Source organism: Eurosta solidaginis, chromosome 4 (assembly GCF_040869045.1).
Source record: "Eurosta solidaginis isolate ZX-2024a chromosome 4, ASM4086904v1, whole genome shotgun sequence".
Taxonomy (NCBI): Eukaryota; Metazoa; Arthropoda; class Insecta; order Diptera; family Tephritidae; genus Eurosta; species Eurosta solidaginis.
In genome coordinates this window covers 241,535,754-241,679,932 of record NC_090322.1, presented here as the reverse complement: position 1 = coordinate 241,679,932, position 144,179 = coordinate 241,535,754, and the positions used below count along the sequence as shown (strand labels likewise).

Sequence of the window (144,179 nt, the reverse complement as noted above, 5' to 3'; positions counted from 1 at the left end):
TCGCCATAAAGGTGGGCCAGGGGTGACTCTAGAATTCGTTTGTGCAATATGGGTATCAAACGAAAGGAGTTAATGAGTATTTTAAGAGGGAGCGGGCCTTTCTGGACCAGGGGTGACTCCAGACTTTGTTTGTACGATATGGGTATCAAATGAAAGGTGTTAATGAGTATTTTTAAAAGGGAGTGGGCCTTCGTTCTATAGGTGTTCGCCTTTTCGAAATATCGCCATAAAGGTGGACCAGGGGTGACCCTAGAATTTGTTTGTACAATATGGGTATCAAAAGAAAGGTGTTAATGAGTATTTTAAGAGGGAGTGGGCCTTAGTTCTATAGGTGGACGCCGTTTCGAGATATCGCCATAAAGGTGGGCCAGGGGTGACTCTAGAATTCGTTTGTGCAATATGGGTATCAAACGAAAGGAATTAATGAGTATTTTAAGAGGGAGTGGGCCTTAGTTCTATAGGTGGACGCCGTTTCGAGATATCACCATAAAGGTGGGCCAGGGGTGAATCTAGAATTCGTTTGTGCAATATGGGTATCAAACGAAAGGAGTTAATGAGTATTTTAAGAGGGAGTGGGCCTTAGTTCTATAGGTGGACGCCGTTTCGAGATATCGCCATAAAGGTGGGCCAGGGGTGACTCTAGAATTCGTTTGTGCAATATGGGTATCAAACGAAAGGAGTTAATGAGTATTTTAAGAGGGAGTGGGCCTTAGTTCCATAGGTGGACGCCGTTTCGAGATATCGCCATAAAGGTGGACCAGGGGTGACCCTAGAATTTGTTTGTACAATATGGGTATCAAAAGAAAGGTGTTAATGCGTATTTTAAAAGGGAGTTATCCTTAGATCCATAGGTGGACGCCGTTTCGAGATATCGCCATAAAGGTGGACCAGGGGTGACCCTAGAATTTGTTTGTACAATATGGGTATCAAAAGAAAGGTGTTAATGCGTATTTTAAAAGGGAGTAATCCTTAGCTCCATAGGTGGACGCCGTTTCGAGATACCGCCGTAAAGGTGGACCAGGGATGACTCTAGAATTCGTTTGTGCAATATGGGTATCAAACGAATGGTGTTAATGAGTATTTTAAAAGGAAGGGGGCCTTAGTTCTATAGGTGGACGCCTTTTCGAGGTATCGCAATTAAGGTGGACCAGGGGTGACTCTAGACTTTGTTTGTACGATATAGGTATCAAATGAAAGGTGTTAATGAGTATTTTTAAAAGGGATTGGGCCTTCGTTCTATATGTGTTCGCCATAAAGGTGGACCAGGGTTGACTTTAGGATATATTTGTACAATATGGGTATCAAATGAAAGGTGTTAATGAGTATTTTAAAAGGGCGTGGGGCTTAGTTCTATAGGTGGACGCCTTTTCGAGATATCACCATAAGGGTGGACCTGGGGTGACTCTAGATTATGTTTGTACGATATGGGTATCAAATTAAATGCATTAATGAACGTTTTAAAAGGGAGTGGTGGTAGTTGTATATGTGAAGGCGTTTTCCAGATATCGACCAAAATGTGGACCAGGGTGACCCAGAACATCATCTGTTGGATACCGCTAATTTATTTATATATGTAATACCTGCCAAGATTTTAAGGGTTTTTTATTTCGCCTTGCAGAACTTTTTCATTTTCTTCTACTTAATATGGTAGATGTCACAACCATTTTATAAAGTTTTTTCTAAAGTTATATTTCGCGTCAATAAAACAATCCAATTACCTTACCATATTTCATCCCTTTTTTTGTATTTGGTATAGAATTATGGCATTTTTTTCATTTTTCGTAATTTTCGATATTGAAAAAGTGGGCGTGGTCATAGTCGGATTTCGTTCATTTTTCATACCAAGATAAAGTGAGTTCAGATAAGTACGTGAACTGAGTTTAGTAAAGATATATCGATTTTTGCTCAAGTTATCGTGTTAACGGCCATGCGGAAGGACAGACGGACGACTGTGTATAAAAACTGGGCGTGACATCAACCGATTTCGCCCATTTTCACAGAAAACAGTTAACGCCATAAAATCTATGCCCCTACCAAATTTTAAAGGATTGGTTAATTTTTGTTCGACTTATGGCGTTAAAAGTATCCTAGACAAATTAAATGAAAAATTTTTATTTTCTTTTATTTTTGTATTTTGTTGCACCATATCATTACTGGAGTTGAATCTTGACATAATTTACTTATATACTGTAAATATATTAAATTTTTTGTTAAAATTTTACTTAAAAAAAATTTTTTTTTTAAAAGTGGGCGTGGTCCTTCCCCGATTTTGCTAATTTTTATTAGGCGTACATATAGTAATAAGAGTAACGTTCCTGCCAAATTTCATCATGATATCTTCAACGACTGCCAAATTACAGCTTGCAAAAATTTTAAATTACCTTCTTTTAAAAGTGGGCGGTGCCACGCCCATTGTCCAAAATTTTACTAATTTTCTATTTTGCGTCATAACTTCAACCCATCTACCAAGTTTCGTCGCTTTATCGGTCTGTTGTAATGAATTATCGCACTTTTTCGGTTTTTCGAAATTTTCGATATCGAAAAAATGGGCGTGGTTATAGTCCGATATCATTCATTTTAAATATCGATCTGAGATGAGTGCTCAGGAACCTACACACCAAATTTCATCAAGATACCTCAAAATTTACTCAAGTTATCGTGTTAACGGACGGACGGACGGACGGACGGACGGACGGACATGGCTCAATCAAATTTTTTTTCGATCCTGATTATTTTGATATATGGAAGTCTATATCTATCTCGATTCCTTTATATATGTACAACCAACCGTTATCCAATCAAACTTAATATACTCTGTGAGCTCTGCTCAACTGAGTATAAAAATATAATTAAATGTGTAATTGTAATGGCTGTGGATTTCGAGTCGAGGTTCTCAACTTCACAGTTGTCTGCACTAACCACTGGCCAATCTCGTACATGTAAATATTTTGAGAAATATTCAATCAATTATCCTTGTTTGAGAGATGAAGAAAAAATGTTTCTAACATTTGTGAAAAGCTTTACATAATAGTAAGATATTCTTACTCATTACGTTGAATTATCTCTCAATTTAAATCTCTTTCGATTAAACGTATTGTGACAGGTAAAATGTTTACGATTGGAAAACAATTATATGGTAGTTTTCGCAGAAATTTCAGCCAAGAGCAAAAAAATTAAACGTTTGCTTAGGAAATTATTGTAGATATCAATTGAAAGCTGCAAATGTTGTCCTCTACGACACAAAATTTCGATCCAATTATTTAGCCAATACAGGAGATGTTATACATAAATAAATGTAAGGCGCGATAACCTCCGAAGAGATCTAAGGCCGAGCTTCTCTTCCAATTTGCGTCGTGCTCCTATTGATTTTCCCTACAAATTGGCCGGACGGGGCCTACATGTTTTATGCCGACTCCGAACGGCATCTGCAAGGCAGATGAGTTTTCACTGAGAGCTTTTCATGGCAGAAGTACACTCGGAGCGCTTGCCAAACACTGTCGAGGGGCGACCCCGCTTAAAAAAAATTGTTTCTAATTTCTAAAATTTTGATGTTGCTTTGCCCGGGTTGCGAACCCAGATTTTATATATAAGTAAATCAAATATACTAAGTTACTAAATTTTATATTTTTTTCATAAGCTTCAATAAATTGTCCATAGTATAGATATGAATATAAAAAATTTCCAGATTATCCTCATATTTGCTTAGAACTCACTGTGTTCCGTCAAACTAATTATAAAAACCGCATTAAAATGTACGGATTGAGCTTGAGACGTTTTCAAAATAGATGATTTTTTGTAAACGTTTGGACGCATTTTATATCTATATAAAGTTTTAAAAAATAAGTCGAATAAGACGATGGTTTTATGTGTAAAAGTTTTAACACATAACGGTATTTTTAAGTATTTTTGTGGTGCCATAATTTGTTTTTCAAAAAGCATTAACAGTCGGAGTTATAACGATATCACAAACTGGAACGTCCGAACACTGTCGCTTATTTCGTTTTAAGTTTACTTGAAATAGATTTTCTTATATCTGAGTGGCGTAGTTGAAATACATTTTAAATTCGATTTTTGACCAACAAAGAATATAGCTGTAGAGATAAAAATTGTTTATTCCTTTATTTAACAACATATTCATGCAGCATAAACCATTTCGCAAAATTCTAAGAAAATATTATGCCACCTGGAATATGAGGAACGTTTTCGGAACGTCCGAACAGCAACTTTAAATCGCAATAAAATAGCTACGTTAAAATTTCGGAAAATATTTGTATGTGGATTGGAGGTCCATGAATTTCATTTATAACAAAAGAAAATTTTCTGATCCAACGCCTACTATAATTTTTATACCCAAAAATGTGCCAGGATGGAACGTCCGTATCGTTGGAAGCACCCATATTAGTTCTCAGATATGTAATCCTGACATAAATTTGCATTTTTGATACCATACCTCATTTGATCAGTTAGAGTAAATTATCGGTGAGAATTTAAATATTAGGATGTAAAATACCGCCAAATTATTTTAAAATGCCCAAATTCGATTTTAAGGATAGTGCCATCTATGGTCAATGTTTAAATAATGAACCTTTGAAGTGCTTTCAGATAGCGAAAAGTTTCATATCAATTCGTCAGTGGCTGCAACTTTCAATTATTGCTCATAACTGTTTCAAATATTTTTGGTGCACCCCCAAAACCGCATTTTGTGGTGTTGTTGTATATAAAAACGAAAGTAGTGTGAATTTCTTCCTCAAGAAGTGCTGAAAAAAGACTATCCTAAAAGTAATTCGGTGTAAAAGGCGGCTAACGCTACCACCATACCACAGTGCCTTGCTGTTCACACCTGCCATTACTTAATACAACGAGCAATAGCGTTGATTTCAAAATTCGTTTAAATATCACTACGGAAAGTGTAATGCTAGCCGTTTTTTGTTTTACACGCGTATACGTTACGTTTGCGCGTAAAAAAACGCTTATCCTCGCTTAAATAATGCTTACGAGACCCATCTAGCGGCAAAGCGGAGACACAAACCTCTGTTGTATGGCTGTGTATAACGTTTAGCTGAATCGTTTGCGATGAATAGTGGGCACACGCCATTTTTAGAAGTGATGCATAGAATTAGTGTAGAGGTAAAACATAGACACATATTTCAGTTGCATTTGAGTATAATGCGTATTGAAATTTAGTAGTACAAATTTTATGTTCACATTGCACTATTTTGGTGCTTAATTTGTAAGCATACCAAAATTAGTTTTGATATTAGCCGTGTTTTTTAACACGCGCGTATACGTTTCGTTTGCGCGTGTTAAAATACGCCTATCATCGCTTAGATAATGCTTAGGAGACCCATCTAGCGGCTGTGGTAAAACAACTAGCTACAGCAACAGGGTGTACCGAAAAGCGGAGACGCAACGCTCTGATGGCCATAGGGTATAACATATAGCTGAATCAGTTGCGATGAATTGTGGACACACATATAATACATAGAATTAGTGTACAGGGTGAAACAAAGACACATATTTCAGTTACATCTGAGTATAATGCGTATTGAAATTTAGTAGGACAAAATTTATGCGCAGCAATTTCAGAGGTGTATTTATAGTTTGTCGACTAGCAGTCAATATAAAGTTTAAGCGTAAACGGATATACGCGTGTTAAAAAACACGGCTATTACTCCGAAAAGTGTTAAAACTGTACTTTATTTTTTGTGTGTGTTCTTCGTACCTTCATCAGCAAATTTCATAAGCTTATTAAAAACAGAATAAAAATAGAGTCGAATTAAGCTAAAACAATAATAGGATTCCAGGTACGAATTACAGCTCAAGGCGTATAACAATAAATTTTATGATAACAATTGTTTTCTAAATTTTTCCTTAACCACACTGAATGCTCAGCAACCTTTGAAATGGTTCTATCTGCGCAGCTATGACGGGTGTCAGAAAAATTCTCTATTTTCCATTCCAAATTTAAAAATGACTTAAAATTGTAGAAACATAAAAAAAAACAATAATTATCATAAAAAATATTAGTTTAGGCCTTGAGCTGGAATTCGAACCTGTAATCATTTATCAATAGGCCGATAAAACAAAAACAATTGTTAGAATAATAATAAAATCAGTATTTAAAATGAAAAAAAAATACGAGTTATTCAATGACAAAAAAGAAAAGCTATTTGAACTAAAAATTAGACACCCTAATACCAATACGTACATACATGCCTACATACACACCTTCCCATTTATTCTCTGATTTATTTGAGTTCACTTATCGAATGGCGCGCTACGCGATAAAATTAAAATGAAATACATTTTAATGAATTTAGTATAAAATAGAATTAAATAATGATTTTTTAATGGAAATTTGGCAATTGCTTTATTGTTCGTTAGCGTGCTTTATAGCATTTTATTTTATTTGTTGTTGTTGTTATTGCTGTTGTTGGCACAATAACATAACGCCTTCTATACAATGGAAATACTAATGAATTATGTAATCATTTTGCATTTACGTTAGAAATTTTGCCTTTTCCGTTTTTAGTGAAAATTTTAATTAAATTGATTTGCAGTGCATTCTAAAAACCACAAAACGATTTCAAATCATTGAATTCATTCATTTATTGGTTGTACTTGCGTCCGGAAGCATGCACGCACACATGCACAATGAATGAGTGCCGTTGGTGTCGATAATGATTTTGGTGTTGTTGTATAAGCGTTTTATATTTATTTGACAGGAATTGAAAATTTATAAAAATTTTGTGCTTGTCAATGTTTGTTATGTGCATTACTTAAATACAATTTTATGCAACAGTTCGATGGGCGTATATTTTATGTATAGCTAAGCCATTAGTGGCGGTCGCGATGTAATCGACAAATGACAGTGTGATATTGGCATTTATTTTTCAATATTTCATTATATTAGTTTCTCTTTGATATTTATTCGTATCTATAATGACTCAAAATCAAAAAACTCTACTTTCTCATACTGATGTTAACACTTGAAAAGCATATCCCGCTATGACTAAGGGCGCCCAACGTAGGGCTCTACAATTTTTTTACTCTAAGGCGATAAGCACGCTCTCCTTGTCGAAGATCAACGCCCAATAAGATTTTTTAATAACTATTCAAAACCGCCATTCGGATGATGATGATGCTGAAGCAAGCATCGGCTACCACTCAACTAAGTTTACATTGACGATGGAAATATCTGGCGATCCGCCGCTACTTGTGTGAAGACCGCCGTGGTGTGATGAAAGCGCGGATCGCTTAAAACACCGAATGTTTTGGGTTCAAGTACCGGGAAAAGCAATACGAACTATTCAGAAAAAAGTATATTCGATTAGAAACACTTTTCTAGGCGTGGTTTTCAAACACTCTGAAAGTATATCTGCTACGAAAAGCTTTTAAGTGAAAATTCTTCTGGCTTGCAGCTGAGGTTTGGGAATGGGCATAAAATCATGATGATTCAGTCGGGCTAAATTGTCGGAAAAACTAAAAAGGAGCACGACGCAAATAAGTTTTTTTTAGTATTGTGTATGTGTTCTTTTTTCCTTGATATCCGCTGATAAGTTCTAATTCCAGAGATCGATGATGATGAGCACGTGACGGGAGATATGTACTATTCTAATATTGGCATCACCTGATAGTTAAGTTGCAGAACTTTGAAAGGCAACGAGAATAAAGTTGTCATTCGGGGCGTGGAGAACTGATAACTGTACCCTGGTTGTATCATTTAAAGTTCGTGCGCAGTCGTAGCCCTATAGCTTGATGCCCAAGGTTTGTGCTATATATTCTGTATTGTTAGATATGTGGTTTGGCAGAAAGGAGCTTTAATATGAGGGAGTTGCCATTGCCAAGCCCAGCACATCGAAAAAAGATGCATCCTCCGTGGCGTAAGTTGCACTGAGAAGATATCGCAATTGCATATTATTTTTCCTGACATACAGTCGATGTTATAGCCATCGCCAGCCCACAGATTATATCTAGCGGTTAGCTTCGTCTCTTTAACTTCTGTAACTCTTCTATATGGAATCAATTATCTTGTATATAATCTGTCATACATAAGTAACAGAACCTAACCTGACATAACAACGTGAGGAAGTTTCCATAGCCGACACCAGAACCTCAGATAAAGGGGGATCATTCTTGACATGAGTTGCACTGAGAAGATGTCGCCATGAAACAGTGCAGCTAAAAGCGGCTGCTCTGATTATAACAATTCGTGAGCGGAATGCTACAAACTGAATGGGGTTTCACTGAAAAATCGGCTTTTAATCAGAAAAACAGAACCCGAGTCACTGCCGAACTTAAAACAATGGAAAGTGCCACATTTCTTCTCATCACCAATTTGGTCCGGATTCTGTTGACTATTAAAACCTACCTTTCTTTTGTAAACGAACGATCCAAAGTCAGTTCTTAGCATCTATAACTCCAGGCAGAACATTTTGCTTCTTTGATCACTTTGCTTGTGGGACAAAGTGCAGAATGTGCGGGCGTTATCTTAAGGTGAGCAGAGGAGAATAAAAGAAGAGTGTGTCCGTAAGGCTTCAGTTCGAAAACTTTGTAATTGTGGCTTATAATAATATTGCGGGAAATTTGGCATTAATAAGCGCTGGAGGAAAGAAGGCTTCAATATCGGCTGAATGTGTAAGATCAGGTAGATTTTAATGTCAAATGTTATCTATCTTAACATTAGCTTAAGTGATCCAATTCACTGTGTATGAAAACTACATCCCAACAGCAATAGGAATTGAGGCTTGTTACCATCCAATACTGCCATCCAGGCGGCGGCGAGTTGTTAAAGTGCGTGACATGCATTAACTCTTTTGTGCATGTGGTCAGAAGAGTCTATTCCTGGTAATACAAGTACGAATATGCATTGCCTATCGCACGGGATCAGCGACCTCGCAACCAATGACGGCTATTCAGGACCAATATCTTTCATGTCGCATATTAAGTTTTGTAGATCTTCAAGAACGAATTTGACAGAAAGAAGACTGCGCATTAAGTAAACCGAAGGTACAAAACTGAGCTTCGCGACGCAAATGCCGATGCCCCAAGTGCTTTTGTTTGCGCCTTACACATTTCTTAATGCAATATTTCTTATATAATCGCTGCGTATTAATTACATGGACATACATTTGGACATACAAATGTGTACAATACAGCAACGATGGTAGGAATAAGGCGAGAGAAGTGTACCTCGACGACTATTGATTTGAATCAATTAATTCATGTGGTCGGCATTGGAATTACTCCCACGAATCTAATTAATTTTAATGCGCGAATACACAGATGCCTGTGTGTGTGTGTGTGTGACCACCCGCACCGCATAGATTCGGATACAAACTCGTCTACACACAACTATATGTATCTACGCATATGAGAGAGTAACCACATGTAAAACAAGTTTAAATAAATACCCCGTAAGCTATTTGGAAGGCGGAAAATAAACTTAATTCAAATGTGACCAAATTTTTTAAATTAGTTGGATGTTTTATGAAATATTTTCTCCCCATATGGGAAGACGTTTAGCTTAACTTCGTACGTGATTAAGCTTTTAATTCGGTCAGGTTTGATTATTAGGTTTGATAATCATAAAACTCAATCAAGGGGATTATCCACGGATCACTGGATCATCATTATCATTAATTGACACTTAACTGCTTAAGCAGTTTTGGCTGTTTCGTAACAAGTCACGCCAGTTATCACTGTTTCGCGCCAATTGAGAGCTCCAAGAGGAACTAAGTCTTCCTCAACCTCCACTCCCAACTTAGTGGTGGCATCTTCCTTCCTCTGTCCCCAAATTGTGGTATCGACTGGCTGGAGCGTCATCATTGCATAACATAAAATAGCCAGCGAAGCTATTAGGCTCTGATTCGCGGCACTAACTTCATAGCGCGGCCACCGTGGTGTGGTAGCGGCGTAACCCGCAAAGCAACATCGAAAATTTAGAAAAAAGTTTTCTAATTAGAAAAGAGTTTTTCTAAGTGGATTCGCCCCTCATCGGTTGTGTAGCAAATACTACGAGTACGTTTCTGCCATGAAAAGCTTCTCAGTGAAAATTCGTCTGCCTTGCAGATACCGACAGCGACCTTGATTCCGAGCCAAACATTAGTACAGTTATGATGAGCGACTTGTAGAGCGTAATTTTTGTTGGCCGAGTGATAACTTAAGTTTTCAATTGCCTACTCAGTCCAAGTAGCACTTGTTAGTAAGAGTTACTATCCGTTTGATTTCTAGTCACTGTAAATCAGTGCAGAGTGCACTCTTGACTGCTGATTTTCTCCGAACCAAGGAAGGAATATATTAGTTTTGAAGAAAATACTTATGTTCGCTTAATGGCGTAAACAATTTATTTAGGGCTATTAACCTTTTCCTCAGTTTACAGAACTTCGAGTTTTCAGGCCTTCATAAGCGAACAATATTCGTTTCCGAACCTCCGGCTTGTTGCAAACACTTACCCAAGACTCAAGTCGACTAATGACGAATCATATTTGACAAAACTTGCCTTATAGATATTCCTAAGAATGTTTCTGCAAAATAAGGTCTTTATCCACCTATAACGACCCAATGTAAAATTAAAATTTCGAACAGTATTAATAATGAGTGCCAATCAAGTTAGGAAAGCGTGTAGGTAGGTTACAGGATCTCCGGGCTCTACCGATTGCGTAATATGCGCCTTTTTGGATAAAGAAGAGGGGTTTGCCAAGAAAAATCACGCAAGTGTATGGTAGTCACTAAAGAGCAGTTCAAGATGCCATTCGTAAGTGAATAGAATCCCTCCTCCGAACAAAAGGTTTTTTCACAAGACTGATTGTTGCCAATGAAGAAATACCTTAATTTGAATAAAAGGTTCAAAATCGAATTGGCGGCAAAGGGTTTTTGGAACGCCTATAGAGTAGGTAGGGTCTATACACATACATATACTTATATGATACACCCATGAATCGAAAACACCGGAGGGCGTTTGTTCTCTTAGGAAGTTTTCCAAGCATACATGAGGCTGAGTACTTAAATGACTTAAGCTATAAACATTTTTCTTACGTTTCTGTCATAAGCTGTTGAGCGCGATTGTCAAATATTCTAAGGGCATAGCTTAAGTTTATTATACCAAGTAGAGGGTTTCCACATACAAAAGATATGGTTTCAATCAGGCCAATAACTCAGACCCGTGCAGTCACCCTCAATGAATACAATTCAACGTATAACAGGTGCTCCGTATTTCATTTTACTATATTCTTCCAAAAGAACAAATAAAAATAAAAGTTATTTAAATGTTAAATTAAAATAAAAGAAACGACCAAAAAGCTACTCGTCCTAAAAATTTCAAAAGCTAATACACAGAGTTATGCGCGTTCAGTAAACTTTCAAAAAAGTATCTGCAACGTGGCTACGCCAATCAATGCAGTCAGACTGTACTCATCGCATTATATTCAGGTAAGATTGAAACCTCGATAGTCTTGGAATGAGCGAATAAGCGGAACGGATTACCGGAGTAATAAGCACGCATATAGTCTGGCACGAAGAGCAGAGGCCACAGAGCCTATCGGACCTAAACCACTCCTTGTTATAGGTTCGCATATTATCAGGGATAAACTTAAGTAACAAGGTAGTTAGTCATAATCAAACTACGAAGAATGAGTTAGAAATTTATTATGTATCCATGGAGGACATTGGTGACGTAAAATTTACACGCACAGAGTTGAGTATCGGATAATGAAACGGTTGAGTGAGCTGAGCACATTCTCCTCGAATATGATGCCATGGCTCGGAAAAGAGGAAGGCATTTTGTTGGTTCAATTTGACCAGTACACAAGGACATAAATTCATCATCCCGTATTATTATTAGGCCTGGAAGCGCTGCGACCTTTTTGTAGATCGATTGCGCATGACCTTTCAGCCTAATTTTGTATGTGGCGACTTTTAATGTATCTAAGTACCTCTTCAGGCTTTTTACTCCATATCACATATGGATTAAGAGTCACACCACCTAGATGGGACAGGATCTGCTTTGCCAGAGCGACGCATTCGTAGAGTATGTGAACCGGCGTTTCATCCTCCAGCTTACAGAAATGACAAATTTGAGTATCGGATAGATTTAACTTACTTAGCAGATATCGTAGACCACAGTGCGCCGTATAGTACCCAGTGAGAGTTTGTAGTTCCTCCCTACTAATGAGTTTGGGCTCATACTTTCGTTGCCGGAAGCATAAACAGTTTGGACTGTCTTTGCTCAGCGCAGTCCATCCAGTGACGTCTGAATTGTTTTGTTTGCGAGTTACTAGTTTCCTGGTGTGTGCTTTTGTGAGTCCACAAAAGGGCTCTGGACCATGGAATGCTGATGTAGCACCCTGCTTTGCTGGGTAATATGTATTTTCATTACCATAATGTCCCTGATGTGCGGGAACCCATCCTAACAAAACCTTGTTTTTGGCTCCCAGGTCATTAAGGATTTCAATGCAGTCATCCACTAGCTTAGATGTGACTGTGTAGGATTGCAAGGCACGCAAGGCCGCCTGACTGTCCGATATAATGTAGATGCTGTTCGAGGATGAGCCCCTCCCTATACATTCTCTAACGAAAACTTATATTGCATGGATTTCTGCCTGAAATATGGTGAGGTAGCATCCCATTGTTATCGATTTCTTGAAGTTAGGATCCCGTTCATCCCACAAACCGATAACTTCAATTTTGCACATAAAATAATGACAGGGGAAGTAGCGAATTGAATCCTCCGCCGTAGAATATAGAATAATGGCATAGTCCAGTTGCAGACTGTTGTTTCGATAATTACTCTTTTTGTGTCGCTCTTTGTGCGAAAATACTTTGTCTAAAAATATTGCTTGTTGGGTATAATTATATACATATGTATATTGCAAACACACCGCTAAGATTAATCCAATTACAAATATATATATATATATATATACATATAATAGGGCGGGTCGATATAAAAATCGCTCATTGCTCTGTGAAAATCGTTTTCTTGGGATCAAAATAAGAAACTTTGCCGAAGGAACCATACCTCTACAACGAATTCTGGGGTCCCCCAATTTGGGTCGAACTTTTGGGTAGGGGTTAATTTTGAAAAATCCCACTTTGACCCATTTAGAGTGCTCCAATCGAGTCCAAATGTATGACCGACCCCCACTAACTTTGGAGGCCCGATCCACCGATGCCAGTGGTACACCCCTGGAACCCCCCTTGGGGGTTCACCATACAAACATTTAAAATTATTTTATTGCAAATTTTTTTATTTGTTTATACGTAATAATAAAATGTTACGTATACGCAGTGGTGCACCTCTTTTCAGTTGGTATGGATATGTTTGTGCTGATTTTTTCATGTAAAGTGCAAAACCGGCGATTTTTTTAAATATTTGTATGGTGAACCCCCAGGGGGTTCCAGGGGGCGTGCCACTGGCATCGGTAGGTCGGGCCTCCAAAGTTAAGGGGGTCGGTCATACATTTGGACTCGATTGGAGCACTCTAAATGGGTCAAAGTGAGATTTTTCAAAATTTGCCCCTACTCAAAAGTTCGACCCAAATTGGGGGACACCTGAATTCGTTTTAGAGGTATGGTTCCTTCGGCAAAGTTTCTTATTTTGATCCCTAGAATATGATTTTCACAGAGCAATGGGCGATTTTGTTGCTTCACCACAAATCGACCCGTCCTAATATATATATATATATATATATATAATAAGGATATAGCTTCCGAAAATGTACTGAGTGTCTGATGAATTATGCTGTGAGTACTTCCTGTTCACTGGATTTATAAAAGTTGAATATATATAATATATAACCAATTGATTGCATGTGCACTATTTGTATGTAAGTGTGGTTATTAGAATTAGTTTTTATTTGAAATTTCGTTTTTCTGCATTCGACATCCGACATTTGAATAAATCTATTGAATTTCTTGTTAAAATAATATTTGCCCATTTTGGCCAAATCATTGAAACGTTTTAGTGAATTTGCGTTCGTTTGTTGGCTGTTTTAGTTTTAGTCTACGTGGTCGGGTTGGTTGGCTATTTCATTGATTGTTGTTGTTGTTGGCCATTTTGCACAATTTGGAGGCAGGATGATTTTACTTAGTTGAAACGGGTGATTAAATATATATTTTTGGTTGAATAATTTTCCACTTTTTTGGTTGGTTTTATCGAACGGTGCTGGATTAGTTCGGGCGTTGATTTTGTGTTATACGTACGTACATATATTAAAATTATAAATTTGTTCAAACGAATTACGAGACTTTTATTTGGGTATAACCATAGCAGAATTAGTTTATATAATATTGTAACGAATTTACTGCAAATCCTCTTATTTGCAACCTTCTGCTAAGTTCGAATCACTAAACTGTTGAATAAATAACTCCAATATTTAATAATGCAAAATGGCCTTTATTCAAGTACTTTCAAAAAAACACTTCTATTGCTCGACAGATAGCGTGCTTAATCGAAACTGATTCTCGCGCCTCTACTGTTGCTGCCTTTTATACTCTCTGATTTCCTCGTTCACATCTTCTAGGCGCTTCCATTTCCAGAATCTACTAGTTGACCATCAGCTATCAAATTTCTTAGCTGCATCTACAGATGCACGATTTTATAGCTTCTCTTCTTGCATACTTTCGGGAGTATCTCAGATATATGCATGTGGTTGTGCGTTGCTTCTACGCTGCGTGTACGTACATATGTGTAGACATAATGATTGATTCATTTATGTAGATACAAGTGACTGTCTGCTTTATTGTTGTTGTGACTTCGTTTACTTAGCATCATACTTGTGATGTCAGTATCACATAGTGTCACTAATATTCGTCGCAATATAAAATATCAAAAAATTTGCAAACCGTACGGGTCAATATCTTTAAGCTAGAAGGCGTCCGCCAGAAAAGGAAAGGCTTGCTGCAAGATTTTAACCTTCAAATCAGTAAAATAGCTCCTGATGCGCAGTACGTGAGCTCCTTGGCGACCATCTAACGAGCATCTTCTTAATTGGCAACCATATGCTCGTCTGATGAGAAATATGAGCATGATATTGTATTCTTTCTATCGTCCTTTGCAGTTGAGCGAAGTGTTCACATTGGAAATATGTAGCGAACGTCGTCCATATTTCTGAGTATATGCAGTTCGGGTTTTCAACGTTACCCATTCTGTAGAGATTTTTTCCGAAGTATCCGTGTTCGGTTAAAAATTATGTACGGTAGAAATCTTCCATGTGGTCACTTCATCTATGGTTTCAGCTCGACAATTAATTCGCTCGTCGAGCTCTCTTCTGTACTGCTGTTGAGATTTTTCTTGTGCTTTCGCATTAATGAAACCTCTATGAATTTCTGCGCTCATGTGGAAATTCCACACCCAAAAATATATTGGTTTGATTACCGCCGTGACTAAGGCAATTTCTGTGGAAACCGTGCGTTAAGTTGGGCAAATTTACAGCGTTCCTTCACTTTGTACTGATGTGAAAACAATTCGGTGGCCCAATATTGTGCACTATATAAGAAGTTTGTTCCCCTATGTTGAAGACCGTGATTGGCTATAAATCTATATATTCTGCTTATCACCTGTGGAAAAAATGACGACGTAGAGGGATATCCTTTGACTTTCGGAATGAGAGCTAACTGTCTATGCTGTCTTCAATCTGATGGGGAATGCCCGTGTTTCGAAAATTTGTTGAAAATGTGTAACAAAAGATAATAGCAGCTATTTGCTACTAGACTGCATGGCCCTGAAGGTTTAATGCGGTCTTATAAATCGTTCTCGAGATGGTCGGGCTAGTACATTCATGTTGCTTTGTTACCGGAATGTACCGGATCTATAACCATTAACGTCGATAACACTCCCCAAAACGTGCGGGGAGATAAGCATAATGAGCCCTTCCTCTGCCAATTGGTCCAGGTAAGCATAAGTGGCCCTAGCCCCAATCCACCTGAGGCGGTGAACACTTTCGCCGGGTCGCGCCTGGTGACACCCATTGTCAATATGCACTATCCATCCCTTGCAGGAGAGGAAAAAAACTACCAAAGGACTCGCAAGCCAATCCTGCCCAACTTTCTTTTGTCCTGGATACTGTAACAGGTCTTACATGCGATGTGTCCCCAAATTACACCAACCTGCTTTTCAACTTCAATAAACTGTAACATAGCATTTACGCCTCTAACAGCAGCATCTTAATGGTGAAACCTTGTTGGAACTGATAGCTTCTACGGACTTCCATTAGAGGACTTTGATGACAAAAGGTCACACATATTGAATGGGACGAATCACTGCTAATACTAATACATCTATAACATCTGCATCACGGCAATTCGCTTCAGTCTATAAGCGAATCACTTCTGACTCTATATGGCTCTATAGCCAAGCGCCAGTTGAAGCTAATTCTTATACTTCGATGATCGCCATTTTTTCTTTTTCTGAATAATCTTTTCTTATGGTGTTGTGAACTTCGGCCCATTTGAAAGCCAATTCACGCCCAGTACCTTAAACTTTATGCGCTTGGAAAGTTGTTGTGCTTCTCTAACCTCTCCTACCACGCTGTCTATGGTTTTTCTGATGGTCGGATTTTAGATGCAGCGTGCTCTTTCGATTGGCATGTTATCAGATTTCTTGTGCTGATCATATCACCGTATCGCTGTCATTGAGTTGTGGCTTTACTCATTTATCCACTGGAAAACTCGTTTTGTTTCGCACTCGAGTTCCTAACTTCAACTCATCTTGCGCCTGGAGACAATATTTGGTTCTGCGCAATAAGTGAACTTCTATGAACAGATTTTCTATTGACTTTTGACATTTGACATTCAAGACTGATGTTGATTTGGTCAAAATACCTCAACAGATCAAAAATTCAGATAAAGTTGGAGTCACATACGACAATATGGGATCTGTTTTACTGTATGAGGTTTCATGTGAGCCACGTTAATGTACAAAATAACATATGTAAATATGTACGTATATCCGTTTGCTTGTTGGAACTAAACTTTTAATGAAAACATTTGTTAATACAAGTGAATCTCTTGACAACATAAAACAAAATTAAACAAAATGGCTTCATTATCCTTATTATCGTGCATATTGTCATAAGCTTAATTGAAGTATTATGCATATTCATAACTTCATGCGCACTCACACCCAAACAAAAATGCAAATGTATGTGTTTACGAAATTACAAATGTTCTTACCTCAATTGGCGCTTTTACAAATAAACAACAACAAACTTATAATAACTTCCAAGTACGCGTGTAGGAGTTATAAGAGTTTGTTTATTTAAACAGGGGTGTCGTCAGACTTTGAACAGGGGTGGGGAAGAATTTTATAATATTAAATATTCCAAATGGAGACTCTGTAGAATCTATCCTTTTGAAGTTGTTACTATAAAGTTGCCTTATGCGTGCCTATAGCTCAATGACAGACCCAAACTGTCAAAATTGTATGGGTGTGAAGATCAACTCAAGATACTACTTCTCTCATTGTATTTTGGCTATGTGGATTGTTATATTTGAAAACTCGTGGTACTCTTCCTTTTTCTTATGTGCTTTGATGACACTGTTCAATATCTCATTTCTTTCTATTGAACACCTACTTGCCAACTCAACTGCAGTCCCATTTTCTTCGATTCCTCTAAGAAATGTTTGTAGCATGTGGGTTGTACTGAAGTTTTGAGCTCCTTATGAGATTTACGGACCGCTTTGATCGTCACCCACGGTTGCTAGAAAATTTCATAATATGTGGAGCCCGAGTTTTACTTTCACAGGTTTTTGAACCCGCCACCCAACCGAGTTCTAACTCAAAATCCAACTTGGCAGCCATTGACATATTAAGTAGAGTTTTTTAGGTTGACGTGAGTATTTAAGAGTGTGTCAGAGTGCGAAAAGTCCCTGGAAATAATGGGGAGAGGGAGAAACATATATCTATACTGGGTCGCCGGGTATATGGAAATAGATGGTAAGAAAAAAGCGAATGGACAAGCTTAAAACAGTGCATCCTGGAAGCTTGCACATCTATATATGTGAACCGGTCTATGAAAAGGTGGCTTATTACTCAAAAAAATTTTCCCACTTTTTTCTGGTTTCGATAGTTTTTAAGATGCTCTTTCACGTGGTGAAAACTAGAAAGTCCTAACTTGCTTAGAAGTGAACCAAAAATGTAGGGAAAGAAGAGCACAAATGAAAGACGATGAAGCCGTTGGTTCCTTCGATGCCACTTTGGTGGCTGGTGAAGCATCCTCAGATATTTTTGATAGCATTTTTTTCGATGGCAATGGAGCCAAAATACCGGTCAGAAACTGGTTTGTGCTTTGCCTTTTGGGCATGACTGTTCATAACGCAAAAGAAAAACTACTAAGAAACTGAAGAAATGCATTGTTTATCTTTAACAGCTGTTTCTCTCTATTTCTTTTTTTTGAGTCATACGCCACCTTTTCATAGACCGGGTCACATATATAAAAATCAAATTCTGTGCGTGTGTATTCGCTATGGAAACGTATTTCCCACACATCAATCATCACAAAATTTTGGTTATAGGTTCCTTCGATCAACCGGAAGATTTTAGGCTAAAAATAATTTCGATATAAAAAAGGGGCGTGGCACCTCCCATACAAATGGAATCTTTGGTACTGCATAACTCTGAAGGTATACATGCCAGAACATTGAAATTTAGTAAGAAGTTATTCCTCAATCCCTAACACCACCAAGAAAATGTGGAATTAGAAAAAAGGGGGCGGGGCACCTCCCATACAAGTGGAATATATCATACTGCATATCTCTGGATGTAGTAATGGTAGGATAATGAAAATTGGTAAGAAGCTATATGACGTTAAGTCCTAACACCTCCAGTAAAATGTGGAATTGGGAAAAAGGGGCGTGGCACCTTACCTACAAATGGCATTTTTCAAAACTATGGCTGCCGTACAAGCTTAGGTTATTTTAACACTTAAAGTTTGACTGCATTGTTGAGTTTGGCTGTTATTCCTTTTAGACGTTTTGTAATCTGTCACCTATAAAAAACTTGTTTAGCTTCAGTCTATCTACATCGATATATATAAAAATCAAATTATGTGTGTGTGTATGTTCGCTATGGAAACGTATTTCCCACACTTCAATTTTGGGTATAGGTTTCTTCGATTAAGACGGAGGTTTTTCATATTTCAGAATTAAGAATTTAAAATAAAATTTTTTTTTTGGCTATGCGAACGAGCAATCTTAGCTCCCAAAAATGATCATGTATACAAAATCAATGTTCGCATTCAAAACCAAATTCCTGAAGTGACGAAATATAAATCGATCGACACAGTTACAGATGAAGATCAAATTGTGAATTATCCTATTGAAATTCTAAACTCTTTAGAACCACCTGGAATGCCTGCGCATATATTAACTTTGAAAATTTGCTCACCAGTCATGCTTCTTCGGAATTTAGACCCACCAAAATTAAGCAATGGAACCAGAATTTGCGTTAAGAAATTAGTGCCGAATGTAATCGAAGCAACAATCATTAGCGGTAAAAGCACAGGTGAAGATGTGCTCATACCACGTATCCCAATGATTCCTACGGATTCGCCATTAAATTTTAAGCTCTTACAGTTTCCTGTACGCATTGCTTTTGTAATTACAATCAACAAAGCACAAGGACAATCGCTTACTGTTGCTGGATTAAATTTAGAGAGTCCATGCTTTTCCCACGGCCTATATGTTGCTTGCTCTAGAGTTGGAACACCAAAAAACTTTGTTTATCTTTGCATCTAACGAAAAAAACCAGAAATATTGTGTACCCACTTGCATTACAATAGGATACAACAATAAAATGTTTTAAATGAAAATTTCACCAAATATGCGTAAATAATTCAACAATAAACTAAATTATCAACAAATAAAACAAGAAAAATAACGCAACATTCATTCGATCTCGGGCGTTACAACGTACGCCGGGTAAAGCTAGTGATCGAATCGGATCTAGAAGCGGCAAGTAGCACAAATCTCAGGAAGTTTTCGGTATTTGTCAACACTAAAAAGTTTGATCGTCGTGCAAACTTCTTGCAACACCATTGAAACATTCAGTGCAAGTGAGGTCCTTACGAACCGACATCCTAATCCTTACATAATCTTAGGTTTACATGCAACTGGTTAACGCTCAAATCTTCGGCCTCAAAGACAATCAAATCTGATAAAAATCCCTTATGAAGGAGTTTAAACCGCCTTCATTGCTGCACTTGCGGAAGTTGAAATGAGGGATTGACAAAGAGTAGGGTAGTGAGATAAAGAGAGGACGATGGGAAGGGAGGAGGAAAGGAAGAGAGGATGTGTGAATAGGGTAAGAGAGAGAAAAAATGAGATTAGAAGACAGAGAGGATAATAAGAAAAATTTTTAATATATGAAATTCAAACTTCGGAATTCAAAACTGCTCATAGATGTTAAGTAATGATCAGATAATGCTAATGATTGCTAATTAACCTTCATTTGCGAAATTCTCTAATTCATAAAATAATTAGAATTAGTTCAACTAATTCCCATTAGCTAATTGAAATTTTTATTCTAATGGAAAATCTAATTGCAATTAGTTGCCATTAGCAAAAAAAAAAAAAATTGGTTTACAATTAGAAATCTAATTGACTTCTGCTAATGCAATTAGATATTCAATTAGCTTGAATTAGAATCAATTATTTTGAAAAAAAATAAATTTTTTTCAACGAATTATTGAAGTGAATGAATAATGATGTAAATAAATATAAATAATTGAGTCTAATTCGAGCTAATTGAATATCTAATTGTATTAGCAGAAGTCAATTTGATTTCTAATTGGAAAGGTAACCCAATTTTTTTTGCTAATGGCAACTATTGCAATTAGATTTACGATTAGAATAAAAATTTCAATTATCTAATGGGAATTAGTTGAATTATTTCTAATTTTTTAATGAATTAGAGTATATAAACCAATTGCATCAATTGATAAATCTAGTTGGAATTTAACATGTATGAGTCAGCTCTACATGATAGATATACAGAAGTGCACACGAAAATAGCAGCATAAATTAAGTTCTTCTTATACTCTCATGCATTTAGTAAATGAAACTATGCAAACCAATTTAAAAAAAGTTTTCCAAATTTCAAAAGCAATTTACGAAAATTTCGAACTTTTTATTTTGCGCTGACTGAATTTCTTAGTTATGCAGTTTTGTAGCGCAATCAATTACAACGTACAAGTTATTGGTTTCTGTAAACTTATTGTTGTTGTTGTTGTTGTAGCAGTAAGGACATTCCCTGAAGATTTTCGCGAGTGTTATCGATATTGATGATCCTTTGGCTGATGCAGATCCGGCACGTTCCGTAACAAACATCATTAGGATGCTAGCCCGACGATCCCGGGAACGATTTAGTATGATCATATGAAACCTTCTAGGCTATACAGCCTTCCTACCCCATAGATCCATGAGGAACTTGGGGTCGCCAGAGCCTCGGCTGCTAAAGCAACAGGATTCGAAACGGGTGGGTGAATTTGGCAATTGGGTTGGAAAAGCTATTAATTGCGCTGACAACCCCTGAAAGGGTTGCGCTATACAACCCCTTGAATGAATTTCGTATTTTAGTCACCCCTTACGACAGGCATACGTGCCGCATGTATATCCTAAGCCCTCCAACCCGCTGCATTTGTTCTAGCGATTCTATTTCCGAAAGGTGTTTCAGATTTTCTTCGATATAAAAAATTAAGTATACCTCATTTTTATGGGAGAGAACATAAACTGCTCTTCGGAAAAAGAAAACGCTTTTTGGATTCGTTAGAATAAAAGAAAAAAGGAAAAAGAAATTAGTTGACAACAGCTGATAAAAATTTGCCACTGTTATTTTTGTGTTCACTGGTGTGCATTTTTATCGGGCCTAAAGTATTTTTCAGAGGTACAATGTAGCAACTTTCAGGTATTCAGAAGATTCTGTTAAAGAGAGTTCGTGATAGAAAATTGACTCGCCATTCCTCAAAGAGGGCAACTATTCATGATGAAACTGGAAACTGATTCCAAGAAGTGGTCGTTGTAAGCTCTTAAACGAAGGTGGAGCTTTTGAAATTTTTAAATTTACAAATTCATTTTAAAAACGCTCTACCAACGAATTCGGTTCAAAATCGTCTGAGAAGAGAATTTGTGACTGAATTACAGAGTGAGGCAGGTTTTAAAAGAAGTTCAGACATAAGAATATCGTCTAGAAAATCACTCAATCATTTTTGAATTTATAGATAGTCCGCATCTCGAGCCCTATCTAAAATTTTAGTATAGCCAACAACAACAAGTAAGGAAGGTTAAGTTCGGGTGTAACCGAACATTACATACTCAGTTTAGAGCTATGGTGACAAAATAAGGGAAAATCACCATGTAGGAAAATGAACCGAGGGAAACCCTGGAATGTGTTTGTATGACATGTGTATCAAATGAAAGGCATTAAAGAGTATTTTATGAGGGAGTGGGCCATAGTTCTATAGGTGGACGCCATTTAGGGATATCGCCATAAAGGTGGATCAGGGTTGACTCTAGAATTTGTTTGTACGATATTGGTATCAAATTAAAGGTATTAATGAGAGTTTTAAAAGGGAGTGGTGGTAGTTGTATATGTGAAGGCGTTTTCCAGATATCGACCGAAATGTGGACCAGGGTGACCCAGAACATCATTTGTTGGATACCGCTAATTTATTTAAATATGTAATACCTGCCAAGATTTCAAGGGTTTTTTATTTCGCCCTGCAAAACTTTTTCATTTTCATCTACTTAATGTGGTAGGTGTCACAACCATTTTACAAAGTTTTTTCTAAATTTATATTTCGCGTCAATAAACTAATCCAATTACCATGTTTCATCCCTTGTTTCGTATTTGGTATAGAATTATGGCATTTTTTTCATTTTTAGTAATTTTCGATATCGAAAAAGTGGGCGTAGTTATTGTCGGATTTCGTTCATTTTTTATACCAAGATAAAGTGCGTTCAGATAAGTATGTGAGCTAAGTTTAGTAAAGATATGTCTATTTTTGCTCAAGTTATCGTGTTAACGGCCGAGCGGAAGGACAGACGGACGACTGTGTATAAAAACTATTTTCACAGAAAACAGTTAACGTCATAAAATCTATGTCTCTACCAAATTTCAAAGGGATTGGTAAATTTTTGTTCGACTTATGGCATTAAATGTATCCTAGACAAATTAAATGAAAAAGGGCGGAGCCACGCCCATTTTGAAATTTTCTTTTATTTTTGTATTTTGTTGCACGATATCATTACTGGAGTCGAATGTTGACATAATTTACTTATATACTGTACAGATATTACATTTTTTGTTAAAATTTGACTTTAGACATTTTTTTTAAAGTGGGCGTGTTCGTTCTCCGATTTTGCTAATTTTTATTTCGAAAATATATAGTAATAGGAGTAACGTTCCTGCCAAATTTCATCATGATATCTTCAACGCCTGCCAAATTATAGCTTGCAAAAGTTTTAAATTACCTTTTTTTAAGATGGGCGGTGCCACGCCCATTGTCCAAAATTTTACTAATTTTCTATTCTGCGTCAAAAGTTCAACTCACCTACCAAGTTTCATCGCTTTATCTTTGGTAATGAATATTCGCACTTTTTCGGTTTTTCGAAATTTTCGATATCGAAAAAGTGGCGTGGTTATAGTCCGATATCGTTCATTTTAAATAGCGATCTGAGATGAGTGTTCAGGAACCCACATACCAAATTTCATCAAGATACCTCAAAATTTACTCAAGTTATCGTGTTAAAGAACAGACGGACGGACGGACGGACATGGCTCAATCAAATTTTTTTTTGATACTGATGACTTTGATATATGGAAGTCTATATCTATCTCAATTCTTTTATACCTGTACAACCAACCGTTATCCAATCAAACTTAATATACTCTGTGAGCTCTGCACAGCTGAGTATAAAAACTTATACTTTAAAGTGTCACCACATTATGCAAAGTGGCATAACTCTAAGGAAAAACGTTTATATTATGTAACTATAAAAACAAAGTGTGATACAGTCCCAATTATTTTTCTTTGAATATTGCCCCGCCGATCACCAAAGTGTTGAAGGTATGATTAAATTTTTGGACTAAGTGAGGCAGTTCTTTTAAACAAAAAGCATAATTCAAATTCTTTCAATACTTGAAGATGATTCACTGGTTAGAGCAGAATAAATAAAATACATTATCTACAAGTCTTTTCACCGCCTTTTAGAATGCAGTATATGAGCAATTTTAGTTAAATCAACAAAAAAATTAAATTTTTTAATTGGGCCAAATTTTCAGTTCATATACTGGGTTGGAACCATGCGACCGGCAATCATGAAGCAAATATCTAATTTTCTTTCAGCATTTCGATACTTTCGTAACTTCTCCATGGAATCTACAAAACAGCAACAAAAAACTTAGTTGTTTTCTTTTTAAATAAAACCAAGACTCCCTGAAGAAGATGTGAAAGCATCGAAACGCGAAGAAGAGCAGACAAAATTTAAATTTCGCCTTGTAATTTCCGGCCGTAAAGAAAATACAGGAGATGGGATTAAAGTGCCATGAAATGGTTCCAACTGGCAGTAATCCCCTTTTTGGAATTGTGTGTCTTGAAAACATGGGGTGATACGTTAAAATCTTCTTCGGTAAAATTTTATTTTGGTCGGGAATACTTAAGTTGCTGTTCGGCTCGATATAAATGTGACTTGAAAGAGGACAACTTCTATGAAATTAGGCCAAATATTTTAATTTTGGAATATGTTTATTAAACGTCATATTTCAGTGCAATGAAAAACTCTTTTTTTGACCTTGGAGTGACATAATCACCCCCATACTCACCTCTCGACTACGCCCATAAGTTTTGTTGCTGTGATTCATGTTGTTGCTTCTGTTTTTTGTTTTTATGCGAGGTATTACATTACCAACTTTATTGCATTTTGAAACTTTTTCATTTGCATGACAAACCGATCTACTTGACGCAGAAGCCGTTAGGTAAACTCACACTTTCGAACATACTTAATACCTATTAACTACATGCATATGTATGTATGTATGTATGTATGGATATGTGTTGGTGTATGAACTCATACATAGTTCACATTTCATTAGACGTCGCATCGCTGCTGCACACCTTTCACTGTCAATCATTCTTGTTTGTCCTGGTTTGGCTAGAGGGGATTGCGGAGCTTAAGGGCAAGCAAAGCGTTCATCTCTTCATTTGGCTCATTTGTGTAAGCAAGAATGGCAACCAAACAAACAAATACGCCAAATATTCCGCGAATTATTAATCCTTCCAACCACTTTGCCAGCGACTTAATTAAGCGGATATGAAATTTTTTTTGTTCACTGGAAAACAACCAAGTTATGAATGTTAAAATGTTTGTATGTACCATGTTCCTTTGTTGTTGTTGTCGTTGTTGTTGTTGTTGTAGCGATAAGGACACTCCCCGAAGGCCTTGAGGAGTGTTATTGATGTTGATGGTCCTTTGCCGGATGCAGACCCAGTACGTATCGGTACCAAGCCCGACCATCTCGGGAACGATTTGTTATGACCACATGCGATCTTCTAGGTCATACCGCCCTCCCACCCCCTAGATCCATGAGGAGTTCGGGGTCGCCAGAGCCCTGAAACAGGATTCGCTACAGTTAGGTGAGGTCTACAATTGGGTTTGGAGGAGCTATATATTACATTGGCAACCCCTTGAGAGGGTTGCGCTACACAACCCCTTCAATCAGTTTGGTATTTTAGTCGCCTCTTACGACAGGCATACCTTCCATTGTTGTTGCTGTTGTCGCTTTCGTCGTATGAGTTGAGCTTTCGCTGGCGATATGTGAAATGTTGAGTAGTACGCAAATGCAAAGTTGTGGGGACGCATTGCACTTTTAATCCGGAGGATATTTGGAGTGCGTGGGCAAACAACTACGTGAGTTATATTTGAAGTACTTACGTATTTATATACGTATATTAGGCCGGGTCGATTTGTGGGGAGGCAAAAAAATCGCCCATGGCTCTGTGAAAATCATATTCTAGGGATCAAAATAAGAAACTTTGCCGAAGGAACCATACCTCTAAAACGAATTCTAATGTCCCCCCCCCCCCCCCTTGGGTCGTAGGGGCAAATTTTGAAAAATCCCACTTTGAAATGCCTGTTTTTTCTTTTTGAAGTTTATTTTTCTCTTTAGAAATTTATTTAGTCGGAACATATGTAAATGAAGAAATGAATTTAACTTAGTAATAGAAAAGAAATTTAAAAAAATTATTAGAAATTAGCGTTTTTACAACCCCCTTTTAAAACCGAGGCATCATTGTGATGCATTTGCATGTCGTAAACATAGTTGTGTGGGTTTTTTCTTCAACCGTTTTAACACTGTGACACAATTGCAGATCGTAAAATTGCTTGCGTTGTTTTTTTTTAAGCCACCACAAGACACAGCAGGTAGAATTGAAATTGCCCCTACCCAAAAGTTCGACCCAAAGGGGGGTACATCAGAATTCGTTTTAGAGGTATAGTTCCTTCGGAAAAGTTTCTTATTTTGATCCCTAGAATACGATTTTCACAGAGCAATGAGCGACTTTTAAATCGACCCGCCCTAACGTATATGCATATAATCAGCTTGTTTCGCGATATTTAAATGCTCTATCATGAATTAAATTAAGTTGAAGAAGTATAGTAATAAATTTGAAACACTTTCTTTCTCACAGTGTATGAAGCAAAGTCTAAAACACTCTTCGAAAAAAATGTGCCATAAATCGATGCATGTGACTTGTTCTTTGTTAGACTAAAGTATATACTCAAAAAAAGTCCTATAGCTCCTCAGTCCAAGATCGAATTTTATTAAATAAAGTGCGGCCTAAAGCAAGACCATCACCACAGAGGAGTACTCGTTACGCTAGACCTGTCCAAAGCCTTCAAAACAGTTATGTGGTGTCCTAGAAGATTGACCGCGAATTAAATGCTTCGTACGCAGGCATCGGGTAATGTTTATAGGAACGGAACATTTAAAACTTCCCTACCAGAGTCGATGCTCGATAATGTTAATGGGCCTTAGCTTTGCTATTGATGAGCAATGCTTTAAAATGCTTAAAGAAATACTGCGAGTAACTTTCGATAATCACCTGCATTTCGGCGAGTATGCAGCTGGAATTGCACCTTAAGTTCAGACCCGTAACAGAATACTCAACAGCACTAGGGGCACAGACAAATAAACTCTTGAAGCTACTCATAAAACAATTGATCAGCAGCTTGTGTGCCAAGCATCTCCGATACGTTCGCAGGGCTTTAAAAAACACACTAAGGGAAGATGCAGGCCGGTCAAAACAAAGCGCTCAAAACTTTCACGGGATGTCTTTTGATATAACCAGAATATCATCTATAAGCTATATACTGAAAAATACTTTCTTGTTAAATATTTAAAAAGCTTGGCATCCTAATGGGTTCTTTAAGGCTCCACTTCCAGGAATATAAGGGGACATCTCCACAAGCACTATAAAGAGGACCGACACACAAGAATTCAGCTCTTTCAACAAAATGAGCATAAATAAGTCCTCACACTCATCCAAAAAGAGGCGACAAAGCCTTATACAAATCATTTTCGTCCGGGCAGTAGAGAAAGGAAGATTCCTTAGGGAGATGCGAGCAAAGCGAGCATAGTTGGCGTCACTTTTTAAGCAATGGCTTAAATAGCTTAGGCAGTAAGGGACCGTTTAATAATAATGATGACTGATGTGTTATAATTACATAATTGCAATGTCTTCCCCCGTAGATTCGATCCTTATCGATTAGAAACTACGTACGAACTAAAGTACTAAAATCCACATAATAGGCCCCTTTCTTACAATCGATTAGGTTAGGTATAACTGGCCGGTCAATAAAGAACTCACATAGACTAAATGTGTCCATAGTTTTACCAGAATTTGTTTAACGACGAAACGGAGGAACCCGGATAGGTGGCAGGTTTTATGTTATAGACTAATTCAGTCCCCTTGGCAAATTCTAGAAGTTTTCTAGGACATTGCTTAATTGCTGCCTCGAGATTTTGGCAACTCTGCTGCCCCTAATAGCTGGAGGATTGAACTGGCAAGGGCAGGACTTGAACACAGAACGTGCTAAACCAGTTTTTCGTGCAGCTCTCACTTCCTAAACCTGCTGTTACTGACGAGGTCACGCAGTAGCTATTACAAAAAAAAACAAAAAAAAAAAAAAAATAAGCCATTCGAATAGTCGAAAGTGTCTTTAATAAAATGTAAACCTCTAGTCGATTAGTTAAAATCGATTATTTCTAAACAACTTGTGCTAATCGATTGCTCGAATAGTCCATTATTAAGAGCTTTTTTCGAAAATGCTCAGCGTAGCAACCTCACGGTGTTGAGTTCCGGAAAGTACCGCATCAATTTCCTTAATAAGTCTGACTTTATCGATAATACTCACAACAACATTCTGGGAGCGCCTTTATCGCTAAAAGAATAAGGTGATCTAAGTCAACCTTACCGTCGGAGGTGTTGAGAAATCTTGATTCGAGAGTTCCAGAAGACACTGACCAGTGAAACATCAATTGACTTGTGAATTTTATGCAGTTGCCGCGTTAAGGGCTATCTAGTCAATAATCAGTGTAAAAAAGCTTCGTTTAATCCAAAGAGTTAGGTTGAGTGTCTCCCATCTAAAAAAGAATATACAAATTTCGGCACATTTTACGAATCATTTGCTTAACTAACTGTTCAAGAGCACACTTCAGACGACCAGACTAACACACCGAGAGATATGCCCCCGTAGCCACCTTATATAGCGGGTGGATTATAGATTGTACAAAACAGTACGCGACTTAAATTGTTTTTTCAGATGTGCGGCAATGAATTCTAGGGAGTAATTCGAAAGCGTTTCGAGTGCAGCCAGGGCAAATGTTTTAGCTTGGGTGGTACTCAATTATAGACCATAAATGAAATAGATACTAGGAACGTTAGCCTCTGAAGAATTGTTATCCATTCATGATCCTTCTAATTTAACCTACAAATTGGCGGGACGGCACCTACATGTTTATGCAGGCTCCAAACGCCATTTGCAAGGCAGAGAAGACTTCACTGATTCACTGAGAAGCTTTTGATGGCAGAAATTCAGTCGGATTGGATGTCAAGCCACTTCCAAGGAGCGTCACGCTTAGACATTTTATTTTCTATTGAAAACACTTTTTTCCAAATATTTTGGACATTTTGGAAGAAGTGGCTAAATAAAAACTGCAAAGCATAGCAAAAAAAAGTTTTGAAATCTGCTTTTACTAAAATGGAGCAGTTTTATAAAATTCTCTTTTTACCAATTAAATATGTAAATTCAAATGTTTGCTGCTACGCCATTATTCTCTCTTTATTTGACCGCAAATATTTATGCAGACAATTATTCACATTATTTGCAGAATTTTCAAACAATTTTTTATTATACTCAGTTGAGCAGAGCTCACAGAGTATATTAAGTGTGATTGGATAACGGTTGGTTGTACAGGTATAAAGGAATCGAGATAGATATAGACTTCCATATATCAAAATCATCAGTATGGAAAAAAAAATTTTTGATTGAGCTATGTCCGTCCGTCCGTCCGTCTGTTCTTTAACACGATAACTTGAGTAAACTTTGAGGAAACTTGATAAAATTTGGCATGTAGGTTCCTGGGCACTCATCTCAGATCGCTGTTTAAAATAAACGGTATCGGAGTATAACTACGCCCACTTTTTCGATATCGAAAATTTCGAAAAACCGAAAAAGTGCGATAATTCATTAACAAAGACGGATAAAGCGATGAAACTTGGTAGGTGAGTTGAACATATGACGCAGAATAGAAAATTAGTAAAATTTTGGACAATGGGCGTGGCACCGCCCACTTTTAAAAGAAGGTAATTTAAAATTTTACAAGCTGTAATTTGGCAGTCTGTGAAGATATCATGATGAAATTTGGCAGGAACGTTACTCCTATTACTGTATGTATGCTTAATAAAAATTAGCAAAATCGAAGAACGAACAAGCCCACTTAAAAAAAAGTTTTTTTTAAGTAAAATTTTAATAAAAAATTTAATATGTTTACAGCATATAAGTAAATTATGTCAACATTCAACTCCAGTAATGATATAGTGCAACAAAATACAAAAATAAAATAAAATTTCAAAATGGGCGTGGCTCCGCCCTTTTTCATTTAATTTGTCTAGGATACTTTTAAGGCCATAAGTCGAACCAAAATTTACCTATTCTTGTGAAATTGGTAGGGGCTTAGATTCTAGGACGATAACTTATTTCTGTGATAAAGGGCGAAATCGGTTGAAGCCACGCCCAGTTTTTATACACAATCGACCGTCTGCCCTTCCCCTCGGTCGTTAACACGGTAACTGGAACAAAAATCGATATATCTTTACTAAACTCAGTTCACGTACTTATCTGAACTCACTTTGTATTGGTATAAAAAATGGCCGAAATTCGACTATGACCACGCCCACTTTTTCGATATCGAAAATTACGAAAAATGAAAAAAATGCCATAATTCTATACCAAATACGAAAAAAGGGATGAAACATGGTAATTGGATTGGTTTATTGACGCGAAATATAACTTTAGAAAAAACTTTGTAAAATGGGTGTAACACTTACCATATTAAGTAGAAGAAAATGAAAAAGTTCGGCAGGTCGAAATCAAAAGCCCTTGGAATCTTGGCAGGAATACTGTTCGTGGTATTACATATATAAATAAATTAGCGGTATCCAACAGATGATGTTCTGGGTCACCCTGTTCCACATTTTGGTCGATATCTGGAAAACGCCTTCACATATACAACTACCAACACTCCCTTTTAAAATACTCATTAACTCCTTTCGTTTGATACCCATATTGCACAAACGAATTCTAGAGTCACCCCTGGCCCACCTTTATGGCGATATCTCGAAACGGCGTCCACCTATGTCACTAAGGATTACTCCCTTTTAAAATACTTATTAACACCTTTCTTTTGATACCCATATTGTACAAACAAATTCTAGGGTCACCCCTGGTCCACCTTTATGGCGATATCTCGAAACGGCGTCCACCTATGGGACTAAGGATTACTCCCTTTTAAAATACTCATTAACACCTTTCATTTGATACCCATATTGTACAAACGCATTCTAGAGTCAACCCTGATCCACCTTTATGGCTATATCCCTAAATGGCATCCACCTATAGAACTATGGCCCACTCCCTCATAAAATACTCTTTAATTTGATACCCATGTCATACAAACACATTCCAGGGTTACCCTCTGTTCATTTTCCTACATGGTTATTTTCCCTTATGTTGTCACCATAGCTCTCAACTGAGTATGTAATGTTCTATTACACCCGAACTTAACCTTCCTTACTTGTTTTTATTTGTTCTACTTATGTATTTACGTATTTGCTTTCTTTAGTAATGCAGTGATTTTTAGTAAATTCTTGAAATTTTTGCGCTATACAAATAAATTTTTGGTTTTTATTTACTTTTAATTCGTAGATTAAGCGTCACTATTTTATTGCGCAATTATAAGGGCAATTTAAAATATTAAAAAAAAAAAAACTGATTTTACGCGCTCATAAAATGCCTATAAAATGTAAATTTAGGCTTTAAAAATGCATTGTAGGCCCTTTTAATTCGAAAAATATGCTTTCCAAAAGTACCACGTGGACTAAAAGTATAAATTTTGCAAACTGCACCAAATATTACTTCGGTTTAAATATTTTTGAAGTAAACAAACACAAAATACAAATCTGCAAAAACTGGTTGCCTATTCAACAAGTTCTGAAGGAGTCATTTCCGCGTCGCTTAGTCTCTTGTTTTGAGGGTTTATAGCGGCCGGGCAGATCACACCATTTTAACCGACCTAGACTTCTTTTTATTTTTTATTTTTTGAAGTCGAGGTTTATGTGAATACAAAGCTCAGACTCATGAAGCTCTTGAGATAATTACACTGCTTTACAGACAAAATGCACCAGATACGCCATTATCAAATTCCTATGTAAAATCAGCCCCTTATTCCGAAAACCAAGGTTATTTTTAATTCTATGGTAACGTTTTTGAGATATTTACGAATAACCGTCAACGTAATAGGGGCCCACTTAATCATATATATCTTAAGAACAAATTGAGCAATTCCAAAACGGTTTGAAACTGTTGAAAGGTAATAAAATTTGCTACCAACTGTGCATAACACACTTTTTGCTAGACCCTGCAGATTCAAAGTTAACGAACAAATATTACGAATTTTTTCAATTTTTTTTATAAAAATATAAAAAAATGTGTAATTTCGAAGGAAGGATCTCGAAAACTTTTATGCTTTTTTGCAGATTTCTCTCTAAGCTCTGTTTTATTACAAAAAAAACAAGCTTTCATTCAACAAAATCGATGGACTAATACCAAAGTTATTAGCATTCAAGTAAATATATCCATTTAACACTTAAGTACCCTACTGGTACATATGTGTTAGTATTCGTATATCGGTTAGTTAGCGAATACTAACACATATGTAGGAATTTCATAATGGCATCTCTGGTGCAGAAAAAAGTTGGAATTTGTGATCCAGTGTTATTTATGCAGACCAAAATCTAGCAAGTGTTTAGCCATGCTTAATTATAGAAAATTATAGTTTTAATCGCTTAACGTTGGTGTGGAATGGTGTAATAGGGTTGAGATAGGCATAAACTTCCGTATATAAATATTATCAGTGTCGAAAAATATTTTGATTGCGCCGCATCGTCTGTGCGCCCGTCGTCGATTAACGTTTTTGATAATACCTGCCTTGAAAATCAACACCATGGCGCACGATATGGAACTTTAGAAATTTACCCACAATTACAAGGTATAACTCTCAATGGTTCGATATAACCACTACATCCAAAAACCTAATGTTTACTTTGCACTGCACCTTTATAAACAAATTTTTAATGAAAATAATTTCCAGCCGAATAGCAAAACCCTCTGTCTGACTTTTATACTAAACTAAACTGAGTTTAGAATAAAAAACTGATTTGATTCCATATAAAATAACGGTCACGTAGCTATACCTATTTAGTTTCTAATCAAACCGATCTCAACCGAAATACTTTCGGTTAGTTTTGGCAAAAGCTGGGCAGTGAAGCATAAAGTTACTCGGTGAAACCACCTCATCGTCCTCCATGCAGATGCAGAAGGATATGGTTTCCAGTATATTGCGGCATACCGCATGGAACCCCCCGGACAGTGCCTTGTGAAATCACCAATGACTATTCATAGATGAGCCTTAGTGTACCCAATCATTTCGGCAGACCTCCTGCCATCCACTATCTACCCAACGCTTGCTGGACGGACAAAAGGCTCATTTACGCAGGAGCAGATAACAGGTGGCCAGCGGAATCTCAAATCCCTATAGCTATCTTCATCCGTTTGAATAGTACCGATGTGGTCTAAGAGATCCGCTAGACAGTTGCCCGGATATCGCTATGGCCCGGTACCCAGATTATCTTAATCATAAAAAAGGCGGTTGCAATAGCAAGCGAGATCAGGCACTCCCAAACCACACTCGATCGCATTATAGTTGAACTCAAGACCATGATAGCCGCTTCGCTATCAGAGTAGACGTTAAATTCCCTAACCTTAGTAGCAGCACTTGATAGCATTTTATCCATCGCTGCAGTGATCAGCCAACTTAAAATTGCGGCTTACATTTAACAGTTGACAAAATACTCCCCCCACCAACCTTTCCGTCCAGCTTGCACTCATCTGTGAACAAGTGAAGTGGCCCGTATCGCGGGGTAATGACTAGGGTGAAGGTTGCACACGGAACAGTTATTGGCACACATTTGGTTGTCCTGTTAGAGGTAAAATCGAACCAGTTAAGAATTGTGTCCGAAGTCTTTACGGACCTGAAATGAATTACTAAAATTTATAATTTATTCCGATTGCTAGAAATAAGCAGCAAATAAAAATTTTGGGTGTTTTTTTTGTGAAATGTATGCGTATTTAGTTGTTACGAGTCATACAAAAAATATGCTGTTGCATACTTTGGGTTGCCCTAATAATTATGCTTACCATCATTTGGCTCAATAGTACGACTAGACTGATCTAATATATATTTATAAGAAGTGCAGTTCAGTTTTACATAAAATTAAGAGCAGGGATGTAGGAAGTTAGCCATTTTATTGAAAAGGTTAAAAGGACAAGGTTCGATCCAAAATTTTAAATGGATCTCTTTTGCAAAAGATATCAAGTTCCTAACATTAAAATTAGCTTCAGCTTCAAGTTGAAAGTTATGCTTAAGAATATAAGTATATGTATGGTCTACAACGAATTCGAAGGTTACATATGTGACCCAATAAAGTAAAGAATATTTAGCTCGAGTAAAACTTCTAGGAAAGCCGTTAAATTATTAATAGATGCCTTACAGCAAGATATATAAACTGTATTATACAGAAGTATGAGTTGCGCGAAAATTTCAACAAATTGAAGCGTGTTAAAATGTCGAACATGAAATAACTCACACTCACACACTTACTTACGAACGTAACTTTAAATTTGTTGAAGAGTCCTTTTGACACCAAATACATATTACATTATCTGTGATATTAGGGTGTCCGTTACTAATCAATAAACCACAATTTTTCGATGTGTAAAATATTTGCTCACGGTATGGGAGAATTTAGAATGTAAGCGTAAGCGTAGTTTAAGCGTAAGAATATTATTTAGAGGTGGTATGCTATATGGGGGAATATAGAATGTAAACTTAGTGTGTAATTTAGGCGTAGTCTGTGGAATTGGTATGCTCTATAGGGTTATATACGATTTATCGAAATGTTATAAATTTGCTATCTACAGAAAGGGTTACCAATGACTTTTTTTCGAAGAGTTATCGGTTTTTTTTATCGGAAAGTTATCGATTTATTATTGAATAGTTATTGTTAATTCATCGAGAAATTATCGACAAGCTACACACAATTATCCGATTTGTTATCAAGAAGACATCGATATTTTATCGATTTGCCATCGGAGTTTTACCAGGTTTTTATAGGCAAGTTATCGATTTGGTTTCGAAAAATTACTGATCTGTTATCGAAGTTGTCTATATACTATCGAAATATTTTGAATATGTGAGCAAAATATTATCTATTTTATATTGGAGAGTTATCAATTTTTGATCGGTGAGTGACCTATTTGTTGACGACACATAGGTTTAGCTTTGAAAAAGATGCCGATAAAAGTTTACTATCAAATCGATGACACATCGGCAACCCGGCTATAACAAGTCGATAAGAATCAACAAGGAACCGATGGCTCTGTGATAAAAAGCCAATAAAAATCAGATAACTCTACGATAGTGATTCGCTATCGATGATCAGTAGATAATAATATAATAACATGTCGGTATCGGTTGTTACTGATAAGAATGCAACGAATTACTTCTCAAAAAGGCCGAAATTATTTGTTTCTGGTCAAGATACATCTGTTGTGGTATAGCTTTAAGCCCTGGACGAGCTCTAGTGAACTTAAATAATATTAGCATTCTAGACGTACACCTGCAGGCACGTTTACATCGATCGAACTTCACATCCTTAGTTGTTAGATTGCGTTTAGTAGCAACATAAATATTCACACGTCTAATCATTACCACATCACTTACACCCACTGTAATGAACGACCAGATACCAGCATAATACACGTAAAACGTTTATTGGAATGGAGGAGGGTTTCTGCAGGGAAATTATGTTTTCCGATCACTGCAGCGTTTTCCAGACGAGGTCACCGCTATTTAGAACGCGGCAGATGGGATGCTATCCGCCGCTTTAGCTATTAAGAAATTTAATATTTTCTCAAACATAACGGTTCAGCATCCACCAGTTCGGTCATTCTGGTATTGCTTCAGTTTCGGGTTCGATTTTAGTCGGTTTCCGTTTAGCTTCCACACTCCAATTCGGTCCTGCTTCAAGGAGGTTTTGCTCTATGTAGTTTCGATCCGGCTTGAGTGTCGGATTTGGACTGGGTCTGGTTTCGACAGACTTTTGGTACAGGCTGGATTACGGTTTTAGTCCAATTTCGGCATCGGTCCCAAATTCGGTATGATATGGTTTCGATCAGGTTTTGAGCCAGTTATGGTTGGTTTGTGTTCAGTTTCGGCACTGATTTCAGTTCTGTTCCTTACTTGAATCCCGTTTCGAATTCGGACTACACTTCGGTCCGATTTAGACCAGGCTTTATTCCAATTTCTATTCAGTTTCGGTTCTATACACGCATTTTTTCTGGTCTATCTAGTTTTCCTCCAGTTCCGATTACGGATTTGGTCAGGTTTCGTTTCCAATTTCGGTATAACTACGGTTTCGAGCAGGTGTTGGTCCAGTTTTGGCTCAAGTGTCGAGTCGGTTTTGTTTTCGATTTCTGTCCGGTTCCGGATTCGGTTTCCGTTTTGGTTCTGGAGTCCATTTACGTCCGACTTAGCTCCTGTTCCGATCTGGTTTCGCTTCTGGATTCGGTTTTGTTCTGGATTCGACACAGTTTTCATCCAGTTTCGATAACGGGTTTCGGTATAAGTCGTTAGTTGAGTTTTGGTACTTTACATACGCTTTTCTCAAGGTTTTGGTTCAGTTATGGTTCTTATTTTAGTGCGGCCTCTGATTCAGTGAATTATCTGTTCCGATTTCTGTCGGCTGCTGGGCTCGGTTCGGGTATATTTCGGGCCGATTCAGATTTTGGCCAAGTTTCGATCCGGTTTCCTATTCGGGATTAATGTTGCTTTGACCCAGTTTTCATCTATCCAATTCCGAATTCGATTAAGATGCGATTTCCACCAGGTTTTAGTTCAGTTTTCTTTCTGGTTTTGTTGCAGGTTCTATTTCGAATTCGGTGCGTTTCCGTCCGTCTGTCGCAAAAACGAGATCACGTGATAGCCATGTAGCTTAATGGATCATTTAATGTCAAAGCTTGAGCCTTGATATGCCATGTCTCTGGCAACAGCGAAGTTGATCGTCCTTTATCCATGAATCGATATCTAAAGGCTTTTTATATTTGTATGAATAACCAACCTTTGAAAATTGAAGGAGTGAAAAGAAATAATCTCGCATAAGGGTTTATGGACACCCTATTGTAATAAACTTAAATTAGTTATTCACGTGTATGTATGGTTATTTGTCAGGAGCAAAGTTGTTCTCAAGTGGTTACTAAGTGCCGAACATTTCACAATTTGAGCTTAGCTACTTTTGAAGAAGGCAAGCTAACGTCTTATAAGAAGGGTTAATATATAAATATATGTACAAAGATAAATGTTTACATACATACATATGTACATATATGGTTACATATGCAACCAACAATTTACATTAGCTTGAGCAGTCAGTGGAATGGAATATTCGAAGGTTAGTGAAAGTAATGTGTAGAATTTTTAATTAGGCTTTTTATTGTTTGTAAATTTCCAAAAAATTTTCAACAAGCTGAACAATCGCTGCTTCTCAGAACTTTTGTGTGAAGTGCTTTAGTAGCTTCTTACATCTTTTCAACTTTATTTCATTTGGGACAATTAAATCATAAGAAGTAACATTTGTGTAGTTTAAGCGAGGCATATCTTGTAGGTGATGATTAAAGGGGGGCTTTAAACTGCCAAAATCCCATGGTGGTGCTCGTCCACGTGCGTATACGTCGATGGAGTTGAGATATGAACGCAAGTGATGGAGTTGCTTAAATTTGCTTATTTGAAATGCAAAACATCTTCGGCATTTTGCAGACGGAAAGGATTAATTAAAAATTCTTAATATGCAGATTTGAAGAATCCGAAAAGTAGCAACTGACTTTGTTGTTGTTGTCTTTTATTTTTTTTTTAAAGTAGTTTTTTGTTGCATCTACAGCAAAATGATATGCGAAAAATTTATTACAAAATACATACATACTTATACATGTTAATATGTGTGTATATATGGATCTGCAAAATTGCATTAACTTCTAAATGAATGTGAAAAGGGTTGGGAGGTGTTGAGTGAAATATTATTCTATCTCGGTTGGTATTAGGTTAGCTTGCGTGGTAGCTACCTCGGTAGGGGAAGCTGAATTGGACTGCATGAAGGTCTGTAGTGACAATTATAATTATTATTAAGCCTCTATGCACTGCGACCTTTATTGGGGTGAATTTTGCTAGACCTTTTAGCCTATTACTGTATGCGGAAGCATTTAATGTATTTTAGTACCTCCTCAGGTTTTTACTCCATGTCACGAGGGCTAGATAGGAGAGTCTTGCCAGAGCGACGCATTCGCAAGGAATGTGAACGAAAGATTTGTGTACCCAAAATATAGATTTAACTTACTTAGGTAATATCGTAGACTAAAATGTCTCTTTTAGTACACAGAGAGTTCGAGGGCCATCTTCGCTTAGATTAATAAGTTTAGTTGATACTCTCTTTGCTGGGAGTATAAAGTAATTGGCTTCTCCTTGCACTGAGCATTCAATACAGTGTTGTGTGAGCTGCTTTGTAGCCAAACACTTGTAATTCGGCCCTTATATAGCAGCTTCCACTTTCGTCATCAAATGTTGATCCATCTGTGAACCGCTCCTCTGCGCCAGGATCAGTATATGGATTCCCTGTTTCACAAGGAGCTCTGTCCACAATGAATAAGTTAAATTTTCGTGAGATTCTGACCGTAGGGGCCATGGCATCACGAAGTTGTAATATATGATTTTCTATGAATTTTCTTACTATTTTCTTTCATCTTAAGCATATGTTGTAACTCATATAGGTGTATCTACTATCATCTCGGTGGTGATCTTTATAGCTCTATAGAGGTCGATATCCTTATAGCCCTACCCTCAAAATTAAGTTTTCAGGGCAGCCTCCTTTTCAGTATATTTCTATACAGTTAACACTATGAGAAAGAACTAACGGTACTCTCCCAACTGTACGAGGCCAGAGAGCATGTATGTTACATACATATAAATAAATAAAATAAATGTAAGGCGCGATAACCTCCGAAGAGATCTAAGGCCGAGCTTCTCTTCCAATTTGCGTCGTGCTCCTATTGATTTTCCCTACAAATCGGCCGGAAGGGACCTACATGTTTTATGCCGACTCCGAACGGCATCTGCAAGGCAGATGAGTTTTCACTGAGAACTTTTCATGGCAGAAATACACCCGGAGCACTTGCCAAACACTGCCGAGGGGCGACCCCGCTTAGAAAAATTTTCTTCTAATTGAAAAACCTTATTTCTAAAATTTTGATGTTGCTTTGTCCAGGGTTTGAACCCAGGGCATACGGTGTGATAGGCGGAGCACGCTACCATCACACCACGGTGGCCGCCGATACATACATATACTCGTAAAAAATTAAACATTAAAAATTACAAAATTAAAAAAAAAAAATCGAAGAAAGAGTGATTAGCCTGAAGTCAATAGGAGTTATATGAGTCCTCTTTCTGGAGAAAACGCAGACATGCGATAAAAAGATATCCCGAGCACTGCCAAGGGGACCCTGTTTTCAAATACTTTTTCTGCAGCATCTTCATTACGAAAGTTTATTGCTCTGTACATTTTGCGTGGAATCGATATGGAATCAAAGCATATCACATCATCATAATAACATATTGTACGAAAAACTTTTGCAGTTTCAACTCCTCTAATTTTAATTCGAATTTCAACTTTACAAGTACTCGCTCTACGCCAAATCATTCTATTAACCAGCATCGCTCATTCATTGGTTTCATTAAAAGTGTCACTTTCGTGACCTAGCCATATTGAACCACATTGTTACATACGGGTATAAAAACTACTACTACTACTATGACATACATGGTTCTACATTCTCCAGCCAATAGCGTTGCCATATCTGGAGATTTATCTCCAAAATAGGATTTTTGATTAACCAAAAATTTTATTACATTTTTTTTTTAAATTATCTACCTTTTACAAATACATGCGCTTCAATTTGGTTAAAAAACAACATAAACATTTTTTAGGCGAATTACTGTTGACGAAATGTCCTCTTTTCTATATAAAAGAAATTTTGGTAGGAATTGTAATAGGTGCGCATAGTGCACTAAGTTTTCAAATCGACCTCGGCAACGGCATCTGTGAAGCTAGTTGGGCATTACTGAAAATTTTAAGTTAGGGGAATTAAAAATTTAGTGCACTGTGCCTAACTATGGGAACTATGCCGCATTGAAAATTGTAACTTGGCCTTCATATAGGTAATTTAACGCAAATCTAGGGACCTAAATAACATTTAATAAAAAATATAACTAAATAAAGGAGATTTAGGCTATACTATTCTTCCCGTTTGCGTCGTCCTACTTTGAGATTTTTCTTGAAATCAAGTGGAACGAGACGACCCCGAGCGGCATCTGCAAGCAGCAGTGGCATGTCAAGGGGGGGCGGGGATCGCTCAACTTCTTATTTTACTTCGTAATTTATATTAAAATTACCAATTTTCCTTCTGATTTAGCAAGAAAATACAAGAGAAGTTCAAAATCTCTATATAAGTACGTACGTGGGAAGGTAATATTAATGTTTAATTTTGTCATGGAGTAATACAGTAGTCATAAAATTCCGTGTCTTCGGTCCCAACCAAGACTATCTCAGTTCGTTACTTGCGTCGAAGACTATCTCAGTTCGTTTTGATTTATGAAAAACTAACACCTTGTGCTTGTTTTCTAATTTTGGATTTTTTTGTTTAATTTGACTTATTTTTGTATTATTTTACTTTATTTTATTTTTGTTTAGTTTATCTTATTTTATTTATTTTTATTTTTAAAATTAATTAAAAAATAAAAACCTAATTAATACAAAAATAAACAAAATAAAATAATACAAAAAGAAGTAAAATTAAACTAAATAATACAAAATTAGCAAACAAGCGAAAAGTGTTAGTTTTTAAAACACAAAACGAACTGAGATAGTTTTCGACGCAATTTGAACTGAGATAGTCTTCCATGGAACCAACGATATAATCACTTCAACAATTTTCAAATATTTTAAATCAAAAGTGCACGCGATGTTAGCAAAAAAAGATTAATAGATTGAGTGTTAAGGAGCGAAGACTAAATTTCGGTTTATAACAAACAGAATTAAAGTTTTAAATAAAGATTTTAAATTTTTTTGAAATACAGTGCACTCGCGAAAACTGGAACACACGATAACTCGAACATTCAGAAACTTGAACATTTTTTTTTCTCCATTGACTACTTTAAAACTCGAATAAAATACCCTTTAAAAATCTATTTTTTTATTACATAGGTGAAAACTTATTTAAAAAATATAGTACTACCTCAAAAGGCGTTACTTTTGCTTTTGCTTCACTATGCACCTTCGCATCCAAACGAGGACACGTTAAGATCCGAAGATGGTTTAGTTAGGGTGATGTTTATGCCGCCGAATGTAACTCCTTTGATTCAACCAATGGATCAAAACGAAATAACAATAACAAAGCTATATTACCGAAATTCTCTCTAAAACTCGAACAGTTTTCATGGAAAAACATGTGAGAAACTGTCATTTTGCATGTGTTGTAACGGCAAATATTAAAATTTTTGTCGTTATTTGCGTCCTTTGTTTAATTCTAAGGCGCCGCACTGGCTAGGTTTCTTGCTAATTACGGAAATTATCTTTTAAATTGATTGATATTTGTCAGTGATACACGGGATAATGAGACGAAAACTAAATGTTTTGAGTTTCGCAAAAAAGGCTGACAAAATTAACGAGGCCAAGAATGGCGTTAGTATCACAGCTCTATCCAAAAAATATAACACTGCCAAGTCCACAATTTGTGGAATTGTGAAAAATGAAAACAATATTTTGGAATGCGTTAATAACACGCTATCGGGCACTGGAAAACTTAAAACGCTTCGCGCTCCAGAATTGCCAAAAATGGAACGCAGCAAGAATTATCCTATAAATGGATTCATTTTGAAAGAGAAAGATAAGGAGTTACATGCCAAATATAGCGAGAATGGCTCTACCTTCTTCGCCAGCGATGGATGGCTACACAATATAAAAAACCGGTATGGCATACGATTGATTTCAATCTCAGGGGAAAAGTTATCCTCGTGACCAGAGTTAGTGGAGCCTTTCAAAACTCAGTTACAAGCTAAAATTCAGCAGCTTGAACTATGCCCAGCACAAATTTACAACGCAGATGAATCCGGGTTATATTGGAAGCTCCTTCCGGGAAAATCATACGTTTATAGAATGGAAAAGCAGGCACCGGGAAAAAATCTGAAAAACAGCGCATCACATTTCGGGCGTGTGCAAATGCTACTGGGAAACACAAGATTAAAATGCTTGTCATTGGAAAAGCCAAAAATCCGCGTGCATTTAGGCATTTTAACTGCCCAGTGGAGTACCGAAACTCAAAATCAGCCTGGATGACATCAACTCTGTTCCAAAATTGGTTTCACTTTTCGTTTCTACCACAGGCAAGTTCATATTTGACTACAATATAAACACCCTTTAAAAAACCTATTTTTTTATTACATAGGTGAAAACTTATTTAAAAATATAGGACTACCTGAAAAGGGCGTTACTTTTGCTTGACAATGCACCTTCGCATCCAAACGAGGACACGTTAAGATCCGCAGATGGTTTAATTAGGGTGAATGTAACTCCTTTGATTCAACCAATGGATCAAAACGCAATAAGAATAACAAAGCTACATTCCGAAATTCTCTCTTGGCAGCTATTTTCTCCGAAGATTGCGATTTGATCCAGTAAACAACACCATATCCGCCTTCTCCACGTTTGCGTTCGGAGTATGATGAAATTAATAGCTAACAACTTTTTGTATTGCAAATTATTTATTAAATAAATTATGATTATTTGACATCTCCATCTGGCAACGTTGCTGTCCAACTCGCTTCTTCCTCAATAGAGTTTTAGAGATGGTTCTCACATTTCATGCTCATTACTTGTGTGGGTGTGTGTATCTCGTTATTCATTCATTTGAAATCTGTGACCCGCAGCTATGCTCATTTGTTCCGTTTCGCTTCGTGTGGTCGCCCGGTCGAATCGTTTGCTACGTATATAAGTCCACTATCCGGTGGCTGATGTCGTCCAATATATAGATTCGCATTCTGCGTTTCGAGCAGATATAAAATGTCACCCACCTTTATCGTTTTACCCTTGTCTTAGCTTAATTGGACGCCACAATGTGAAATAAATTGAGCAGAAAATTACTTTGTATGCTTTGTATACTTTGATGCGCTATACTCCAGCTCTATATGCATACATATATACATACATACATGGGCACATACATACATAAACAGATTCCTACGCTAGGAATTATATTTGCCCTCGAGACAAATTCCCTTTCACTCTACTCTTAAAGATCGTACTTGATTCGATAAATTCGTATCGAAAAAAAAAAAACAAAACTTTTCAAACTTCGTTGTATTCAATTATTTTTTGCTGAATTTTATTTTGTTAATTTTGTCGTTCTGCGTCTGTCTGTTCGCAAATTTTTCTTTCGTTTTTTACTTAGTCAGCTCTTTGTTCCTGCGTTTTAGTTATTTTTTATTTATTTATTTTTTTCGTGGTTTTCTCATCGTTCCGCTTTATTAGAGAATGCAATTACATACGTTCTTGTCCTTTTTACCATTGTCTATTGGTGTTGTATGGTAAAATATTGCTACACATTAGTCGAGTTTTTATTCTTTGGTTGCGTTTACAAATTGGAACTTTTAATTTCAACGTGGCCTCATAAATAACGTGTCACTGATGCTATTTCTACTTTTCCGTTGCTTTTAGCAGGCTTTTTTTACATACAAGAGTTGGTATGGGAGTGGTATATTTTAGACAGCAGAAAAATATATATATATATGTATATAAGTATAAGGAATTACTTATGTAATTTGTTCTCTTCTTCTTAGTCGCCATTGTCGCATGTGCATTACGAAACTCTTTTCTTGTTATAAAGTGACCACGAGCTCAAACGGTCCATCCAGATGATTAGAAAATAATTTAAAAAAAAATTTTTAAGTTAAACGGTTTTATTGAAAACAATACTTACATGAAACAATAATAATACGAAAAGCTAGAAAATAATTAGGTAGGTCCTAGGTACTAGTCATCACACTCCTTATCAATCTAGGGCGTTGATCAGACAATTAAATAAAAGCGTTGGGCGCGTGAAATTTCTAAAAATGTGAGGCGTAGCATAACCTGATTAAGGTTCAGTTGGTTTTACTTTTGACTATCAATAGAAATATGACGCGTCCAACGCTTTTATTTAATTGTCTGATCAACGCCCTAGATGGATAAGGCGTGTGATGACTAGTACCCAGGACCTACCTAATTATTTTCTAGCTTTTCGTATTATTATTATTTCATGTAAGTATTGTTTTCAATAAAACCGTTTAACTTAAAATTTTTTTTAAATTTTTGTTTATTTTCAAGTTTTTAGTCTTTATTTAATTGCCTATTATTTCCTATTCTATTTAGTTCATTTAGTGACTCATTATTACAAGGACTCTTTCCTGACAATTTGTTACAACCTAAGTCCTCAATACATAATCCTTCCAAAGACTTTACTCGACTCTGCGCCACGTATGCTTGTCCCAAAATATTTTGATGTCACTTCTACTGGACTGTATGCAATATTTGTTCCAAATATGAGCCAAATCGGGCATCATGGGTCGCTTTCTATTCATGTATGTATTATGTGTTCCAAATACGGACCAAATCAAATCGGACCACAAATACGATTTTTGTGAATATCTCGATCCTTGCGCCACCCAGCGGCGATTTTTTTGATAGGTCGCTTTCTATTCTTTTATGTATTATGTTTCCAAATATGAGCCAAATCGGACCACAAATGCAAATTTTGGGAATATCTCGATCTATGCGCCACCTAGCGGCGATTTTTTTCTTTTTATTCATTGTCATCGGGTTCTGAACTATATTCCAAGTTTCAAGCTTGTAGCTTATCGGGAAGTTACTTAAATTTCAATTACTATTTCACAACGGCCGTGCGACCGGCCTGTCAATTCAAGCTAAATAAAACCGTTTAAAAAATAAAGCTTCCACAATAATGAGTTAAAACTTGCAAGTCTACGGGATGTGCTACAGCCAGGACTGTAGCAGCTTTACATAAAATGTTCTTACTCACTTATTAATTGGCGCTTAACCGTTTGAACGGTTATCACCGTCCAATAAAACGCGCCAGTCGCTTCTTCGTTGAACTAATTGGCTTCAATTGGTTACAGCAAAGGAATTTAAATCGTTTTCCAACTAGAGCTTACAGCAAAGTGGTGTAACGTAGCAAAATTCTACGTCACAATAACCTATTCACAGCCCTAACATTAAATATATACATACCCTACGATCGCCTTGCACAGCGAACAACAATCCACGCATGGTATGCCAAGTACCAACAGTGAACAACCAAACATACTCAGCACGCATGGTACTGACTATCTGACGAGCATTTTTCATTCGCTATCATAACGAGGAGTTATCGATGAGCTGAATTTTTAACAACTTTATACGCTGCCAAGTATATAATGGCAAACGCCATCACTTACTGCATACTTTACCTTGGTAAGTAAGGCCGAGGCCAACTTACGATGGTAGGTATCAAAAGGGTCCCAAGGTGAACGGCGAAGATTCTCAGCGAACCCATCGGGCCAAGAAATCTCCCCCCCCCCCCACCTATGGGAAACCAAGCTTGAGAACAACGTCCCACGGGGTAGGAGGGGATACGCTCCCCTTCTACATTGAAGGACAGATGGGCACGGGTAGTTCCCCCAAGGCGCGTCCAGGGCTCCACTTGAGGGGCATGCCAGGCTTAATAAATATCAATACGGGTGGCATTTGTCGCGGACAGTTCACCCAGGGTTGCCGAGGATCATCTCGCTCCCCCGCTCCATGGTTGAAGTACCGAGCCATAAGCAAAGGTGGACTTTACTACACCAATCATGGTCGCTAGGACTCTTGTCCGAGGCCCCCTGAGAGGAGTACTGAGTCAACCCAGCAACAAATGGGGATAGTATGAGGCGCATACAGTTCAATCAGGGTGGCCGAAGAGCATCTCCCTCCCCCGCCTCCTGATTGGGGTGCCGAGCCGAATGCAACGGTGGACTTCACTACACAGCTCATGGTCGCTAGGCCTCTTATTCGAGTCTACCTGAGAGGAGTACTGAATCTACCCAGCACCCATGTATACACATATATTTGTACGTTGGGTATTACTAACCGATATATTTCACCTAGGTCAAACCGCGCCCTTCCTGCCCGCCGCCGTCAATCGTTAGCCATAGGAGCACCACCGTAACCCCCCTGAACCAATCCGAGTAAGTTTTCTCTGGGGGTAAGATACTATTTGAGGATCATCACCACCGTTCCCTGAGAACCGCGACCCGTACCGTCATTTTCGATACACGCTTCCGTCGCTCCTGCGCTATCATCTCTCTCTCTCTCTTTCTCTCTGGCAGAAAAGGCTGTCGGCATCAAAAGTCAAAGCCGCATCGTGTTTATGTGCATCTCTCTCTCTCTCTCTGGCATAAAAGGCTGTCGGCATCGAAAGTCAAAGCCGCATCGTGTGTGTGTGCGTGTTCGGAACAAAACAACAACTAATTGTGTTATTAATTGGTAGAGGTTAGTGGGAACTTCGCCTGACCCTGGAGCGGCTGAGCTTACCTCAGCCTTCGACAAAACCCACCTCACAGTGGGAATCGTCATCTTTATCTGCTTACATAGGCTGGTTCCGATAAATACCTTTTTGGCCGGAGCATCATCTTTCATTCATAACATGGCCTAGCCTCATAGGCGATGGCTTTAATTCGCTGCACTATGTTACCGTCTGCTTAAAGCTTGTATTGCTCATTATTATATCTACTTCGTTACTCGCCGTCGTAATCGCCGACGCATAAGACCCATGAATCTTTCGAAGAACCTTTTTTTCGCACACTCCCATAATCTACAGAGAGGACTTTACTTTTCCTACTAGTCCAAGGTAGCGTTTAATGGCAAGAGTGATTATTCACTGGATTTCAAAGCTGATGTTGTTGTTTGTGTTAATGCTCGCTCCCTAATAAACGTAGTCTTTTGCTATCTTAAAACTATGGCTACAACCAATAGCTTGGCTGCCAAGGTGCAAATGGGCATATTCTTAGCTTGATGACAGCAGGTATTTCGTTTTGCTCTCATTCACCTGTAAATCTATCGTTTCCGATTCTTCTTCCAGCTTGGAGTAAGCAGAACTTACGGCGCAGGTGTTTGGGCCGATGATATCAATGTCGTTAGCGTGCTCCAGTAATTGCACGCTCTAGCAGCTAGTATAATTTTCTCCAGCATCAAATTAAATATGTCTCACGATAAGAGGTCATTCTGTCTGAAAACTCGTTTAGATTCGAATGGCTTGGAGAGGTTCCTCCCAATTCTAACTGATTTACGGCGGGCTTCAATATTTCACACAATATGCTTGACAATACCTTATATACGATAAAAAAAAGGCTGATTCCGCAATAGTTGTCGCTGTTTATGGGATCCCCTACTTGCGGACTGGTGCTCTCTGAGAGCGGGTGTGAGAGTCGAGTTGCGAAATCATTGGAAGTTTAATGCGATTGCCCCTTCGACGTCTAACTTTCCTTGTGTTTTTTGTTCCTTGGTTTTAGCCGCGCAGGGAGCGGGAGGGTGCGTAATTTGGCTGCGGCGAGTTAATAATCCGAATCCATGTTAGGTCCTCGGATCGTGCGCACATTTTGAACACTGGAGGCGTCCTATCCATCTATTATAATGTGGTCGATCAGCGTATATTTCATTTGGCGGACAGCCATGTTTGTAGCTTGATGTATATTTTAATACATGTACCTCGTGCTGGATATGAATATGTTTCGAGTCCCCGCAAAGTCAATCAGCCTCAGTACAGTAGGAGAAGTAGCAGAAGTTCCGTTATGCAGGATGAACTTTCCGACTGTGGGGCCAAAACACCTTCTTTGCCCACCCTGGCATTAAAGTCGCCAAGCACGACTTTTTTATCGTGACGGGGACAGCGCTTATAGAAATCGTCTTTCGCGGACGTTCCAGGTGCATGCCCTCAAATCATTGTCCTTTAAATGTTTGTCATGGTCGTCATCAGTAAAGGGTTGCTTTTAATTGAATTGTGGTTTTACGTGGCGGCTGCCAAGCCCTGCGCACAACCCGCTCAGCGGGGATGAAAATATTATTTGCACGTTTATATAGCGAGCCGCTTGAAAAGACGCCCGCTTGCAGCCGCACCCCGTGGTGGACGGACGCTGCCGATTGAAGATCCCCCAGGTATCCCTTAAACCGAGTATGTCAGAGTGGCCTAGCCAAGTTGCGGCCTTATCACATTAGCTCACCACTAAACGGATGTTCGGTGGCTACCCAGAGGATACTCGGCTGCAAGCGACCGGAAGTAATGAGCTGCTTGAACCGCATGCAAAATAATCACTTGCATGGACTTCTATACACGGTTCCACCCTCCCAGAGAGCCCTGCAAATTTCTATTAATTGGTCGTTCGGGATCGTATGAATCTTTATACGGCAAAGGATTATCAAAAGCGCTAAAAGTGGTCAAAATATTTCGGAAGTACAGAAACAACAACTCAGATACAACACCGCTAAAACACCCAATTTAAAAAAAAAAGGAAAAAAAAAACAGAGAAATAAGGGGGTAGGAGGACTGAAATAAAGTCAACGGCCAAAAACGTCGATTGAGCTTATGAATACTTCCAAAAGCACCAAGTCAATTGAAGCTATGAAGCTATGACCATATGTATTGGTCACAACGTCAAATTTCAAATGGTTACAATGACAACGAAATTAGCATTATGATCATCTTGCTTTTCTGCAGTGGTCATAAGGTCAACTCTTTTTTTTTAAATGGTCATAAGGTCAGTCAGTTTGTTGGGAGAGTTTTGGGTTCTGGGGGTTCAAACATCCCTGTATCAAACACACTGTATCTTGGGTTTTTGATCTTGAACTCTTAAAATATATGACCCCCTCCAATGGAAAATCCTGCGGCCGGACCTGCATCAGGCCAGTTTATTTTATGGCGATTTAATGTGGCCATTAGGTTTATTGACCTTTTGGCCATTGATCTAATGTCAGCCCACCAGAAAAATAGAAGTTTCCTTTTACACAATAAATAAAAACGCATCTCTTGTATATATATTTGTTTACATTTAAAATTTTTATTTCCACAATATAATTCTTTAATTACGATGGTGAAATTTTTCTTTTACTGTTTTACTTATATGCGTGAGTACATTTTCTTTTAAATCGTTAGACACTTTTAATATTTTGGTTGCCCTCTTTTATGCTCTAAGAAACATTAATGCTGGACCAACTTTACATACTTAGCACACTTTAGAAGATCAGGGCTTTTACAGGTTGGTAGGTATTTTCTTGCCGCTTAGTGTACACCTCGAAATCCTCAAATATTTTGGACAGCAATTTTTCATATCTTTTATTAAATATGTATCTATGGTTTTTTTTAGCTGTTAAAATGTTTTTAATATTTAGTTTTTGCAAAATTCCTATTGCTATCGTTAATTAAGTTAATTTTATTTTACATATACACAAAAACACAAACACATAGACAATATATGAGTTAATATCTGTGTTTGTGCGCTTAAATGATATTTATGTACATTTAAAATTTTTCTATTTATTTAAGGCTTTTTTGCCTTTCATTTGCATACATACATATACATTTATGTAAATTAATATATGTGACCCGGCCTATGAAAAGGTGGCTTATGACTCAAAAAAAAAAAATACTACTAAGAAACTGAAGAAATGCATTGTTTATCTTTAACAGCTGTTTCTCGCAATTTATTTTTTGAGTCATAAGCCACCTTTTCATAGGCCGGGTCACATATATCTTTGGATTATTTTTTGTTATTTTACAACTATTTTTCTAGTACAATGTGTGCGTACATACATACATACATACATACATACATACATATGAAGGAAGTTTAGTTGCGGAAAATTATGATTGTTTAATGGCATTTTCTTTTACGAAAATAATGTTGCCCTGTTGTCGCACCTCAGCTCTACCATAAATTTGTGTGTTCCTTTCACAAAATATTTTCCACTGAATAAGAAAAGAGGTATCATTATCTGCCAATTAAGCTTTTTTGCAAAGCGCCAGTTGATTCCGAACAAATGTTAGAAGAGTGCAACATGAGGGTAGCATTTTTCCCAGAAAAGAAAACGCCATAACAAAACCCAAATATATTTTTCCAAATAACAAAACAAAAGCTTTAGAATACTCGTACCTAAGAAAATTATTGAATAAAAAATTGCACATTTTTAACAAATATTTTATTTCAAATGGAAAAAATATTGCACAAATGCTTACTTATGTAAATACAATCACAACATTTTTGAGTAATAATACCAGAAAGGTTGGATAAACTTAAAGTTATTTGCAACGGCGTAGGAACTTAGTTTTGCTCTGCTGCTGTAGGTAAAACAGTAAACAGTTACATACATACAAACTACTTACACATTCATAAATGCAGTGAAATAAGGGTGGTCCTTGGAGTAATCTTAAATTGCCAAAGAATGTTATTACAGAAAAATTGAGTTTTAATTCAAACAGTCCAATTCGTTTTCTAGCTCCATACAAAAATAGAGACTAAGTATATCATACTCAGAATCTAGACAAACTGCAAACGTTGCCCAAATCAGGGCTACCGAATACATCAAATGCATATATGATATATTATACCTTATAACTCAACGTTTCGCCAAATTTCCTTGGCATCATCAGGAGTTGAGATATCTATATTTATTTAATATAAGAAAGCGAACATTACAATAAGTTTTTATTTTTTTACATCCATATATATAGAGATATGTAAGGAGACGGTGAACATGAAAAAAAATAAAAACTTATTGTAATGTTCGCTTTCTTATATTAAATAAATATAGATATCTCAACTCCTGATGATGCCAAGGAAATTTGGCGAAACGTTGAGTTATAAGGTGGAATAAGTCTCTTTTATTCGCACTATGAACAATTAGATCAGAAAAGCTTATACAAATCAAAAAATCTGCATGCCAAACAAACTGATCGGTAACAAAAATCTTATATATCTAAAATATATATATATATATATATATATAAATATATATATATATATATAATATATTATATATCTATCGTTTAGTTATTAAAAGCTACTCTGTACCTTTCATCATCCAAACTTGCACGACGCTTCTAAGGACCAAAATACATTTGCAGCAGTTTTATCTGAAGCGCTGCTAGTTTTGCTGATACTGGATTGTTTTCCAGACTCACGTGCAGCTGTGTTTACCTGGCAGCTCCAAGCAGCGACATATGTATGTCAAAATTTGACCAATAATTTTCTAACTCACCCTATGGACGAACGTCTCGTCGCTATCCAAATGAAAGCAAAATTTTTTAATATATCATTAATCTGCGCTCATGCACCGAGAGAGGAGAGAGACGGTGAGGTGATAAACGCCTTTTATGAATGTTTAGAGCGCACATACAAGCGCTGGACCCGCCATGATATAAAAGTCGTGCTTGGCGACTTAAACGCCAGGGTAGGCACAGAAGGTGTTTTTGGCGCCACATGCGGAAAGTTTAGCCTACACAACGAAACCAATGAAACCTCTCCTAACGAACTGAAGCAGATCGACTTCGACGGTACTCGAGACATGGTCACATCTAGTACGAGCTACATGCATAAAAATATACATCAATCTACATGGCTGTCGAAATACTCGCAATCAGATAGACCACGATGTGATAGACGAACGGCATGCGTACAGCGTTTGAGATATGCACACGATGCGAGGACCTAAAATCGACTCGCACAATTATCTCGTCGCAGCCAATGTATGCGGCCTCCTCCGGGTGGCCGCCCCTGCGTGGCTAAAACCAGGGACCAAAAAACGCAAAGAAACAAAACACACGTTTCCTACAGAGCTACGGCAAAGGCGAGCGCAACAAGAAGAGTGGGTGAACACTACCGCGAGCTAAAAAGGGAAACGAGACGCCTTTACAAGAACAAAAAAGCAGAGGGAGAAAGGCGTGGCAGAGGGAGAAAGGCGTGAGTACAAGAAGCTTAATCTGCTAGCCGCAAGAAATAACAACCGCAAATTTACCAAAAAGTTCGGAGACAGATTGACGGTTTTAAGTATTTGTTACCAATGCCGAGAGAGTTCTTAGATCACGGAGGGAACACTTCTGCGCCCTCCCAAATGGGGACAGCGATGTATCGCACAGGGATGATGCACCCAAAACAATTTTTTGAATTTTTGGAAACATTTGAATTATTTTAAAAATTTTTACACTTTCCTTAACTCTTAAATGATAGTAAATATACTAGAAACAGTTTTTGAAGTATTGGCTTCGTAAAGTTCAAAACATGTTTCTTTGTCGAATTAGCCAACCATTTTTACCCTCTTTTCAGGAACACAAATTTTCTGAAACTTTTGCTGGTGCTGAGGAGCTTTTCAAGTACGCTACGGTACGCCGATCACTGCTGAGTGTAAGGACCACTACACAAGTAGGTGCTAAAGTTTTTGTATGCTTAATTGGAGCTAACTTGGTAATCGAAGATGACCTTTGGCAGAATGAATGCAAAACCTATCTATGAATAACGTATATTTTAGTTGAAATATTTTCTCCACCCAGCTGGACTCACCCTAATGCTTACTATTATGTTTTACAATTATTTAGTTTTTGTTTGTTTTTTAACATTTACATCATAACATTTCTTTAATACTTGACCACCGTAATTGATTTCTAAATTTAATTTTGTCAATGCGTACTTCTTAGTGATAAAGTTTTTTTTTTATAATTTGCTAGGGGCTCTTGGAGACGTATGTGTGTGTATATTATTTATATATGTTAAAGTTAATACACTTTTTTTGACTAAATAATATTTAAAAAATCATCTTCACTCTTTACTTTTATTACTAACATTTTCAAAACATATTCGACTAGTTTTTTTTTTTATTCATTAAAATATTGACACATTTTCTTACAATTAAAACTTATTCCCTCAAAGACGCACAGTGGGTTAATTTGTAGAAATTATGTGACAAAAGTAGCGCTTTATTTTATAAACTAATAGCAAGGAGCTATAAAATAAAATCCTTTTATTTCATTTATTTCCTACAACAAAAATATTATATTTCGTGGGATCGTAGAAAGGTGTGCTGGCAAGCATCTTGAAAATTAGTATTAAAAAAAATTTTTTTCTTTCTTCTTATGCAATTTAAATATTTTACTTACTTTAAAACTGGAAGTTAAAAACTTTTTCACTTCAATTTGAAGTTTTTGAAAAATATAAATTTGAACTTGAAATAATTAGCGTAATCACAGTTTTGGTGGCAATGTTAACAACTGGCAATTTTACCACCAATCAGTGACATCTGGCAACTTTACAGTGAGCAATCTTCAATTAGTAAATCTTTTTTTTTAACAAAAATTAGGTCTTAAATTTAACGTTAATCAAAGTATATTTCAATATCACACAAATTGACTCATTTCCATTAAAATATCCACTTCGTCTGTTTGGCTGCAAAAATTAAATCAGCTGTTTCGAGATGGCCACTTAACTTAAGAGAAATACGTTGAACTTAGTGAGAGAGTAAATGTTGTTGTCTCTTGTTTCGAATAGGTGACATAAGTTCAACGGCCATAACGTTAATTGAGCTTATGGCCACTTCAAATGGCACCAGTTGAAGTTGTGACCATATGAAACGGTCATAACATCCATTTTCAAATGGTTACTGTCATAGTTATGGTCATGGTTATGGTCATAGAGTCAACTATTTTTTTTCAAAGTTGTCATAAGGCAAATTATTTTTATGATATAACGGTTATGGTATTTTTTCCGAAAAAGTCATAAGGACAAACGGAAATTTACTAAATGTCCATTAAGGCAAATTAAGAAAGGTCAAAATGTCAATTGACGTCATGGCCATTTGAAGTGGTCATAAGGCCAATTGATCTTATGTTCATTTGAAGTGTGTATAATGTCAATTGACCTTATGTACGTTGACCTTATGTCACTCCACTTCCGGTTTTATCACTAAACAACAACAAATATAGTTACCAGGGCGTTAAATCTTATAAAGTTAAAAGACGGCATGGTTAAAACCAGAGATAACACGAAAATGTAATTATCCCAATTTTTTGTTTTTTTTTTTGAAAAGCTCACTTTCATTTTTCAAAGTATTTTTTTCAAAGCGTATACATTCTGGATTTGTTTTTAGTATAATTCGATTTATCTGATATTGGCAACAGCTAATTAATAATATCAAATTGTGGTACAAGTTCCTTCAAATTAACCCACTACGCGCCAACTTTCATTCAACTATAAGGTATATTTACAAAATTTATTTACACAAAATGGATTTAAATCAACAAAACTTACCCGAGTTCAACACTCAAAAACATTATTGCACTTCAACCCCAATTCAACACTGAAGTTATATCGTTAGTTTAGTTTTTCGTTCAACTCCAAAAAAATTATCATATCAACTGCCTTCTCAACCATACCAATATTTAGGTGGTTCACTGGTGCCGGCGCCGCCGCTCTCACGCTCACTCTCCAAGTTCTCGTAACACTATAGCACTGCCGAGCCGCACCAGAGCACCTGACCTCAATATGGCCGCCACACGCTACCACCATTATCAGTTGGTGTATGATGTCCACGATGTGCCGCCAAGGCGGCCACTTGCCTATGTGTGTTACTGCCATCTTCGATATTACGCACCGAGGCGCCACAATTACCGATCAACGTCAAATCACCCGGATGCGTCACACCACCACCTGCCATTATGTTATGTTGTTGACGTACACCTACACCCACACCAACATTATTGATATGATCCATAACACTTTGCAGTTCAGCGCCATGTACCGAGGAGTTGGGCGAAGTGTGTGAGGGTGTTAGCGCATGCGAATGAAAGCCGTGTGTTTGATTGGCCGCAGTGTAGAGTTGTGAGTAGAGCAGACTAGCAGGCAGCACAGGATAGAGTGAACCATTACAACCAGCACCGGCTGTGCCTGTACCTCCACCACCAACACCTACACCACCACCGCTGCCGCCACCATATACGCTGGAATTTTGTGTTTGATTAACGAGTCCGGGAAAGTTATGATTAGCGCCGACCAAAGAATTATTTGCCGCTGATGAGTTGGAGCCACTACCACCACCACCTGAGCTGCCATTTGCGCTGCCATTACCGTTGTTGGAGCCATTGCCAGTGCCACCGCCAGTGCCGGTGCCAGCTCCCAAATTTGGTGTGTTTGTTGAGAGTAAATCTTCTTGTACCGGTGATTCGGCTTGCGAAGAGTCGCTCAAGCTGCGCGGTCCATTTTGGCTGGAGTGCACATTGTAATCGTTATTGGCATTAGTATGATGATAGCGTGGCACGAGTATAGAATTGGTTCCAACACCACCATTGACTGTGGATGAAATTGCCGATTGAGCACTCGAGCCGAGCAAACTGTGGTGTGTCATCTGTCCGGTGGTAGAGCCTACAAGATTACTCAAATGCTGATCTAAATCGGTGGCTGTGGAGTCGGGGAGCACTGAAAGTGAAAAAAAAAAACAAGAAACATTAGGACTTTAGTGATCTATTCTAGTGTTCATTAGTATCCCGTTACCAGGCTAGCAGAAGAAGGATTTCGATGGCATGCTTCTCCTTTCTAGAGGACTAACCAAGTGATAAGGTTTACAATATTACTTACTTGGTACACAATCACGATTTGCGCTGCCTGTAAAGTCTTGATTGTTTGCCTGATCGTTGGAGGAGCAGGTAAAGCCCAAAGCTGGATTATTAAATTGTGCCGATGTTGGCGTTGTACACGAGGAGAGTCCACTGCTAGCTAAGTACGGTGAGTATGCAGATGCGGAGCCATAACCCCAGTGTGTGTTGCCAGCACCTGTAATAGAAGTAGGAAAAGGAAATTAAGTAGGTACGGAAAGCTAAAACAGTTGGGATATCAAAATGAAAATTTTCAATTGCATATCTGTTTAGTTAATCTATATTTCAAATAAACTTAATGTTTACATAGGCTAGCCTAGTCGATTCGTTTAGCGGGTTCGAATGTTTCCCCATTTCACTAATTACGTAAACATGGTCTAGTGAGTGTTTAAATGAAAGAGACCATTATGCGGGTTCTGATTGCACTGGCGTGGATTGGATTGAGCTTCTGACGGTTATATTATTATAACGTGGAGAGTTTTCATTGTTTGTATTAATAACATTGAGATTATTTTCATTTATGTATGAACATTAAAGTGTCTCAACAAAACCATTTTTTTTGTTATTGATATTAGATTGAAAACGTTTTTGGTAACTCATTTACATATAAAATTAATTAATTCTTTATCATATGGTATGAGATGTGGTGATGTGATATTAATTGGAATGCAAAGCTATGTGATGATATGATATCTATTATAAGATATGGCACGAGCTACTTCGTCTTCTAGCAGTAATGTGGTATAAGCCGATATATAATTTTATGAAACTAAATAATTGTTACGAAATGCTTTGATGATATGAAATGACATTAAATGATATGAAATGGTTCAGCATGATTTTAAGTGATATGATATTATAAATATAAAATGATACTATGGAAAACAATAGACTATGTATGAAAATTATGCGACTTGATTTGATAGCTGCATGAGGTAGATTCTAAGCGTCGCAAAAATTCTGTGACGTGAAATGTTAAGGTATGATATGATACGAAGTTCAATTAGATATATTATTTATGTAAATTGATATTCAAGACCTTCTATTTGGTATGAAGTCAGTTGAGTGATTTGATATAATATGTGAAATGAAACACTTAGGATATGATATGAAGTTGTGTTAAATATAATGATACCTTCTGAAATATTTTACATATTAGAAAAAAGATATGGCATGTGATGTTAAGGAAAGTTACGAGATAATATAAAAAGAAACGGAGTATTATGGTGTGAAAAAATAACAAGCGACAGTTTTTGGCATGACGCGATGAGTTACAATATATTGTATACATTGATAATCTTTTTTTTTACCATGGGATGGAGCAGAGAAAGTTCAAAATATGGGACAATAGCATAAGAGGAGTGCCACGCCTTCGCATAAAAATCCAAGGTTAAAATATATTGTAATCTGTTTGAAATAGCTATTATATATTGTAACGAATTTCCTGCAAATCCTCTTATTTGCCCTTTTTCTAGGATCGTATCGCTAAACTGTTGAATAAATAACTCCAATATTGAAAATGGAAAAATGGCCTTTATTAAAATACTTCACAATAACACTCAACTGTGCAACGAATAGCTTAATAACCAAACTGATAGCTTAAAGGAAACTGACTTTCAAAATAATAGTGGTATTGCTCGCTAGATATCGTCTTACTCGTAACTGCTTGACAATTCAAATCAAACTGAATTACTTCTTACTCGCCTGCACCGCTTTTATAGTTTACGCTGCATACTTCTAGGCTCTTCGATTTCCAGAAGTTACTAGTTGTTTCGGCTACAAAATCGCCAGCCACAACTACGTGCACAAATTATTGCTCTCTCTTGTGACAAGATATATGCATGTGTTGGTAGTTTACAGTCTCCCGCACACACATAAGCGTATAAGTAAATTCATCTGTGTGTGACATCTCATCTCTCGCTGCCTTGTACGTAAATGGTGCTCGTCGGAATGTGTACATATGTGTAGACGCAATTATTGATTCGTTTATGTAGATACATAATGATTGAATTATGGATGTGAATTCACGTCACTGCTTAGCATCGGCCTGGAGATGGCAGCACTCTTCAGCTTTGCTAATATTCGTAACAATATCTTATGTAGGTATACTACTTTTGGTATAGTCATCCTCTTAATAAAAAGGTGGAATAGTGAGAAATGTAGAGGGAGTATGAGGGAGTTGAAAAAAGAGGGCACGACATATAAGTAGGTAGAGGACGAACGAGATGAGGGGAGTTGTAGAGTGGAAAATGCAGAGTCTGCTAATGAAAATTTAAAGTAGAGTATGGTATATTTTGAAATAAGGTGATGTCATATAATATGATGAGTCGATAATGCAATATGCAGCGCAGAGCGAGAAGTCGTTGCAAACTTCAGTGAGACTTTGAGCCGGGTATGCCGGAGTGACCCTACCGATATATTATTTTACAGCCATGACAGAAAGAATGACAAGATTTGGATAAGCAACTTTCCCCTTGCAGGAAGCAGATAAAATACATATTTTCAAAAAAGGACATTTTTGCGATAGTGCGATATGTTGATATGATATATCATATGTTGATATGATATGTTGATATGACATGATATTTGGGATATCAAATGAAATTCAAAGGACAAGAATTGATATGGTTGTATGTATTGCGATTTAAAATACAGTGGTTCCATATTTTATCAAGCAATAACGTGGTATAATGTGTTTGACAGATTTGGAGATTTTTTAATCTCGATAGATATCGAGCGCAGATTTTCCTGTATTCTGAGTAAGACACTTTAATGTCGTTACATAAACAAATGAACTTATGAAAATGTTCGCCAACGACATCGATAGATGAATTTGTGTGAGCAATATAAAAGGTATGACAAAAAATTGTCAGGCACTCATGTCGGGCCTAAAAGGCAAGCGTACAAGCGATTTTGTTCAATGCTGTTGTTAGTCAACGTTTATTCCTTGCCTCATCTGTTGGCGTTGTGTGATATTGATTTATGACTGGAGGTGAAAATGATTAAAAACACACATGCATACATATCTAACGGCAAACAAACAAGCTGATGTAACGAAAAAGGGTGAAATAACGTATGACCACTTCAATGATGCGAGCGTTTGATGGTAAATTGTACCTTTTTTGTTTTTGTATATTATTTACGTTATTTAGGTTAGGCTTGTGCATTCTGATAATTTTACTAAAGCCATCAATGTTAGATTGTAATTAGGCTTAATTAATAGTTCGTTCGGAAATTATTAATTAGTTTTTCGTAGAATGCAAAGCATTATGTTGTTAATGCTGGTGATATTTAAATAGAGAATATTGATTTTGTGGTGGCTTTATTAATGCTATTGGCCTAAACGTTTCATAAACACATCATAAGCACATCGTAGGAATTATATTCATGCGTTTACGTGAGCACATACATACAATCCACTATCCAATCATAGTACATGTTGTATACGCTATTAAATGCAATAACAATTTTTCCCAGTAATTATGTGGTTTGAATATGAGCTCCAACTATTTCCAACTATGAAGTAATAGTTATGCTGCATTAGTTTGATCGATTTTTTGTTTTAGATTGTTTTTTCTTTTTTTGGTGAGTTTTATAGTTAGGTTCTATTTAAGTTTACGGTTGGTTAGCTAATATCTGTATTACTTAGTTTTATAGACCGGAAAATGGCTTAAGTTTTTAAACTGTTTTTTCTAACCAAACAAATCAAATCGCAGCATAGTCGGCGAGTGCCCGGCTCACATAAGGAAAGTTCGAAGCCATTGCAAGAAATATGAAATTCATAATATATGAATAACTAAAGAACATTTTGAGGAAAAATATTGTTATTCTGTTTTTCCCCAAAAACAATGTCATATGATATATTTTGCAGTTTGTGTTAGTGGCCTGCATTTGCATATTACAGTTTGTGACCACCAGGGCGGTATTCTACAAGCAAAAGAAATTAAAAGCCTGCAGTCACCCTCTAGAAGACAACAATATTTTTTTGAGCTTCATGTTGTGTGATGTGATATCACACCAGTGAATGCTATTCAATATCCAATGTATTTGTTTGATCATGTTATTTCCCCTAGAGATGTGAGAGGGTCAATGATTATAACTGGATCTGGAGTAACACAATCTTAGCTAATGTTGTGATGTCTCACAGCCATAAATAATACTGCCTAGCGTATTTGGAAAGGATTACACTCCCGAAACATTTGTGGGACAGATGCTTTAAAGTAACGAAAAATGGATAGAAGTAAGTGACTTTATCACAGACATAATAAAGTGGCGATGAGGCAACCTAAAGAGATCGAAGGCCTTTCCAACCACAGAAGACGTAAAGAAGGAATCAACTATTTGAGTAAAGGTACGGATTGGAGACAAGGCCTCATCAAGAAACTTAACTAGCGACATAGGAGGGTAACTCACAATACACTCGAAAATTACTGAGAAAAATAAAACCAAATAATACAAATCTTATATATTATTTCTAATTGCTATTTTTATGTGCAGGTCCCTTTTTCGCTCTTATTTGGAATCCAAAGGTTTTGGTTGTAAAATGGAGATTCGTGCTATTAGCGTGCTTTGGCCTTATTGATCGTAGTGCTTTTGTTTAGCTATATTTTATTAAAATAATTTGTTAAAAATAAACGATTGTGAGCACACAAAAAAATCTAATTGTACTATGGCACTATTGTAAATATTTGATTAGAACTAACACTGCATTACCGGCAGTTGCTAACATTCGCCAGATGGCAGCGCAAGCGCATGTACGTTTTTATTGATAGATGATTGATTGATAGAACAGCTGTTTCAGTTGATATTTGATAAGATACTTTTATATTTGTTGCGCAAGATGCGTACGGCTCCGGCTATTAAAAATTAATTGAAATGAATAAAAAAATTTTTTTTGAAAAAAATGTATAATAAAAAGTTATAAATAATCAATAAAAGTGGATATATAAAAAATAAAATATATAAACAAATCCTCCAATACAAGAAAAAGTAGCTCCTTATGGTCAGCAGTATATTAGGAAACGAAGGAACGAATTACAGACATAGCCTCTTCAACCATCCGAAATGCGATACAGTGAAATTTTTGGGATCATACAAAATCCTATCACTGATCATGTATATGTAAAAACATGTATACTAATACTGAGTGGAAGATTTCAAACAATTTAAAATACGTTTCGCTGACCATTACCGGTCAACACATGAAAGTAGTTAGTAAGGCTTGGAATTAAATGGCGTTTGCATTTGTATCTACGGGTTTAAGCCTCAGCTTATTTAACGTCGCGTGACTGTGAATTTACTGCAAAGTGACTGCAATAGACATAGAGGTTAGTGCTCAACCTAGCCCGCAACTAAACACTTGACGCTAGTACTGGTACTTAGGTTAGGTTAGGTTGAACTGGCCGGTCCATGAGGACCTCACATAGACTGAGTGAGTCTGCAGTGTTACTAGAGGTTTGTTTTAAGGACCAAACTGAAAAAAACTATCAAAAACCGGGACCTATGTTATAAAATAACTCCGTCCTCTTGGCAAATACTAGAAGTTTTCTAGGACTTAAGCCACTTGCTGCTTCTAGATCTGACAGCCGTATCAATCCTAATAGCTGGAGTCTTAGCCTAGCAAGCGCCAACACTGGCTAAGCCTAATTTAAAAGCATGTGACGCCAGAAGGCAGTGTCCAGTCAGAATACCCGTCATGAGTCTACAGTCCTCTCCTTTTAATTACAGAAGCAACTTTGTTGGTCTAAGGTTGTAAGACCTACACATAATCTTCGACACCTTATAGCCCCGCGCCTGAACCCACGCCTTTCCCGCTTGGTCGATCATTTGCACCACTCACCTTCTCGTAAGCCCACTCAATCTAATTGGGACGTCTACGGAGCAAGCTTCAAGAAACGCGCCATTTTTAGCTAGTCCATCCGATTTTTCAATCCCATCTATTCCCATAAGCCATAGGAGTCGCAATTAGACGGAATAAGTTTTTTTGCAAAACATTGTCCTACGTTGTCTATATGAGGCTTTCAATGTTTTCTCCTCTGCCAAAAAAAGAAGTTTAGCTAATGCTTCTGCCGAACAAAAGTAAATAAAATTTCAAATGTCTTACAATTTCTAAATATCTTAAATTTATCCCTCCAACAGGAGTTTGCCCCGGACTTGAAACCTTCCATCTGGCGCCTATTTTTATGGTAAAATTTGCTGGTGGCTAACAACTCAAGCTTCTCGCACTCTCGTATTTCTGCCTCTGATTTTTTCGTCCTGTAAAGGCGTCTTCTCTCTTCTCCCTTTTTCAACTCGCGTTGGCGTTCCTTTAACAACACATTCTTAACTATGTTTTTATTTTTCTATTTCTTTCTTTAGAATTTAAAATTATGTGCTTTTAGTTTAAATTTAACACGCTAACTCATTTAGTATTTTTATTTTGTAGTTAATTTAATTACAAGTTGCCAGCTCAATTTACATTTACCCAAAGTGGCAGATTAATTTGAAAAACCTAATACATTTATGCATATGCATGTTTAGGTAAATATACTTAGGGTGTGTGTATATACCTAAAGCAAACGAAATAACTTAGGAAAAATGCATTGACAAATTTACATTAAATAACAAAATTTTAAACTGCCAATTTGCCATTTATTGATTGTGAGACACAAAAACCGGGGCTGCAAAACGCCTGGAAAAGCGAAGCGTTTCGGTTCACTGCTTGGAACCACTCAAGAAAAATTTGAACCGGTTCGTGAACCGGTTCGCGGCTACCTCTGAACCGCTCAACCGGTCCGATTCAAATGATTCAAACGTTTAATACTAAGTTTTGAAAGTAGTTAAAAAAATTTGAAATTCATCACTTGGGTTCTGTGTGCAACCAACCATCGATATGTATCTACTAAGCATACAAATAAAATACAGTTAATGAGATCAAATCCATGTTTTATAAATAAATACTTATCAAAACGGTTTGTTGATTATTATAAAATGTAAGGAACGGAAATGGTAGAATGCATGACTATACCTATAGGGAGTATTTACAAGGTATATATTCTGCACATAAGAAAGTAGTCGTATTTTTAAGAGAAGAAAAACTATTCAATTAGCTGCTTTCGATATACATATAAAATATACCAACAAAATTTTAGATGCAAGATTACTACACAAGCTAAAAGATATTCATGAAAATGTAAATGTATTATCCGCTTTTCTTAGGCATTAAGCTTATAAATGTTGATATACGGTTATGTGAAAAATAATATGGTCTCCCTTTAAAACGGTATTGTTCCCAAATTATGTTTATTTATTAGTTTTTAATAATTCCAATTTAAAATATCGTTTTAACTATAACACAAACTATATATATTAGGGCGGGTCGATTTAAAAATCGCTCATTGCTCTGTGAAAATCGTATTCTAGCGATCAAAATAAGAAACTTTGCCGAATGAACCATACCTCTAAAACGAATTCTGATGTCCCCCCCCCCCCCCTTTGGGTCGAACTTTTTGGTAGGGGAAATTTCAATTCTAACTGCTGTGTCTTGTGGTGGCTTAAAAAAAAAACACAAGCGATTTTACGACATGTAAATGCATCACAGTGATGCCTTGGTTTTAAAAGGGGGTTGTAAAAACGCTAATTTCTAATAATTTTTTTTTATTTCTTTCCTATTACTAAGTTAAATTCATTTTTTCATTTACATATGTTCTGACTAAATAAATTTCTAAATAGAAAAATAAACTCCAAAAAGAAAAAAAAAACATAGGCATTTCAAAGTGGGATTTTTCAAAATTTGCCCCTACGAACCAAAGGGGGGGGGGGGGGGGACATCAGAATTCGTTTAGAGGTATGGTTCCTTCGGCAAATTTTCTTATTTTGATCCCTAGAATATGATTTTCACAGACCAATGGGCGAATTTTTTGCCTCCCCACAAATCGACCCGGCCTAATATATACATTTCAAAGTTTACACAAGGCTCCCAACAATTAATCAAATTTTCATCAGTTTTCCAGACTTATTAAAAACTTTCAAAAAATTTCTGTGTGCAGTTTTGTAGCTCATCTAACTGTAGTGTAATAATATGAAAGTTTCAAGAGGGTGTTCGCATTTTTATCCATACACCGCAAGAACAAAATTAGTTTTTATATGGAAGATATGGGCAACCTCGAGGGAAAAAATTTAAAAAAATTAACGGTAATTCTCATCTACTTGAAATTTGCACACTATTACACTACAATTGAATGAGCTTCAAGAACGCAAATTTAGAAATTTTCTAAAAGCTGTTAATAAAAAGTTTCGAAAGTTGATAAAAATTTGATTAATTTAACTTTAAAATTTTTATAATTATACATATGTATGTGGTTTGTGTTTTACTTCGGACTATATTATAAATGAAAAAATGATATAAATGAAGCATGAAAAAGCTCTTTCATGTACAAAGTTGTTTTGCACGGGGTTTGAACTCATTTTGTAAAAATGTTTTTTTTTTCACAAGCTTTTCAACACAGGCGCAAACAGTAGACGCTATTACTATCAAAAGTGACAACTCAAGGCGTTGCCATCGAGTAAAAATGTATGCAATTTTATCTTAGAATTGTATTTTTAAGCAACATGATGAATGAAATAAGTTAATTAATTTTCGTTGAAACTTTATTTTGAACCGAACCGAACCATTTTTTTTGGGTGGTATTCGGTTCGGTTTTTGGAGTTAAGAAAAAAAAAAAAAAGGTTCGGTTCGTGGTTCGGTTCAAAGCCACAAAATAGCGGGTGGTTCGCTTCGAACCGGTTTGCAGCCCTGACAAAAACTTGCCTACAAAGAAAATTAAAAAAAAAAATTTGTAAAATATCACACAAATGGCAAAATCGACACAAACGCATTTAATGCAATTAATTTGTATTCAAACGCATTGACTGCTTTTAATAATAATTTAAATGCTTTTTAAAATCATAATTTAATTTTTAGCTATAGCCAAAGCAAAAGCATATAAATAATTAATAAATTAAGCATTCAAATTATTCTATTTGTGTTTAAATTTGCGTTCTGCTGTAGTGCGGCTGGGTTGGAAAGAAATACAAGGCACGGTATACCTCCGAAGAGATTAAGGCCGAGCTTCTCTTCCAATTTGCATCGTGAGTCTTTTAATTTTTCCTACAAGTTGGCGAATCCGGACCTACATGTTTTCACGCCAACACCGAACGTCATTTGCAAGGCAGATAATTTTTCACTGAGAAGCTTTTCATGGCAGAAATACGTTAAGAGTGTTTGCCAAATCACTGCCGAGGGGTGACCCCACTCAGAAAAAGTTTTTCTAAATTTAACCCAGGATCTTCTGATGAGTGTAAAATCTTATTGAAAAACTTTTTCGACTAAAATCCCAACTAAACACCTTATCACATATTATACGAAACGTGATCTTGTACACAATCGGCCTCTGGCAGGGATCGTTAAGGTGGATAGCGATGTAGTTGTGATCGATGCCAGTCAGGTCCGATATGACACTCCATCCAGTAGTGGTCAGCAGCAGGCTTTCTGAGACTAGTGTTATATCGGGGATCGAGTATCCAAAGCCTGGCCGTCGGTATATAGATGTCGTAGCAGTGTTGATCACGTTCAAACCGAGCCTAGCTGCTGCCATCTCAAGGACTAACCTTCCACGGGTGTTAGCATGCGGCATTCCTCATTCCACAGATCTTGCGTAGAAGTCTCCCGCCACAACCAAATTACTAGTTAAGTCCTTCAGGATGTCTTCAATAAGTTCAAGCTTGCCCCTGAACGTTTGAATGGGCTCACTCGGGTACAAGTAGCAGCTTACTATTGTGGTATTATTCGTAGTTACGCGGACGTAGCCCTGTCCGGCAACATGATTCACAATATCGGCGTTTGCATCTGCCATCCAGATTGCGGCGGTTTCAGTGTTGTCTATGTTTCAATCATTTCGGTCTCTATAAGGTTCGCTGATGATAACGCAGTTAGCTTTATAATCTAGGACCAACTAACTGTTGTACTAGCACATCAGCAAGCCTGCTCTGGTTTAAGTTGCCTTGTATAAAATTAATCACTATTGAGTTGAGATTTTGGCCTTTGCAATAGCGAGTGACGCTCTGATAATGTTGCATCCGTATCTCATCGTCGTGCTTACGGAGATGTTTCCTTATGCCTCTGGGAGGTGGGGCTAGATCAAGCAGTCGTTTGCTACCACGTTGTGACAAACACAAATACTGCGTTTCCGTAATTTCATCACTCCTCTTTAAGTTAAGCTCTTTTGCCTCACTATGAAGGTGGTGTTTGAGGTCATAAGAAGACATCCCGTGGTAGTTCTGATTGCAGCATTTAGGCCGCCAGCTGTCTTTTCTAGTGTATGAGTAGACGACAAACTGCTTTGTAAGTTGTGCTGCTGGGAAGCGGCTTGCGGAATTTCGTACAGCTTTTTACTTAATATACAATTTTCAGAGGCATGTGTAAAGGTAAAGTTGCTGTCGAGCCTTACACCTAAGATCATTGGGCGACTGACAGTTGATAACATAGTGCCATCGGCGTGAGTATCCAATATTTGCGTAATCTGACGTGCAAGGATATCTTAAAGAGAGTGACCGTGAACTTGGTAGGATCGCCCGAGGAGAGAAAAGGAAGACGGGGTAGATAACTATTTATTTTGGAAACTAATTCGTCTATTGAGAGGCCAGGGCCTGATGCCACTATTGTGCAATCGTCGGCCTAGGGAATGTAGTTACCTTGTTCTGGTGGTGACGCGAGCTTTGATATGTATAAATTCAACAGAATCGGGTATAGGCTACCACCCTGCACCACCTCTATTTAATTCACCTATACCTTTTGATATTTCTTTCTTAAATTGAACCGACGATTGTCGTCCACGCAGATAATTGCTGTATATCTTTTTAGGTGAGGGGGAATGGGCGAACCTTTTTTGATTTGGAGTAGTGTGCTGTGGTTGAATAACTATGTGAAAAGCTTTTCACATGTAGAGTGCTACGAGCACCGTTCTATGATGGAGTTTTGGGTGGTTCAGTCCACAATGTATGTATCTGGGTGGTAATTCAGTTCAGCGCGGTGGTAGTGGTATGCCTTTTACGGAAGCCATGCTGATATGACATCTTGACACCTTGTAAACTGAAGTATACATTACAAATTGCCAGAAGAAAGCGTTCACGCATTTTATCGGGTCCGACCGACTAAATTCCAGTCAATGAACATTCAATCACCAACTGGTATGAATAGCCCCATAAAATTCTGGTCAGTGGACTAGAAGTTTGCTGACTAATTTGGGTTTTTACTGCAAGATTATTGAAGATATCGTGCTGCAATGCGGCATTCACTACACAGATACATTGAAATGCTAACCAATTTATTGAAATTCATTGAACAACGACAGGAAAGCATTTTAATTCACCTGATTGCACACATCTACAAATCTATTGCATTTCAAATGGGAATCAATATATGTATGTATGTATGAATGTGCAAAAAGTGTTTAGTGGTGTTTATTTAAATATTGTAATTTTACGCCCAACAGTTTTTGTTGCATTCCCGTTGGTAAGCCACTTTTTTGGGGCCAAACCATTTTTTTGCGCATGCATTGTGTCTGTGTGCGTCTTTGGTACTTTCCATGAAAACTTAACCTACTAATGGATTTTGCATTACATATTTCGTTGAAATTTGTGCAGAATCTCGTACACTTCAAGAAATGTTGAAAAAGTTTTATTTTTCAAATTTAAAATTTTTTAAAAAAGTTATTATTGGCCTTTAATATTTAAAATTTATTAAACTATTTTATTAGCTCAAGGCCTTATCCGTATAAAAAACGCAGTATAAATATTTTATATTTGTATTTTTTATTTAATATTCGATATTTCGACTTCAGTCTGAAGTCATCATCAGACTGTGAAACAAAACAAAACAAAAACAACAAGTAAGGAAGGTTAAGTTCGGGTGTAACTGAACATTACATACTCAGTTGAGAGCTATGGTGACAACATAAGGGAAAATAACCATGTAGGAAAATGAACCGAGGGAAACCCTGGAATGTGTTTGTATGACATTTGTATCAAATGAACGGCATCAAAGAGTATTTTATGAGGGAGTGGGCCATAGTTCTTTAGGTGGACGCCATTTAGGGATATCGCCATAAAGGTGGACCAGGGGTGACCCTAGAATTTGTTCGTCCGATATGGGTATCAAATTAAAGGTATTAATGAGGGTTTTAAAAGGGAGTGGTTGTAGTTGTATAGGTGGCCGCCTTTTCGAGATATCGCCATAAAGGTGGAGCAGGGGTGACCCCAGAATTTGTTTGTACAATATGGGTATCAAAAGAAAGGTTTTAATTAGTATTTTAAAAGGGAGTGATCCTTAGTTCCATAGGTGGTCGCCTTTTCGAGATATCGCCATAAAGGTGGACCAGGAGTGACTCTAGAATATGTTTGTACGATATTGGTATCAAATTAAAGGTATTAATGAGAGCTTTAAGAGGGAGTGGTGGTAGTTGTATATGTGAAGTCGTTTTCCAGATATCGACCAAAATGTGGACCAGGGTGACCCAGAACATCATCTGTTGGATACCGCTAATTTATTTATATATGTAATACCTGCCAAGATTTCAAGGGTCTTTTATTTCGCCCTGCAGAACTTTTTCATTTTCTTCTACTTAATATGGTAGGTGTCACAACCATTTTACAAAGTTTTTTCTAAAGTTGTATTTCGCGTCAATAAACCAATCCAATTACCATGTTTCGTCCCTTTTTTCGTATTTGGTATAGAATTATGGAATTTTTTTCATTTTTCGTAATTTTCGATATCGAAAAAGTGGGCGTGGTCATAGTCGGATTTCGTTCATTTTTTATACCAAGATAAAGTGAGTTCAGCTAAGTACGTGAACTAAGTTCAGTAAAGATATGTCGATTTTTGCGTGGCTTCAACCGATTTCGCCCATTTTCACAGAAAACAGTTAACGTCATAAAATCTATGCCCTACCAAATTTCAAAAGGATTGGGAAGTTTTTGTTCGACTTATGGTATTAAAAGTATCCTAGACAAACTAAATGAAAAAGGGCGGAGCCACGCCCATTTTGAAATTTTCTTTATTTTTTGTATTTTGTTGCGCCATATCATTACTAGAGTTGAATTTTGACATAATTTACTTATATACTGTAAAGATATTAAATTTTTTGTTAAAATTTTACTTTAAAAAAATTTTTTTTAAAAAGTGGGCGTGGTCCTTCTCCGATTTAGCTAATTTTTATTATTCGTATATATAGTAATAGGTGTAAAGTTCCTGCCAAATTTCATCACGATATCTTCAACGACTGCCAAATTACAGCTTGCAAAATTTTAAATTACATTCTTTTAGAAGTGGGCGGTGCCACGCCCATTGTCCAAAATTTTACTAATTTTCTATTCTTCGTCATAAGTTCAACTCACCTACTAAGTTTCATCGCTTTGTTTGTCTTTGGTAATGAATTATTGCACTCTTTCGATTTTTCGAAATTTTCGATATCGAAAAAGTGGGCGTGGTTATTGTCCGATATCGCTCATTTGAAATAGCGATCTGAGATGGGTGCTCAGGAACCTACATACCAAATTTTATCAAGGTACCTCAAAATTTACTCAAGTTATCGTGTTAACGGCGGACGGACATGGCTCAATCAAATTTTTTTTTGATCCTGATGATTTTGATATATGGAAGTCTATATCTATCTCGATTCCTTTATTCCTGTACAACCAACCGTTATCCAAACAAACTTAATATACTCTGTAAGCTCTGCTCAACTGAGTATAAAAATTATAACATTTTCAAAAATCAACCATAAAACAAATACCACTTACACAATTGAGTATGTTATACAGACTAACCATATGTGCCAAAATTAAGAATGTTGGAGACAAATAATCATACAAAAATATAAACAATATTTCAAAGCACCGTAAATGTAAGCAAAATTTTTGCAAAAACAAAAGTACATGGAGTGGCTAAAAGTACGACATACAAGTATACATATATACATATATCATCTGATTTTCCTATTGTTGTGGGAGAGATCTTCCTATCGCACATTGTTGTTGCCTTAAAACTAAGTTCCGATACACATGTGCTTGATGTCTTGAGCTTTAATTTTGTTGTTCCCACATATACCTTGTCGCATACGTGGGACCCGTCACCATTACACGGATTTCTATAAACAACGTCGGATTTCTCATGCTTTGGTATTTTATCTTTTGTACTGCTGTAGACTTTTCTAAGAGTGTGATTATATGTCGATGCTATTTGGTATTTTTCCCGATTGTAAAGATTTGAGTACTTTATTCGGTTAGTTAAGCCCGGCACATGTACTACTGATTTATATATTTTATCTCCCGAAGTTTGTCTAATTTTATCATTGTTTAACCTGCTCACGGAATTTCTGAGCAATTTGTTGATTATCTTTATGGGGAATTCATTATTTTTCAGAGTTTCTTTGACAATGTCGATGTTCTTCCTGTGAAAAATCTTGTCACTTATTGTGAGAACTCTTCTTATGAAGTTACTCGCCATATTTATAATAGTTCTATTTTCGTGTTTTGAGTTAAATATCGAATATAAAATAAAAATACAAATATAAAATATTTATACTGCATTTTTTATTTGGATAAAGCCTCGAGCTCATAAAATAGTTTAATAAATTTCAAAATTAACTCTTATAGAAAATTGGAAGATATGAGTGTTGATATTAATTTTTAATATTTTTATTTTTTATTTTAAATATGAAAATAACGATAAGCGCTTATGAACTATAAATAATTAATTATAATGATAAAATGTAGTTTAAGTAATTGGGCATTAAAAAGCGAATATCAGGCCGAAATATTTAGAAAAAAAAACTCAATTTATAATATCGATGTAGTCCCGTTAAGTTTGTGTATGGAATATATACGATATTAAAATTCATATAAAAAGAAGCTTTAATATTGAAATAATTAAAACAATCAACATTTTCAAAATTCATATTTATCTCTCGATTGGAGTGGAAAAACAAATTGAAAATAAAATCCTTAGAAATCAATTAAAAGATTGAGTTCAATGTATACAACAGAAGTGTGTTATCTTATCCGTCAACTGTCTGAGAACACGTTCAAGATGATTACTTTTTAGTGTTTTGATAGGATGTTCCATATGGCGACACATACGGTCGGCTATTTATAGCTGGTGATATAAAGAAATAGAGGATGGGACCACGACAGAATTTGTTATTTTGATGTCTATGCTGAAGATAGGAGCGTTCCGTTGACTTATCGAGCTCTGGCTAACGATCAAATTTCATTGGAACGATCTGGATCAACTTAATGAGAGCTGGTAGCACTAATATAAAACATCTGTTTTGTTGAAAATAAGAAGAAGAAACACACATTAAAATTGAAGATACTGATAGAGTTATTAACATTTAAATAGTTTCGCACGTAAACAAACTATTTATTTTCCTTACATTTTCTTCAAGTTGTTTTCTCTTTCCGTGTATTTGCTTTTAAATATGGCGAAATATATGTAGTATGTACATTAGGCCGGGTCGATTTGTGGGGAGGCAAAAAAATCGCCCATTGCTCTGTGAAAATCATATTCTAGGGATCAAAATAAGAAACCGAAGGAACCATACCTCTAAAGGGAATTCTGATGTCCCCCCCTATGGGTCGTAGGGGCAAATTTTGAAAAATCCCACTTTGAAATGCCTATGTTTTTATACTCAGTTGAGCAGAGCTCACAGAGTATATTAAGTTTGATTGGATGACGGTTGGTTGTACATATATAAAGGAATCGAAATAGATATAGACTTCCATATATCAAAATAATCAGGATCGAAAACAAATTTGATTGAGCCATGTCCGTCCGTCCGTCCGTCCGCCGTCCGTCCGTTAACACGATAACTTGAGTAAATTTTGAGGTATCTTGATGAAATTTGGTATGTAGGTTCCTGAGCACTCATCTCAGATCGCTATTTAAAATGAACGAAATCGGACCATAACCACGCCCACTTTTTCGATATCGAAAATTTCGAAAAACCGAAAAATTGCGATAATTCATTAAAATAAGACAGATAAAGCGACAAAACTTGGTAGATGAGTTGAACTTATGACGCAGAATAGAAAATTAGTAAAATTTTGGACAACGAGCGTGGCACCGCCCACTTTTAAAAGAAGGTATTTTAAAATTTTGCAAGCTGTAATTTGGCAGTCGTTGAAGATATCATGATGAAATTTGGCAAGAACGTTACTCCTATTACTATATGTATGCTTAATAAAAATTAGCAAAATCGGAGAACGACCACTCCCACTTTTAAAATAAAATTTTTTAAAGTAAAATTTTAACAAAAAATTTAATATCGTTACAGTATATAAGTAAATTATGTCAACATTCAACTCCAGTAATGATATGGTGCAACAAAATACAAAAATAAAAGAAAATTTCAAAATGGGCGTGGCTCCGCCCTTTTTCATTTAATTTGTCTAGGACACTTTTAACGCCATAAGTCGAACAAAAATTAACCAATCCTTTTGAAATTTGGTAGGGGCATAGACTTTATGACGTTAACTGTTTTCTGTGAAAATGGGCGAAATCGGTTGATGCCACGCCCAGATTTTATACACAGTCGTCCGTCTGTCCTTCCGCATGGCCGTTAACACTATAACTTGAGCAAAAATCGACATATCTTTAATGAACTTAGTTTACGTGCTTACTTGAACTCACTTTATCTTGGTATGAAAAATTAACGAAATCCGACTATGACCACGCCCACTTTTTCGATATCGAAAATTACGAAAAATAAAAAAAATGCCATAATTCTATACCAAATACGAAAAAAGGGATGAAACATGGTAAGGTAATTGGATTGTTTTATTGACGCGAAATAACACATTCCAGGGTTTCCCTCGGTTCATTTTCCTACATGGTTATTTTCCCTTATGTTGTAACCATAGCTCTCAACTGAGTATGTAATGTTCGGTTACACCCGAACTTAACCTTCCTTAATTGTTTCTTTTTGGAGTTTATTTTTCTCTTTAGAAATTTATTTAGTCAGAACATATATAAATGAAAAAATGAATTTAACTTAGTAATAGAAAAGAAATAAAAAAAAATTATTAGAAGTTAGCATTTTTACAACCCTTTTAAAACCAAGGCCAATCACTGTGATGCATTTGCATGTCGTAAACATAGTTGAGTGGGGTTTTTATTCAACCGTTTTAAAAAATGAAGGTATCACTGTGACACAATTGCTGATCGTAAAATACTTGTTTGTTTTTTTAAGCCACCACAAGACACAGCAGGTAGAATTGAAATTGCCCCTACCCAAAAGTTCGACCCAAATTGGGGACATCAGAATTCGTTTTAGAGGTATGTTTCCTTCGGCAAAGTTTCTTATTTTGATCCCTAGAATACGATTTTCACAGAGCAATACGCGATTTTTAAATCGACCCGCCCTAATGTACATATATTTATTTCGGTGCTACCATGGCTCACTTATATGGTTAGCTCATCTCACCAGTAGATTTAATTTTGTAGAAATGAGCCAACCATATAGTTGAGCCATAAGTGCTACCAACTCAAAAGTGGTTAGCTGTCAAAAAATCTATTACAGGAAACGAAGCGAACAGAACTGTTATACGGATCAGAAATTGAACCAGATAAGTATCAGGATCACAACACTGTTGTTGCATTTGCATGTTAAATTTCTATCCGTATCTGGTTCACGCTTCATTGAAACATAACTGATATCTCACACTTGTTTTATACACAATGATTGAGTTTCCATGGAAAGCCCCATACCGTAAGTAAATGTGAATGTGTTCAAACGCGAATATGCAAACATTGGTTGAATAAAGTGATCAATGGCTTAAATGCCACTAATACGCTAAAATAAAGACACACACATACATAAATGCATGGCGTAAATAAATTTTTATACAAAAACAACATCTACATATGGTAGGTTGATATATTTTTATATATTTACACATGTTAGTGTATGTAGCTTTCAAAATGGTTGCAACATAATCATTTAAGCTTTTAACTGTTTAGTACAGAAAAAATATCTGATATTGTCCAAATTGTCGCTACCCTGGCTGCCGTTTCGGGCAACATCACCAACTTCGTAAGGACTGGGTAGGACCTAGCCAAGCCACTCGAAACCAAACAAGGCTTTATATCGTCGGATTTCTTTAAACTAGTCCTGGAGAGAATAGTTATAGGGGCATAACTAAACCGTGGTGGCACAATCTATGAAAATATCGCACAATTACAGACCTTTGCAAATAATATGGAAATAATGGCATTAACAAACGCGTATGAGTTCTGCCTTCCCTGGATTAGAAAAAAGGTGAAAAAAGTGAGTCGTGTTGTAAATAAGGACAAGACGACGTACTTGCTCTCAGTTAAGAGAAAATTGGCGCATTCGCGTGTTACCAAACACGTTACTATTGACGGATATAAACTATGAAGGACTTTGTCTATCTGGGAATCAGCACTAGCAGCGAAAAGAAACCAAATGAAGAAGACCTCTTGTTAGCAAGTGCTACTGAGTTCCCAGATAGAAAAAGTTCTTCGAAGTCTCAAATTTATATCCGTCAACAGTGACGTGGCTGCCAGGGCGAGAAAGCGCTGATTCTTTTTTGGATGACGGCAAGTAATTCTTCTTATCCGCATTTACAGCAAGACCCAGTTTCTTGCCTCTTTATCTAATCTGGAGAAAGAAGAACTCAGCATACGCCAGCAATTTTACACTTTTATTATAGATTGTACCATCACGATTTAGTTCTGTTTCTAGAATTATCTTCTCCAGTATAAGGTTAAATAAATCGCACGGAGTCACCTTGCCTGAAGCCTCGTTTTGGTTTCGAATGGCTCGGAGAGTACCTTCCCAATCCTTACGGAGCTGGTGGTGTTGCTCAACGTCATTTGGCAGTACCTTATTAGCTTTGCAGGCAACTCAAATTCAGACATAGCAGCATACAAGCAGATTTGAAGTCGACAAAGTAATGGCGGGTGAAGAACCTATTATCGTAAGTCTTCTCCAGGATTTGGAAGAGCTGTTCTATTGTAAATTTAGCTGTTACGAAGCCGTACTGATAAGGTCCAATCAGTTTATTGACTTTGGGGTTCAATCTTTCGCACAGTACGTTAGAAAGAATCTTATACGCGATGTGCAGTAGGTTAGTCCCGTGGTAATAAGGGTGGTTTGTGGGATTATCTTTCCTGTGAGTTAGGTAGAGCACACCTTAACTCCAATCTGGAGGCCTAGGCTCGTCCGAAAAAGTTTTACGTAAGAGTTGATGCGTGCAATTACTGGCATATGCTGATGACATTGATATCATCGGCCTAAACACCCGCGCTGTTAGCTCTGCTTACTCCAAACTGGAAAAAGAAGCGGTAAAGATGGGTTTGATGGTGAATGAGGACAAAACGAAGTACCTGCTGTCATCGAGCAAAGAGTCAGCGCATATGCGCCTTGGCAACCACGCTACTGTTGGCAGCCATAATTTCGAAATAGAAAAAGACTTGGTTTATTTGGGAACCAGCATCAACACTAGCAACAACATCAGCACTGAAATCCAGCGAAGAATCAATCTTGCCAATAAATGCTACTTTGGACCAAGTAGGCAATTGAAAAGTAAAGCTCTCTCTCGGCGAACGAAAATCATACTCTACAAGTCACTTATCGTACCCGTCCTGCTATATGGGACAGAAGCATGGACCATGACAACAGCAGATGAAGCGGCTTTGGGAGTGTTCGAGAGAAAAGTTCTTAGAAAGATTTATGGACCTCTACGCGTTGATGATGGCGAGTACCGAAGAAAATTTAATGATGAGCTGTACGAGCTATACGCAGACATCAACATAGTCCAGCGAATTAAAACGCAGCGTCTGCGCTGGTTAGGCCATGTTATACGAATGAGAGATGATGCTCCGGCCAAGAAAGTGTTTCTATCGGAACCCGCCTATGGAAGCAGAGGTAGAGGGCGGCCCCGAATCCATTGGAAGGACCAGGTGGAAAACGATTTAAACTCCCTTGGTGTGACCAATTGGCGCCAGTTGGCGAAGCGAAGGAGCGACTGGCGCGCCTTGTTGGACGGCCATAACCGTTTAGACGGTTAAGCGCCAATTAAGTAAGTAAGTAAGTAAGAGTTGATGCATGCTCTTTACCTCCGTGTTTGAACAGTTGGGGTCATTACCGCCGACGGGCTTTTGCCATTCCCACTTCGTCATATTCGGATGCCGGAATGCGTTTTCCGTCATCAGCAATTAGGGTACGGGGATTGGCTTCTTCCTCGCTATCTAGCAATGAGGAGAAGGCTCCACTCACAACTTAAGCACACTCGTTATGTCAGTTACTAAATCACAAGTGCAAGAATTTGGCTCCGGATTTATATATTCTGTCATCCACAGTAAGTTCATTCATATAAAAGTTTACAAAAATTTGTTACGCATAATCTGCTTCAAAGAGTGTTTTGTTTTATTTAGTCACGTAATCGCCCCACCTATTTTGCAGTGAATAAAATAATTTGAACATACAACATTTGAGGATTTGTGGTCATTTCAAAATACAACAATAACAACAACGCATTGTCCCTTGTGCCAAACATTACTACTGTCTGGCTATGCCAATCAAAAGTGCAGCGCCACTTAATGCAACACCCCAGCAGCGGCGTTGAGGTTCATTGTGTCGCTAATTTAATTAAGTTTGTGCATTACTATCTATACTTAAAATTACTATGCACGCATATATTTATATATGTGTGTATTTGCAAGAAGAGTTTTTTTTGTTCAAATAAAAATTTGCCAAGTAAATTGATTTTTATTTAATCCATCATTATTGTTGGAAGCGGATAGCGCGCTTTATTCTTTTTGTTGTTGTTGTTATTGTTTTTGATTTTATCACTGTCCTGTCCATTGAAGTAAAAAGCGGTAATAACTTAATCGAATTTGCCACTCGCCATTGAATTTGTTTGGCATTTTTTTAATTCACATTTAAACTTTACCGCTGACGAATTGCCGCATGCGGCTAAAATAAAAAAAAAATTTATTGAACTTTTTTAAGTGAATTTGTTTGTGTTTGCACACAGCGGCAACCGCAACCGTTTTTGGTTAAACTTAAGGCCGGATTTTTAAACCCCGAAACTAATCGTTTTGTGTGAATTTATGTGGTTTTTCGTTTTTAGGTTTTTTATTTAATAGAATTTTTTTTGTAGGTATGCGTTTTTCAATAATGTCAATTCGCTATGAAATATTCGCACACCATCCCACAGAGCAATTACCAGACGGTACCTTTTTTGTTTGCTGTAAATGTTTGATTGTTTATGTCAGGGCCATTCATTTCATAGCACAATTGTGCCCTCTCAATTCACACGCATATGATTCGCTCTGTCGTCGTTTGGCACTTGGCGTAGCAACATCAATGGTAAGTATCGGCAGATCGGTATCAAAATATGTATGAAAAATTATGCTCGATACACATGTTCGTTGCTTGCTAGTAAGCGACTAAATGAAAAATCAATTCACCCGCACGATCATCGCGACGATTGCGCTCTCACTAATACAGATGCACTCTCAGTTTTGAATGGCACTGCTTTATGTTATCAATGCTTATCTTTATATAGGGAACATTCAACGGATCAACTACAAGGAACTTGTTAGATCATCTATGACGCTCCACGAAAAAGCTCCTGACTCGACTCTTTTGTACGAATAATTACAAACAGAAGTTCGCTCTAGAAATTGGTAAAGGCCGGACATCGATATCTTTATTACTTTTTGAGTTATGAGTTGAATTGGACAATATTTGTGCCGTATAAGAGCCAAAGTCATTCGAATTAGGCGCCTTTTCTCGCGGAGCGTCACATATCCAAAAGAACCTACAATTCATAGCTAAGCGGTCGGCAGTAAAAGCTGGATTTATATTAGAAGTGAATATTAGCGAAAGTTTTGTTATATATTTGGGATAAATTCTAGGCTAGGTAGGTTTGGAGGTTCCTAGTATGATGGGAGAGTCTGAAATAGAGTATCTTTCTCAGATAATGCCTTTAACAGAAGACAGAAACCTTTAGAAACCCTACGTCAACAGACTAAAACAAATTCTAAGAACATTTAGAAGCAAAACTGGGACAACCCAAAGAAGTTGCCGCTTTAGAAGAACTGAAGTGATCGATTTTACGTAAGAATCTGCCATCGTCGGCCCAACCTTACGATGCACCAATGCACATTGGTCAAATCACGTCTGACCACCTCCCAAGGCTCGCTTACCTTGGCCCCAATTGATGATGTGGGTAAACACGCCATCGCTTTGGTGGGGTTGGATGTCCATCTAATACCTCTTCTTATCTATGAGTAATGTAATTCCACATTCGAGCTAACTAGCTTTTAACGTATTCGGAACCACCACGATACTCCCGAAGGTCCTACCTCAATGAGCAGAAACGGAACAAGCTCCGCGGGTCATCTGTATCCCGTGGAAGCATTTAGGGTTAATTTAGTTATTATTACTTCGATGCAACTTCTGGATCATGTCAAACCTTTTTCGAAACCATTTAAGGACTGCTCCAGTATCAGTTGTGGGTTATTTTTGGTATTATTTCGAAACTTTTACTTTTATACTATTTGCGGACTGTTAAAGAAGCACATCAGGAATGATCCTGTGACTGCCACGAAATAAGTTCGAAATGATGCATAAGTTGTCGCAAAATGATGCCCAAAATTATTCAGAAGTAATCCTAAATTTGCCTCTAAACTGCGTCAAAATCATCTTTAAAATAGTGACAAAGTGTTTCTAAAGTCATTCCGAAATGTTCATAGAACAGTAACGAAGTAGTCCCGAAATTTTTCAAGAATACAATTCCATCCCCTTCAAAATTTGATCGAAGTCCGAAAATACGCTATGCATGATATGAACATGTCGGCCACCGTGGTGTGATGGTAACGTGCTCCGCCTACCACACCGTATGCCCTGGTTTCGCACCCCGGGCAAAGCAACATTAAAAATTAGAAATAAGGTTTTTAAATTAGAAGAAAATTTTTCTAAGCGTGGTCACCCCTTGGCAGTTTTTGGCAAGCGCTCCGGGTGTATTTCTGCCATGAAAAGCTCTCAGTGAAAACTCATCTGCTTTGCAAATGCCGTTCGGAGTCGGCATAAAACATATAGGTCCCGTCCGGCCAATTTGTAGGGAAAATCAAGAGGAGCACGACGCAAATTGGAAGAGAAGCTCGGCCTTAGATCTCTTCGGAGGTTATCGCGCCTTACATTTATTTCTTTTTTTATGATATGTACAAAGGGGGCTCCATATAAATTGATATTTTATTTTTTAAGTTTCGATTTTATTCAGCTATTTATTTCAAGTCCCATTTTTACTGTCGTCGTTCAATTGCAAAACAACTTAATTAATAATTATAATTACTTTTTATATGTACTATATATGACAAAAATGTCTACTTACTTTGACAATTCCCGATTGGTGGCATGCGAAAACCAGATAATGGATCGGCTGAGAAATGGAACGGTCGCTGTCCGAATGCGAAGTGAAATTGTTGCTGTTGCCCTAAAAGTGACAACACTGAATTGTTGTAAATTTTAAAATAACTGTTCTTATCTAGAGTTTGTCAGTTAAATTAGCATAGTTAAAAATTTTGTATAAATGTGTAAGTGTGTGAGTGTGGCAATGTTTTGAATGAATAATATTAGCACTTCTTAACGAAAAGAGTGAAGGAAATTATTATAATAGTGAACAGCGGAAGTACTGCTTATAAAAGCAATGCTATAAACCTAATGTTACTAAGCTCTTAGAGCGCGCCTATAATTATTCCATACAATTACGATTAAAAAACATATATAATAAGTATATACCTAAATGGTGAATAAAGGAATAGCAACAAAAAGGCAATACTTAGAGACGAATTGCAAAGCGAACAGGGGGGCATTCATATGGCTGAGTGGATAAAGGCATCTGGGTTTACACTAGTATAAAGTATTAATGTTGGAGATTTCGAGTTCAATACTCAGCCCCGAGCAGTGAAATTCAGGAACTTGTCCGTAACCATCGCCGTTTGTAAACTTTGTACTTTTTCTCTAAAAGCAATACGAAATTTTAAATAAATGATTAAGTTGGGCTATTCACGCGGGCGTGCTTATGTACTCTCTTTTACAAAGACAGTGAAAATACCAAATGTTGTTTTACTTATATTACTTACTAGCAGAGTACCCGACGTCGTTCGGGTATAAATAAAAGCAGTACTATATAGACTGATATATTAGACTAATCCCAACGCCCATTTGTATGGGAGATGCCACGCCCCTTTTTCGCTATACCCAATTTTTCCCTAGGGGGTAGGGAATAGTCTTATATACCTCCTCACCTAATTCCAGTTGTCTAGCTTTAATACTTTCAGATATATTGACAACGAAAAATTCCAGTTGTATGGGATGTGCCAAGCCCCCTTTTTCGTTATACACAGTTTTTCTGGAGGGGGTAGGGATTGGTCTCATATATTATATATTTCAGTCGTCTAGCCTTAATACTTTCAGATATATTGACTACGAACAATTCCAGTTGTATGGGAGGTGCCACGCCTCTTGTCGAAAACTTTTTTTATATAGCCTACCATATATTGACGCACTTAGGGTATGTCATGGTAAAATTTCGTTCGATTCTATTCTACGGTTTAGGCTGCAAATCCAAACATACATACAGACATACTTTCACAAATATATAGTAGATATTATGATCGAAAGTTTGTGACTGAGTTCGTCAGTACGTCTGCAGCTTTTTCATGTTTGAGATTCTGGATCAAACTTCCTGAAATTTTGCAAACTTGGTCACAGGAGCCAAAAAAAATTAATTTTTTTTGCCCAATGCTCCGCAGATGTCTCTAAAATTTTGTTTTAATTAATATCGTCATCAAAAACATACCCAAAATTTCAGAACTTTTTAAGTGCATGGTATAAGAATGAACACTTAGCTTCAAAAAATTATGCAAATATATTGACCAAAACGGTAAACCTGATAAGGCCAAAATCCGTTCATACAATATGAGTAACAAAGGCGTACTTGAGTTCTGTAACGATCAGTGCATGTCTCAAACGGCTTGGAAGATATCGCCTAAAAACTTTTCTGTAAATTGACATTTAAATGAAGGCCGCTTATAATTAGGCTGTCCTGTACTGTTAAGTTTTAATATCGTTACAGTTTGGAAATGTCGCTCATACTAGCATTGGCCCAATATCATTAGCAAAAATATGGATATCAAATAGAAAGAGTAACTGACGGACTGAGCTGAATTTCATTTCGATATCTCAACCTGTAGCGCGATTCAGTATTTTTTTTAACAAAATATGGCTGCGGTAGCTTAGCTTAACAATGATTTTCACAATTCTGTTATTCACTAACTTCTGACAACCCCAAAACTCGTCAAAATAAACCCAGCAACATGGTGGAATCACCAGGTGAAGTAAATGAACAAAGACAGAAGATGTACGCTATCCGAAAAGGTGGGGATGTATTTTCAACGGTGAGAAGGGGGTATAATGTTTACCCGCTTTGATAAAAATAGGAGTAGAAAAATAAATACCTTGCTATGAAATTCATTAAGCTGTTTTCTTCAGCATATTAGTGCCACCTAACGCCAATGCAAAAGTCGACACACAGGACCAGTGCGAGCTTATTTTACTTTTGGCATCGAATAAAAATTAAAAACTTAAATTGTAACCAGCATTAAAATTCAATAATGCATCAAAAGTAAACTGACCTCAGCTTCAACTGCAGTTGAAGCTTTTATCGAAAACCCGCACATAAATGGGAGAGGTGTTATCCATTATTTGGTTGAAATGTAGTAACTTTGCGCAATTAAACCCATGGGTTTGATGAAAAGTTTTGCAGTTACACTTGGAAGTACTTTTAAATATGTTTTCATACCTAAAAATACATTGTTACTTCCACATGCTTTTTTAATTTGTCGTTGAGAGTCGAAAGTAAAACATATGCTCTTCTATTATATAACACTGTAGCGAACTTAGTGCAATTCCTCTTATTTGCAACCTTCTACTAACGTTCGAATCACTAAACTCTTGAATAAATAACTCCACTGTTCAATAATGCAAAACGGCCTTTATAAAGTACTTCACAATAACCCTGATACTTCGCAACTGATAGCTTGCTTAAATCAAACTGATTGTCGTGGCTCAACTGTTGATGCTTTTTATACTGTTTGGTTTCCTCGTTGACATATTTCTAGGCGCTTCTCTTTCTAGAATTTACTAGTTGGTTATCAGCTATAAATTTCTCAGCTATAATTACAGATGCACGATTTTATAGCTTCTCTCAAACCCTATGCGCTTGTATGTGTGAGCGACACTTGCACAACCATTGCATACTTTTGGGAGTGTCTCAGATATATGCATGTGTTTGCGCGTTATTCTCCGCTGCTCGTATGGAGATATGGGTAGACATAATGATTGATTTGTTGATGTGCATACAAGTCACTGCTTAGTATTGGCTTAGAGATGAGAGTATCCCTTAATGTTGCTAATATTCGTCACAATACAAACATGATCAGAAGATCCCCCAAAAGCTCTTGAAAGTTGAATTCATGATGTATTATCAATATCGTCTAAAGTGAGACCAAGAAAGCTCGGAGTTTCAACAGGGGTGAGCCAGAAGGAAAGGGGTGTTAGAGGCGTTGGTTCTACATTTCAATTGAAAAGATGGTTGGTGTCATGTGGGGACAAGTTTTAAGATGGATATACATTACGTATTACGGGCTTGATTCTGGATGAGTAAGGGTCTAACCTGTTACAGTATCTAGATCGAAGTTGAGCTAGAGTGACGCGCGTCTCCATGAGACGGTTGTTTTCCTCTACTACGAGTTTAGGGTATTTGACTTTAAGGACGGGGTTCGCTGGGCAGTTCCTAGCATAGAGGTTCGGCCGGTATTCGTGGATATCTCTGAAAAACTGTTTGTGGTCTTTTTCTTCATACGACTGAGTTCTCAGGTGCTGTATTTTCTCATAATGTTTGGCGGATATGGCCTCTTTAGTGAGTGGAGGCCTCCTAAAGTAGATGACTGTTGGAATGCCCTGGCTTAAGCATAAACTTATTAGCATTTAATTTATCTCCCTTAATCTCCCTTAATGGGAGTACTCTCGCCTCACTGTGTAAATTATGTTCCTGGAACATAAGAAGACTACCCGTAGCAGTTCTGAGAGCGATGTTTTGACAGGCCTATAGTTTATTCCAGTGATTAACCCTTAGGCTCGGCGACCATATCGGGGACGCGTAGCATGCGAGTGGTCGTTCAATTGCTTTGTAAGTGGTAATGAGCGTACCTTTATCTTTACTTCAAGTGCTGTCGGCAAGAGATTTGAGGATTACGGCTCTGGAGTTTGGGTACAGCTGCGGATACATGCTCGCCAAATTGTAGATCCTGATCAAATTTCACACACAGTATTTTTGGGTTTAAGACAGTCGCTAGCGTTATTCCATCGACATGGATGTCCATATGGTTGTTTGGAAGCATGAAGAGGGATACTGTCTTCCTTCACCACTAGCCCTTGTGCTTCGGAGTTCGATAAGAATACTTTGTGAGACGAAAGTGATACAGGTCATTATTAATCACGCCGGGGGCAATACAAGAAGGATTAAAGACCTTTTTCGGAAAACTCCCGAGTTCTTCTTTTGATGAGAGACTTATAGAGATAGATTTTTTTCTCGATGAGAGAGGACTTTACTTTCAATTGCCTAGTTGATCCAAAGTATCACTTTTTCGCAAGTATGATTTCCGCTTGCCATCTACACAAGGCTACATTGTTTTCGCCGTTAATGCCGTTTCCCAAGTCGGGAGATGGAACGTATATTCCGCTTTCAGGTGTTGTTGTATCAGATTCACTATCTCCATTCCTAACAAATACGTAAGAGCTCTTCGTACATTGGTTACCTTGTTTCAATTATAGCTGCTGCACTCCTGTCCCGGTCTTGAAACCTTCCGTCATCCGCCGACTTTCGAGTAATAATCCTATCAGCCAACATTTGATGTTCTTCGCATCTGACTCACGTTTCTTCTCTAACTAGGAAGCGCTCTTCGCCTGACGATAACATTTTCAAATGTCGCGCCTTGCTGCAGCGGTACACTACTTACTACGACGTTCCTCATCGTACAAGTTGCTCCCAACTCTCGGTTCCATCGTCTGGCCCTTTGGTCTCTGTAAGCAGGTATGGTGTAGTCATCGGCTGCCTGATTCGTTATTAGCAGATTTTTATACTCAGTTGAGCAGAGCTCACAGAGTATATTAAGTTTGATTGGATAACGGTTAGTTGTACATATATAAAGGAATCGAGATAGATATAGACTTCCATATATCAAAATAATCAGGATCGAAAAAAAATTTGATTGAGCCATTTCCGTCCGTCCGTTAACACCATAACTTGAGTAAATTTTGAGGTATCTTGATGAAATTTGGTATGTAGGTTCCTGAGCACTCATCTCAGATCGCTATTTAAAATGAACGATATCGGACTATAACCACGCCCACTTTTTCGATATCGAAAATTTCGAAAAACCGAAAAAGTGGCAAAGTAGGCAAAAAATAGTCTCAAGAAAATTGCTTGTATTTTCTATGTATATGTACATATGTATGCATTAAAAAAATTTTTCAATTTGATATCCTAAAGCACAAAATAGCGATGCAAAAATTCTGCATGCAGCGCTGCTACATTTTCTAATGCTCTTCTGTTTTGCAGACAAATACAAAGATCTTACAATTCCGTGGAACGACTAAAGTCGAATAAACAATGATATTTTCTTAACTCATTAAAAATAATTATCACGAAAACTACTTTCAAAAAACCCGAATATACATAATCCCTACAATTTTCAGAAATCCCGACCAACTTAAAATCCGGACAACACAAAATCCAGAAAAATTTACTAAAAACTCACTCTTACATATTAAGTCTACGCAAAAAGGTGTTCTACGCAGTAATACAGTGAACCGCGTAACAGAGATGTCTAAAATCATATAACAATACAGTATTTAGTTACTCATAGAGATCGTCAGTGTGGACAGTGAAGAACTCAAACTTTAGGTCTTGTTCCTGTTGTTGTATAACAAATTTAGGTCTTAATTATTTTGAGCGGGCTTTTCGATTTTTTTCTTTTATGGTTAAATGTTTTTGTAGACTTGGGAGGCACAATGAACTGCAAACTTAGCTTCAACTCTCATATAATTGCCACTGTCAATAGAGCTAAAGGTGTTTTAGCATTTGTGAAAAGGTAGTCAAAAGAGTTTAACGACCCCTACGTTACGAAAACCCTCTCCACAACATTGGTTAGACCGATATTAGAGTATGGCTCAATAGCCTCGAATCTGCGTTTTCAAGTCCATACTGACAGGCTCGAATCAATACAAAAACAGTTTTTACTATTTGCCTTAAAGAACTTTCAATGGGACACTTTATTTAATCTTCTACCTTACACTAATCGGTTAAAACTTATTAATCTTCCAACTCTTCTAGTCGAAGGGAAATGCTTGTCGTAATATTTATGACAAAACTACTGAATGGATCGATTTCAAGCCCATTTCTTCTGAGCGAAGTGAACTTTTGTGTCCCTGTCGAACTACGAGACACTACAAACCTCTTTTAAAACAATGTAGAGTGAATTTCGAACTCAACGAATCTTTCCGGTGTTTGTGCAAAGATAATAACTCTCCCGCAAACACATTTGATAAGTCGAGCTCCCTTTTTATACTCAGCGTGATTTGCACTCAAAGTATATTAACTTTGATTGGATCACGGATGGTTGTACAGGTATAAAGGAATCGAGATAGATATAGATTTCAATATATATAAAAACCATCAGTATCGAAAAAAAAATTTGATTGAGCCATGTCCGTCCGTTCGTCCGTCCGTCTGTCCGTTAACACGATAACTTGAGTAAATTTTGAGGTATCTTGATGAAATTTGGTATGTAGGTTCCTGAAATGACCGATATCGAACTATAACCACGCCCACTTTTTCGATATCGAAAATTTCGAAAAACCGAAAAAGTGCTATAATTCATTACCAAACACGGATAAAGCAATGAAACCTGGTAGATGAGTTGAACGCATGAAGCAGAAGAGAAAATTAGTAAAATTTTGGACAATGGGCGTGGTACCGCCTACTTTTAAAAGAAGATAATTTAAAAGTTTTGCAAACTGTAATTTGGCAGTCGTTGAAGATATCATGATGAAATTTGGCAGGAACGTTACACTTATTACTATGTGTATGCAAATTTAGCAAAAATTGGGGAAAAAAATAATGAATAATTAAATTAATAAATAAATAAAAAAAAAAACATAATGAAACAGGATTAACCTGGTGTCATTGGGCCACTTGAGGGCAGTGCGCTTCCACAATGTCCAATTAAAAAGGCGAGTTATGAGAAAGTCTAAGAGATAGAGAACTTTCTCACTTGCAATAGTTGTCTGATCTTATCAGTTTCCTCTAACGATTTATGAAATACAAAAATTCTAACTTTTGTCAAATTAATGGAATTTTCTTTTTAAGTTCCAGGAAAGTGCTAGCGGTAAAAAAACTGAGAGTCAAATTTGTCTTCTCATACCCTCAAACATTGTACTAAGATTAAAAAACATTTCATGTGACCTAAAGTTAGAAAATAATGTACGAGTACTCTTAATTATTTTAAAACTACTTGAGTTATTAAATTACTGAAGTTTCGCTTCCCCGTCGCCAAAATTTTAAAATCAACCAGTAAGAGCCAAATTTGACACTCATTTTGCATTTTTAGTTTTTTACCAAAGCTTTTATTTTCTTAAATAAAATAATCAACTATTTCAACTCTCACCATGTTCACCTTCATTATACAATTATAACCTTTCGTCTGGTTAAAAAGGACAAACCATTGTTTTAACGGCTGAAACAAACTTACCAAAACTTAAAAACATAAAAAACATGTCTACTAGTGTGTAGGGGTGTGTGTGTTCGTACGAACCCTGCATTCAAGCTAACTAGTTTTAAACTACCGCAGAACTAGTATTCATCCTAAACTCAACTATTAAGCCAGCCTTGCTTTGTCAATAAAAGCAAAGGGAATTTTAAGCAAGAGGTTGTCCCACAATAAATTACTTTACATGTTTAAATCGGAACTAAGCCAAAAAATCTTTAGGGAAGCTTGTCAAGAATTTCATAAAATGTCTGAATGCGAAACGTTGATCCCTGTTGAAGACTTCTTAATAGCAAGTGTCTGCAAAACTGTGGAGACTGCTAAAACGATGCATTAACGAAGTTGTAAACTAGGTCAACAACTTTGAGCTTAGTTAATAGTAAACAATGGAATCCATGTACTTTACCAAGGTTCCCTGCATAAATCGCGAGTACTCCATGCATGCATGTATGGAGTACTCGCTATGAACCAAGCGAGTGCTTCAAAATTTACTACAATTCAAAAAAAAAAAATGGTCTAATTCACATAGCGATGTCCAGGACTAGAGCATATAATTCAGTTGAGTACGTAATCCATGGAGTACTCCAGTATGACACAAGTGGACCACATTATCCAACGATTTTTGCAGAGTTATTGTTGAGTTCCTGGTTGAGCTTTAGTCCTATCTACATCGCAGCACTATGGACATAATTCTGTTTCTGGAAACTTCAGTACTTGAAATTTGTCGTTCATACAAATTGGAACCAGTTTGATTTCAGTGACAGCGTGGACTTATTCAATTTTGCACTTTATGGTACTTAGACATGAGTAAAAACTCCTAACTTATGGTGGCTCACAGTTAGTTTCTCTGCATTTGCAGGCAAAAGATAAATCATTTGTGGATTCAATTGTTGCAACTATTTCATTTAGCTCGCATTCAGCAGTTTTGGCCAATCCTTTTGTCCTTGACTGCCGACCTAAAATGAGTTTGCTTTTGAGTTAGTGAGTGTCAGTACGTACATATGTATGTATGAAAATGAATATCCTCCCAACTATTCTACTACAAAAACTTATCTGTCCGAAAATGTCTACGTTTAACATATGCCAAGTAAAATATTTGCATGCTTATAAATATTTAGTAAATGGAAATTGGGATGCCAAAGGGGTAGCACAATGAAAAGTGTTGAATGATGGTGAGATGATGAAAAGCCATTGCACAGTGGGTACGTAGCTTAGAAAAGTAGGGTACAAGTAAATTGTGATAAAAAAAAAATGTAAATCAAAATTGTACGCAATGGAACTCTCTGAACTACGCCAACTTTATTTGATTTGATTTCAATTTTCATAAAATAAGAAAAATTAATAAAATAAAATAAAATAAAATAAACAAAATAAAATAAAATAAATAAAAAAAAATCAAATAAATTAAAATAAAATAAAATAAAATAAATTAATATAACGACCCTTTTACTTGTTTAAGTGTTTTTAGCTGGTTTGAAGTGATAAATTGTGATAAAAACAGACAAATCAAAATTGTACGCAATGGAACTCTCTGAACTCCGCCAACCTTATTTGATTTGATTTCAAATAAAAAAAAATAAAATAAACAAAATGAACAAAATAAAAAAAAAAAATAAAAAAATATATATATAAAAAAAAAAAAAAAAAAAAAAAAATAAATAAATAAATAAAAAAAAAACAAAATAAAATAAAATAAAACAAAGTAAAATAAAATAAAATAAATGAAATTAAATTAAATTGAAATAAAATAGAATAAAATAAAATAAAAAAATTAAATAAAATAAAAAAAATAACATAAAATAAAATGAAATAAAATAAAATAAAAAATTAAATAAAATAAAAAAAATAAAATAAAATAAAATAAAACAAAATAAAATAAAATAAAATAAAATGAAATAAAATAAAATAAAAGAATAAAATAAATTAAAAAATAAAATAAAATAAATAAAAAAATAAAATAAAATAAAATAAAACAAAGTAAAATAAAATAAAATAAAATAAATTAAAATAGAATAAAATAAAATAAAATGAAATAAATAAAATAAAATAAATTAATATAACGACCTTTTTACTTGTTTTTAGCTGATTTGAAATCCAAAAGGTATACAAATAAAACGAACGAAGTACACTTCTTGATGAAACACTATGTGGGATTACTGCCTTGATCGCCACCTGACTATCAATATATTGACGAAACTGCAGCTTAAGCATGCTTTCTCCAAAATTTTTGCTGCCCTTTCTCGGCTACAATTTCTGTCTGAAAGATATCTGGCGGCGTGTAGGGTCTAATTATTTATGGATCGTTACAGTAAACAGCAGACCCGACCCTTTCCGTTAATTTGGAACCATCGTTATACACGTGCATATTATGTTCTACCATTTCCGCCTTCATGCGCAAACCCTCCGGCTTTGGTGTGGCCCTAAGATGTTCTTTGAAGCTCAGACTCGGAACCATGTAATCCGTTCGCCATATATTAGATGGCACTATACTGCTATGGCCATAAAGCCTGCACTCAAGCTGCCCCGAGGCCTTAAGCTTTGTTGCTGGCGCTAATGCTATATTTTTTGCCATTAGGTCTGCAGGCGCGATGTGCACAATGGCATGCAATGCTACTGTTCGGATAGTTTTAAGGGCTTCCACTATGCTAAATATTGATAATCTGCATACCCCCTATGGTTTTTTGATATAAGTACTTTTTTGTGTCGATCCACCAAACAAGGACCCCATTGTATAGTATGGGATTGACAACTGCCGTGAATATTCAATGAGAGAGTTGCCCAAACAATTGGTTGGTGACCAGCGTCCACAGACTTGTTGATGAAACCTGACCCTGCGATTTCCCTCTTCTTACAAATTTTGTTGCCTCCCATAGACCCGTTCGTGAAGTGATCAGTCTGCAGCTTAACATAGAGCCGATATAATTTGTTAAGGCCGGATGAACTTTAGTTGAATCCAGACTATCCATGATTGCCCGTTTCGAGTATTGTTCAAAGCAATTTCTAGAAAACCACCTAGGAGATATTCCTGGTGTTCCAGTATGGAGGTATGAAGACTACTCGAAACGGTCTCCAAGGTTGCGGGACATGGCTCAGTTTTATGCAACCCTGAAAGATTATTCCAAGTTTTTCTACAATCTTCCCACCTACCATCTGCAGCAAAGCCGGGAATATTTCGTCTGGACGTGCCGATTTGAATCATTTCACCAATCCTTGTACCTCTCGCTCTGTTTTAGAAACAAAGATGTTGTTACATAACTCTTCCCCAGCATTTCCTGATGGGAAGTGTGTAATAAGTAGTGCCTCAAGGGACTCTTCCCTACTGTGTGACTGCTCTCCGATGTCCTTTTTTATCAGTCCCTGGACTGCATCACACTTCGATGGAACTTTCCTCAGATGGAGTATTTTATATCCGCTCAGAAATTTTCCCAAGAAACCCTGGTCGGTTTATTGATTTCACGTTTGCAGATCCTCTACAGTTCTCTATATTCGTCCCAGTACTCCTGGTTTTCCGCAACTTTTGCCAGCTTAAACACCTCTTTTACCTGCGATCTAAGAGAACTTACTTCGCCACTATGAATTTGCTTTCCCCTTGAATTTTCTCAGAACAAGCTCTGTTACACGTAGTTATCAGCGCCTTCGATAATAAGTTGATCCACTCCTCCAATTCTTCTACGGTGAAAACCTCTTTATGCTGCCCAGTCTTCCTGCTTTATAGTTCTAAAATTTGTAACCAGTATACCCTGAGTTTTCCACAGTTTTACCCCTTCTCCTCTACCTTCTTTAGGGAGATGCTGAAGCTGATATATACCTAGTCTGAGATGGATGGCCTGTCAAGGAACCTTCAATCATACCACGATATATCATGCTCTACCTTGACCTAATATTTGTGGGCACGCTACTCCTTTTAGCCGCCTGTATACTATTCTGTAGTATATAACAAAAGTGGAACTCACTTCTATCGTTAATATCGTCACCTCTCCATACGCTATGTTATCCCTGTAATAAACCATCCTTTCTGACTCACCAGTCCTTTGAACTCTCCTTTTGGGGCTTCCCCGTTATGGGCCATGTAGCAGGATGCCAGGATAAGGGACGCTGCTTTTTTCCCCTCTAGGTCTTCGATGCTGATGTAACATAGCATACACGAGTATAGTTAGGTGTTTCCTTACCATTACCGCTGCTCTAACCTTGCCGAGTTTTATTTCACACGTATTTTTGGAATATTCGAGAATACCTAAATTTTCTGCTTTTTTACTTTTCATAGAGATTATTACAAAGATTTTAGAAAGTGAATTTAAACTCTATCATATCTCAAAACAAAGTTAAGGGTGCACATATGAAGTTGTGATTAGTTTTTAATTAAATTTTACTGCTTTTTATTGCTGTTATATCCCACTGTGCTTTAGGATACAGAAGGCATTCTATAGAAAAGTTTAATATAGAAGGATTTACAGACCACTGGCAGACAAACAAAATGAGTTACAAAAGCGTATTTCACTCGCCAAAATAGTTCCCTATCCCACACTCTCCAACATCTAGCATCTAACAGCCCTTTATTCCTAGAATGCATTTATTCATGTGCTGGAGCTTTTGATTTGTTTATTGTACATACATACATACGTATGTATCTATGTATATAGTATAAAGAAGTATGCCTTCTTTGCATATGTTTTGTTAGGATTTGCTAATGAATATTCTTAAAGATGAATTGTTTAGTTTGACAATAGCCAAAGGAGGAGCATTAAAATTGCCTTGGCAGTATGAAGAACTTTTGTATGCGCAGGACAAGAGTTTGTCCGCATTGAGAATAAATGCAAGCCGGTAAATAAGAAATGAAGTAAAGTTAAAGTGAAGTAGTGCGGTAAATAAATGTAAAGCATTTTACTATCTTGCAACTAATAAATTGTTGTTGTCATTGTAGTTGTTTTGTTGCAGTCACATACTTTACTTAAGGCATCTAAATTAAATACTTCGTAGGCAATTGAATGTAAATATGGATGTACAAAGAGCGTTTTGTGCCTTGTTTTCTTCTTGATAAGAAGGTTATGATCATATGTATATGTTGCCATGGTATATATGGGGTATTCCATCCCATTTTGACCAATTTTGAACCCGACCCCTTTAGAATTGGCTGAAAGTTTTTCTTCTTTTTCTAGCTTACGAAAAACGTTTTTCAGAATTTTTTCAAATTTTTTCATCCAACTCAAAAAAAGTTATGAATTTAAAAAAAAAAACCGTTTTTGTTTTCAAAATGCTATAACTTTTTCAAAAATTGACCGTTTGGGATCTTTTTTTTTTAAATTTGTTTTTAAATGTACTTTTTGGAAAAAATACAAAAAAATTTTTAAAGTTTTTTTTTTTTTGTAATTTTTCAGTTTTTCGAGATTTTTCGAATTTCGCCATTTTTTTTTCTTATAAAAAAACTTCAATCAACTGTCCACTCATCCCCACTAATACCGGAGTGGGACGATTTTTTTTTTATTTAATTGAAAAACAAAAAAGTTTTTTTTTCAAAAATAAATTTTTTTTTATCAATTTTATTTATATAACAAAAAAATGTAAGAAAATGATTTTTAAGTAAATAAATTCATAATTTGTTACATTATTTTTAGAAAACTTATATGTTTACTGTGTCAATCACTAATCCTGGTTATCTAAGTTGTAGATTACCATAATATATAAAGAAAAGAATACTTAAAAATCATTTTCTTACATTTTTTTTGTTATATAAATAAAATTGATAAAAAAATTTTTATTTTTGAAATTTTTTTTTCAATTAAATAAAAAAAAAAATATAAAAAAAAATCGGCCCACTCCGGGATTAGTGGGAATGATTGCAGAATTGATTGAAGTTTTTTATGAGAAAAAAAAAAATGGCGAAATTCGAAAAATCTCGAAAAACTGAAAAATTAAAAAAAAAAACCTTAAAAATTTTTTTATATTTTTTCCGAAAACATTTAACGAACATTTAAAAACAAATTTAGAAAGATCCCAAACGGTCAATTTTCGAAAAAGTTATAGCATTTTGAAAACAAAAACGGTGTTTTTTTTTAAATTCATAACTTTTTTTGAGTTGGATGAAAAAATTTAAAAAAATTCTGAAAAATGTCTTTCGTAAGCTAGAAAAAGAAGAAAAACTTTCAGCCAATTCTAAAGGGGTCGGGTTCAAAATTGGTCGAAATGGGATGGAATACCCCATATGTATATATGTGAGTAAGCGCATGTCATATGTTTTGATTGTGATTTTCTTCTAAATATATTATACTTCTACACATCCCCTGTATTTATGTCGCTTACTTGTTTTTATATCTATGTATGTGTCGATGTGTGTTTGTATTGTATGAATTTTTAAAATTTAAATTTTTTCTCATACTTACTAGTCTTTGAGCGAGGCTCACGCGGTCCATCCACTGTCACTTTGATCGCTTTATTGTAGGTGGCAATGTGTGGAGGATTTGTGGATACTGTGATTGTGAGTGTAAAACTCTTCCCTGAAAATAAATAAATAAGATACTTCCATTATTGTTAGTTAAACAGTTTCAACTTAAACTTATAATAATAGTTTTGCTAAGTAGTGAATACAACACATGCCTTGCAAGGGGAACGCAAATCGTTTAGGATGATAATTATATCAAAATTATTGCGGATCCGAATTTGGATCTGAATTTCGAAAATGAATAATTTAAGCCTTCCTCTTCTCCTTTCTGCAGCGATAAAGGCGAAAGTTTTGCGCGTGTTTTCTATGTTGATGGTTTTTTTGCGGTTATAAATCCAGTACGTTCCGGTAACAACCACCATTAAGATACTAGCCCGACTATATCGGGCTCGACTTATCATATTGATCTAGTAAAATTTGAAATGATTTTCGCTTGACAGCGGAATGAAACTTCCTGGTGTTCTGAACTATTCATAAGAAGACACCAATTAGCATGGAATTATGATCATTAAGCGGTGCTGAAACTCCTAGGAAATTTTGGCCGTTTCAAGGTAAAACCCACCAATCCCTCCTTACCGACAACTGACACCAATCGAGAGCATCAACGGACATCAGGAGTATAATTTGCTCAATATCGCATTTAAGGTTACAACTCGCGAATTGCGTGAGAAGCAAAAGTCTTCGAGTGATTATGCCCTTCAGCGGCTTCAAGTCGTTTCATCTATTTATCAATACATTAAGGTTTCGGAGGTGGGACCTTTGAAAAACACGTACCTACTAGCTCGAATATATCCTGATCAATGTTAATGATTCCTATATGAAAGCATGATAGGACTATTTGATATTGTATCTTATGAGACTTTTGATACAAAAACACAACCCTCTTTCTTCAAGGAAGATACGCGAGTTCACTCAGTGATTTGACATGGACATTTCTACAGATGGATCTAAAATGGCATGTAGATTGGAAGCGGGGCTCCTTCCAACACTGCCGGCATATGACATATCCATGCGTCTTTCGGACTCAGAGAGTGCTCGATAATGGTGCATTAAATAAGACCGGTGACAGCGTGACAATCTCTATCGATAGCCAGGCGGCTCTGCATGATCTCGCACCAATGACAGTAATGCTAAGTATTGTTAGCCAAAGTAGAGATTGGGACATGAGTTTGATAGCGTTTTTCTGGTTGGATGCCATGGCATCGTAACACACTAGTTGGCACGGCAAAATCCTATTGAGTTTGAGTTGAGAGTATGTTCATAAACAGCGCAAAACAATTTTCAGCTAAGAGGAGGCCTTCCGTGAGGAACTTGTGGTTGGCAGGACCTTGCCTGCAAAATAATCAGGTAGGTGAAGTTGACAATTTTGTTGGAAAATCTAAAGATTGCACTGACAATTCCCTGAATCCCTACAATTTCTTCGGATTACTTGCCTTACTCACCGGGAATCCGGTAGGCAACTCTACTGGCATATTGTGGTACTAGCCCAGTTACCGTTGAAACGATTTGTTTGACCCCTTTTACTATCGATTTTATGTCAGACATATTTCCGTCAAGTTTTTTCTTTCCTGACCAGAGTGTTAAGTTAAGAAAAAATACTTGCCTAGAGAGAAAAAATGTCCAGAAGATATATTTCGTGGTTAATAAATCGACCCAGTCTAATGAATATACTCCTATGGCCCAAAGGCTTCGCTCAGCAGAAAAACTTATTTTCCCTGGGTGATCTCAATGGGTGTCAACTATCGCTAAAAAAGAATGACAGATGCCCAAAAAATCTCTGAAATCCGCTTCGGGTATCAAGCGGCAGTTAATGTTGATGATAGGTTGCTGTCATCCAAGAATGAATCGGCGCATTCACACCTTGGCAGCCCCGTCATTGTTGACGGCTATTGATTTCAGATCTAACAAAGAAATTTTAGCATTAACAGAGAAAACAATGTCAGCTTAGAAATAAAACGAAGAATAACTTTTACCCACGAGTGCTACCTTGGACTGAGCAGGAAAATTGGAGTTCTTTCTCGACGCACAACAGTAAAGCTCTACAATTCGCTCATCATATCTGTGCTGATGTAGTGCCCGGAATCACGGACTTTTTCGAGGGAAGATGGGATAGCTCTTGAAGTGTTCGAGAGAAAATTCTCCGGCAGATTTGTGGTATTGTCCGTGCTGCCGACGGCGATTATCGAGTAAGGAATAACGATGTGCTGTATGAGTTTTACGCAGATATGAAGATTTGCAGCAAATATAAGTACAAAGGCTAGAAGGAAGTGCTCGCATAAAGACTCAGTTATCGCGAAATAGGGACAGCTGTTATGACTTTTTATGAAACGGCAAAAAGCTTTCATGAGGTGTAGTGCCAATTGATGATGATAATATATTTTTTTATTTTATCAGCTCATTATCATTTACACTTCTAAGAACTTCACCGTCGTTTGGCAACTGTCAGTGTATTGTAATTTTAAGCGTGTGCAGTTAAATCAGTTAACGGCATTGCGTTTTGTTTTTTTTTTTTTTGAAACATTTAATTAAGTCACCACACTTTTGTTTCTATTTCATGAAACAAAATTTCTTTTGTCAATTTCAAGTGTTACCAAACGACTTAACAATGCTTTTAACTTAACAAACAAAACGTAAATCACTTACAACACGTACATACACATTTGTCTGGGCTCTACATACATACATATATACGTATGAGCACTTCATATAAACATCCTTTTCTCCTTATGATACAAAAAAATAGTTCGCGCCCCAACCCTTTTCATTCCACGTCTCAAAAACGTAAGCGTTTATAAAACTTCACATCTTTTACCTTTTGTTTTTGACTGTTTCCATTGGTTACATGTGTAAACGTTAAACATCTTCCACAAAGCCCACCTTCTTCGTAAGTTGCAATTGAAGCTTTCTTTGTTATGCACATGAGCTGCGTCTTAAAAATAATGAATACGATTATGTGGCGTGAATTGTCATTAGCAACCAACGCGCTTTGCCACTTCAAATGATTAATGTGAAAAATTTTTAGTTAGCGCTGCTAGCAAGAAAAATCAGCAAAAAAGGGTGAATACCAATGAAAATTTCCTAGCAAATTAATCTTAGATGTTGCGCATGTAAGCTGAGCGATATGATCGTAATAATGGGTTTGTAAATGTTTACCTACAACTTATATGTGTGGTATATAGCGGGTTAAGGCTTTCGTTAGCAAGAAGAAGATTATTCAATTAAAAATTACTGTAAAATAAACTTTAGAAATTCTATTCATATTAAGGCTTCTTAAGTTTTTTTGTTGGCAAAAAAATGCATGCCGATGAGTCATCGTTAAGAAATCGATAACACGACGATAACAAACTAGTGCTACTTCGATAAGAAATCGATAATTTTTCAATAAATTTTCGATTATAATTGGAAATCGATGACTTTTCGATAACTAATCGGTAACGCACCGATTACAAATTTATAACCCTTCTTAAGTATTTTGTTGTCAAAAATGCAAGCCGAAGAGTCATCGTTAAGAAATCGATAACACGCCAATAACAAACTAGTGCTACTCCGATAAGAAATCGATAATTTGTCAATAAATTTTCGATTATAATTAGAAATCGATAACTTTTCGATAACTAATCGGTAACGCACCGATTACAAATTAATAGTCCTTCTTAAGTTTTTTTGTTGCAAAGAAAGCAAGCCGATGAGTCATCGTTAAGAAATCGATAATACGCCGATAATAAATTAGTGCTACTCCGATAATAAATCGATAATTTGTCAATTAATTTTCGATTATAATGAGAAATCGATGACTTTTCTATAACTAATCGGTAACGCACCGATTACAAATTTATAGCCCTTCAATAACAAATCGGCAAGTTTGTAATAAAAAATCCATAATTCTTTCATGATATAAATTATCGATAACTTTTCGATAGCTAATTGATACACTATCTATTAAACATAGATGCTATTTTGATAACAAATGGATATTCTTTTGATAACAAAACGATAAGTTATTGAAAATACCTCTTTCTTTTTTTCGATAAAAAGTCCGATTGCAAACCGATAAACATGTGTATCTCGTCGATAACTATTTGATTGAAAATCGATAACTTTTTGATAGCATATGGATAACTGTATGTTACATAATGCGTAACTTTTCGATTGCGAACAGATAACTCGTCCATTAAAGATCGATAACTCATCGATAAATTTTTTTATCAATAATAAATTTACATCATTTCGATAACAAATCGATAGCTCGTCTAAGACACCTACGACAAAGCGATAACTCGTCCATAAGAAACGAATAGTGCTAACATAACCCGTAGATAACCAACCGATATCTTGATTTTAGTAACAAACTATTAACATTTTCATAAAAAATTCATAACACCCCGTCCAGTTTCAGTTTTGAATGTTCAATTTCCTTTCTATATAATCTATAGTTTCTTCATAAAATTTCGGTAACAATCGATAGCTTTTTTTCTATAATAGATAGATAAACTTTCGATTACATATCGATAACTTTGTAATAACAAGCCGATATTGCTTTGATAAAAAATAGATAACTTTCCAATAAGCCTTCGATAACAACTCGATAAATTTTCTATAATTGATTGATCAATTTTCATATACATATCGATGACCTTATAATAACAAGCCGAATTTGCTTTGATAACAAACCGATAACTTTAAAATAAAAAATCGACAGCTTTCGACAACAAATCGAGAATACATCGGTAACATTCCGATGACAAGCCGATAACTTTTCGATAACAATTGATAACTTATAACTATATACCCCCAACTAGCCACTTCCAAAGACTTCGCCTACGCTTACACTTATCTTACGCTTACGTTCTGGATTCCCAATACCGTGAGAAAAGATGTTTACACATCAAACATTTTTGCGTCGGAAATGAACAGTAGCGGCAAAAAGGGAGGGAGGACGTTTCCAAAATCGGTTAAAAAGCAAACGCATTCGAAGCATAAATTTCAGGTTCATATTGTTGCGTTTAGTTTTCTTGTGCCCATGGCTGCAATTGGGTCCGTGATTTCATTTTAAGGTTAGCATGATTTCAAACGAGTCTCAGATGCTGTCACTGTAAGCCAGTCACGGAATTTATTCGAAGTGGTCTCTAAGATTTATTTTGATCTTTCAGTCATTGTGACAAAATCCCTGCTACATGTATAGTTTCAAAGCACCTAGCTACGTATGAGGAGACCTTATAAAGTTCTCCTCCGATGAACTGGGTGTACCATACCTAAGCGTAGATCTCCTGAGCCAGGATTTGTTTTGACACGTACCTGCATTAGATACATTTTCGGAAGTAACAGCTTTAGATGGATAAAGAACGTGCCATTCCGGTACTTAGAACATCCGTTTTGGGAAGGAGTGAATTAAAATCCAAATCTGGTATAACCTTTCGCTTGAATTTAAATAGTTTTTTTTAACATCAATTTCTAAAATCTAAAAAATTCGCAAAGAAATTATTTCATTGTTTAAGTTCAAGCTCCAACAATCTCAACAAGCCCGCTTCACTAAATTAAGTAAATATCAAAGAAAAATATTTAAAAGAAAATGAAAAAATTGCAAATGTAAGAAAATTATAGCCCGCAAAAAATCACAAAGTCGACAGCTTCAAATCCTCATATATCTCCTCGCTTACATCGCTGGTTTTCTACATAGCCATCTTTCCATTTTCTTTCTCATTGACGCTTAGCGGTTTTTTTTTTGTTAATATTAACAAATACTTTTGCTTGTAATACTAACGCCTACAACAAATAAGTGGCTCCCCAACTACGCTCCACAAGCACAATATCATCCGATATCATAAACTTACAAGCAAACAAAAAAAAAAAAAAAAAAAAACAGACGGTGTACGTTAAGTGTGAACAAAACGGAAGGAAACACATAATCGGGCATGACATGACATTTGGGAATTCCTGTTGCACGCCTTCAATTCAGACCCTCATTTTTTTACATTCAGCTTTTTCTTCTCCTTCTTCTCAATTGCTTACGTATGCCACTTATTCTTTGACTTTGAAACTTTTTTTACTTGAGTAAGTTGTAATGAAGCTGATTATGATATACTTGAAGACGCATCCCTTATTGTTATTGTATTTCGTCCCCAAATTTGGTTTATCCTTTTCGTGTGGCCTCCCATTCGTCGTGTCAACACCATGGCCGCAGTGCTGGCAACCACCGAGACGGTGAGGAAATTTTCTGCCTTTTTTGCTTTTATTTCTTTTTCGGTTTATTGTTTTCGATTGTGATGTGGGACGGCGTTGTTGTTATTATTTTTTTCTTAAAATTTGCTCAGCCACGGTTTTATTTGTTTGTGTGCGTGTTGAGCTAACCAAATTATGTTTGTTTCTGTTTATCATTTTAGCGCCTTAATATAAGTAAGGTCTACTAACTTTTTTAAATTTGTTTGCATTTTTTTGTTACTTATAGTAACATTAAGTGTTAAAAAGGGAACTTCTCATGAGGAAGCGAAGAAAAATTCAAATCATAATTTCGCATATCCGAAATTCTTCTGTCATTATTTCTTTTAATTTTAACTTTTAATTTAATTTTAAATTTCATTTTAAATTTAATTTGAATTTGAAGTTTTATTTTTATTTTATTTTTAATTTTAATTTTAATTTTGATTGTAATATTAATTTATATTTTGATTTTAAATTTAATCTTAATTTTAATTATATTTTTATTTTCTTTTAGTTTTAATTTTATTGTAATTAAAATTTTAGTTTTAGTTTTAATTTTTATTTGTATGAGTTTTAAGCGGGGATTACCCTTATGGCTTTAAATGTATGAAAACATTTATTTGAAGCAATTTTTTATTTATAATTTATTTAATAATTTGGGAAAAAATTAAACAACGTGACAACAGGACGGACAAGGCGAGAGCTGTTTCGATTATACCTTGTAAATCTCTTCAAAGCCTTTCCTCCAGGGAATGGGATTTGAACCCGCATACTTCAACCATCGTAGGTATAATCGAAACAGCTGTCGCCTTGTCCGTCCTGATGTCACGTTGTTAAAATTTTTCCCAAATTACTAAATAAATTTTAATTTTAATGTTAATTTAAATTTAAATTAAAATTTAATCTAATTGAAATTAAAATTTTAGTTTCAATTTTAATATAAACTTCAAATTCAATTTAAGCAGTCCCCAAAATGGATCATACAACGAACTTTGGCAGTTGTCTAAATTTGTCTAAGCAATAATAATGATGAAATAATTATTGTTAGGCCCTGAGCTCGCTTCGAACCTGGGATCTTACAAATTAGTAGGTCGATATAACAACAAAAATTGTTTATAAATTTCAACTTGAAAGTTAAGTTGTAGTTGCCTTTTTAATTTCTATTTTAATTTTAATTTACATTTTAATGCTAAATTTTATCTTAGTTTTAATTTTAATATACAATTTAAATTTAAGTTTAAATTTAATTTTAATTTAAATTTTTAATTTTTAACTTAATTTGAATGTGAACTTTAATTTTAATTAAATTTTTTATTTTAATTTTTAGTTACATTTTTAATTTAGTTTAAATTTAAATTTATATTTCAATATTAAATTTAGTTTTAATTTAAATTAAAATTTAAATTTTATTTGAACTAAAATTTTTATTATAGATTTAGTTTCAATTTTAATTTTTATTTAAATTAAAAATTTAATTATTCGTTCAATTTAAATTTTATTATTTTTCTTTAACTTTTTTCATTTTTCTTCTTATTTTTCTTTCCTTTTCCATTTCTCTTTCTTTTAGTTTTCTTTGTTCTTCCATTTTCTTTTTGTTTTGCTCTTTCTTTTTATTTTTATTTATTTTTTTCATCTTCCTTTTTTCTCTTGCTTCCTTGTTCTGTTTTCCCTTTTTTCTTTTTATTTTTATGTATCTTTGCTTTATATACATTTTATGTATAAATCGCGAATCACGCGTCCCCGCATGATCCGATGGGCTTTTAGTGTTTTTGAATTGGCTTTTCTGAAGTCTCGCTTCTTAGAACTAAGTTTTTGCTTAAATTACAGCACTGAAAAAAATTATTTGGAAAGAGCAATAAAAAGCCCCTTTGCCGAAAGACTTCCGTTTCTGAAGTTTTGAATACCATTGAGTACCCGTCTTTGTTTATAACTGCCATGGCGTATACGTAACATTTAGCAGAGTCTGATATTCATACACCACCTTACTTCTATTCCTACCCTCACAAAAACACACCGAACTGTTCACCTGATCCAAATGTTGTCATTTGATTTATTTACTTTTGGTTGTTTGAAATCAAGACATTGCCATTTCCCTCCCCTTGCATGCTTGCAAAATTGTGCCATAATATTACACAACACCTAAATACCGTTCGACTGAGATTTCGCAGTAATTTGCTAAAAGATTTGCATACAATTAAATGAATTTCTGATTCTTTTACAAATATTTAACTGTTGTCACATTTTTCACACAAATAATATTTCAATGGCTTTTTGTGATCATATTAGTGTTGATTTGATGTTGTTGTTATTGTTGTTGTATATTGTTGATGCAAAAAGCCCTTTTAAGTTGCTACTCAAGTATTGGATGGTTAGCCGTTTGAGTTGCTCAGCTGCTAATGCTTTTGATTGTTGATTTGCTGATGTCGATATTGTATTTATTTGTTGTTGGTGTGCAAAATGCCATATCAATTATTATTAATATTTACTTTGTGTGGACATTTATTTACTTTATTTGGTGTTTTTGTGTGTTGCCAATAAATTGTCATCGTCCGTGCCACAAAGCGAATACTGATTGAGGTTAATTTGATGACCAAATGCTTACGAATGCACTTCTTAGATTACAATACAACTTATGAATCAATCTAAATATATAATAAAATATTTACGAAAAAATGTATAAGTCTATATTTGTAGAAGAGTGAAAGAAGATGAAGCGGGGGACCAAAATTAGAAGCATAAGAGTCAAACAAATGGAGTTTTCGGTGATAGAGGGCAAAACGAAGAACTACCTGATATCAAAAAGTAAGAGTGAGAGTAATGGCAAGAGTGAGAGAAAGTTAGGGTAAGAGTAAGAGCAAGAGTCAGGGTAGGAGTCAGAGTAAGAGGTAGAGTATGAGTAATACTAAGAGTAAGAGTAATAGCAAGAGTAAAAATAAGAGTGAAGTAAGGTTAAGAGTAAAAGTAAGAGAAAGAGTAAAGTAAGAGTAAAACTAAAGTAACAGTAAGAGTAAGAAAAAGGGTAAAACATTGAGTACGAATAAGAGTAAAGGAAAGAGTAATAGCGAGATTAAGAGTAAGAGTAAAATTATGAGTAAGAGGAGGAGTAACAGTAAAAGTCAGAGTAATAAGAGTAAAAGTAAGAGTAAGACGGAAAGAAAAGTAGGAGTTAGAGTAAATTAAGAGTAAGTGCTAGAGTAAGAGAAAGAGTAAGGGTAAGTGTATGAGGAAGAGTAGGAGAAAGAGTAAGAGTAAGAATAAGAGCAAGAGTAAGAGTGAGAGTAAGGGTAAGATTAAGAGTAAGTGTTAGAGTAAAAGTAAGAGTAAGGGCAAGAGTAGAAGTAAGGCTAAGAGCTATAATAAGAGTTAAAGTATGACTAAAAACCAAGATCAAGAAAACGATTAAGAGCAAGAGCCCCAGCGGGTTAGGGGATCAGAATATACCCGCGGTAGGTATGCCTGTCGTAAGAGGCGACTAAAATACCAGATTCAAGGGGCTGTGTAGCGCAACCTTTCAGGTTGCCAGCGCAATATATAGCTTCTCCAAACCCAATTGTCAACCTCACCTATCCGCGGCGAATCCTGTTTCACTAACAGACGAGGCTCTGGCGACCCCAAGCTCCTCATGGAACTTGGAGGTAGGGAGGGAGGGAATGGCCTGAAGGTTTAATGTGGCCACATAAATCGTTCCCGAGATGGTCGGGCTAGCACCTTAATGGTGCTATGGCACCGGAGCGTACCGGATTTGTATCCGGCAAAGGACCATCACATCGATAACACTCCCCAAAGCCTTCGGGGAGCAACCTTATCGCTACAACAACAACAACAACAGCAAGAGTAACAGCAATAGTAATAACAAAATCTAGTATATAGTAATAACAAAATCTAGTATAGGAGTAAGGCGAAGAGTAGGAGAAAAGTGAGAAAAGTTAAAGTACAAATAATAATGATACAATTTAATGTAAAGAGAAAGTGTAAAAAGCAAACTAAGGGATGCTTGTGATGCAAGAAGTTCAGGGCGGCAAGGATGGAGAGGGAGGGAAATACCCTAGCGGTTAAAGGGCTGAGAACATTTACGTGATAGGCATGCTTGTCACAAAATACCAGAAGAATTTCCCAAATCGGTAACACTGCATGAACTCGTGGGTAGGGTTTTCTTAAAGTTTTAAGAACAACAAAAACAATGAGGGCAGAAATAAAAGAGAGGTAGGTAAAAGAAGAAAGAAAATATCAGAAGTTGGTTGGGTTGAACGGTAGCTACCGCAGTAGAAACTCAGCTAGATTTCGCGAGGTTTCTAGCTTCGAAAAAATTTCCCAGAAATTCGTGTAAACGGAAAATGAAATACTTTTGCCTAGTTCTGTCAAAAGCTTGACAGCCAAGCAGAAAGTGACTCAGTGGCTGCAACTGATCATTCTTCTGAAATCCTCTAGTACATTGAAAATCTCAATGTGATATGTATCTTATAAACTATCATCAGATTGTACCCAAATCACCAACGATAAATGAGCTTTAGTGAACACAGTAATTTCGGAGGACTGCTTGGCATCCAGAATGGTTTTGCTAACCCAAACAAAATTTTATTTCCAACGTTTGCTTAGCTGACGCGATGCCCATCTGTAGAAGGTCGATTAAACGCGGCCAATAGGACTCTAATTTTTTCTACAGCTCGCCACATTGGATTTGAATTGTATCCACTCTGTGTAAAATATCTGTGTGACAGTCGCCAGTTTTAGTATAATTTGAGGAAATCTCAAGCGAGATCAGATACTCCCAAACCACCTCCGTTCACACGACAGTCGAGCTCAGAACCTTTATATGCGCAGTGCCCTTCGAGAAGTTTTCAAATTCTCTAACCATTGTAGCACCGCATAGTATTCTACTCATCGCATCCTTAATTGCGCCGATTTTCGCTTGTAAGACACTATAGTGATCAGTGAGTTTGAACCTGCATCGTACATCGAGCCAGAGAAATCCACCGTCAACCTTCCCTTGCAACTTGGACCCATCCCATATCCCATTCGTTTCCCTCTGTGCTGGAACCCGCAAAGGTAGCAGTTGTGTGTACAATATACTATACCCGATGAAGCCAAAGTGGGAAAGAATGTTGGTGTACCCGAAGTCGGAGTGAATATAGCCTATTTCAGGCTGATCAACGCCCGAGTAGCAGTCGCTTCGTCGGCAATATCTGTCGGATGTATGTTTAGTAACACATTTTGAGTTCAGTCGGGTTCGTTCCACTAGAGAAGTACCTTATAAAGGAGTATCAGCTTGACTGCCATCTGGTAGAACCCTTGCACGACTCTTGGCGATAAATCAAAGCTCCCAGCCCCTTCCTCAACATTCAGCTTCCACTTGATATTTTGGCGTCCAAATTTAGAAAAAAAAAAAAAAAATAGTTTGACAAATAATCCACAAAGGCTTTTAACCCATGCAAGCAGTTCTGACTAGACCATACTAGTAGTGCCTATTGTTGACAGCAGCTCTTTTCTTTAGCTTGTGCATCTCTTGGTTAAATTGTTTTTAATAATCAACGCCAAGTCGAAGTGGTTTAAAGAGTCGAAAAACTTTCCTCTCAATAATAAGGCAAACTAGTCCAGGGCGATGCTTAAGACATTTACTATTTCTAGTACGCGTACGATGTTAAACTAATTTTGAGTGATTTTCAGAATTTTAGGCAAAATCTTGTGTTTGCTCGAAAACTTACTTCAATAATTGCAATTCAATAATTAATTACTTCAATAATTGGAATTAGTTCAGTGGAGTGTTTTTAATTAAGAAGAAAGCACAGCTCTAAATATAACTACTTAAATTCCCAAAGTGCATCATCGCTAAACAATTCTCTATGTGCGAATTCTCAATACCGTTCACTGAAAAGCACCTGTAGCCACAAAATTCTATGAATCGAGTTTGTTTGAGCGGAGCAGAATTTTTAGCCGAACACGAAATCCATCAAACGAAATTTTCTGAAAACGAAAAAAAATCCACAAAAACAAAAAGAAATGGGCGGTAGTTTGCAGAATTTGCAAAATAAGCCTAAAGCACGAGTTACACATACACACACACACATGCCCGTATAACAGAATAAAGGAATTCATAGTAAAAACGTTGCATACAACGCGGCGCATCGAATCAGATGGTAAATGAATACGGGATTCTGTGAATTTTGAAAATTGCAGCTACCGGTGTGCCGTACGATCTAATACAAAACTATTCGAACCGATTTGATTGTATATTTGTTTGTTTGTTTGCTTACTCGACAATACGACGTGATGCAGAAAAATTTTCTGTGGTCCAACTTTGATAATTGTTGAACTTTTGCATTTCCATTTCTGAAAATCGCACAAAGAATTCAAGCGGATTCGGTTGTGCATGTGTTAGAGGAAGAGTGAATCAATGGCTCTATGTATACTGGCGGTCAGGCGCATGCATTCCGACATTGTCAAAATAAAGCGAACGCGCCAAAAACTATGCAATGGCACAAATAAAAGCTCGTAACACAAATAAACAGTAATGTGAAATTCAACTTCATGACACCGCAATTCCATGGTTCTGCTTTCTACCTCCCGCTCGCATGATTGTGTTTTTCACATATCCATATACATATATAGTTTGCTAAATCAGCGCAAGCATCACTTTATTTACATGCAGCTGTGGCTCAAATGGAGAGCATAGCTCAATTGTATTCATGGATACTCGTAAAGCAGCCATGGGGTGTAGTGGCCTACGGTGCAATGCAAAAACAATTGAAAATACATGTGGAAGTATATTTTCGGGCGTAAACGAACATTGTATACACAGCTGTGACTAAAAAGGGGCGCGGCCACGCCGATTTTCAAAAAATTTTACTTCTTGTAATTTGCTCCACCATATCACTCCTACGGGGAAATATTAGTATACCATATTGAATTTTTTTTTAACATTAGACTCAAAAAGATTTTGTTTAGTTGATGGGTGGTCGTCAACAGATTTAGCTAATTTTCACAAAGTCTAGATAATAATAGTAAGCAAAACCTCTCTGGAAATTAGACGATACGGCATTCAAAATTTTTAAAATTTACATGTAAATATGGGCGGTGCCACGCCCTTTTTCCAAAATTTTAGCAAATTAATATACTTCGACAGAAACTCAACTCAAATATTAGGTGACTTATGGAATTTTCACCATATCTCGAAGTTGCGATATCGAAAGTACACTGTAAAAGCTTCGAAAATTCATAAAATAAGATTTTTTTGAATATCTCGATCCTTGCTCCAACTAGCGGCGATTTTCTTCATGTATGTATTACGTGTTCCAAATATGAGGCAAATCGGACTACAAATACGATTCTTTGAATATCTCCATCCTTGCACCACCTAGCGGCGCTTTTTTTCATAGGTCGCTTTCTATTTATATATGTATTATGTGTTTCCAATATGACCATAAATACGATTTATTTAAATATTTCGATCCATGCGCCACCTATCGGCGTTTTTTTCTTATTATTGCATTGTCATAGAGTTCTGAACTATATTCCATGTTTCGAGCTTGCAGCTTATCTGGAAGTTACTTAAATTTCGATTAGAATATTCTGTTCGGTACACAGAGTCAAGCTAGTTCGATTCCCCGACTGTATTAGGCTTCCCCGCAAAAAACTTTAAAGTATAAATCTTTTACGCGATTAACTGAACCGTTCTAGCTTTTCACGCAAATAACGAACTGTGCCTTGCTAGTCTTCCATGGGAATTTGGATCGTTCTAGTCTTCCATGGGACCGACGGAATGATAAAAAGCTATTGCCAGTCTTTAATTTGTGAAATTATTCGGTCCGTGCAGTCATCTTTGCATTGACTTGTTTTTTCCCCAATATATATCAGGTGTATGCATATGAAGCCGGTATTTTTTATTAAAAAAACAAAAACACATTTAATTCAAGAGAACGTAACGAATATTTTATTCAAAGTAAGCGTCATCGCTAGCTACACATTTTGACCACCTCTCAGGCAATTTACGGATACCTCGCCGAAAAAAGTCTTCGTGTCTTGAAGCAAACCAGTCATCGAGCCATTTTCCAACATTTTCGTTAGAAGTGAAGCGCTGTTCGCTAAGTGCGTGCTCCATCGATGCAAGTAAGTGAAGGTCGAATGGAGCCAAGTGTGGTGAGTAAGCGGATTGGAGTAGCGGTTGTCAGCTGTACGACTCAACCAATTCCCGAGTCTGTTTTGTTCGGTGTGATGATGCATTGTCATCGAGAAAAATCAGTTTGTCATGCCTAATTTCATATTCTGGGCGTTTTTGGCGCAGAATACGGTTCAAGTTGGCCAATTGTTGTTGGTAGCGTTGACCATTAACAGTTTCGCCATGTTTTAGAGGTTCATACTAATTACACCACGCTGATCCCAGAAAACACTGAACATTTTCTTTTTTCCGAAGCAATTTGGTCTTGAGGACGATTGTGCTGGTTGGCCAGGACCAGAGATGGTATGTGCTCTTGCGTTTCAGATTCACAAAATAAATCCACTTTTCATCGCCAGTAACGATCCGATGCAAAAACGACTTTATTTTTTGTCTGGCGAGCAGCATTTCACATGTTGTTTTCCGGTTTTCCTGCTGTCTGTCACTCAGCTCATGTGGCACCCATTTTCCGGTTTTCATGATCTTTCCCATGGATTTCAAACGTCTGGAAATGGTTGTCTGGGACATATTCAGTTGTTCTGCGAGCTGGTTTTGCGTCTGACTATCGTCTTCATCCAGCAAAGCCTGCAATTCGACGTCCTCGAACAATTTCGGTGGTTTGCCACGGTCAGCGTTTCTCACATCAAAATTAAACTTGTTGAACCACCCAGTATACTGTGTTCGTCCAAGAGCGTTACAGAGACTTCGACAAGCAATCGTTGAAATTCTATCGCCCATTAACCAAATGGAAGCAGAAAATTAATACTCCCCGCAAATCGTTGTTTTAGGGCGCGTATTTCAACATTTTCAAGAGCGAAAAAAACACGATGTTGTATGAAACTTGAAATGTTTGGTATTGGATGTTGTTGACAGATCATAAGACGCCAACCAGTGACAATGGTAAGTTTTGACTGTTCCTAGAATTGTGCCTACTCTTCTTCTTCTTTCTGTGGCGATAAGGAGCTCTCATAAGGTTTTGATGAGTGTTATAGATACTGCCGGTTCACTGTTTTATATTGAGCCGGCACCTTGCGGATATTAGCACCACTAAGGTACCAACTATCGAAGGAGCGATTTGATATGACCACGTTGAACCCTCTAGATCATCCAAATGCCTCCTTCTGAGAAGAAATCGCCAAGCCATGCCAAATAAACAGCACTCGCCACAAATCCCACATATTTTGCTGCCGTCAGCGTGCCGATGATTTGGCTACATGAACTTCTAGGGATTTCGTTTACTTCTTTCCTACTTGATACGAGCATTTCCTTATTTTTCTGCTCCACGAGCGTGCCCGAAACTCTTTCTCTATTTGTATGGTTAAGTGCATTCGTAATGTCACACTATACAATAAGAGAGTATTCTTTAGAGCTCCGGAGCCAATAGCTTCTTGTGTTGCAGGTGTGGCCATGTTAATCTCGTTAAGTGTGAAACTTCTTTTTCCTAAACCGAATTGATTTTCTGCTGTGCACTTCATATTTTTGATTTCTCTTGCGAAACGGTTATAAATGAAAATATCGAGGAGATCATACAGAGGAGTAAATGGACGTGTCCGTAGAGTTTTTAACAGGCTTTGATAATGGCAACACATTGTTGGGATTGTTTCCTCAGCGAAGCATACAAGTTCGCAAATGTCAGCGATTCCTCACTATAATCTAACTTAAGGGGCGAGGGGGTGAAATTACGTAGAAAGTTCGAGATCAAATCGTGCCCAGAGACCCAGCAGTAATATTGAGATGCGATAAAGACTCCAATGAGACCGGATAGCTCTAGAAAAATTTGCTCTCCACCGATAACTTCTTCTACTGTTTCGTTTTCTGCTTGCACGTGATTAGCTAACTTCCCGGTTGTTTATCAATGTTGCTTGCCTTGCGGAATATTGGCCCATGAAGGTACTAGCCCTACCATATTGTGAACGATTTGACATGACCAAGTTGAACCTTCCAGTTCGTCCCTCGCTTTCTGTAAGGAGCTCTGCCTTGTTTGCTAAATAAATAGGATTCGTTCGCGCTGAGGAAGTTGACAATTGGGTTGAAGAAGCTATAAATTACGCTGGCAACTTATTGAATACCCTCCATCAAGATCGCTATATTTGTTGCAGAAATTGTATTATATTGTACCAGTGCTGAAAGAGTGTCAAATGGCACAGACCTCCTCTTGGAAGAAACTACATGTTTAGTTAAGTCTCATTTTTGTTCTTGTGAGCCAATTTTCTATCTTTACCACTGCTTACGAATTAACGCACTACTCCCTCGCAATTTCCTCTATATTTTATGTCTAGAAGGCAACAACTAGCTACATATATGTAGTCTTCGTTAAATATTATATTGATCACTTTCCCATACCTGACTAAATTGCACATGTTTGATTCTCGAAGGAAGGTACACTTCCAAACACAAGCCTTTGACGAACCTTCGAACAAGTTCAAATGAAGATCTTAGTCTCTTCAAAGGTGCAGTGCCTTCTACCTCATTGTCCGTCCTCTATTTAGAGGCTTGCTAGCGTCTGTCTCTTTCGAATTTTTAATTGAATGTCCGTCGCCTTTCGCCTTCCGCCAGAAGAGAACCTTGATATCGGCCGATTGTCACTCAATTCAAAGCGTACCAAGTTTGCCCCAAATATATCGTCAGAGTCCCATTTTCAGGCAGCAAGTTATAAAGAGTTGAGGGAAGTTATAGACAAACTTGCTGTAAAATTTACGGCCAAAATGATGAGTAAACACCTCAGGCATGGGAGAATAAAAGCGCCATCTATCGTAGCAAAGGTAGCCTTTATCGACGCTGACGCAAATATTAGTATAAGTGAAACAGAACTTCGCATAACGGTGTCACAGCGGACACCAAAACGCGTGTGCTCGGATGCGGATGTGGCAATCATGAATTAGGATGGACGGACAGCATCGCCGAACCATACTGACGTAAAATCTCTATAGTACGTATGTGTTTATATTTAAAGCCCCATATATTGCTTGATATTGACAATCGTTGAATCTGAGCCTTTATAATTAAATGTACAGCACTGTTTGTATGAGTCGAATGAGTGGCCAATGACTCTGTGACTCATGGATGTCGTATTAAGCTGCCAGAGGGGAGATTGACAGCAGCATTAGCAACGAAAAGAACGGAACGCCTTGTCCATGTCGGTTGTGTTGACGAGAAATGCGGTCTGTATTGAGGCTTTGGTTTTTGTGGTGCAACCACAAACGGTTGCATGTTAATTCGTTGCCTTCTATTGTTGTTGCGTTTTAATTCACCTTTTTTTATTTCTTTACGTTTTTTATTCAAATTGTCGTTATTGTTTTTGTTATTTGCTGCTTCTATTGAATATAAATTAATGCCATATTAGTACTTAGTTTTTCTTTGCTATATTTGAATTGGTCGTATTTGTATTTGGAAGCAATCCAGGCTTTGTAGTTTTTGTATGAAAACCAATGCTGATTGATTGCACTGAGCCAATGTGAGTTTGAAAGAGATCGATTGTGTTTGTGTAGGAGTACGTCAAAGGATAAAATTCTGCGTTTTGAATGAAGTGAATGATGTACGGCTAATTCGAACAACTATAGGTAATTAGGCATTTGGCGCCGGTCCTGGTAATATTTTGTTGATGTTAACGGGAGCATCAATACCAGCGATGAATTTCGATGAACCTATCACGCCAGTAGGCTCTTTATTCTACTGTGAGTTTCATATATTAGACTCTGAGTACGAGATTCTCCCGGCATAACACTTTGCATACTTGTTGTGGACGTGGCTGAGGGCCTGTGCTCAAAATGGCTGAATTATTGCTTGGTGGATCGCTTTGTAGGCCCTTATATTCCTTGTAGACGAGATCTCATCTATCAGTTATCTGTTAGGATTCCTATTGTCCTGATGTCATAAGAAGGCATCCCGTCGCATTTCTGTGCGCGGTAGTTTGGCTGAGGAAGTGCTTTATCAAAAAAAAAAAAATAATCATTCATTAATTGGCGCCAAAGCCATTTCGGCCGTGCTGTTACCAGTCATGCCAGCTGTCCTTGTTTCACGATAACTGGCGCAAGTTGGGAGCACCAAGGGAGGTCAGGTCTTCCTCCGCCTGCCTCTCCCAACTCAGTAGAGTTCACCCCCTTCTTCTGCTTCCAAGCTGCGGAGTCAACTGAAATACTTGCTTGGTCGGGGCGTCTTCGTCCATTCGCATAACATGGTCTAGCCAGCGAACCCTTTGAGTTTTCATTCGCAGCACTGTCTTCATATCTACGTAAAGCTTATACAGCTGGTCATTACACCTCCTTCGATACTCGCCGTAGGTATCACGCACAGGACCATAAATCTTCCGGAGAATGTTCCGCACGAACACTCCAAGAGCCACCTCATCTTCTCTCGACACAGTCTATGATTCCGGGCAACTGGTGCTTTGCTTGATTGTCTCCCATTTTTGCTGCAGAGAAGTTTTTGTTGTAGTATAAACCAAGTTAATCCACCTAGTTCTGATTTGGTGCACTTGTAGCAATTTCGGAACCATAAAGCAATCTATAGGGACTTGGAAAGGTGCGACGGCAAGTATGCCTGGAAATAGCACGCGCACTGAACAGCCTCGGGAAGAGTAAAATATAATTTTTCACTTTCTATCTCTACATGTGTTCGGCTAGGGTGGAAAATGCGACGATACTTGATGGCATGGAATGGAGACACGGGATAAACGGGGTCGCAAAAACTGTTGATTAAACGTCTGACACGGACTATTTCATGGGAGTTGTTGATTTTTAGGTACACAAATTATGATATCTTTCGAGGAACTAATAGCAGGGACATTTCAATATACATAGACTGTTAGAAAATGGAAAAGGGAACTGGAGCTGGACTGTACTTAAAGCATCTGCATGACATCGACTTTCTCCTGTAGATTGTTCCGGTATAGCATGGTCCCAGACACCAATGTAATGGTCTTAGTCGATAGCCAGGCTACCTTAAAGGTATTAAAACCCAACTTGATAAAGTCCGATATTGTGTTGTGGTTTCGAGCCTGGCTGGCGTCCACATTAGCGATATTGAAGTAATAAATTGACAAATAAGATGTTCAGGAAAGTTGCCCAAACAGACGTAACCGAGGTAGGCAGCTCTGTATGACTACCGCTCAGTTATTTACTGAGGAAAATCCAGAAATATAATATTTTGGCAACAGACTTAATGTGCACAAAACGGTATGGCTGCAATGTCTCAAGATCCTTTTGGTTAAGTTTGGATAGGAAAGGAACTAGTTTCCCTCTGGAGCTAAACAAATTTGCAATGAGAGTACAAAAGGATGTCATAACAGGCCACGCTATTCCACCAACGCTCCAGTGGTGCGACATAGCAACACAATCCCTCTAAATAAGCTGTCAAAATGAGGAGAAGGAGGAGTTTATGCATGACTTTCTCTACCAATATCCAAGACTGCAAACAAGATGACTCGGATTTTTGGGCACACGGCTCTACGTTAGTCTGGCAGCAGCCTGAGGGCATTCACAATGGACAAAATGTCTGCCAATGAATTTGTGGGAAGTTTTCATGCGCGCCCTCTTAATCTAATCTAACCTATCTGCTTGTACAGGGTTAAGTTGATAAGTACTTGACGTTTAACGCTTTGACTAAAAATTTGGTATGTCGTTCAATTCCCAACTAAACTCTTACCCAATTTTCTCTCAATTACATCCTCAATTAAGAGTTAATATTTGTTTGAATGCCAACATAATTGAGTGGATTGTTCTGAACAATGAAACAATTGCAGTAAACCAAAAACATCCAAAAATGAAAACGCCACCCAACTAGAAAAAAAATTCTGAAACAACCAAAATTTCTCCACAATTAAAAAAGCAACATCAGCAACAATTGCTTTCAACAGATGACAATGCAGCAACACTGTCCATTCTTCCCCTATGCTACAAAAAAAAAAAAACTTTAAGTGAGCCCTTTAGTATTAAAATTTTGCCACTTTTCCACATTGAAATTTTTGTTATTGTTGTCATTTAACAACACTTGGAATTTGATTGTTGATGAACTTAAACTTAAAGTGGCAAAATTGTTGGCAATAAAAAGCAGTGCAGCTGTCAGCCGCTAAGCAAGAGTAGCGGTCTTTTGTTGCCTAAAAAGCGAACCTCATTTGCCGAAAGGATCAGATAGACGCTGCAATATCCTTTTGGGAGTCGACGCGTTGTCCGTTGTTTGGCTGTCTCGTGAAGAAGCGGTAAAATGCTGTTGACGAAGAGCGAGCAGAGGTGGGGAAGTTAGCTCGAGTAGTACTAAAAAATGCTATTTAAGCACTTTGTGCCAACAATAAGCTCCCTTCATGCTGACCACAGTTGTTAGATACTTTTTTGAAGTGAACAAAGTAATGCAATTTAGTTGGCACAAGCACAAAAAAAAAAAAAAAACCGAAAATATTTCACAACAAAACACTTCACTTCACTGAGTGTTTTTGTTTTGAGAAGAAACGAAAATCGAAAAAAATAAACAAAATACGAAATTGCGAGTAAATTAAAAAAGTGCAAAACTTTCGCATTGCTAAAGTGAAAATGAAAAGGCAAAAGTTTTGCGTGAAAATATCGAAAATAAAAGAATAACAAAATTTGAGCTAAAAAAGCTGCTGAAAATAATTTTCGCTTTTACTGCGCTGTGGAAGTTTGTTGCATCGGTAATTTGAGTTGTTTGTGGGGCATTCCATATGAAATGAACGAATCTCTAAATTGAGCCTTTTTATATTTGCTAGCACTCTGATCATGTCATGTCTTTTCTTGTCTCTCATAGAAATCATATTCGTCCGCATTGTCTATTAAGCGCGTAAAAACGAGATATTGAAAAACTTCGCGTTAATGCGAATCGCGGCTAGACGCTCCTTCACAGCCGTGAACGATACTACTTGACGGCAAATTTTCTTTCCCACCACAAAACCAACACTTTGGCTCCGAATTTCGCATTTGCTTATATGGACTCTGTAGTAGACGTCGCATCGGTACCTTGTCCCAAAAGAGTTTGTACATTCCAAGTACAAGCCCCAAAATCATGGGCTTTAAAGTCCTAGTCCGCTATATGTTTGCCGTTGTTGTATCAGTAGAAAGAGTTTGATCCGAGGATTGCTCATATGTTTCACTGGAAAGCGTTTTTACGTTGAAGGTCCGAAGCTATTTTGTTTTAGTCACCTTATCGATAGGCATACCTACCGCGGGTATATTTTAAGCCCCCATAACCCACAAGGAGCAGCAAATTTCAGTAAAGATATCTCGCTTGTGTTTAAACAGACAGACGTCATGACTAATAAACTCAGCTCGTCATAATGTTGAATTCGAAATAATTATCTTTTCTCCTTTAAGGAGACCAAACTAAATGTGCTAAATGTGTTTCATTTTCATGAAAGGAATAATGAGAAGGGTTAATGGGCGCTAATGCCCATGTCCTTAAAGCTTCAGCGCGGTTAGTGCAAATCTGAAATGATGTACGACCACATATTTTAGGCCCACGCTTATTGATATTACATCAGACATTGTTCTTAACCGTTGTGTAAGATAATCTCAACAGGTAGCAGCTCAGTTGGCCCTATTCCGAATTTAAATGGTCACTTAGGAATCACATCAATATGTTCCCATTTTAAAGAAGCCCCCACTGGGAAAGAAATTCTCTACTCGAAAATAGGAAAAAATTGCACTTATTTATAAATTATTATATAGCGAAGGTAATAAAACGTTACTGTCATTTTACCAGTCGATGGCATTTTAATAAGTGAAAGAAATAAAATAATTGACCGAATATCCACTTAAAAATATATGAATCAACTTTAAGACCTCCTACGATGGTCAGAATGCTCATAAGGTCAAAGACGTTGACATTGTAACCGGTTGAAGTCGAAATTGAATTGATCTTGTGGCCTTCTGAAACTCTCATTAGGCCAATTGATATTACTACGGTTGAACTTACGCCATCCCACTGTTCTATTGATGTATCTATATTTTTTATAGATTGTGCTTCTGCTTTTATAGATGAGGGTAGTGGAATTCTAAAAGAAGGAAAGTGCTTTACCCAGTGACGGTGACGGTTATGACAAATCTATTTTCAGAAATAATTTTTGTTGAGCTTTAAAAATGGCGGCCTCGAAAATTTAGAAATACATTTTTTTTTAACTAGAAAAATATTGATTTTCTAAATGTGGTCACTTCTCGGCAGTAATTTGATAAAAAACTTTAAATGTAGTTTTCCCATGAAAAGCTTCTCAGTGAAAATTCATCAAACTTGCAGCTGCCATTCGGAGCCTGTAGGAAACATGTAAGCCCCGTCACGCCAACTTGGAGGAACACTTAAAAAGGAGCACGTTGCGAAGTGGAAGTGAAGCTCGGTCTAAATCCCCTCGGAGGTAAATCGCGTCAATTAAAGAAATCGCTGCAAATAAATATGCTCCGACTGAGCTGATAGAACAGATGATAACTAGTCAGACACTACACTGAAAGAAATGACGGTAGTTCAAAGCGGTCCATTTGTTTTTGGATTGACAGGCATTTGGTAAAATTGAACGCTTTATGGTTAATTCAACCGATTTTTTTTGTCTGTGGAACAAATTTGTTTAATAATTTCAACAAAAAAGAAACTGTTGATCTCAAGTAAACAATATTCTGTAAATATGATAGTCTCAATGAAGCTAGCTTATTTTTCTGTGAATAGAACTGATTACATCGGTGGTTTCAACGGTGAACAACTGTCAATATGACGCAAATACAACACCTTATTTCAAAGAGAAACTTACGCTCACGGCGCTCACTACTTTGTTTTTATGATTACGGTGCCACAGAAATTTTTTTTGTTGATTTGACTGTTGAAACGGTCAATTCAGAATATACAATTTGCTTGAGGTTGATTCAACAGCTATTTGATAAACGGATTGGCTGATGAGCCTGCCAGACCATTATTTAAATACTTTTATTTCTTAGCTCAAAGCAAAACGTCAGAATAAGTCAAAAATCTAATTTGATTTTAAATTTTTTGAAGTCAAAGCGAGCAATAGAAATTTTGCCTACTTTTTCAGTAAGTAATTAAAAATAAATTTATTTTATGGATTTAACTAAAGGTTTGCTGCTTAATAAATACATATGTTCCAGCTCTCCAAAATTTTCCATTGAACTTTAACTAAATTATAGTTTGAACTTGAAAGCCATCTGTTAAATGTGGAATGATAGTTAATTTGCTACAGTGAAGACGGTGTGTTAAATTTTTAAGAAATTTGTAAAAATAGAAACATTTAGCTGTACAAGCTTCTTTTAGCTGATCGTTATAGAGAAACAAAAAAAAAAATGAAACGCTTAACATTCATTGGTAGATTTCAAACAGAATGACCCTACGATATTGACGAACATGTACAGCAGCGAACAAAAAAATGGGAGAAGCAAATTTTTGTTTTAAATTTTGTGAATTAAATTCTTCTTTTTTTATTTTCGATTTAAAAAAAAAATTATGTGTCTTAAACTATGCAAACGAATCTCAATATTTTTATCCGAGATTCGAGAAAATTTTGAATTTTTTATTTGGACTTCTCTTAATTTTTTCAATATGCAATTTTTTTAGACCTAAATACAATTTGTAAGTCTCTTAAAACTAGCAATGATTTTTGAAATGATTCAGATTATCTTCCGTACGAAAAAAATGTTCCCACTTTGTTTGTAAGAAAATCAAAAATACCTTTGGAAAAAAAAATTTTCAAAAATCTATGCAAATTTTGAGGGACGTATTACTTGTACTTTGTCAGACTAAAATTGATTGGGCTACAAAACTTCACACAAGGAAACATTTAAAATACTCCAAATACATTTTAGAAATTTTCGTAATATTTTCTCGAATTTTCGAATTTGAACACGTTTTCGAGTTTGGTTTGCATAGTTTCAATTACAAAACGCATAGCAGCTTATCATTAGAATAACGAAAAAAATATAAATTTCAATGCTCAAAAACGTCATTGCTATTCTTTTGTCCGCTGCTGTATGTATTCCCACTAAAAAATAAAACTTCGTAAATCGCAAAGAGCTTATCTATTTTTTACTTCAAGTTTAGTTAACTTGTTTTTTATTTTTAGTTATATCTTTTATTTTAGCACAAAACATGCTTTATTCACTCATCAGTTGTCACTTTGTTGCTTTTATTGGCATTCACACTAAAACCGCTTGTTAAGCGAAAAAGTGTCAACACGCGGTCAACTTCATTTGGATCCTGTTTTACATTGTGCTCTTTTAAATTGTTTATCCACCCATTATTTTCTATCACATTTTACTTCTTTTAATTAATTTACTGTTTTATTTTCCTCATTATTTAAAAACTAAAAGAAAATAGAAAGCACAAACAAATTCTGAACATGTAGCCTCTGCTGGAGTACCCCAGAAGGAGACCATTGACCATGACCGTGTTGCATTTTGCAAGTTTATAAAGAGGTTGGCCATTTATTGCGCCAAGTTCCACCAGGTGAACACTGTATTTGAATGTGGCATTTCCAACTACCAGATGTCAGATTCTGTCGGCTCTGTACCTTTATTAGGAACTCTCTTAAGTAATGTGGGTACGACTTTTTGGTGATCAGGGTGCAGTTGTGAAGCGGTTAAAGCTTAACGATTGTATCGGCGTACATGACTTGGTAAACAATAAGGAGTATCTGCACAAGTGCAGCTATTTGTATGCCTGTCATGGGTTGCGGGGTAGCAGGGCTAGTGAAGAGAGGCTGGTGATATGGACTGGGAGAGAATAAAATCCCGAAAGAACATATCTTGGCCTGTTTAGTGATAGGCTGTGCAGAAAAAGGGCATTCTGGATGACCAGGTAATTCAAGAAACAAATTTTCAATTGAGTTTGAAATTGCCTACCTAATCTCCAGGAAAAAATCTTAGCGATAAGATGAAATCCGAGGAAGGCTGCTACTCGACGAATAAGGAGACTTGGCCCCGCCAACGGGAGTACAAAATTGTCCTATGCACCGCGAGCACTAAATCTTTGTAGGAGCATGGCGTGTTCGTTGATAACTAATATTCCGAGCGTTTTTCTGCCATGAACAGATGCTCAGTGAAAATGCACCTGCAGTTTGGAGTCGGCATAAAGTATGTAGGTCCCGTCCTTTCTATTTGTAGCGCAAATTCAAATAAGCATGACGCAAATGGGAAGAGGTTCTCAGCACTAATTTTCTTGGAGGCAAATCACGCCAAGTATATTTTGTATCGACTTTTTATCACTTCAAATATTATATATTTTTTTAACAACCCTGACTAAATTTATCATATATTCGATTCAGCTTTTAGAAGGTTATGATCAGTTTTATAGCTTTGGAATACCTATTTGGCCCACCTGGGCCGCAGCTATAATACCTACCAACCTAAGGGACAACACTCATCTAACATTTTTCTATTTCTTTTCATGGCAGAAATACACCCGGAGCGCTTGCTAAACACTGCCGAGGGGCGACCCGCTTAGAAAAATTTTCTTCTAATTGAAAAACCTTATTTCTAAAATTTTGATGTTGCTTTGCCCGGGGTGTGAACCCAGGGCATACGGTGTGGTAGGCGGAGAACGCTACCATCACACCACGGTGTCCGCCAAGCAGACCCAAGCAATAAAATAATATTTAAAAAGCATATTTAGACGTATGTCTTTTAGTTTGACAAATATGCGTGCATGCGTCTTACCTAGCTGCTCGTTAGTCAACGACTAAGCTATTACCACTACAATAGTTTTACTCTTACCAACACAGCGACATTTGGACTAAGTATGCAATCATCGTATAAACAAGACTGACTATAACACGGTTACCAAATTGAGAATGTGTTAATATATGGGGTATATCATCCCATTTCGACCAATTTTGAACCGACCCCTTTAGAATTGGCTGAAAGTTTTTCTTCTTTTTCTAACTTACGAAAGACATTTTTCAAAATGTTTTCAAATTTTTTCATCCAACTCAAAAAGTTATGAATTTTTAAAAAAACACCGTTTTTGTTTTCAAAATGCTATAAGTTTTTCAAAAATTGACCGTTTGGGATCTTTTTTTTAAATTTGTTTTTAAATGTACTTTTCGGAAAAAATACAAACAAATTTTTAGTTTTTTTTTTTTTTTAATTTTTCAGTTTTTCGAGATTTTTCGAATTTCGCCATATTTTTTTTCTCATAAAAAGCTTCAATCAATTCTGCAATCATCCCCACTAATCCCGGAGTGGGACGATTGCAGTCCTTCGCTTGCGGTGAACTGGCTCATTTGTTTCATAAAGAAGCATAACTCACAGCTGCGAATGATGCGAAGATGATTATAATACAGCAGCAAAAGATTTGAATGAAAGACTTTTGAAAAGAAAATCGATTACAGGAACTCAACAATTACATAGCATAATTCCTGACAAAAATGTTTGTTTGCATGTTAAAAACTCTTCAAATTCAGAAGAACAAAGAATTTGTAAAATATTTAAACGCCAGAAAATAAATTCATAATTTGTTACATTATTTTTAGAAAACTTATATGTTTACTGTGTTAGTCATTAATCCTCGTTATTTTAATCGTAGATTACCATAATATATAAAGAAAATAATACTTAAAAATCATTTTCTTACATTTTTTTGTTATATAAATAAAATTTATAAAAAAAAATTTTTTTTTTTTCAATTAAATAATAAAAAAAAAATAAAAAAAAAATCGGCTCACTCCGGGATTAGGGGGATGATTGCAGAATTGATTGAAGTTTTTTATGAGAAAAAAAAAATGGCGAAATTCGAAAACTCTCGAAAAACTGAAAAATTAAAAAAAAAAAAACTTTAAAAATTTTTTTGTATTTTTTCCGAAAAGTACATTTAAAAACAAATTTAAAAAAAAAAAGATCCCAAACGGTCAATTTTTAAAAAAGGTATAGCATTTTGAAAACAAAAACGGTGTTTTTTTTAAATTCATAACTTTTTTTGAGTTGGATGAAAAAATTCTGAAAAACGTCTTTCGTAAGCTAGAAAAAGAAGAAAAACTTTCAGCCAAAGCTAAAGGGGTCGGGTTCAAAATTGGTCAAAATGGGATTGAATACCCCATATACAAACGCGTAGTGAGCACGAAAAAAATATCAATTATTTATTTAGTTTGATTTCAGTCACTGATGACCTGATATGAAACTTCTCGCTCTATGAGAGCGCGTGAAAATGTGCATTTTTTATAATATTGGCCACAGATGCCATCATGCTCAAAAGCAAATTTGGGCATTTCAGAATAACTTTGGGGTATTTTACATGGTAAAGGCTTAGTGTATGATTTCCACCGAAAATTTACTCAAGATTGTCAAATGGGATATCAAAAACCTCGAATTTTTGTCAGGATTACAAATCCAAAGAAAAAAATCTTTTTCACCCGTGGAAAATTTATCAGTGGCAACGCCTTTCATCGAAGGACTGCACACGAAACGGGTGTTGGTAGCAACTTTCAATTGATATAAAAGTCAGTTTTTTAGTCTTCGTATTAATGTAAATGGATGCATAAAGGCCATGCTTTTGTGGAGCGTTGCGACATTCCATTTTTGACAGCTGAGATAAATTGTAGGTATACGTATAGGTTAACGCAGCATGTTTAAATACCAGCCTTTTGCGGACGACAACGCAGATACTTCACCAAGTGATCTAATTTCGTAATTTCTTATACATTTTTTGCGTATGTGGATATACATATGTATGTACATAAACGTTTTGGTCGCGCCAAAGTCAAACAAGGGGCTAGCCGTTCATTGTTATATTATGGCGGCGCCAGAGCAACAAAGCAAAGCAACGCAACCGAAATATATTATTTCATATTTTTTCACTTATCTACCACAAAATATTTCTACAAAACTTTGCCTTTTTTATAAATTTTAATAAGTTTTTATCAGCTTACTTGCTGATTTATTTGAAAATAATGAAACCGAACGGATTTCTTGCAGTTTTTTCTTGCGTATTTTAGGCAAATCTATAGCCATCTGATTTCAATACCCATTCTTGGAAACGAATGAACTTTTGTTTACAAGTGAATGAACAGACAGCTGATTTCAAGCCCCATTCCTGGAAACGAATTGAGAGAGAATGAATGTTTGGTATCAGGTCATCAGTGATTTCAGTGCTTGTACAATAAGCACGTGTCACACGTATTCTTTGGTACTCTGGAATAAAGGTGCGTGCGACTCTTCCGTATTGTACGAGCATCGAAATCAAACTAAAGGGCCCATTACAGATACTTAGCATAGACTTGACTTGGCTTGGCGTAAACTTGGCAACTTAGCCCCGATTATACTCCACTTAGCGCATACTATCTGGTATCATAATCAATAAATGTTAATTTGTATGACGAAATGTCAAAATGAAATGGAAACAAATAAATGGCACCTCAAAATGTAAACGTCACTTATAACTTACATAGAAAATCAAAATTCAACAGACTTTTAAGTCAAGTCAAGTCTATGCTAAGTATCAGTAATGGGCCCTTAGATGTGCTTTCTCGTTGTGCTCTAGCTCATCGTAAGCGTATATGTTCACGCCCATCCATGCTTATGTATATTTGAATGTTCCACCTATTTTCTCTTCGTTGTTAAGCTTCACGCTTAAGAAACTTTGATGGCCAAAACATCATTCAAAGAAAATGAGTAAATAATACTTCAGAATTTGTTTTGATTGTTTGAAAAATGTCGGAACCATACAGGTGACGGCCGGAATTTAGTTGATTGGTACTTTTTATATAATTTGACACTCCTAATTCCGGCGCAGTACGATTTTGACATTGTTCCATCGAATTACAAAAACAAAGTACATGGAATTTTTATTTATATTTGTCTCTATGTCGCCGTGCTGCCACCTTGTATGGTTCCGCCCTTGTATCAAAAATCCACCTACCTCTTCCACTGCGTCCCACAAATCGCAGATCATTGAATTTCGCCACTTGATTCTTCATTACAGCCGTACAATTTCTCAATTCAGCACAATAATTCTCATCATTACCAGCGCGTACCGTCACCATAGTACCATCCATAATATCGCCCAGCGACACAACCTTAAAAGCAACCGGCAGCGTCTTATTCGAGCGCCAATGTGGTGGTAGTACTGTACAAACAAAAAGCGGACTACTGGTACGTATCAACTCGCCTGGATGTTCTGTGAGAAAATCGCCTAAAGTTCGTTCCGCCAAAATGTCGGAAGTCATTTTTGTGTAGGCTTCATTTAAGAGTTGCGCCGCTGTTGGTGGTGTATTTTGTTCATTTGAATTGTTGTTGTTTGCTGTGCTATTATTATTACTACCACCATTATTATTCGAATTTGAATTGTTTGTATTGTTGTTGCCATTTTGTGTCGCACCTCCATTATTGGCAGCGACGACGGTGTTGGTCGTTGTGGTGAGATGCATTTTGTGATGATGGTTGGAGCCGTAGGCGACTTGTTTGAGGCGAACAATTTTTGCGGATTTTTATTTTAAAACAATACGGCAACAACAAATGTGTAATTGGTTAAAAAGTTATTGAGAGATTTTACAACAGCCCGTAGGCGATTATTTTTTGGTGATATCTGAAAAAAATATGAAATAGGAATATGAGAAGACAAAAAGTTTCTTTGTTTTTATGAAAGAAATGTTTTATAAATGTATAGGAGGTAAAGGAGACCTCGCATAGACTGAATGTGTCCATAACTTTATCCAGAATTTTTTTCGCAACAAAACGGGAAAATCCCAATTAGGTACTAGGGCTTACGTTATACAATAACTGCGTCCTATTGGCAAACATTAGAAATTTTCGAGGTCCAAGTTTGATAGCTGCTATGAACTCTGGCAGCTATGCCGCCCCTAATTGCTCGAGCCTTGACCTTGCGCGCGCAGGACCTAACACAGAACTTATTCAACCATTTCTTCCTACAGCCCGCATTTCCTAAAGCTGGAAATTTTCTACGACTACTGTTATTGACGATGCCAAATGTACTCCCCCGCGGTAAGGGGGCTTAGAATATACCAGTGGTCGTAATAGGCGTCTAAAATACCAAATTTATTCGAGGGGTTGTGTAGCGAAATGCTTTAAAGGGGTTGCCAGCGCTATTTTCAGCTTCTTCAACTCAATTGTAAACTTCACCTACACTTGGCGAATCCTGTTTCTTTGTTCTTTGCAGTCGATGCGTTGGCGACCCCGATTTCCCAAAGGATCTAGGAGGTGGGAGGGCGGAATGGCCTAGAAGGTTTCATGTGGCCCGCTTAATCGTTTCTGTGATTGTCGAGCTAGTACCTTAATGTTGCTTGTTACCGGAACGCACCGGATCTGCATCCGCAAAGGGACCGTCAACAACGACAGCACCAAAAACGATATAGAGAGACAACCATAAATAAGAGCTTACCACAAAGAAGACATTTCCATTAACGAGCAACTGCCGTAAGTGAATGATCACCATAAACGAGAAAGATGCTCATAAATATGTCTCTAGAAAAAAAAGAGACCAGCAGATGCTAGAAACCACTTTACGCGACAGGCCACCTCGTGCGGAAGATATACTTTATGCGAAAAACCACCCTACGTGAGAGATCACCTTATTCAAGAAACGACGTTGTTTGAGAGACCACTTTATTCGGAAGGCCACCTTCTATAAGAGACCATACTATGTGAAAACCAGATAATGCAAGAGACCACTTTATGGGGGAGACAATCTTATATAAGAGACCACACTATGCAAGAGACCACCTAATGCTAGAGACCGCCAACCACAGACTTGGATTTCTTTTACCTGACCTATGCAAAATGAGTCGACTCACGTACCATAGAGCTTACCCCGACCGGGGCAAATGTCGGCAATATTGAACATCCACATTGATGGCAATACGCTACCGACTGTCCAAACTGGCAGAAATTGGGGCAAAGATAAAACCTGTTAAGCAATTGGCCAGCCGCCTGTGTGCCAAGCGTTTCCGATATGGTCGCCCAGCTTTACAAAAACACACTAGAGTAAGCTGCATGTCTCTCAAAAACCGCGCTTAGAACTACTATTTCTGATGTCATCAAAACATCATCAACACAGTGAGACAGGAATACCACCACCACCACCACCCCCCCCCCCCCCCCCCCCTCTCCCCATAGAGGCATGGTGAATAAACTGTTTTTTCTTTAAAAGACTTAGAAACCTAGGCATCCCAACAGGCATCTGATTTAAGAGGTCTCACCTCTCAAGGACCTAAGGAATCGCCTTTTTAAGCGCTATGACAATAATTCAATTTTTTGAACGATTTGAGCATAATTAGGCCCACAGTCTCATCCTAGATTAGTCATACAAGTTCCATGCCGATAACTGCCCGGCGAATCTCGTTCCAAGAGTACAATATCATAAAATCGTAGTAAAAAGAGACATTCATCATTCTGGCACAGCTCTTATCCGGATATTGTAACAGGTCAAACTCTTTCTGACATATGTCCTTCATGTAATGTTTATCCAAAGCACCATCTTATCGATTGTGAAACGAATGCCTCTAACACCCTTGACTCTTTAATCAAACCCCTTTGAAACTGCACTTTTCTTTAGACTTCCGTTAGAGGATATCGGTGATAACTTGTAAGTGATCGCACCAAGAAGAAAAATAGTAGAATTATCTTTTCACTCTCATACCAGTTTGATCTAAATACTGCAGTTGGTTTCACTCTTCCAGAGTAATCCAGTCACATCAGAATATCTGACAAAAATAGAAATGTGATCTAACCCTGTTGGAACGACCAATTTCCTAGGACTTTTGCAAGAGCACTTCGTTAAATAAACGCACCTAAGCCGGAAGAAGTTCCGCGCCAGGAGCACAACAACAACTCCACCACAATAAATGATGGAATTCTTGTCTAATCGGAAGGTGTTTCAACTTGTTACCTTCCAAGGGTAATCGGCAATCGGGGTTATGCAAAGATTGAATTGATGTTCCACGTTCAAATTGCTGCCGCCAATTATGGTAGACAGATACTTCAGGTAGGCGTGCCTATCAATCGAATATATAGGAGTGTCTTCACCAGATTGTCGTCCTTACCATCAAACTCATATTCGATGTCTACCAAAAGCACCTAGGGAGATAAGCATACACGAGTTTTGAGCTACTTGAATAGTATATTGAAAAATATCTCGAGCCAGCACTCTTCCTATTCCTTATGCGGCTTATAAACAAAGAAAAGAGTTAGCACTGTCACTCCTAGCCCTATGTATGAGTGAGGTAATCACGGGCTTGTTAAATTATTCAAAATAATGCTACACCTTCAGCTAAAAAAATTGTTATTCTCGTTTTTACAGTTCTTTTTGTTTGCCAAAGGCAAAGGCAAGAGAATATCCCCTCTCACTCCTTGTATGTTTGTGTGTGCGTTGAAGAGTACATAAATGCCAGAACATTCGCATATTACTCCAATTATTTGTGTAGCCACTGCCAAAGAACCACAACCATTGTTCGCACTTTTTTTCGCCCCACCACCAGAAAATTGAAGTTATTGCCAGTAGTGTTGTTGGTTTTTAAACCTTTTCGCCAGCAATGACTATGTAAATATACTGAGCCACCAAACTGTTGGTCATGTTAAATGCTTTTATGGATGGAATCACAACATGACGATGGCCTTGTTTAACATGACGATTTTCATCTGCGCAGCACCCAACTTTCAACAAAGAAGAGGGAGCACATTTTTCTGGACAAGATGTGGACGTGAAAAAGGCGACTAAATAGGTATGTATGCAAGCATATATGGATTCAGGTGTGCTTTAGGGTGGTTACAAGTTATATGGCGAATTTTAATTTTTGTTCGATCTTTCGGGACACTCTCCTAAAATATGCCAATAGATCAGAAAATGATTATTTTAATGTTTCAGGCCAATCCGATAATGTTAACGCGTGCCTCATTGAGGCCAAAGTTGGGAAAAACAGCGATTTTTCAGAAAAAAATTTACTGTTTCGTCAGTAAAAGTGAAACCATTTATGCCAGGACTTGACTCGTACACCGTTGAATATTGTAATGTCCATAGATGTTTGCATGGAAATTCAAATAAGGGATATCGACTATGACCTGATCTGATAAATGCTAAATACTGCTAAAAATAACCGTTTTATAAAAATATTATTCACATCAAAATCAATACAAATAAAATTACCTATCAAATGGTGTACGAGGCAAGTTCCTGGCATAAATGGTTTCACTTTTACTAACGAAACACAAACAATTTTTTCAGACAAATCGCTGTTTTTCCTAACTTTGACCTCAATGAGGTACATGTTAACATTATCGGATTGGTCTGAAACTTTGTATGTATCATTTTCTAATCTATTGGAATATTTTATGGGGGTGCCCCAGTGGAAAATCTAAAATTGATTTCTTGTGGCCACCCTAGTGTGCATATTTCGTAGGTATGACCGAATAGAGGGTTCGTCAATGTGGTCTTTTACCCAGTTCCAGCACTGTTTTCACGGCTTTTATAGGAGCTTTTAGACCAACATTGACTTAGACATTGGCTGCTAGATGAATATAATAATGGTGGTTATTTCGGATGAGGCGGACGCTTCGAAGATCTTGTTGAGTTGCCTAAAGGCTTTCCGGATATGCTATCACCAGAGTTGACTTTACCCTGGACGGGCCTGATTACTGAACACCGAAACAATCACGATACAAATGGAAGCCGCAAGTTCAAGCTGGATCGAATGCTAAGCAACGCTATGACGAATACTAAGTTGAATATATGTGGGGTATTCCATCCCATTTCGACCAATTTTGAACCCGACCCCTTTAGAATTGGCTGAAAGTTTTTCTTCTTTTTCTAGCTTACGAAAGACGTTTTTCAGAATTTTTTCATCCAACCCAAAAAAAGTTATGAATTTTTAGAAAAACACCGTTTTTGTTTTCAAAATGCTATAACTTTTTAAAAATTGACCCTTTGGGATCTCTTTTTTTTAAATTTGTTTTTAAATGTACTTTTCGGTAAAAAACCGATTAAAATGACTCGCTTTCGCTGTCCAGCAACTGCGTTAGGCCGGTATACACATAGATTACCATAATATATAAAGAAAAGAATACTCAAAAATCATTTTCTTACATTTTTTTGTTATATAAATAAAATTGATAAAAAAAAAATTTTATTTTTGAAATTTTTTTTTCAATTAAATAAAAAAAAAAAAATATAAAAAAATCGCCCCACTCCGGGATTAGTGGGGATGATTGCAGAATTAATTGAAGTTTTATATGAGACAAAAAAAAAATTTTCGAAATTCGAAAAATCTCGAAAAAAAATTAAAAAAAAAAAATACTTTAAACATTTTTTTGTATTTTTTCCGAAAAGTACATTTAAAAACAAATAAAAAAAAAAAAATATCCCATACGGTCAATTTTTGAAAAAGTTATAGCATTTTGAAAACAAAAACGATGTTTTTTTTTTAAATTCATAACTTTTTTTGAGTTGGATGAAAAAATTTGAAAAAATTCTGAAAAACGTCTTTCGTAAGCTAGAAATAGAAGAAAAACTTTCAGCCAATTCTAAAGGGCTCTAGTTCAAAATTGGTAGAAATGGGATGGAATACCCCATGTACACTCAACTAGAAATGTTGATGTTGATTCTCTAAACTTAAAAAGTGTGGCGATTTGATGATAAAACCTTCGAATGCATCTAAAAATTTTTGAAAAGTATCGTCTAGGTTTCGAGGCAATTGGAGCGTCAATCATTACAGACTGCAAAGAATTCAAACCCGGTCCGATTTGTCTCTTATGATTGGCTAAATTGTGGGATGTTATTCATTGGGAGGTCACGCGATATAGCTCAGAATACTGGAAAGTTCTGTCGCATATGCAGCCACGAAAGCGAAAAGGAGTCATAAAGTAACGTAAAGCTTGGCTAACCAGTTTTTGCTTTAACTAGGATAATACGGATCTCTGTGACATAGTTTGATTTCAAGCACCATACTTGATGCTAGGCCGACACAGAGCTATTGAAAGGTTCAATCAAAATGCTTAGTAAATGAAATTTTCCTCCGATTTTTCACAAAAAAACGTGTTTTTTCATCGCGACTTCTCAGTCTCAGTGGTTTTTATTACTGGCTGTGACTATAAAGTGACAGCAAAGCAATATAGTCTAGCTCGCAGTTTGGAATAACTATTACAAATAATCGTGAGCAGAGATCCAATCACAGCCCAAAAATTAACTGTAAGTTTCGATTCACTTCGATATATCGCAGTCGCAGATAAAAGGAACATCTACCGCTATTTTGCCGGAGCTCAAGCGTGATTCGCAGATGGCAACAAAGTCAGTCAGCCAAAGTGATGAGTCACTGCGACTACCTTTAGCCTGTTTTTGCGCCTATTGTGATTTTTTAGTCACTGCGGCGAAATCATTGGTACATGAATATTTGTCAGCTCCAGCTAATTGTTTAAACTAAATGTTTAAAACCAACGAACCAACTTAATGAGGAGAGAGTTATGGGTTCTTAGGAACGGTTTCCTATTTCGAGGGCACGGGTCAAAAAAAATAAAGAAATTTTTTCGGAAATATTTAAACCTGCATAAAATCCTACTACACCTTATATCTAAGTCCTGCTACGCCTCTGTATGTATGTTTATAAAGCCAAAAAAATAGCAAAAATAAAGTTAAAAGATTTCACGTGAAAATGGTACATAATGTTCTCTAAAAGAAAAAAAAAACAAAAAAAAAAAAAAATACATAGACAACGTTATAAAAGTGAGCTGGTCTCGGATAATGCGATGGTGTCCATGTCTCAGTGTAACCAGCGGTAGGGGGAGAACAACCGATAGAATTACTTAAAAATGCCGCAGCTGTTGGTTGACTTATGGCCAAAACTGTAAGGGTTTTATATGCAAGTATTCATGCTATATGAAGAAGCGCCGCAAAAAGAGCGACATACGGGGAGACTTGTTACATATAGAGGAAGGTTTAGCAACCCGCATCGATCTCGCGTTTTATTGCGCTTTTTGAAGCTGTAATTTTTTCCATGTTTCATTTATACATACATACATTCATATGGCGTATAAACATAGATATAACGGTATTTTGCATTTGTTATGTACTCTACACAGTTTGCTGTTCCACGCTACACTCATTTACGTTTAAATAGCTTTACTTGGCAGTGAAAATCGCCACAGTTATGGACCGTGCTTTTATGGCCGAGTACGGACGTGCAAACAAAGAGACTCCAACTCTATCACATTTTTTCAAAAAAATTTTGCATAGTCATATGAGTTTTGTGTAACACGCCACAAGATATTAAACACCATCCATTTTCTTCTTTTTTTGTTTGTTTGGTCGCAGCAGCTTTCGCAATATCCAATCTTCACCCCTGCTACGCGCCTGAAACGCATCAACAGCACAGGGTGTTGCTAATGTTTTATTGTTCGACAGCTTCAACACTGAAATTGTTATAATGGTCTGCTATATGACTGTGTGTCATACAGAGGCGTAGTCAGACTTGAAGTGAGAATAGGATAGTAGGTGATATGGATGCGATAAATTAAACTTTCAGTTCCACACAAATATTGGTTTCTTGTCTACGAAATACTACATTTGGTGAACCTTTTGAAGCGTTGATGATGTTCCGCATTATAAAGACATCCCGTGGCAGTTATGAGTGCGGTAATTTGACAGGCTTACAAATTCCTTCAGTGTGTTTCTTTCAGTTCGGCGACCATATCGGAGACACGCAGCATACAACCACCGTCTAAATGGATTATAAGTGGCTATCATCCTTTCTTTGTTTTTGCAACAAGTGTTGCCAGGGAGGGACGAGCATTTTGGGGGAGGGGGCGGGGGCAATAGGAGAGATATCGGACGATATGTGGTTCCTACGTTACCTGGTTTCCCAGGCTTCAGTAGGGGTACCACCCTCTTGTTGTTGTTCTTGTTGTTGTAGCAGTTCTCCGCTCCATCCAATGGGTGCGTTACCGATCACAAATTTTTATCAATGTCCTCTAACGGGAGTTCAAGGAAACTTGCTATTTCAACAGGGGTATACCATAATGAGAGGGGTGTTAGAGGCGTTGGTTCCACAATACATTTAAAGAGATGGTTGGTGTCATGTGGGGACACATTACAAGCAGGATATATGTTTTGTATGTCGAGGTTAGTTCTGGATAGGTAAGAGTTTAACCGGTTATAGTACACAGTATGCTAGAGTGACGCGCGTTTTCCTAGGGAGAGTGTGTTCCTCCTCTGCTAGTTTCATTGTATTGTTCTTTGAGTACAGGATTCACCGGGAAAATCCTGGCATAGAGGTCCGACGCCTGTTTGTGGATTTTACTGAGGACCTGCTTGTGATTTTTAGCTTCATACCACCCTCACCATTTTCCGTTTTTCAGGGAAGACCCAAGTAGACAAAGTAGAAGACAAGCGTCAAGTCTTTTATTCCTTCATAGCCAAAGTTTTTGAGCATCGGCTTGGCAATTCCATCCGGGGCTACTGCTTTTGATGGTTTAAGAATTTCGATGGCTTCTGTGGCGGTGATGGTAATGGAAGACACGCTGTGTTTACGTTTATGTTCACTTCTGTTCGCCTGCCGTCTGGATTTGTCGACCAAGGACTGTACTACGTAATGCTTAGTCGGGTTTCAGATATACTTTGCAGTGGACCGCAATTTACCTACACCAAAGTGTTTACAGTTCTTTATTTGTCTCTGAGCTGCATGATGCTCAGATTTATGTACCAGAACTGGGAGTTGCTAGGGTCTTGCTGTCTTACAAGGTCACGCTCTCTAGAAAAAATTTCGGCACTTTATTTGAATATGTCAACTCATCCGAAATGTTGAAACTGCAAGTGAGTAACGAAAAATTGCTACCGGGCAGGCTTCGAAGCTCCACTCCAAGTTTTTCCCATTACCCACTTCTACCCCGCCATACTACATACGCCTCTGCTGGTGTCAGTGACATCAACTAACGTTACTCGTTTGGATTTGAGCTTCCTATTTTTTTTTTTGTTCCAGTCGCGGTTTGTCACCTTGCTTATAGCGGCATTTAGAGTGATAGACAGTAGCAATTTTAGCTTTTTTTTCTTCGATTTTAAATAAATCAAAATTCATGGTTTCCTGACTTCCTTCCATGTCTGCGGTTTAAGTATCAATCGATTTGGGGAGTATTAGAGTACACAGCAATTGACGTTATCGCAATCAATTTTTTTTTTTTTTGGTTTCAGAGGTTTTATGGCTTTCGTAATCGCATTGTATAGTGGAGTGTTATTTTGATTGGTTGGTTTGAGTTTAAAACGAAAATAAAATCCAATTATTTGTATCTATTGTATCTATCACCAATAATTGGTTAAACCGCCCAAGCGACCGGTTTAACCGTTTTGTAACAAGTCGCACCATCTATCCCTATTTAGCGACAACTAACGCCAATTGAGAGCACCAAACGCGTTCAAGTCTTCACTCACTTGCCTCTCCGAACTCAGTGAAGGTCTCCCCTTACTGTACTTCCAAACTGCGGTGTCGATTGAAATACTTTCTTTGCCGGAGCGTCTTCGTCCATTCGCATAACATGACCATGAGCAAGCGAAACTTTCGGCTTTTATAGCTGCCCCATCTTCATATCTGTTAAAGCTCATACAGCTCGTCATTATACCTATGATACACGCCGTCAAAATCACGGACAAGAACATAAATCTTCTGAACAACATTTCTGTCGAGCACCCTTAGAGCAATGTCATTTTCTCTCGACACCGTCCATGATTCCGAGCTATACATCAGGGCAGGAATGATAAGCGACTTGTAGAGCGTGATTTTTATTAATGGAAAGAGAACTCAACTTTAACAAGGCTGCCAAAGCTAGACCCACTTTTTTGCCTCTTTATCTAATCCATAGAAGTCAGAACTCACTGCGCTTTAGTTCGGGCCGATGATATCAATGCCATCAGCTTACGGCAGCAACTGTATGCTCTTATAATAGATTGTGCAGTCACCTTGTCGGAAGCCTCGTTTGGCTTCGGAGAGCTCCTTTCCAATCCTTATGGTATGATGGTGTTTCCCAATGTCATTTGGCAAATCCTTACTAACTTTACAAGGAACCTAAGTTCATACATAGCAGCATAGAGGCAATATCTTTTCGCACTATCAAGCGCTGCTTTGAAGCCGACGAAGAGAGGGTGAATAATGATTCCTTATCGTAAGTCTTCTTCAAGATCTGGCTCATCGTAAGGAACTGGTCGATAGTAGATTTACCACGTCTGAAACCTCACTGAATGGGTCCAACCAGTTCGTCGACTTTGGGCTTGAGTCTTTCACACAGTACGGTAGATAAAATCTTATACACAATATTCAGGATCGGATCCCTTGTGTAATGAGCAGAGCACGCTTAAATCCCAATCTGGAGGCATGTGCTCGGTGAACTATGTTTTGCATAGGTGTTAATGTATGCTATTTGCCAATTCTGCGCTTCCGTATTTGAGGTTATCGGCGGCTCGTTATCAAGGGACCGGTTTATATGTATTTAGCTGGAATTTTGCCATTCTCACTTTGTTGTAGTCGGTCGTCGTGAGGTGTTTTCCGTAATGGGCGATTTAAACCGTATTGTATCCGTGCTCGTTTTTATCATCGCTAGCTAGCAATGATGAGAATGTGATCCCTTTACAAATAAAACACAATCTGTGTGTCAGTTTGGAGGTCGCCATCATCGTCCATGTTGGAATTTGCCCCGGCCTTGAAATCTTTCATCTCTTTCGTACTTTTTGGTAGAATTTTCGGGCATTATTCCTATCAGCCAGCATTTGGTGCTCCTCGTACTCACGCCGTTCTGCCTCATTTTTTTTCAATATAGGCGTCTGTCTTCTATTTTCGCCTCACGGCAATGCTCCAATATACCGCACGTTGCTACGCCTCTACGCAGGGTGTTTCTATATGCAGCGTCCTTCTTTTCCGGAGGCTAAATTTTTTCGAATATTGTACCAAAGACCCATTTCTTGCCCACTCTGAAGCTACAGTCGCGCAGCATGATTTTAATATCATGGCGGGTGAAGTCATCATTTGCCTTTTCCAGTTTCGCAAAGAAGGAGTCATTATCCTTTCTATAAATATCGTGTATAGGTGGGTAAGCATATATAAATGAGACATTGAAAAACTTCGTCCTCTGTAGTAGACGGTGCAAGGCCCTATCGCTCTTCTGCTTTGCCTCCTCCATTAATCTTACTGCATGGTGGTGATCTCGAGCTTTGCAGGCTGTAATTTGGCCGTCGTTGAAGATATCATGGCGAAATTTCGCAGGAGCGTTGCTCCTATTTCTATATGTGTTCTAAATAAAAATTAGCAAAATCCGGTGACGAACACGCCCACTTAAAAAAAAAAAAATTTAAGTAAAATTTTAACAAAAAATTTAATATAAGTAAATTATGTCAACATTTAACTCCAGTAATGATGTGGTGCAACAAAATAAAAAAATAAAAGAAAATTTCGAAATGGGCGTGGCTCCGCCCATTTTCATTTAATTTGTCTAGAATACTTTTAATGCCATAAGTCGAACAAAAATTTACCAATCCTTATGAAATTTGGTAAGGACAAAGCTTCTATGACGATAACTATTTTCTGTGAAAATGGGCGAAATCGTTTGAAGCCACGCAAAGTTTTTGTACACAGTCGGCTGTCTGTCCTTCGTTCGGCTGCTAACATGATAACTTGACCAAAAATCGATATATCTTTACTAAACTTAGTTCACGTACTTATCTGAACTCACTTTGTATTGGTGTAAAAAATGGCCGAAATCCGACTATGACCACGCCCACTTTTTCGATATCGAAAATTACGAAAAATGAAAAAAAATGCCACAATTATATACCAAATACGAAAAAAGGGATGAAACATGGTAATTGTATTGGTCTATTGACGCAAAATATAACTTTAGAAAAAAACTTGGTAAAATGGGTGTGACACCTCCCATATTAAGTAGAAGAAAATGAAAAAGTTTTGCAGGGCGAAATCAAGAGCCCTTGTAATCTTGGCAGGAATACTGTGCGTGGTATTACATATATATAAATAAATTAGCGGTATCCGACAGATGATGTTCTGGGTCACCCTGGTCCACATTTAGGTCGATATCTCGAAAACGCCTTCACATATGCAAATAAGGGCCACTCCATTTTAAAATACTCTTTACCACCTTTCATTTCATACCCATATCATACAAACACATTCCAGGGTTTACCCGAGGTTCATTTTCCTACATGGTGATTTTCCCTTATATGACAAAGGATGAAGGGAAATAGTTCCAAAAAACGTGATCTTATTTGTATAAATCCATGAAAAATCCAATTTTGTCTCCAAAGCTCTCAGCTGAGTATCTAATGTTCGGTTACACCCGAACTTAGCCTTCCTTACTTCTTTTCTGTTCACAATATCACATATTGGTCCTGTTTAATAAAAATATCTCGTTGTTATAAAAGTAGGCCTTAAATTTATCTATCTTTCTTCCATTAAACCTTGGAAACACATATTTAGGAACTAATTTACAAAAGCGAAAACTATTTACCACAAATATACTGCCACTACATACCCACATGCACTTACACACGCACAATGCACATAGTCAAGAGATTGTGATTTTTCAATTTACGAGCTCAAAACAACTGACTTACATTGTTTGCACGTGTTCCACAACCTTACGGACAACGGAGCACGCACTAAATTGCAACTTGGAAGTGCATTTAGCCAATACAACAACAATTGCATGGGACAAGTGGTATTTGAAGACATAAAGATGCAGTCAACAAGAGTCCAACTAAACAGAGGCCAAAAAGACAACGCAGTACAATATATCGTCGGCGTTAATCGTTCACTCCGCAATTGAGCCGCAAAAGTAGAATAAGGGAGACGAATGCGAGCTATCATAAAAGTAGAGAGGCGAGTGTGATGTCGGAAATAGAAGCTGTGTGTGTAAAATGTCGCTGCGTAAATGCAGTTTACGTAGAGTCTAAAGTGATTTATCTTTTGGCCAAGTATATTCACCGCAGGCATCACCAAAAGTGCCAACGCACAAACGTTTCTCAGATCGGTAGGACATACAACACGCGTAACAGCAAGTGATAAGTAGTAAGTCGTTCTCAACTAAGGCGAGAGCGGCACACATGGTGGCCAGTTTGGGGGGCTTGCTAGAGCTTATGGCAGCATCTAGACATACCAGGATTTATTATGCCGCTTTAAGCTTTCGGCGAAGCTGTTGTAGGAAGTAGTAACGAAAAACTAACGTTGCATGCGCGTGAATACGTCACTAAGCATAGAAGCGGGTGGTGGTGGGCTACTGGGAAGAGATGTCATAGGACAGAGTAAGATGGTGCAACAATAATCTGTACGGCAATGCAACCAAATTCAGGGCAATATGATTTTGGATGAACATGTAAATTGCGTTCTGGGAGCTTAAAAGCTAAAACAGGAACAAGATGATGTGCCAAGTGACGAAGCAGGCATGCAGGATGAAACAGGGGTCAGAATGGTGCATATTGAATTTCCGGCATCACGTGACGTTGCAACGACAATAACAACAATAAAAATGACTGTGGCACGCATAATGACAATATTTCCTACGTAGATGAACTTATCACATTTTGTGCGACAAGCGGCGCTGCAGCTTCACTAAGTGCGACGCGGGTAATGCATTTAGGACACGTGAAAACTCATCGGAAACTACTAAGGATGCATTGCGGTAATGCAACAACACTCAACTGTCGGTCAGTTTTTGTAGTGACCAACAGGAATGTTGGTTATTGCATTTGGCACATGGCACCTCAATGTCCTAAATATGCGGTGACACAACAGTGCAGACCAAGAATGATGTGTAGTTGATAAGAGATGCGTAATGGTTGTTTTGATTTTGTATTTGTGGGACGAGGTGACAGCGAGAAGAAGTGAGTAGAACACGCACGTACGCCTCTTTCAATGTGAGTAAACAATGCGTGCATTCGCCTTGCTTCTTTGTTCGTTAATCAAGGACTAAGCCACTACTACTATGATCACAGTACTCTTACCAGCATGGTCACAGTTTGAGTTTTAATCTTTACTCTCAATATTTGCTCTTATGATGTCTAGTCTCAGCTGGGATCGTACACTTTTTTGAATTGGACATTTTCGGAGCCAATCCTAGGAAAGCGCGCTCTTCAATTTGGGGATAGCTGAAATTAAAAAAATTTTCTGAGATAAAGCTTAGCTAAAACAAATAAGGGGTGGGTTCACACCCCGGGCAAAGCAACGTCAAAATTTTTGAAATAAGGTTTTTCATTAGGAGACAATTTGTTTAAGGGGAGTCGCCCGTCGGCAGTGTTTGGCAAGCACTCCGAGTGTATTTCTGCCATGAAAAGCTCTCAGTGAAAACTCATCTGCCTCCCAGATGCCGTTCGGAGTCGGCATAAAACAAGTAGGTCCCGTCCCACCAATTTGGAGGAAAAATTAAAAGGAGCACGACGCGAATTGGAAGGGAAGCTCGGCCTAAATTCTCTTCGGAGGTTATCGCGCCTTACATTTATTTATTTATTTTTTTAACAAATAAGGAAGGATAAGTTCGAGTGTAACCGAACTTTACATACTCAACTGCCAAATTACAGCTTGCAAATCTTTTAAATTACCTTCTTTTAAAAGTGGGCGGTGCCACGTCCATTGTCCAAAATTTTTCTAATTTTCTATTCTGCGTAATAAGGTCAACCCACCTTCCAAGTATCATCGCTTTATCTGTCTTTGGTAATGAATTATCGCACTTTTTCGGTTTTTCGAAATTTTCGATATCGCAAAAATAGGCGTGAGTAAAATCCGATTTTGTTCATTTAAATGCCAATCTGAGATGAGTGCCCATATACATACCAATTTCATTAAGACGCCTCAAAATTTACTCAAGTTATCGTGTTTGTGGGCAGACGAACGGACGGGTATGGCAAAAGGAATTTCTTTTTTCGGCCAGTTAATTTTGATATATAGAAGTCTATATCTATATCGATTAGTTTATGCCGTTACGAGGTACCGTTATGCAAACAAAATTAATGTACTCTGTAAGCTCTGCTCAGCTGAGTGTAAAAATATGCTCTGGCACTACTCACGCTCTGCAAATGAAAAGAGCATTGAGCAGAGCGAGAGCAATGCTTCGGTTCTGCTCTGAGCTATGTTTTGTTTAAAAGCAGAGCAAATGTGGTATTTGGTTTTTCGGAATCTTTCGGGATCTCTTTAGAGATTATTTCAAAGTCATTTTGGAATGGGTATAGGGATTTTATAGGGCCATTTTGAGGTCACATGATGATGGTCTTAGGGGCTATTTGGAGGTCAATTCGAAATATTTGTGAGGCTATTTCGGGTTAATTTCAAGATAATTGAGGAATGAGCTTAATTTTGGGATCTATTTTGGGGTGCTCCTGTGGCCTATCTGTGGTCATTGTAGGGTCGTTTCGTAATGACTATGGGGACTATTTCGTTTTGCTCCTGTTGTCATTTCGAGATCATTTGAGGCTCATTCTGGTTCATTTTGGGGTCTGTTGATGACAGTTGCGGGAAGGTTTTGGAGCGTATTTCGCTATTCTTACGGGGTTATTTTGGAGTCATTTCGGGATGATTTGAGATACCATTTAGTGGCTATAGCTGGGACATTTCGGGGTCATCAATTTGGGATAATTTTGTATTAGTTTTGGGAGCTATCAAACCCGAGTTAATTTGGGTCGTTTGATAATGATTTTGGGTACTATAAATCCGAGGTCAATTTTGGGTCGCTTATGAATTATTTTAGGCACCGTTTCGTGGTCCTTCCGTAGTCATTAGAGTAAAATTCAAGGATCGTAATGCATAATTTCGGGGTCTTTTAGGATGAATTTGAAATGATTTTGGAAAGAAATTTCTAATTGCTATTGAGAACAAGTTCAGGTTCTTTCCGAGATTATTTGAGGTAATTTTAAAGTGATTTGTGGATCACTTTCGGGTTTGTTGTGAGTAATTTCGTTATAATTTTGGAGACTATTTAACGGCCTTTCCGGGGTAAATTTGGTATCATTTGAGGGTAATTTAAGGATCACTTCCGAGACTGTCTCACAGAGTTTCAAAATAATCATTTCGAGATGATTTTGGAGACTATTTCGGGATTGATTCGGGGTCAATTTGGAGGCACTCCTGGACGACTTTGCAAACACTTCTGGGTTATTTCTGGCGCTTTTCGAAAATATTTCAAGGTCAATTTAGGGTAACTTCGTAGTCATTTTGGGGACTCTCAATCCGGATTAAATTTTTTGTCGTTTCGTAATGATTTTGGGGACTATTTCACATTTCTCCCATTGTCATTTCGAGATTATTTGAGATTCATTCTGGATCTCTTCGGGGTCGTTTGGGGATCAATTTGGAAAATTTTGAATTTTATTTCGAGCTTCTACCAGCATCATTTAAGGATAATTTGAAAGTTATTTCCGAATCATTTCATTAGTTTATTTGGGGTAACTTCGGGGAATATTTTAGGGACCCTTCGTGATCATTTCGTGATGATTTGAGAGCATTTTGAGGACCACTTTCTTCTACTTTTGAAGTCGCTTCTATAAATTTGGACAGCTCTGCTACGGTTGTTAGTTGCTCTCAATTATAGTATTTCACATGACGTCAATTCGCAAGAAAAATTAAAAAAAAAAGAACCACCGTATCCGAAAATTTAAAAAAAAAAAAAAAAAATTTGAAGAAAAATTTGGCGAAACAATAAAACATTAATCTAAGGCAACAGCTTTTTAAATTGAACAAAATAATTGACCTTATTACCACTTGAGAAAAAAATAGCCGAATTTATGACCATTTGGGAAAAGCAGAATGGTCGTAATATCAACCCCGTTAATATTGTAATCATGAAATTTGATGTTGTGACCATTTCATATGGTCTTAACTTCAATTGACTTTGCGGCAATATGAAGTGGTCATAAGGTCAACTGAAGTTATGACCGTTGAACTTATATAATCCTTCGGTCATAACTTCAATTGACTTTGTAGCCGTTTGAAGTGGTCATAAGATCAATTGACGTTATAGCCGTTGATATTATGTCACTCCTCCTAGTTCTTCTAATTTAAGTAAATTATATTCGCCGAATACAAAAAATCCATTGCACTGAACCACTTTCCGAAAAAAAAGCATTTAATGCCATTCATTCACTTAATAATTCCAGCCCTCAATGCGGCATTCCTCATATGCAAGCAATGTTGCACTAGTAGAAAAGAGAGGGTGGGGGGTTATACAATTATGGCAATGACTAACTACATTATGAATAGCTTCATTCATGTGATGCAGCAGGCATATTAAATGCATTTTTGTATGCGCACCCAACAACGTGCATACAACACTCCGCTCCCCTCAATTGTGCCCCAACGTCCTGATGTGTGAAAAGTATGGCAAAGCATTTACGCATTGTTGTTGGTTGGCAAAAGAATGTCATGCAACATGCAAGCCTTTCTACTTTGGATGTTTTTTTTTTTGTTTGTTTTGCAAACCAAACCAATGCAAGCTATCGCATTTGAGTGTCCCTGTGTGTGTGTGTGTGTGCGAGCAAAGTGCATACTGCTAAAACCATCAGGCAAATCCCTTGCAAGGCATAACAAATATTTTACTTACTAATTTTATCTGCCCTACGATAAGAATACGAACAAAAGCTAGAAATCACTTACATACGCTAGTCTTTAGGGTTTAGTCTTTTACCAGTAGGATAATTTATCAATTTTTGGTTAATTCACTTTTGTTCTCGTAACTCTTACTTTTCGTTCATTCTACTCACTTTCTACACTCCTCAGTTAAGTGCTATTTTTGTAGGTTTTTTTTTCATTTTGGTTTGTTGTTGTTGTTTTTGGCATTAGTATTGGTGTCTGTGGTATTGGTTTTGAGGTCTGATTACTTGCCATTTTGTGTGGTTGTGTTGTAAACTTCATTTTCGGTTTTGGTGGCCAACAAAGAGGCCTTGAGGTAATTGCTTTGTTAGTTTTTTGAATTTTCAACATATTTTTGGACATGATGAGGCACGTATATACATACATATATATGTACACACATGCATGCATTTATATGGAAAATTTTAGAGAATTTCTTTCATCACAGAAAAAGCTACATTGATTATGGTCAGACAAGTTTTGATTTTGACGATTTAATGACGGAAAGAAGAAGAGCTCTTTATCTTAGTAAATTTACTTTACTAACTTACTTGGCCCTCAATCGCTTAAACGGTTATGGCCGTCCAACATGACGCGCGAGTGGCTTATTCGCTCTGCTAACTGGCGCCAATTGGTCACACGAAGGGAATTTAAACAGTTTCGACCTGGTCCTTCCAACGACCCGTCCGCTTCCCCTGTTTTCGTGGGCGAATTCAAATACTTTCTTAGCCGGAGATTCATCTTTGAGCTCTTACGGCTCATGCTCGCCAACGCCTAGAGATCTGAAAATCTTTCGAAGAATTTTTTTCTCGAGCACTCCTAGAGCCGCCTCTAGGCTTTTGTAGAGCATGATTTTCGTTTGCCGAAAGAGGACTTTACTTTTTAACTGCCTGCCTATTCTAAAGTGGCATTTATTGGCAAGAGTGATTCTTCGCTGGATTTCAAAGCTGATGTTGTTGTTTGTGTTATTGCTGAAAATTTTTAATAGGCTAACTTAAGTTTAAGCAGTTTTCTTTGTTGAACTAAGTGTAAAACTTTTTATTAGAAAGTTGCACCCGAATACATTCAGTAGTGTCGAAGATTACCTCTTTCCAAAATTTAAGAGTTTATTTTTTAATATTGATACATATAGATTGCAGTCGATTAAGGTCCAGAGTACTCCTCTTTGTTGTGGATGAGGGAGCAAGAAGGCACAACATCATCGGCGGTGGCCCCTCATGGGTCTGTTCTAGGACCAACGCTATGGAATGCGATGTATGATGGTGTGCTAAAAATTAACCTTCCAGGAGGCACGTAAATTTCCGGCTATGCAAATGATATTGTCGTAGTAGTAGTGTCCAAGAAACTAGATCGACTCGAAGCATTATGCTGACGAAGATGGGGCTGGAGATGGCTAGCAATAATACAGAAGTGGTTTTGTTCAGCTCAAGGCGGACTTTGGATGAGTTAGTTCGAGCCATAGCAGATTTTCAAATAAATTCAAAGCTTTGTTGAAATATTTAGGAGTAAACATTGACTCCAAACTAACTTCAGGGCGGCGTGAGAGGAAGTTTCTAGAGTTAGTGGAGTCCTAACACAGACAATGCCCAACATCGGCAGCCCAGGCGAAGCTACTTCTCAGCTATTATCCAACGTAAACAGCTCGATAATATTATATGCAGCACCAGTATGGCACGGATATAAAATCTGTGCAACATTGGAAGTGGCCGACCATCTGAAGATACCAAGAAAAGCACAAGGTGTCGAACAATAGTTAGATGGGCTAATGGATGGTAGAGAGGGCGCTGGACTAGTTCGGAATGATACCAGCGGAAGGACAGCGAACTATCTGCTACCACCTTACACATATATCGAGCGGGCACGGCGGTATCGAAGAATATCTATGTAAATGTAGGATAGAGGAGCTTCCTTACTGTTGTCGCTGTCCACCGAATTGGAAAACGTAGAATGCATGATGATAATGGTTCATTGCCCTCGTTTTCAAGGCGAAATACTCTCTGTACATGGAGAAGAGACTCCAATTAGGAATTTAATACCGCGAATGTTCAGAGAAATAGATTTTCAGACTGCTGTGAGCAAGATGGCCTTCCTAGATATGACGCAATTGATGCATGCTGAAAAGGAGCCCAGAGAAATGCTCATTGGTGACGTTATGCCTAACGGCGGTTCCACGGGGTGTGTACACTTGAAGAGGGTTAGTCTGGTTCATTGGGCCACTTGAGGATAGCGCGTTGTCCAGAGCTTGCTTGGTCAATTTATGCCAAAGGATAAAAAAGTTCCGACTTGAAAAACTTTTGCACCAGGGAAGCGTTCAACAAATATATTTTTTATGGCGTTTTCTTCTCTGAAAAAAATGTTACCCATTTCTTGCATTCTAAAAATCTTACTTTTGACCTCGGTCACCTGGTACTATGCCAAATGGCTCAATTTGTATTTGTGATACCCCTTTTCTTATTTTTTGGAAAATTTTTAGAAAAGGAACGCACAATCACACGATAGAGATGAGAATTGCCAAGAGGCCGACATTATTTTCAGAATAGAAAACGCCATGAATTTAAATGAACCAATCGAAAATTAACGAATAAAATATATCCTCCACTAATTACCTGCTATAAATCTTAAATCAATCCACCAACACTTTAACAATGCAACAATCTGCTTTAACAAGCCAATTAATTGCATCGTCAGAATTCCACATTTCGAGTTTGAGTAGCAAAATTCATTAAACATCTCAAGTAAACAAAAGAGCCCAACGGGGTTTAACTTGAAAATCGCCTGCTTAGGTGAGAATTGACAAAATCGAAGCTGCTGCAAGCGACAGGTGACAAGGTGACAACATGCCAAGGGGCTACTACACACACTCAAACGCACAGGCACATCACGGCATGCTATACAAGCAAACAAGCGATCAAAGTTCAGCTATACAATATGGTGGAAATGGCAATCATGTGAATGTATGTATGGGTGTGTGCATATGTGCAGCTAAGTATGCGCCAAAGTATTGTGAAACAAATTGACGGACATTACTTTCTAAGTCAACACAAATCAACGACAATTTCCTTTCTTTACATCCTTCCTTCCTTACTTAGGATCCTTCACTCACCATCATACATTGTTCTCTTCCTTATTAACTTCCTTATTTATGCCTCACATGCGTAGTCCCGTCTAACGAGTAAATGTTATTTGAGTGGCATGAAGTGTTGCAAGTTGGTTGCTTGGTCAAATCAATTGAAGTGTCAACAATATTTTCTCGCACCCACACCAACTAAGCGCTCGTATGCATGTGTGTATGTGTGTGTGTGTGTAGTGCATGAGAAGAACTGCAACACAGAATTGGAGGATGTATAGAAAACGCCTGCAGTTTGCCACAAAGTGCCAATACTAACTTATCTTGTACCCCATATCCCCATCTAACTTTTGTTGGTTGCAATGGCTGCTGCTGTTGCTGCGGTGCTGGTGGTGGTCGGTGTGTTGTGCGTAACGAGAATGTCAAAACAATGTTACGCACTGGAAGTCATTTAATTTGTTAAAACTCGGTGATTGGAGTGCAATAGCAATGCAAACTGTTTGGGGCAAGTATGTGTCGATTTTCATGTGTGTGTGAGTGTGTGTGTGTGTGCTGTGCTAAAGCGGAAAGAGGCGTGTAATATTTAATGCCAGATATTTCCTTTTAACTGCTCAGCCGGACATAACACTTATAATGCACCCGACTGTCTTTGACCTCTCATTTCCCAATTTTCTATCTCTCTCTACCTGTATCCGTCCGTATACTGTGGGTCGGAAAAAGCTATTTTTGTGAATATGATTTAATACATTATAACAACTTTGTTTACATAAATCAACTCTTATTTTGCCACTCGATGGTCATGATATCCAGAGATCAAGAATATAAGTCCTTACACGCAGGAAACGATCGAGGTTTTAAGGCAACTCGAAGGTTTTGAATCAAGAGGGCATGATAAAGACATAGACGTCACGACGAAGTTGTTGGAGAGGCAGGCAGATATGTATACATGAGCAAGCATCTGACATCAGGTAAACCGCGAAAGCATTCGCCATGATTTTTTTTAACAATGCTTCGGAAATTAGAAATTAGGTATTTGCCTATGATTCGGTTGATCAAACATGCTGCTTTGGTCTGAGTAGTTAACTGAAAAGTAAATTCTTCACGCACATGCAAAAATAGCGATCTACAAGACGCTCATCATACCTGGCCTGCTGTATGCCTCGAAAG

At 37.0% G+C, this 144,179-nt stretch overlaps 1 protein-coding gene across 1 annotated transcript; it reads right to left on the bottom strand.

Annotated features, from left to right (window-relative positions):
• Positions 1–54,472: 54,472 nt before the first annotated feature.
• Positions 54,473–122,764, bottom strand: RunxA (Runt related A). The gene is made up of 5 exons (XM_067780609.1): positions 122,257–122,764; positions 93,004–93,117; positions 79,129–79,245; positions 55,673–55,867; positions 54,473–55,513 (listed from the first exon to the last, which is right to left on the bottom strand). The coding sequence occupies exons 1-5, from the start codon at positions 122,762–122,764 to the stop codon at positions 54,579–54,581; spliced, it is 1,869 nt and encodes a 622-aa protein (XP_067636710.1). The 3' UTR covers positions 54,473–54,578.
• Positions 122,765–144,179: the final 21,415 nt, after the last annotated feature.

What these genes read in the sequence shown, in the direction of transcription:
- RunxA (XM_067780609.1), bottom strand. Translation starts at nt 122,764, where the DNA reads ATGCATCTCACCACAACGACCAACACCGTCGTCGCTGCCAATAATGGA. An exon ending in TGAGCCTCGCTCAAAGACTA is followed by an intron (nt 79,246 to 93,003) that starts GTAAGTATGAGA and finishes ACAACAATTCAG; the next exon opens with TGTTGTCACTTTTAGGGCAA. An exon ending in AAATCGTGATTGTGTACCAA is followed by an intron (nt 55,514 to 55,672) that starts GTAAGTAATATT and finishes TTTCACTTTCAG; the next exon opens with TGCTCCCCGACTCCACAGCC.